Source organism: Vulpes vulpes, chromosome 4, assembly GCF_048418805.1.
Source record: "Vulpes vulpes isolate BD-2025 chromosome 4, VulVul3, whole genome shotgun sequence".
Lineage (NCBI taxonomy): Eukaryota > Metazoa > Chordata > Mammalia > Carnivora > Canidae > Vulpes > Vulpes vulpes.
Window position 1 is genome coordinate 131,165,522 of NC_132783.1, and position 144,179 is coordinate 131,309,700.

Genomic DNA, 144,179 nt, shown 5'->3' on the forward strand with positions numbered 1-144,179 from the left:
ATAAGGGGGTATTAAAGATCAATTATTGAATGGCTCTTTTTTGAGATGATAAGAAAGACTACTTAAGGGAGGAGTACCATGAGAGATGTAGGGACTACTGCAACAGGGGAGAGAGATTGGGCTCAATTCTGAATACAACAATGAAAAGTGGAAATGTTAGCCAAGCTGCTGAGTGGAGGACAGTGGATGTAAAGTTACTATGAAGAAATATCATCAGTAAGGTGTGGGTCTAGCTAAGCCTACCTAACAAGATCCTTGCTGAGAGGCAGGCTAGCATGATCAGACCTCACCTGGGGGATGGTAGACGATAAGGGAGCTCATTAGCTAAAGAGAGTGACCAGATATGAAGAGTGGGAGTCTATTTAAATGGACTTAGGTTCTTGCTAAACCAGATAGTGTAGAGATGAACATGCTGTTCCAAAAATCAGGGACTTGTTGAGAAGACGCTCACAGGATATTCATTACAGTTTGGTCAAAGACAGAAACTTTGCCAACGGCCCATTACTAGAGCAACTTAATTAGTTATCAAAGTTAAAGACATTTTTGTTACAGGAAGATAACAGTGATCAGTTATCAACGGTGGAGGACATCTCCATAAACTAACTTAGCAGGATTCTTTGCTATAAGTGGGCTCAGCTAGCCAAGACCAGGATAGCAGGCAGTGGCTGAAACCTAGTCTAGAAGAGGTTTCAGAGGATCCTGATTAAAATTTGGCAAAGGATGGAGTCTTTGTCACTCACCCGACACATTGTTCTGTTTTGTAACTCTGTGTCTTTTGCCATGTTGTGTCATCTCTCAGAAGTCCATTCTGCTCTTGTTGTAACAAAAAATTATACGTTCTTCAATACCCACTAATGAACACATTAGTGTGGCTAGACCTAACCACCATACCCACAACCGAACTCACTGCATCCTCTTTGAAATATTGTTCTTACTATACTGAAATTATTTGTTAACATATATATCTCTCTTTTTAGAAGCCATAAGACCCTAAATGCAAGAGATTGGGTTCTATTTATCTTCTTGTTACAGCATCTAGCATGGTGGCTCCTACAAACAGGGTTGGGATGATTGGATAGTTGTTTATGAAAAGGACACTATTGGATCCATATCTCACACCATATCGAAAAGTGCACTCTAAAAACATCAGAGATTTCATGTGAAAAATGACAACACACTGGGTCGAAAAAAAAAAAAAAAAGGTGAATTTCTCCAGAACTTGTATGTATGGAAAGACTTCCTAAATATGAATCAACAATCCTGATATTACAAAGAAAAGCTAACTAAGTAAACGAACTGGATAATATATAAAAATTTCTTCATGGCTGCATCACCAGAAGTACAGTCAAAATACAAATGAAAAGTGGGAGAAAAATATAACATTCATCACATATAGAGGACTATAAAGATCTTTCTAAAGAATAGTTTCAAACATTTATAAGACTAGAACTTCCTGGTGCCCACTGATGCTCTGAACCTCTAAAGGTCAATCTATAGATCTGAATCTGTAGAGGTTCAGAGCATCAGGTCAAGATCTGGCCCTCCAGAGGGGTTTAACACTTAGGGGACACCAGCATTTGTTATCAGCAAGTTAATTTCGGAAGAAACTCTGAGCAATAAGTGTAGGCATTTCCCATTGGGAATCAGCTTCTGGGATCTTGAGATGGGAGAGCTAGCAGAGATTTAAGCAGGTACCTGGGATATGGGGCATGGGAATGGCAGTATGAGATCAAAGGAGCAGTTAGAAGGTGAGAAAATTGAGGGACTCCTGGGAGGCTCAGTGGTTGGGTGTCTGCCTCTGGCTCATGATGTGATCTTGGATACTGGGATTGAGTCTCACATCACATTCCCCACAGGAAAGTGCCGTCTCTCTCTGTGTCTCTGCTTCTCTCTCTGTGTCTCTCATGAATGAATAAATAAAGTCTTTTTTAAAAAGGAGGTGGAACCATATGATCCTCTCATTAGATGCAGAGAAAGCATTTGACAAAATACAGCATCCATTCCTGATCAAAACTCTTCAGAGTATAGGGATAGAGGGAACATTCCTCAACATCCTAAAAGCCATCTACGAAAAGCCCACAGCAAATATCATTCTCAATGGGGAAGCACTGGGAGCCTTTCCCCTAAGAACGGGAACAAGACAGGGATGTCCACTCTCACCACTGCTATTCAACATAGTACTAGAAGCCCTAGCCGCAGCAATCAGACAACAAAAAGACATTAAAGGCATTCAAACTGGCAAAGAAGAAGTCAAACTCTCCCTCTTCGCTGATGACATGATACTCTACATAGAAAACCCAAAAGCCTCCACCCCAAGATTGCTAGAACTCATACAGCAATTTAGTAGCGTGGCAGGATACAAAATCAATGCCTAGAAATCAGTGGCATTTCTATACACTAACAATGAGACTGAAGAAAGAGAAATTAAGGAGTCAATCCCATTTACAATTGCACCCAAAAGCATAAGATACCTAGGGATAAACCTAACCAAAGAGGTAAAGGATCTATACCCTAAAAACTACAGAACACTTCTGAAAGAAATGGAGGAAGACACAAAGAGATGGAAAAATATTCCATGCTCCTGAATTGGCAGAATTAATATTGTGAAAATGTCAATGTTACCCAGGGCAATTAACACGTTCAATGCAATCCCTATCAAAATACCATAAAAAGGAGGTGGGAAAATTTGGAAAAGGATCTCTAAAATGGAAATCGGTTTGAGTGACCTGGAGGTGGAACTATCTTGGAAAGCAACTTCCTAAGGTCTCTGCATTCCTGGTTCAGAGTATCTTCTCTGTGGAGAGCGATTCCAGGGACAGAGAGGGGTTAAGGAGAGCTCACTGACCCCTCCTTCCCACTGCCTGAGGTTAGGGAGGGTGAGAACAGAAGAGCCTGTGGAGCAAGCACCCGGGGAGGAGGAGCAAAGGGCAGGCAGAGACAAACGGAAGAGCAGACAGCGGGATCCACCTCTCACCTCCTCCCAACCTGTCCCCTCAGTGCATTTCCTTGGCTGCCAGCACAGGGTGTGTCCCCAGGGCACAGGCTCAGGGCACAGGGCACAGGACTGGGCTCCACAGCTGGTCCAGGAGCGAACATGGCCAGACAGTGGGCGCTGCTGCTAGCCTGCCTCCTCCTGTCTGGGTTCCTGCTCTCAGAGGCCGCCAAAATCCTGACTGTATCCTCACTGGGTGAGTGCTTGGTGGGAAAATCAGAGACAGCTGCATCCCGGGCACCCGTGCAGGGGCTCAGGCACACACCCTGGGGTCAGGAAACCCTGTGGGTTTTCAGATTGGATTGTGTCCCAGGCCCGTGGAGGGAGAGGTGGGCAGGCCTGTGTTGCAGAGAGAGAGGTCCCCACTGCTGGGCTGGGGAAGTCAGTTCTTGAGAAAACAGTGGTTTCCTTTTTTCTCTTTTAATCTGCCTTGTAAGGAATCCCTGGGTGGCTCAGCGGTTTAGTCCTGCCCCTTTGGCCCAGAGCATGATCCTGGCACATCAGCCTCCCTGCATGGAGCCTGCTTCTCCCTCTGCCTGTGTCTCTGCCTTTCTCTCTCTCTCTCTCAATCTGTGTGTGTGTGTGTGTCTCATGAATAAATAAATAAAAACTTAAAAAAAAAATCTGCCTTGTAGGTGCTTCCCATGGTGCATAGCTGGGGCCAGAATTTAGATCCAGGGCTGACCTGGAGACCTCGAGCCATCTACTCCAGGGTGAGGCTGGACGTCCCGAGGCATACTCCAGATGTCTGGAGGTGTGCAGTAGATGCTGTAGGAAGTGGAAGGCGAGGTCAGTTTAGGCTCTTGGAGGCCAAGGACGGGGGCTCTTGTGGGCAGCAGCCCAGACTGGGAATGTGTCATTCACAGGTCACTTGTAAAACTGATGGGCACAGGAGGGGACCCCAGGACAGTCAAGTCCTTGGGAGCCCTTCTCTCTTTCACCCTTGCTGCTTGAAGCTTTTGAAGGATAGTGAAGCAGCCAATTCTGCAGGAAGTCAGGTTTATTTCCTTTACTTTGGCCCCAAAGGAACAGAAGGGGAATAGGAACATTTGTCAGGATAAGGAGGCATCATAGGATGGAGCTTCCCCAGGAAAATGTGGCATCGTCACGAAAGGATAGGGGTCTCCCCAGGTCACGTTTAGATCCCCAAAAATCTGAGGAAAAAGCACAGAGTCTAATTGAGCATCTCCGTTTTATTTCCGGACAGTGACCCTGAGGGTCAGGGGAATAAGGGGCCTTTTGCAAGAGCACAGGAGACCTCCCTCATGGACACCCCGACTTTACTCCCTGCTTCTTACCTCAAAGCTGTCCTCTTCCCCAACTCTTTACAGTGTGGATTCCTAAAGATCAGTATTTAAAAAACCTTGTTTCCCATTAAAAAAAAATTTTTTTTTTTTTAAACGATAGAGGCAGCAGAAAAAGAGAGCTCCCTCACCTGTCGAAAGCCCGTGACCCGGGCCTGGCAGCGGGAGCAGGTGCGGTCAGAGGCCCGGTCTCTGTCCCAGAATGCACCGGGGCACCACGCCCCGCAGACATGGCTGCCTCCGCGGGCGGGCTCCTCCCCTCTCTCGGGGCCATCGTCGGGTTCCACGTGAGCCCGAGCAGGCACGCCGAGGCCGCAGGGGCTTGTGTTTTGCGGAATCCGTGTTGCCTCGTGCAACACAAGCATAAATATTCAAGACCGGACTAACCTCCACGGATACACGCGCGCCTGTAGTCCCGCGACCCCCCTGTGACCCGGCGTCACGGCCGCACCTTCCCAACCACCCCGCTTCCCGGTCGGGCAGGGTCTCTCCCTTCCCTCCTGACCGGGCTCTCTCTGCTGCAGAGACTCAGACTCAACAGAAATGCCCCGCGATGGCTCGTGATTTTAGGCCCTTCTTGCAATGATAGAACCTGGACCTCCCTGCCCATCAAGCTTCTCTTCCCTTTCAACTTTAGACCTTCCTACCTTGGGTGATATCCGGGTCATCATGCCTGCAGGACCTTGCAGTTCTACCCCCAGGCACCCACTCTTACCCTGAATGCCTTCATTTGATGTTCAGCAATTTTCAGGCCCCATCTGGAAACATCCTGCCTTATGTAATGGAATCTCAAGGATTTTTGGTTCTAAGTGGTAGGTTCATCTCCTTCTGCTTCCAATCCTATTTCATGGACTCCCACATTTCTTGTTCCCACTCTAACATCCATTAACAAAGAGAAGGATTCCATAAATAACTCTGACTGATTGTCCCCGAGGAACCCTTCCCAGTCCCATATACATCACTAGATCTAATTTCCAGTACAGTTACTTCTTTAGGGCACAGAGCCTCCGTAAGTACTGGCTAAAATCAACAGGTACCTAGCACGAGGGACTCCTTAAGGCCTAAGCAGAGAAACTCATCACACACTGACATGGAGACCATGAGTCACAAAAGGAAATATTTGATGAATGATTGTCACAGGTCAAGATTTGGGCAGACTGGATATGGCTGTCCCAGTTGGGGCTTACCCAAAGTGTGACAGGGGGGCTGAAGAAACTCATCTTCCATGGCTCACCATCAACACTTTGCCCCCTTACCTTGGAGATCCCTTCCCCTACATCAATTTCAGACCCTCTGTTCACATCTTTATAAAAATGAAATCTTGTATTGTTCCTAGGTGGAAGCCATTATCTACTGCTGGACCAGGTATCTCAGATTCTTCAAGATCATGGTCATGATGTTACTATGCTTCTTAATGAAGCCTTTTTAATCCAAGGTATGTTTTGTTTTTGTTTTTGAATCACTAAGTTCTTCTATCCCAGAGAGACAATGCCTTCTGGATAGCGCTACTTAGCACAAAACATTTCTGAATCTAGTTGTATTGGAAGTCGGAAAATCTGTGTGTTTGTGTGTGTTTATGTTATCTGCTGGATATCATTTTAGGCTTTGTAGACCTGGCCTCCACATTCCATGACTCCATGTTTTACCCCCTTTTCTAGGTGTTTAAGTCCTGTAATGCAGGCGTGTAAGGTGGAGGGTTGAACCCTGTCTGGATTGCAGAGTATTAGCAACTCAGAATTCAGAAATCCAGCTAGAGGCAGTATTCTATACAGTAGACACAAGAAGACACAGAATTATGTCTTGAGAAAATGCCTTTTATTAAAGACTTACGAGCCAAAAAGTTTTTCATCTCTCCAGGGGGAAAACTGTCTAGTTCCCTTCTGTGTCTAAATTTTCCAAAAGGTTCATTTGCATAATACAGTGGTGTGTGCAATGGATAAATGGCTGTCGTTTCAGAAATTAAAATTCTTTTTTTTCTTTCTCTCCCCTCTCCCCCCCATCTCCACACTTCAAAACTCCCCTATTAAGTCAGCATCCTACTGATAAGAGGGAAAGGAAAATCCGAATCTGTCCTAGTGATTTTACCTTTGTTCTAGAAGGCGCTCCTTTCAGGGTTGTGGTATCCTTAGGTTAGCAAACCTTTTTCTCCTTTTCCCCACCGCCTCCCACTGTCCACTCTTGATTAACCTGTTTCTTTGGTATGGAACCCTGACAATCCTGCCCCTTCCCTAGGATCTGCCCCTGCATTGTAGCTTGCTTAACGGAGTACTTCCCCTTTTTCCAAAGGTCTACGTTCTAGGCTGTGGGCCAAGTTCTTCTGTAAAGAGATGAACGTGATGCCAATAAAATGTAACAAGAACAAAGAAGAAAAAAGGCAAGCCTCCATACATCATTAGTGATCATTTCGATAACTACTATTGTGTGGTGTGGCTTTAATTGTATTGAACACAAGTATTCAGCCATTTTTATAGCTTCTGTTACATAAGAAGAGGTGCTCTTCCTGTTTCTAGGTTACTTTCTACTCCTGTTATGAGACCTGAACTTTAAGGAAGCTTTACCAGGATGCCTTTTGGTCATGTCCTAGGATCAGAATCTATCAATGAGTTGATTGTATATTCTTGAGACATCATTGGCTGCCCATGACTTGTGCATAGTGATGTCAGAAGTTCTTGAGTCACTGAATCCAAAGAATTGTAGCTAAGGGCAGCCCTGGTGGTGCAGCGGTTTAGCGCCGCCTGCAGCCCAGGGTTTGATCCTGGGGACCCTGGATCGAATCCCATGTCAGGCTCCCTGCATGGAGCCTGCTTCTCCCTTTGCCTCTGCCCCTTTCTCTCTCTGTGTCTCTATGAATAAATAAATAAAATCTTTAAAAAATTGTAGCTAATATGAAGTTCATCAATCTTGTAGCTCTTGTCTGTTGACAAACAAGGACATAGAAGCCCAGAGAACTTGAAAGTTTTGTTCAAGTTCACACAGCAGGTTAATAATTGAGTTGGGTGGATTTGAACTTTAAGCTCATGATTACTCATTCAGAATTGCTAAAGCATTAATTTTTTTAAAAATCCAAAATTAATCATTTTTGATGAAAATAAGTCTGGGAAATTATGAAATTCTGGAGATGAACTTCAGACCCCGTTACTATTTATTCACCTTCTAGCTTGGGTTCTATATTTTTCATATCCTTTCTATACATATCCCTTTGTAACTGCCTTGATTGTCAGTCTGATTGTGTATTTGCCTTGACTGCCAACCATGGTAGTTGTAGTCCATGATCATTTCATTTTGGTGGTTCTCATGGACTGAGGAACTGCTGAAAGCTTTAACCCTCTACCACTTTAATATACATTCCCACACTCAAAACTAAAACAATTCAGAGGACTCATGGATTCCTCTCCATTTTATTCTTGGTTCCAAGTTTTAATAGTTCAGAGTTTCTTGCAATATTTATCATTCACTCGAAATTTCTGAGGTTTTGAAATGGATTGTTAGTTTTTCCCTTTAGCAGAACTTGGTAGAGGTCTGCAAATAAGGAAACACGTGATTGGATTATTCTTGTTGACCTGATTCAATACTCAGTACTGAACCTTTTGAATCTGTATTAACTGCCTGCTTGGATAACCTCACTATAGGGTTTTTATTTAGAACATTTATGAATAAATGACTTCAGGAAAACTGAATTAGCTATCATTTCTAATGCTAGCATGTAGGACTGTTCTGGTCAATAACTGAAATCACAAGTGAAAGATGCTGCCCTACAGAGGACTGAATTGTCTGCAGTTCTGACTCTTTTTTTAAGAGAACTTGCTGCACCTCTCTGTCTACCAGGTAGACATTCCCCAAGTGACAGATCTCTTTGTTTTGGGGGAACTGTGCAGTTACGTCACTGATTCTCAGGGACTTGCTTACAAACACTCAAATGAAGTTCAACCTGGAGGGTCATTGTCCTGACCAGACAATTCCACCCCTTGAAGCTATTTAGTTCTGCTTTCCTTGGGTGTGGAGGTAGGAGGGCAGATCAGCAGCTAATGTAAGACAGCCCTGTCTTGGAATTCAGGCTTTGATTGGATTCATGGGCTTCTCAGTTTATTTCTCAAGTAGTTTGTCTCTTTATTGTTTGTAAAGTTTCTTGATTATTTCAGAGAACTGTCTCTGTTTTCATTGATTTCTATTGGTTTTCTATTTCCAATTTTATTAATTTCCTCCCTAATCTTTTTTAATTCTACCTTCTGTCTTAGGTCTAGTACACTTTCTTCCCCAGTGTCTTAAGGTTGCAGAATAAGTTCTTGATTTGATAACTTTCTTTTATAATATAGGCATTGAAAACTGTATATTTCCTTCTAAGTCCTGCTTTGGGCATCCCATAAAAGTTTTGGTATGTTGTATACTCATTTTTATTTGTCTTTAAGTATTTTATGATTTGCCTTGTGATCTGTTTTTGATACATGGGTATTATTTAAAAGGGTATTATTTAATTTCCATAATTTGTGAATTTTCTGGCTTTCCTTCTGTTGTGAATTTCTATCTTCCTCCTGACCCCTGGTGGGGTCAGATACCCTGTGGTAAGTGTGTTTTAAACTGTATTGAGACTTATTTGTGGCTGAGCATATGGTCTCTGCTGGAAAATGTCCCATGTACCCTTGAGAGGAATATGTGTGTTGTTGTTGGGTAGAGTGTTCAGATGATGTCTGTTATATCTAGTGTTCTATCTAGTGGATCAATATATGTAAGTCTTCTATTTCCTTACTGATCTTTCTGGATATTCTATCCATTATTGAGAAGGAGTATTGAAATTTCCAATGATTATATAGAGCTGTCCATTTCATTCTCTATTCTGCTAGCTTTTGCTTTAGATATTTTGATGGTTTCTTATTGGGTGCATATATCTTTATAATGGTTATATCTTCTTGTTGTATTGAATCATTAATATACAAAGTTTTTCTTTGTCTCTTGCAATCTTATTTGATTTAAAGTCTGTTGTGTCTGATGTTTGCTCATCTGCTTCTGCTTTCTTTTGGTTATTATTTGCTTGGGATATCTTTTTCCATCATTTCCCTTTCTATCTAAGTCATTGGATCTAAAGTGAGTCTCTTGTAGACAGTGTATATAGTTAGACCATGTTTTTCTTTGTGTTTGTGTGCTTCTTATTTTTGTATTTATTTTTAATGTATTTTATTATATTAAACTATTAATATATTGGGGTAATTGTAGATTTACAGAAAAGTTGCAAAGATATTACAGGAAGTTCCTATATACTCAGACCTTCTTTCCCCCATTGTTAGTCCCATTTTATTTTTTTTAATTATTATTTTTTTTTGAAGTATAGTTGATACACAATGTTACATTAGTTTCAGGTTGTACCACATAGTGATTTGCCAACTGCATATATTATGCTGTGCTCACCACAAGTGTAGCTGCCATCTGTCACCATACAAGACAATTACATTTGGATCATGTCTTATTATCCATTGTGCCAATGTCTGTTTTTTTAATTGGGAAATTTAATCCATGTACATTTAGTGTAATGACTGATAAAGAAAGACGTGCATGTGTCCTTTTGCTATCTGTTTCTATATGCCTTGTAGGTTTCTTATCCCTCACTTTCTTATCACTATTTTTCTTAAAGATTTTTTTTATTATTCATGAGAGACACACACACAGAGAGAGAGAGAGAGAGAGAGAGAGGGAGGGAGAGAGAGGGAGAGACACAGGCAGAGGGAGAAGCAGGCTTCATGTAGGGACCCCAACACAGGACCCGACCCTGGGTCCCCAGGATCACACGCCAGGCTGAAAGTGGCACTAAACCGCTGAGCCACCTGGGCTGCCCTGTATCACTATTTTTTTGTGTGTGTGTGTTTATTGATGCTTGTTGTGAAATGTTTAAATTATTTTTTCATTTATTTCTGTGTATATTCTATAGCTATTTTGTGTGTTTGTGTGTTACCATGGAGATTTAATTTAACATGCTAAATCTATGTTACTCAAATTTTAATTTATACCAGTTTAAGTTTAATAACATTAAAAAATTCTCCACCTTTGTTCATTCCCATCCCCTTAGGTTGGTGACATCACAACATTATCTTTTTGTATAGATGTGCCCCCAAACAGAAACTTTCATCAATTTAAGTGCATAGTACATTAAATTATATAGAAAACTTGATTGGAGTTACAATGAAAATTTTTTTAAAGATTTTATTTATGCATTAGAGACACAGAGAGAGAGAGGGAGAGGCAGGGACAGAGGCAAAGGGAGAAGCAGGCTCCATGCAGGGAGCCCTATGGGGGACTTGATCCCAGGACTGCAGGATCACACCCTGAGTCAAAGGCAGATGCTCAACTGCTGAGCCACCCAGGTGTCCCACAAACAAAGTTTAAATAATACTTGCTTTTAAACTAATCATTGGTTTTTAAAAATGTACTAGTTTCATAAACCATGTAGAAACTACAAGTGCAGTTAGGAAGCATTGCTATAATACTGGTTTTGTAATTTCCCGTGCATTTACTTCTATTAAGTTTTTATTTTTCTATGGACCCTTGAGTTACTATTTTGTGTCCTTTCATTTTTCCCTGGATGGCTCCCTTGAGCATTTCTCTCAGTGTAGGTCCAGTGGTAACAACGTACCTTAGATTTGTTTTTCCTGGAATGTCCTAATTCTGCTCTCACTTTTGAAATACAGTGTTGCTAGATACAGAACTTTTTGTTGATCATTCTTTTCTTTTAGAATTTTGAATATGTTGGCCCATTGCCTTCTGGCCTGCAAAATTTCTGATTAGAAATTTAACTCTGGGAAACGAACAGGGGTAGTGGAAGGGGAGGTGGGTAGCGGGATGGGGTGACTGGGTGACAGGCACTGAGGGGGGCACTTGAAGGGATGAGCACTGGGTGTTATACTATATGTTGGGAAATTGAACTCCAATAAAAATATACTACAAAACAAAACAAACCAACAAACAAAAAAAGAAATCTATTGATTATCGCACTGACAATCAGTTGTATGTGATGAGTCACTTTTTTCTTGCTGCTTTTAATATTCTCTCTTTATCTTTCTCAGTTTTGATTATAATGTGTTGTGATGCGTTGTGTTTGCGTTCATTTCCCTTAAGGGTTTTTGAGCTTCCTGGATGTTTAAATTCATATATTTCATTTATTTAAGAGGTTTTCAGCCCTTATTGCTTAAGATATTCTCTCTTTTTCTGTCTCTTCTTTTGCGCATTCATAGTACATATGTTGGTCCCTTCAGCTGTGTTCTTTTCTTTAGTCTTTTAACTTACTGTTTTTCACACTTGATTATTTCCATTGTTTTATCTTCAGGTTCACTAATTATTTCTTCTGCTTGCTCAAATTTGCCTTTGAATCCCTCTAGTGAAATCTTCATTTCATTTACTTTATTTTTCAGTTGTAGAATTTGTTTCGGGCTTCTTTTTAGATTTTCTATCCTTTTATTGACATTTCTATTTTGCATACACCTTTTCCTTGACCTTCTCAACATTTTCCTTTAATTCTCTGAGAATCTTTAAGGCAGTTATTTTAAAGTCATCATCTAGTATACCTGCCATCAGGTCTTTCTCAGGAACAGTTTCTGTTGATTTATTATTTTCCTCTGAATAGGCTTCAGTTTTTTGTTTCTTGGTATGTCTTGGATTTTTGTTGCAAACTGAACATTTGAATATAACAATGTATTAAAACTGGAGGTGAGACTCACTTTTCTCCAAGGTTTACAGATTATTGCTATTAATTTTGTTTAATTAATTAATTAATTAATTAATTTAGTGATTGTTTTAGGCTGCCTTTGTGATGAGGATTAACCTGAGATATAAATTTTGGTATTCTCAGATCTTTCTGAGCCTTTTGCTGGACATGAATAGACACTTTAAAATCTTTTTCTGGTATATGTAGTTGTGTTCTGATGTCCTAGCCTTTCATGTTTCCCTCTCAAAAGAGGAAAATGAGAAAAATGTTGGGGAAAAGGAGACATCAGTCTCTTAAGACCCCTTGAAGTCCATTCAGCTGGTGGAGAGGGGATGGTTGCAATAATGCAGTATGATGCACAAACATTGCTGCATAATTCTTAGTGTGCACCTCTGTGATCAGAAACAGAAATCAGCAATCAGAGCACAGATATCTTATATTTGGAGAAGCAGGTCCTTTTTGCCTACTCTAGCTCCTGAAACCTGGGTGCGAGCTGCTTTATGAACCCATATTCAGCTGCCTACTGTGAGATGTGGCTAGGAGATGGGTAGTTGGTAATGTGATCAGAGCTGAGATAATGGAAATTAATTAAAGTTTTCTGCAATTTACAGATAAACCCTCCGTGAAAGTGGACTGCTTGGTTCCAAAATAGATATTTTATACAGAATCTGCCAGTGCAATTGTTATCTAGATGGGAAGACAGATTCCTGGTGCTCTGCTATCTTACCAGACTCTTCGCTACTACCTTTTGATAAATATTTTCTTTTCAGAATATATATATATATATATATATATATATATATATATATATATATAAAGGTGAAGAGACACTGCAGCAGACAGTTCGTTGAAGTAAGAATTGGGCAGAACATATTACCAAATCTGCTTGCGAAGTATGTATTAGTACTTAGATATAGTCAGCAATTTCAATAATATTGGAAATGTAGGGGCTTAGTATGATAAATAATGTTCATAACATTATAGTAATCCACTGCAAGGTATCATTAGTTATTTGCTGGTTTAATAATAGTCTAGGTTTAAATGGAGAACCAGTGAAAATGATTACTCTTTGCTTAATATGTTTAATATAATGGTTAAATCTTATTAAAATCCTTAAAGGCATTGTTTTAATATATATTGGGTTGTATTAACAATTTTAATATGTTGGACAGATCCAAATGGTCCCTTTTGTCAAGCTGACTGTAAATGCCAAAACTTATTTTTATTTTAATTAACTACTTGTTACATAAAAGCAACCAAACCATATGGATTCATAAAGCAGGTTTCAGCCACTAGGAGATAATGTAAAAAAATGGCTACTGTGACTATGGAATATTTAATCCCAGTAGTTAAGGCAAGGCATGCAAATATGTCCTCTCTCTAATATTTTTTACTCCTCAGAATACAAGAATTTCCTTGATAAATTTAGTATATTCTTCTCACATATCTGTTATTCTTGCTTCAGGATTGATTAAGACCATTATGGTTTGTCATTAGCTTATCTCACCTGATGTTAAAAGTATTTAGAAGCTCTGATCTAGAGGTACAAAAGCCAATATGTACCTTTCTTCTCTTATAAAGTTTTTTAAAAAAGTAATCTTACATTCCACGTGTATGAAAACTGAGAACTCTGTTTCAATTTCTTTCCTGCTCTCCCACCCTGCCTTGTCCGTCTCTTTCCTCTTTCCTTTGGTGATTATTAGGTGTATTTTCGGGAGGGTGTCCATTCTAACCTATTCATATTTATAAGTTTCTTCTTCAGAATGTCCCAATTAGTATCATCAAGGTGCGGTGCTTCCTCAGTGGTGATTTTGAGACACCTGAGATTGAGTTTGAATGAACCCCTTAATATATCTCTTTGAGAGTGTCATCCGTGTTTTTCCTTATTACTCTGTTAATCAGTGTTTTCTTTTAGCTACAGAAATATAATCAGCAGCAGTAACAGAGGCATTTTCTAGGGTTGTAGTGTACCTTCTACTTTTACTTGTGTGAATCTCATCCTATGACATAGTGACTACCCTTCTTCAACCATTCTGTGGGCTTGTAAACTTGAATCAGTCTTGCCCAGAGTACTGTCTATAATGGGGACAGTCCTGGAAGACACACAACTATTGGTCACAGACTTCTACCTACCCTAGTGTCAATTACAACTCATGCTGGATCCAGAAACACAACCTAAGCTGATACAGAAGAGGGATTTGTGTGAGACACATGACCCAGGGCTACTGAAAGTCCAAACCCATACTTTTGTCCCAAAATGCCAATTATGAAAGCTTATGAGTGGGGTGGATGAGGATTCCCCTACTTGGGTCTGGCTTGCTTGGCTTGAAACACTTGTTCACACAAAAGATGGCATGTTGAGGCTTTCTTCTCTGTCTGCCAAGATATGTTACAGAAGGTTAAGGGTGAAATGAAGCTTGAAAGCTGTCATCACTCTAACTTCAGAAATGGTGTCAGACTTTATTACACATGAGTTATGGGGGAATTGCCAGAATGTGAAGTAGGACTGCAGAGGACTATGATTTTTTTATTTTAGGCCTTGGTATTTTTTGGCAGAATGAAAAACCTGTGCATATATCACCTCTAATTTTAAAAAAATGATTTCTTTTTCTTAATGGGAAACAACTGGGAACTGGGATAAAATAAGATCTGTATTTAAATACAAAGTATACCATTCACTGTACATGAAATCTTGAAAGATTGATTATCTGGCACTTCTTTTGTCTTTGTTTTCTCATCTCTAAAATAGTAAATAGTTATACCTCTAAGTGTAAACCTTAAATAGAAACTCCCAGTACTCTAATATGAATAAAATTGGGTTGCTTTCGTGGTTCAGTTGGTTAAGTGTCTGCCTTCAGCTCAGGTCATGATCCCAGGTTCTAAGATTGAGCCACGGATCAGGCTCCTTGCTCAGCAGGGAGCCTGCTGCTCCCTCTCCCTGTGCCCCCTGCTGGTTCTCTCTCTCTCTCTTTCTCTCTCTCTCACTGTCTCTATCTCAAATAGATAAATAAAATCTTTATAAAAAATTAATAAAAGCTATTAACCCATTATATGTTCCTCAGTAAAGATTAGCAGGTTGCATGATTGAAGAAATGAGAAAGCTGAAAAACCATACCAAACAGACATTCAAAAAGCAAACATTTGAATATACACAAATAATAATAAGCAAATTGTGACATCAACATGCCAATGTTAATTTGGCTTCTATGGTATGACTAAACATTTCCTTATTGGTATTTTTATTTTTATTTTTTTAGGAAGGAAAGAAACTTCATACAAAGTTATCAGTTGGCTTCCATCTGAAGATCGTAGAAAAAAACATAAACATAAATGAATTGATTTATTTTGGAAAGAAGCTTTGCATTGCAGGTATTTATTCTCTGAATGAAAGACTTGCCTTTTTAGTGATACAAATGAATGGCTGGATGCATGGATACTTGAAGTGAGTTTAAGAGAAATGGCTGTGTGGATGGATGAGTGGGTGGAAGAGGAGATCAATTACAGTGGCAGTGGATGGATGGAGAAGATGAGTTTTATACTCCCAATTGTTCAGTCTTGTACTGTTGCTATTCCACTGCAAGGATGTATGTTGTTCTATATAGTGAGGAGACTGTTCTTTCTGAATCTTCCAGACAACATTTCACCTAGATGTTTGGGTATATTCTCTACAACACAAGAGGCAGGTTAGACAGCTTAATTTCCCATTGTTGGGAAGTGATGAGGCAAGTGAGACTCACGAAATTATACATATTTTTCCTCCCTTTCTGCACATAAAATTCAAGAATAGAAAGATGCTTATGAATATTGATTTTTTAAATACCTTGAACCACTCTCTTTTAAGCTCATTTAACAAGCCAAGTATTTTGGTGATGCAAAATGAACGAGTAACAGGAGAGATGTTATCATTACCTGGGATGTAGAAATTCTTCACCTTTCACATTAGAGGGAAAAGGCACAACTTCATTCCTTGCTGAGTTAATATAGTGGCCTATCATCTAGCCCCCTTCTTTCCTTAGAAATTCTACTTACTATAAGGTGGTTCTAAAATCTGGCTTTTTTCATAAAGCCTTTTTCCTTAGTCAAACTAGAAGACCAAATTCTCTCATCATGTAAGAGATCTCATCTAAAGTTCTCATTTGAAACTTGTCTATTTCATCTTGTGTTGTTACTCACATATTTTTAAATTATGTGTCTCGTTTCTTCTCCCTCACTTGATTATTTTAAATACCAGTTCTACCCACATTTTAAATATGGTATAATATGCTAAGCACAGTGCTTTCCTGTATTTTTTCAATTGATTGACTTAATTTCCAATATGACTAATGCTCTACTATTGAAGAAAATGTACTTCATATCTTGAATTTGTCAACAATATTAATCAAACATTCTTATGTAAAATATTTTAAATTAGAATAGAGAATAATTTCAGCTAATCACCTGTTGTCACATGAAGTTGATTTTAAACTCCAGACAGACATCTGCATATTGCTAATGAGCTCTCACCTGTGGGCCTTCCTTAAGTAGGCTGACATGGTGGAATGTTGCACAGGTTACAGGTCTGCTGGGCCTAGATTCTCTCAGTCCTTCATTCAAGTAGGAGGCTCATGGATCTCTAAAGCACCTGACTTGTAACCTCTTATCAAGGATATTCTCAACCTTTGCCCATGTGCTATATAAAAAGGATCATTTTCCTTGTGGGTACTGATGTGAAACATTGAAGAATAGTTCCCGGAATAGTGTCATAGACAAGACTCTTAATAGATACTGGTAAAATTTTAGAATTAATTTTTGTGAATACTTCACCAGCATGAAGTAGAAAAACAGTAATTAACTTCAAATAGGTCTTTACTTTGTATTAAATGTTAGTCTTTTCAGGTAGGAAGATGTAAATCTCCCGTTCAGCTTAGAAGGTGGATTCTAATATTACCATTGGAAAGTTTTCCTTGTGTGAGGCAGTCTGTCAAATTCAGGATATACTCAATTTCAAATAAAAGGGATATACCTGAATGTTGATCCCATGAAGTTACTTACACAGTTTGATTAGGAAATAGGACAGTCACTCATAAAGGATCAGTGTACAAATGAAAGTTAAACAGGGAATCACAGAATGTAACAACTAGACACGGAACTCTGAGATCTGCTAGTGTCAGAGATGTATTCAATGTAGAATGGCCTCAAAAAAAAAAAAAAAAAAAAGACAAACTAGAAGAACCCAAATTAGCTTTGCTAGTGGGTGCATATGGATTGGCCAGAGAAAGGGAAATGGAGAAAGAGAGAACATTTTAGGAAGCAGAAACAACTGGAGTAGAGTGATGAGAGCAAACTATTCATTGGACATCAGGTGGGCTGATGTCAGATTATGGTCTTACTTACCTGGGTTTTTTTCTCTGAACCAAGCTTCTCTTAAGTATTGTAAAATTAACACTTCCAATAAATATTTGTCGCTACTATTTTTGTCTTTACAGAGAAACATTTGACAACATTGTAAAGTTAATGGAAGAACTGCGGATTCGATGCAGTGGTTTGCTAAGAAAAGGAGATACCGTGGATTCCTTAAAAAAATGAGAATTTTGACTTGGTATTTGTTGAAGCATTTGACTTCTGTTCTTTCCTGGTTGCTGAGAAGCTTGGGAAGCCATTTGTGTCAATTATTCTCACCCAGTTTGGCAGTGTGGACATTGGACTACCAATCCCTGTGTCTTATATTTCAGTGTTCGATTCCCAGCTAACCGACCATATGGATTTCTGGAGCTGACTGAGGAATTTCCTAATGTTCTTTGATTTCTTCATGAAGCAATGGCAAATCCAATCTACGTTTGACAAGACTATCAAGGAATATTTCCCAGAAGGCTCTAGGCCAGTTTTGTCTCATCTTCTAAAGAAAGCAGAGCTGTGATTTGTTAACTCTGACTTTGCCCTTGAATTTGCTTGGCCCCTGCTCCCCAACACTGTGTATGTTGGAGGCTTAAAGGTCAGACCTGTTAAGCCAGTGCCACAAGTAAGTAAAACTGTAGCTCTCTGCTGATGATATGGACACCATGCAGAGCTCTTCAGTGCAGAATTGGTGACTCCTCTGCCAGAGGGAACTGGGAGTGATGTAGCATGAGACAGGCAAACAATGAGGATATACATTTTTATTTCTCTAGTCTAATTTTTGCATTTGATTCTCTTTTAAATTTTATGTTTTTAATTTGATTTTAAATTTTGCTAAAAAGACTTAATATGAAATCTACATCCTTATCAAATTTTTAACAGTACAAAACATAATTATTGACTTAGGTACCATTTTGTGCCTCAGATCTCTAGATCTTACACATCTCACTTATCTGTAACTGTTCCTCCATGGAATAGTAGCTACCCTTTACCCTCATTGCCACCCTTCCAACCCCCCCAACCCCCGGCACAAACCTTGGAAACCAAAGTCCACTTTAGATTCTATGAATTTGACTATTTTAGATGCTTCATGTAAGTTAATTCATGCAGTATTTACCTTTCTGGCTTATGTCACTTAGCAGAATGTCCTCAGTATTCATCTAAGTTTTCCCATATTGCAAAATCTCCTTCTTTTTAATGTATTCCATTATATATATATATGTGTGTGTGTGTGTATATATATATATATGTATACAATATATATTTCTTTAACCATTCATCTTTTGAATGGATATTTTCATGGTTACCACATCAAAGATATTGTGAATAGTGCTTCAATAAATATGGGAATGCAGATATCTCTTGGAGATCCTGATTTCCATTCTCTTGGGTACAGAAAGAGAAATCAGATTGCTCCATCATATGGTGGTTTTATTTTTAATTTCAGGGGGAATTTCCATATTGTTTTCCATAGTGGCTTCACCATTTTTCATTCTGAACAACAGTATGTAAGGGTTGCTCTTTTTCCATATTCTCAACATATGTCTTATGGTTTTTAATAATAACCATACCAATAGATGTGAATTGATATCTGATTGGAATTGATTTGCATTTTCCTGTTAACTAGTATCGGTAAGCCTTTTTTCATATATCTGTTTGCCATTTGCATGTTGTCTTTCGATAAATGTTTATTGCAGTCCTTGGCCTAATTTTTTAATGGGTGTATAATATTTTTTTTTCTAGTTTTAGTCTTTCCTATGATCTTGGAGATTAATATCTTATTAGAAATACAGTTTGCAAGTATTTTCCATTTTGTAGGTTGTCTGTTGGTCTGTTGTTTCTTTTGCTATGCAGGAGCTTTTTAGTTGAATGTAGTCCCAACTGGTTTTGTTGTTGTTGTTGCTTATTTTGGTGTTTGTTCATTTTGAGTTTGATATTTCATTTTCTTGTGTATTGTGCTATATCACTGATATCATTGCCAAGACCAATGCCATGAAACTTCCCCCTATATTTGTTTCTAAGAGCTTTATAGTTTCAGGTCTTATGTTTAAATCTTTAATCCATTTAGAGTTGAGTTTTTTGTATGCTGTATGGTGAGGGTAGACTTTTATTCTTTTACATGTGGATTTTCACATGATGAGGATAGGGATTCTGGTGAGACAGTGTTTTCACAGCTATCTGCTGGCTTTGGTGAGACTGATTACACATTTGCCTGTGGTGCAGTCTGTCTTTAGTTTTTCTTTTAAATTTTTTTATGTTTCTGTTAGGAAAAGAGACCATGTAGCTTCTTACTCTAATGTCATGCTCAGTTTTTTTTCAATTTTTTTCCTTTTTCATATTTAAATTCAACCAGCTGACATATTAGTTTTAGACGTAGTTTTCATTAATTCATCAGTTGTATATAACACCCAGTGATCATCATATCATGTGCCCTCCTTAATGCCCATCACTCAGTGATCCAACCCACCTACCCCACAGCAACCCTCAGTTTGTTTCCTGTAGTTAAGAGTCTCTCATGGTTTTTCTCCCTCTCTGATGACTTCCCATTCAGGTTTTACTCCCATACCCTATGATTCTCTACACTGTTTCTTATATTACACGTAGAAGTGAAACCATATAAGTCTTTCTCTGATTGACTTTTTTCACTCCTCCAATCCCATCCACATTGATGTAAATGGTAGGTATTCATCCTTTTTGATAGCTGAGTAATATTTCATTGTGTGTGTGTGTATACACACACACACACACAGCACATCTTTCCCCATTCATCTGTCGATTGGACATATGGACATCTTGGTTTATTCTGTAGTTTGGATATTGTACACATTGCTGTATGAACATTGGGGTGCAGATTCCCCTTGGGATCACTACATTTCAATCTTTGGGGTAATACCCAGTAGTGCAATTGCTGAGTCATAAGGTAGTTCTATTTGTAAATTCTTGACGAACCTCCATACCAATTTCCAGAGTGGCTGCACCAGCTTGCATTCCTACCAACAGTGTAAGAGAATTCCCCTTTCTCTGCCTTCTTGCCAACATTTGTTGTTTCCTGACTTATTAATTTTAGCCATTCTGACTGGTATAAGATGGTATCTCGTTGTGGTTTTGATTTGTATTTCCCTGATGCCAAATATTGTGGAGCATTTTTCATGTGTCTGTTGGCCATTTGTATATCTTCTTTGGAGACATGTCTGTTCATGTCTTCTGCCCATTTCTTGACTGGATTGTTTGTTTTTTGGTTGTTGAATGTGATAAGTTCTTTATAGACCTTGGGTATTAGCCCTTTATCTGATATATCATTTGCAAATATATTCTCCCATTCTGTGGGTTGCTGTTTAGTTTTTGTCAAATGTTTCTTTTGCTGTGCAGAAGCTTTTTATCTTGATGAAGTCCCAGTAGTCCATTTCTGCCTTTGTTTCCCTTGCCTTTGGAGATGTGTCTAGCAAGAAGTTGCTGTGGCTGAGGTCACAGAGGTGGCTGCCTGTGTTCTCCTCTAGGATTTTGGTGGATTTCTGTTTCACATTTAGGTTTTTCAATCATTTTGAGTTTATCTTAGTGTATGGTGTAAGAAAATGGCCCAATTTCATTCTTCTACATGTGGCTGTCCAATTTTCCCAACACTATTTGTTGAAGAGACCATCTTTTTCCATTATATATTATTTCTTGCTTTGTCAAGGATTAGTTGACCAAAGAGTTGAGGGTCCATTTCTGGGTTCTCTATTCTGTTCCATTGATCTGTGTATCTGTTTTTGTGCCAGTACCATGCCATCTTGTTGATCACAGCTTTGTGCTACAGCTTGAAGTCCGGCATTGTGATGCCCCAGCATCACAATTTTTTTCAACATTCCTCTGCTTATGCCAGGTCTCTTCTGGTTCCATGCAAATTTTAGAATTATTTGTTCCAATTCTGAAAATGCCCATGGTATTTTTTTTAAAGATTTTATTCATTTATTCATGAGAGACACAGAGAGAGAGGCAGAGACACAGGCAGAGGGAGAAGCAGGCCATGCAGGGAGCTCAATGTGGGACTCGATCCCGGGACTCCAGGATCATGCCCTGAGCCGAAGGCAGATGCTTAACCACTGAGCCACCCAGGTGTCCCGAGCATAGACGTTTTAACAATATTTATTCTTCTAACCTGTGAGCATGGAATGTTTTTCCATCTCTTTATGTCTTCCTTAATTTCTTTCATGAGTGTTCTATAGTTTTCTGACAGATCCTTTACCTCTTTGGTTAGGTTTATTCCTAGATATCTTACGGTTTTTGGTGCAATTGTAAATGAAGTGAACTCCTTAATTTCTCTTTCTTCAGTCTCATTGTTAGCGTATAAATATGCAACAGATTTCTGTGCATTGATTTTGTATCCTGCCGCATTGCTGAATTGCTGTATGAGTGCTAGCAATTTTGGGGTGGAGTCTTTGGGTTCTCCATATACAGTATCATGTTATTTAGTAAGAGTGGGAATTTGGCTACTTCTGTGCCAATTTGAATGCCATTTATTTCTTTTTGTTGTCTGATTGCTGAGGCTAGGAGTTCTAGTACTATGTTGAACCACAGTGGTGAGAGTGAGTGGGTATCCCTGTCAAGTTGCTGACCCTAGGGGAAAAGCTCTTAGATTTTCCCTATTGAGAATGATATTTACTGTGGGCTTTTTGTAGATGGCTTTTATGATATTGAAGTATATATATATTCCCTCTATTTGTACACTGTGGAGAGTTTTATCAAGAAAAGGTGTTGTATTTTGTCAAATGCTTTCTCTGCATCTATTGAGAGGATCATGTGGTTCTTGTCCTTTCTTTTATTAATGTGATGTATCACATTGATTGATTTGCAGATGTTGAACCACCCTTGCATCCCAGGAGTAAATCCCTCTTGGTCATGGTGAATAATCTCTTTAATGTACTCTTGGATCCTATTGGTTAATATCATGGTGAGAATTTTGGCATCCATGTTCATCAGGGATATTGGTCTGTAATTCTCCTTTTTGGTGGATTTTTTTTTGTCTGGTTTTGGGATCAAGGTAAAGCTGCCCTCATAGAAGGAATTTGGAAGTTTTGTGTGTGCCAGACTCTGTAGACTCCTGCAGTTCGTGCCCACATGGATTCTCCTGGGGGAGAGGGATGACCCTCCTCATTACTGTCTTTTAGAGGGTCCCTGGACTGAGACCTGTCACCTGGTCATGCACACACAGCTCTGCTCCTCCCAGAGGAAGGTGGAGGGTCCCCAGGTTCCTGTCCTTTCAGGATTCCCACATGGACAACAGTCACCTCATTGGGCTGTGGTTCAGGGATCAAGTTGAGATCCCCCTTGTTGGCTTTGTGACTGTAAGCAGTTTCTTTGTTCCAATGCTTAGGAATTTTACTGACTCAGGCATCCTCATTCTTTCTGTGATTCTGGGGATCCTGAAACCACACTGTTCCAGCTAGCACTTTTCAGGCAGGGATGTCTCTTAATGGAGCAGTTTTATAAGGGTTTCAATTTTGCACTCTGGGGCTATATCACTTTCCTGTAGTTGGATTATGGAGGCTACTTCCCCTGTCATTTATCTTCTGATATATCACTTTGGATTCACTTCTCCACACCTACTACCTTGCAGAAAGTAGTCATTTTTCCACTTGTAGGGTTCCAGCCATTCTTTTCTTACATCTCAGGTTGAATTCATGGGTGTCAGAATGATTTGATAGTTATCTAGCTAAATTCACCAGATGAAACGAAGTCCTCTACTCTTCCACCATCTTGCCCCTTCTGCTCTTTTCAAATTTTAGTAATAGGTTTACATCAATCTTATAATTATCAAAAGACAATAAAACTGATTTTAAGCGGTCCCCATGGATGGTAGATCTTATGGTGTAGTGCAGGATAGAGTCAAATAGTGGCCGATTGAACAATGGAGGAAAGGTTGTGAGCTGGGGACAATGAAACAATGCAGAGGAAGATTTGACAGAAGTGTAAACTTGGGAGTTGAAAGATATGTACACTGGACACTACAAATTTGCTGAAAGAAATTCAGAAGACCAGAATAAAGATAAAGACATCTCTAGACCATGGATGGTGATACTTACTCTTGTAAAGAGAGCAACACTATTCAAAGTGATCTACATATTTAATCTAATTCTTATCAACAGATCAACAGTTCAAAGGCCTCTTCTTTTTATAGACATTAAAAAGCCAATTTTCAAGTTGATATGGAAATGTAAGAGACCCTGAATAACCAAAACAATTTGAAAAAGAACACAGTTGGATGACTCATACATCTGTGACCAATTCATTTTTGTTAAAGGTGCCAAAACTATTCAATGAAGGAAAGAGTAGTCTCTTCAGAAAATGCTACTGATCCCACTGGATAGTCACATGAATGAGAATGTATTTTGAGCCTTCCTCACACCACATACCAAAATTTACTCAAAATGGAGCGAAGGCCTAAATAAAGAACTAAAAGCCATAAAATTCTCAGAAGAAAAGAAAGGGATAAATCTGCATGGACTTGTATTTGGTAATGAATTTGTAGATGTGACACCAAAAGCATGAATAGCAAAGGAAAAAAAATAGGTAAATTGAATTTCATCAATTTGGATGGATTAAAACCTGCTGCTCTGTATCAAAGGACATTATATAGAAAATAAAAGGACAACCTATCAGGTACAAGCCAAGTATATATCTTCACCACCACCTTTTAGGCTCATACTGGAGGTCCTAAGTAAAGTAATAAGATAAAAATAGGAATAGGAATAGGAATAGATTAGGAAGGATCAAGAAAATTGTTTTTGTTCACAGACATGATGGTCCAGTTCAAAAATCTAAAAAAAGCTCAAGGTATGATCCCGGAGTCCCAGGATTGAGTCCCATGTCAGGCTCCCTGCATGGAGCCTGCTTCTCCCTCTGCCTGTGTCTCTGCCTCTCTCTCTCTGTATCTTCTCATGAATAAATAAATCTTTTAAAAAAATAAAACCACTCTTTTTTATATATCAGAAATTCATGGGAGAATGTGAAATTAAAAACACTGTAACATTTACATTAGCACCATATAAAATGTGATCTTGAGAAAAAATGTAACAAAATATGTACAGGATTCATATGTAGAACTAGTACAAAACTCTATTGAAGGAAACCAAAGGACTAAAGTGGAAAGTCCATGTTCATAGATAGGAAGAGTCAATATTGTCAAGTATCTAGTTCTCTGCAAATTGATCAATACATTTAATGCAATCACAAATTCTAACCAACTTATTTTGTGGATAATAATGAATTGATACTGGGGCACCTGGGTGGCTCAGTGGTTGATTATCTGACTTTGCCTCAGGTCATGATCCTGGGGTCCTGGGATCAAGTCTTGCCTCAGGCTCCCCCTGCTTCTCCCTCTGCCTATGTCTCTGCCTCTCTCTCTGCGTCTCTCATGAGCAAATAAAGTCTTTAAAAAAAAGATTATGAATTGATACTAAAATTTGCATGGAAAGCCAACATCCTGAAGAGCCAACACAATATTGAAGATGAAGAACCAAGTTGGAAGGCTGACACTGTCAACTTCATGACTTACTATAAAGCTATAATAATTAAAACTGTATGATACTGGCAGAAGATTAAGAAAATAGCCAATGTAACAGAATAGAGAATTCAAAAATAGACCCACAGACATTAGTAAGCTTATCTTACACAAAGAAGTAAGGACAACTGTATAGAGAAAACACATACTTTGAAAAAACTGTGATGGAAAATAGATATCTCAACACACACAAAATTAGACTCAGAACATAAACTTTTCACAAAAATTAACTCAAAACAGACCACAAACCTAAATATAAAATGCAAATGCAATTGTACAAGTTTTTAGAATATGATATCAGGGAAAATCTAGGTGAGCTAGGGTTTGGTGAAAACTTTTTAAATGCAAAACCTAAGTTATGTTATATGAAAGAAGGAGTTGATAAGTGTGCTAAGTTGAAATTAAAATTTTGTTCCAAGCAGGCACTGTCAAGAGAGTAAGAAGAGGAGCCACAGAACAAGAGCAAGTATTTGGAAAAGACATATCTATTAAAATGGTTATTCAAATATGCAAATAAGCACTTTATACATGCAAATATACACAATACGCAAGAACTCTTAGAATTTAACAATAAGAAAACCAGGAACTTAAAAATGGGCTAAAACTTTCCTAGACCCCTCAACAAAGAAGACAGATGGCTTTAGGCTTATATGAGAGAGTCACCTGATAGAGACCCTTTCCCATCATCTACTTCAACTTCGAGAAACCCTACTGACCTGTACTGGGCCAAGACAGCAACTGGCACTCTCCCAGGCACTAGCATCCTAGCATTTAGGAATGGCATCGGGACACTCCTAAATGACAATACATATGCCCCCACACCTAGAATGAGGATGAGGATGACCTTGGTACTGGGGCCATGTTTTCAATGAAGAGAAATTCCCAACACGTGGACTTTCCTCTTTATAAAACATTGTTATACATGCAAGTCCTGGATCTAGATGTTGGTGCCACAGTATGCTTTGAGTCCTTTATGGGCAACGCGGGCTATTGTGGTAGTGACTGGATCACTAAAGCTCTCTACAGTTCATTTGAGATTATTGAGTGTTTTTGTATGGTAGGATGTGTCCTGAGGTTTCAGAAAAATGGCCTCAAGGCTGCCAGACACAATGGACATGAACACAGTGCAGAGAGCAGTGAGCCGTCTCAGGGGCTATGAGAGCCACTTCAAGACAGTGAGCTTAGGCTCACTGGAGAGGAGGGTATATTTTGTAAATAGCTGACTTTGATTCCAAGGCTGTCTGGGCTTTCATGAACAACTTTGTTCACCTCGTTTCCTTTCTTACCTCTCTCCAGGAATTTGAGAATTTCATTGCCAAGTTTGGAGACTCTGGTTTTGTCCTTGTGGCCCTGGGCTCTATGGTGAATCTCTATCAGTCCCGGGAAGTCCTCAGGGAGATGAACGGTGCCTTTGCTCATCTGTCTCAAGGGGTGATATGGAAGTGCAATCCTTCTCACTGGCCCAAAGATGTCAAATTGGCAGCAAATGTGAAGATTGTGGACTGGCTTCCCCAGAATGACCTCCTGGGTAAGGAGTGCCTAGATCTTCTTTTCTCTTTCCATTTAGGTATTTTTAGGCTTCCACTGGGCAACCTCACCAGCAGGAGAAAGGGCCGGTGGTAGATAAAAGTAATCTTTATGGGACAGGAATAGAGCAGCAAGCTGGAGTTCTTGGGAAATGAGACTATACTTCCCAAGTGGCAAAAACCGGCATGTTTTCTTCTTCCTAATCTATTGTGGTCCTGATACCTACAGCCAGAAGTGATATTGTCACCAGGTTGCTTTGATCTTACCTATTTTGACACAGACCAAGGTTGTCCAGACACAATCGAAGACATTTTGTGGACTTTTAGAACACATACTGGGGGTCTTGTTGCCACTGTCGTTCCTGGCCTCTTGAGTGTCTCTTAGGCCATGTGCCATTATAGACACACACACACTCCCACACATATTAGAGCATTCTATGCTACCGAAGATGTAAGCAAGCTTTCACGGAATTGATGTTGATGGTGTCTGAAGGGTGTGCCAAGATATCTGAGTGTCAACCTGAGTAACTTGTCAGCTGGTTATTTACTCCATCAAATTCTCTGGTAACGGAGAGCTCCTTATATTCCAATAGGTTATTTTTGTCCTGTGCCACTTATTAGAGCCCCATCTTTGCCAAAGCCACAGACTATATCAGATATACATCTCCAAATAATGCCTCACAAACATATTGGGAAGTTATGATAGAAGGTTCTGCACATTTATTTACAAGGCATGGGGTAGTAAAAAGGATTCTGATTTTCAAAGAAACACAAATAGATTCTGATGCACATCACTACTGAGAAGCAGTATTTGAGATGAACTCTTCATTATCAGTGCTTGTTTAGGTTTTCTCTAAATAAGAGTGAGGTGAGCATGCAGGAACTGGAAATACTAAGATGGGTGGTCCATCATTGCCTAGTTTAGAGGATTTCTTATGAAATTGAGGAGAAAGTACATACAGTGTGAGTCTGATGAATGCCACATGAGATGTGATGTCAGTAAAAGTGTTAAGGCTTCAGATAAGAGGAAAGTGAAAGGGCAGTAAAGGAGTGAGCATGAGACCTAGAGGCCAAGAAAAAGAAACAGAGTTGGAGATAGAAAATCAGAGAAGATAGAGTGTGACACTGGGGGAGACTAGGAGAAGGAAAGAGAGAAACAGGGTGGAGAGAATAATATGGATGGATGTAGGATGTATGCATGGATGGATTGAATGGATGGATAGATGGATTTTATGAAGAATATGTTTTGCTTAGCTCTTCTCTGAAGCTTTCCCTGGACTTTCCCCCTTAAATGGATTGATGTAGAGGAATCTCTGTATAGAAACAAATCCAGAATTTTATATCTTGGAATATGTATCATTGGGTGTGTCCTAAGCTAAATCAGTAAATTCAGTTATGCAACATACTTTGATATCCCTTTGTAGTTTTTTTTTTCCCTTGGAACTTTATCTTTTGTCCTGAAAGTTTTACCCTAAAAATTTCTGTTCTGTTCCTGATTTGCAACAGCTCACCCACACATCCGTCTTTTCATCACCCATGGTGGGATGAATAGCATAATGGAGGCCATCCAACACGGTGTGCCCATGGTTGGGATTCCTGTCTTTGAAGAACAGGCCGAAAACCTTATTCGAGTGAAGCCAAAAAGTTTGGTGTCTCTATCCAGCTACAGCAGATCAAGGCAGAGACATTGGCTCTGAAGATGAAGTAAGTCATAGAAGACAAGAGGTATGGAGCTCTTGTGGTCACTTGGGTTTGTGGTCACTTAGGCTGAATGAAGACATCAAACACAAGAGCATGGTGTGGCACTGTTTTTTTTTTTTTTTTTTTTTGCAATAAAAGCTGAAGCTTCCAAACTTCCATAGAATAATATGTGTGTGATGCTAATAGCCGACCTGTTTCCCCTGAGGGCAAGACTGGGCAATGTAGGTTAGATGTTAGGTTCAAGAACAGTTTCTACCTTAAGGGTTTTGAGGACTCTGACCTTACACAGGATCTGTGAGAGGTCTTATATTTTGGGGCTGCTGATAGTAGAATTACACTAGAGAGGTCACCATCCTATCCTCCAACATGCCACACTGTCTCCGCCTGAGGCCCTTTATCAGTGATGCTACCTAGGACATCCTTCTCTTCCCTTCACAGGCTGGCTCCTCATGACAGTTGGGCTCATCTCCAATGTCCTCTCCTCAGAGAGGCAGGAGGTCTTTGTGTGACAGTCCTAGATGCACTGTTTACCCAGCCCCTTCAATCATTACTCATTTTCTCTTCTTCACACTTCTCAGGATCAGTAACCACCCCATTTCATTCTGTTTGAATTTATTGTGTGTCCCTTCTACTAGCTAGTAGAGAGTAAGCTCCCCTGGATGGCCAGGTGTGTCTCTTGTTTCCCCTGTGTTCTCAGTTAAAGGGTCCATGTTCTCTTAAGTAAATTCTAATATAGGTCAAGAATGTGGTACCCACCATGGACTGAATACCTTATCAGGGTCTCGAGGACATTTACCCTGAATCGGATGTATGTCACATCGCTATATCCCTGTATACTTTTCCTTTATTGTAGCATGAGTGTCCTTGGGTAGAGACTTGTCCTTACAGCTTAGTCATCTTTGTATAGTTTAGCATTTTAGCACTAGGCTTGGATCTTTGCATGGTGAGACCGGTTAGAACTTCGACTGTGACAAGATCAGGCCAACCACTTTTCCTTCAAACTCAGTCTTTTGTGCATATGGATGAAATGTGTGTGTGGTGTGTGTGTGTTGATACAAGGTCTCTAAGACTTCTGAGGTCACATGAGTAACACCCCAACGCTGTCTCTGCCAACAGGTACAAGTCAGCAGCCGTGGCTGCCAGCATCATCAGGCGCTCTCACGCCCTGACCCCTGCCCAGAGGCTGGTGGGCTGGATCGACCACATCCTCCAGACAGGGGGTGCAGCACACCTCAAGCCCTATGCCTTGCAGCAGCCATGACATGAGCAGTACCTGCTGGACGTCATCTTGTTCCTGCTGGTGGTCACCCTGGGCACCCTGTGGCTCTGTGGGAAGCTCCTGGGCATGGTGGCCAGGTGGGTGTGTGGGGCCAGGAAGCAGAAGAAGGCCTGATGGAGGTTCAGTCTTGACAGGTGTTTGGGGAGCCACTGGTTGCAGATGGCTTTCCCTAGCACAGGACACCCTTGTTGTCTTCTTTGTATTAGTACTGAGGGTAGCTTGCAAATATTGTTTCACTATTTTCTCCTTGTGTTTAAAAATTCTTGTGAAGGGAAGCCCCCGGGTGGCTCAGCAGTTTAGCGCTGCCTTCAGCCCAGGGCCTGATCCTGGAGACCTGGGATCGAGTCCCACATTGGGCTCCCTTCATGGAGCCTGCTTCTCCCTCTGCCTGTGTCTCTGCCTCTCTCTCTCTCTCTCTCTCTCTCTCTGTGTCTCCCATGAATAAATGAATAAAATCTTTTTAAAAATTATTGTGAAGCACTCTTGTGATTATTCTTTTAACTTGTGGTAAAATATATATTATATAAAATTTACGCTTTAACTATTTAGTGTAGAATCAATGACAATGAGCACATTGGCATTATCGTGCATAAAATCACTACCACCCATTCCAGAACTGCTTTCACCTTCCCAAACTCAATCACCTTACTGATGAAACAGCAATTCCTCCCATCCCTGCCTCTACTACCACCTCAGTAGGCTCCTGGCAACCCTGGTTCTACTTTCTGTGTCTATGAATTGTATCCTGGTTTCATGACTTGCCTGCCCCTATCAATGGACACCTCACTCAGACCCAAACCTTCAGCAGATAGCCCACCTTCCTCCCCACTCCTTGTCCCTAGATGCAAGGCCCTGCTTATTGCATCCTGGGTGCCTAGACACTGCTCGTTCTGTCTTCCCTTATTCCATGCTCACTTTTTATGATATAACAAGATATTGGCCAGTTCTTCTATTTTGTACCTTCCTCTTGCAGATCCTTTCCCCTTCACCTCCAAGCTCAGAACGCCTGGTCCCTGTCCTGAAGTTAGACATGCATGACCCCTAGGACTCCTTCTGTGGTCACTGGGCTGAATCCCCTCCTGTGAAGAGCACCTCCTTTGCAGGGCAAACCTGGAATCTACCCTTGGTCCAGGGCGGTTGTTCTGCTTTTCACTTTTTGCAGATCCTGTCTCAAGGTTCTCAGGCTTAAAAATCTAGTCATGGAGAGACCTCAAGTGTAGAACCCAGATCTCTGCATGAGTTTTGAGGCCTTATGGTCGGTGTCTATGGCAGTTCTAAGCACTTTGTTGACTTAGGAAACACCCATCTGCCCCCCAAATGTGCAAAGAGTATTCCTGTATGTGTGAACCTTTAGGAATTATACTATTCTTAGCAACTTACACTAGAAATAATAGGCCTTACCAGAGTTTTTGTTTATTTGCTCTGTTTCTTTATATGGGCCTGTGTCCTGGCTCCATCCTACTGTCTATAGCTCCTTTTTTTTTTAGATTAGTTAACTAAAAAAATTAATTAACTATCTTTAGACTTTTCTATTTTCTTTACTAGACATCAGGTGCCCTCTCTGGCAAGTTCCTTGTATAATATATTTTACCTTCCTATGATTGTGTCCTCACATTTGCTTTTGCATTCTCACATGCAAATCAGTGTCTCCCTAGAAGTTTCAAATGTATGGTATCTCGTATATTGAACCATCGTGAAGAAAATGGTGGATACACTAGACAGCCCCAGACATGCTGGTTTTTGATTGGTTAATTCTAGGGTTTAAACACATTTTCAAATAATTCAAATGGAGGATGAAGTAGCTATTACAAATACTTCCTACAAAAGTGGAAAGAAGCCCACCCTTGCCAATGTCAGAATAGGATTCTCTGGGTAGAATTCAGAGCTGGTGCCAAGTGTCTACTTGAGTTCTGCGAGTTCTCATGCTATACTATGTCAGCACAAGCATGCCACATTAGGACACGTGTGAGTGTGTGCGCATCTGTGTGTGTGTGTGTGTGTGTGTGTGTGTGTAATTCAAGGTTTTATTTCTGCAATTCTTATGAAATCTCTGAAATCGGTCCCTTGAAAGGCAGACCTGAAGCTTTCTCTGTGTTGTCATTAGAATAAATAGCCTAGATGTTTCCCCTCATAACCAACAAAAAGACCAAAGGATGAGGCTTTCAGCTGAGTCCCATTCCTGTTCCATCCTGTCATTCTCCCCATAGAGATTGATCACAGGGAGACCAACCTTGTTCTGTTGATTCCTGGGCTACACTCCCATCTAGGAAATCTAATCAAAGGTAGCCAGTAAGCCAAGATGATGCCTTTAGTCTCCTTCCATCAAAACCTTCTCCATGGGGCTGTCAGCATGGCCTTGATGGTATGAACATCTGATCTCATCATTTCCTGGTTCAGATCTTTTGTCATCTCTCATTGCATGGAATACAATCTTTCTGTGATTTGTTTCTGGCTACCACTCCCAATCCTGAAAACTGCAATAGACCCACACTGACATGTTCAGTTGATTTGGGGGAGAATGGAAAGTCAAGTCAATGGGAAAAGTCAAATATCTTTAGCAAATTGTACTGAAAGGGTCTTTGATTTTTGCTTAATGATATATACAAAAGGACATTGACTTCACTGCATATGATACACAAAAATGAACTCAAAGTGTATTATCAACCTAAAGGTGAACACTGGCTATGAACATTCCAAAGGAAAATCATTATAGTCTTATGGTAGCACAGATTTATTATTCAGATCCCACAAGCTCAAATCATAAAATATTTTTAAAAATATTTATTTATTTATTTATTTATTTATTTATTTATTTATTTATTTGAGAGAGAGAAAGCATGAGTAGGGTTTGGGGCAGGTGGAGAAGGAGAGAATCTTCAGACTCCTAGCTGAGTGCAGAGATGACATGGGTCTTGACTACAGGACCCTGAGATCATGACCTGAGCTAAACTCAAGAGCCAGAGGATTAACCCACTGAGCCACCAGGTGTTCCAAGAGTTTGTGATATTCTAATGCAGGCTACTGTGAGATGGTTATTTGTTTGTCAACCAATCATCCACGAAAAAGAAGGAAATGGAATACTTGTTGTCTGAAACAAACTTCCACTTGGCTCAAGGAATAAGCTCTTTCTGAAAAGCAGATTTCATATTTTGAAAGTCCTTAATATGAGTGCATTTTACCCAGTTCAACAATTTGATTCAGCCAACATTGACTGATCTCATGTTTGTACAGGCACCGTTCTGGACACTTTGGAAGATGTGGGTTCTTTGCGAATAGTGGGCTCAGTGGGCCAAGGGCAGGGGAGCAGGTCAAGGTTGAACCCTAATCTAGAAGAGGATTCAGAGGATCCTTATAAAATATGGCAAAGGAGGGAATTTTTGTCCTATCCACCCCAACACATTGTGCTATTCTGTACCCTTGTGTCTTTGACCCAGCTGCGTTCTCTCTCAGAAATGCCATTCGGCTCTAATTGGAACAAAAAGCTTCTACATCGTCTTCCTATCAATCATTTATTTCACATTTATGTTCACATCAGCGTGGCCGAACTTGACCTCAACACTTGCAGCAGAGCTCACTGGATATTCTCTTTTGAAGCATTTTTGTTGTTTACTGTATTGAAATTGTTAACATTTATGTGTCGTATTTAAGAAAATCTAAGATCCTAACAGTCAGAAGCTGTGATCTATTTATTTTGTTGTTACAGCACACAGCATAGCTGTGTGAACAAACATTGAACAAACAATGCTGAGATGCCTGGATAAATATTTTAGAAAAATGACAATATATGATCCATATCTCACCATATCTAAGAGTGAACTCTAAACATATCAGATATTTAATATAAAAATGACAATATACTGAGTCTTAAAAAAAAATAGAGGTGAATTTCTCCATAACCTGTGTGCATGGGAAGACTTTCTAGATACGACTTAAAATCCTGATGCCACAAAGAAACATTATCTAATTGAACTAATTTGACAATATTAAAAGTTTTTTGTATGGCTAAAATACAAATGAAATAGTGAGAGAAATATATTTAAATTTCATCACATATAGAGGACTATTATTCCCAAAATTTAAAAAAACTATTAAAATTGAGAGATGAGGGATGTCTGGGTGGCTCAGAGGTTGAGTGTCTGCCTTTGGCTCAGGGCGTGATCCTGGAGTCCCGGGATCGAGTCCCGCATTGGGCTCCCTGCGTGGAGCCTGCTTCTCCCTCTGCCTGTGTCTCAGCCTCTCTCTCTCTGTGTCTCTCATGAATAAATAGATAAAATATTTTAAAAAGATTGAGGGATGAACTATGGTAAATGCACACATTGGAACAATAGACTTTATAGTGTACACTGAACAAGACAAGTTAAAAAGTAATGTTGGCTGGATTCTAATCTGCTCAGTAAGAAAGAGCACAGTTTAAAGATATATAGTACCCTCACTTTTGCTTTTAAGACAAGAGAAAGGAGGAGAGAATAAAAATATAAATCTATCTTCATTCCTTTGCAAAAAGAAGCAGAGGAAGGAAAATCAGAATAATGTGATAGAGTATCTCTGAGGCTGTTTTTGAATAGCTTGATGGTCAGGGAAACAAATGGCAGGTCTATGGACTTCTTTGTTTACATAGTTTGGGTTTTGAGGGCATGTTAGTATTTTACATAACAAAATTATATTTAAAACAAAAATAGTGGAGAAGAAAACTAAAATGGAACACCAATAGGAACAAAGAAACTCAAAAAGATTTCTAGTGTAGCAATGTAATTGCAGTATACTGAAAAAAATGAGTGAACCCAACTGCATTTTGAACATAGTACTGTGAATATCTGCCATGTCAATCTAAAAAAAAAAAACTGTAAAAAATTTATTTTCCGAGTAGACTGTTCTTAAAGTAGTCTCTTGAGTACAGTTGATACTCACAGTTGGTGGATGAATATGTGGTAGGTAACCTTTTTTTCAGTGCATATTATGATTGAACAAATGAGTAAATATACCAAAGATGGTGAAAGGACGTTTCCCAACCTTGCAATAAAACCTTAGGAATTACTAATGGAAATGGAGGAGATTAAAATAATCTCTGTGGTGGTATTTTGGAATGAGAAGTATCAGTATGAATTCACAGTCATTCACAAACTAAACACGCACATGTAAATGTTACATATCTATATCTCGATATTGAATAAGTCTATCCACGTAAAAATAGTTATAAAGAGTGGAGCTTCATTAGCAATGAGCTCTTTTGCCATCCATATCCAGGTTTCTAAATATCATTCCTTACTAAAAGCTTTCCTCATGAAATGGAAGAATTTAAGATACAGACAGAAAAGTACAAGAGGAGTCTGGAAATTGCACTCAAGAAAGAAAGAAAAAGTTCTAAAATGGTTGATGTTTAACAGGAGCAATCCAATACATGATGATAGTAAGAGATCAGAGACCACTGGATAAATATAAATTGATGAATAAATAATAACAAACTGATAGAGCTAGATGATAGAGAGATTGGTTGATGGATTGATAACTTGATAGATGGGGCAAAGGGAAAGGTTTTTTTTTTTTTTTTTTAATTAATTTTATTGGTGTTCAATTTACCAACATACAGAAAAACACCCAGTGCTCATCCCGTCAAGTGTCCACCTCAGTGCCCGTCACCCATTCCCCTCCAACACCTGCCCTCCTCCCCCTCCACCACCCCTAGTTCGTTTCCCCGAGTTAGGAGTCTTTATGTTCTGTCTCCCTTCCTGATATTTCCCAACATTTCTTCTCCCTTCCTTTATATTCCCTTTCACTATTATTCATATTCCCCAAATGAATGAGAACATACACTGTTTGTCCTTCTCCGACTGACTTATTTCACTCAGCATAATACCCTCCAGTTCCATCCACGTTGAAGCAAATGGTGGGTATTTGTCATTTCTAATGGCTGAGTAATATTCCATTGTATACATAAACCACATCTTTATCCATTCATCTTTCGATGGACACCGAGGCTCCTTCCACAGTTTGGCTATTGTGGCCATTGCTGATAGAAACATCGGGGTGCAGGTGTCCCGACGTTTCATTGCATCTGAATCTTTGGGGTAAATCCCCAACAGTGCAATTGCTGGGTCGTAGGGCAGGTCTATTTTTAACTCTTTGAGGAACCTCCACACAGTTTTCCAGAGTGGCTGTACCAGTTCACATTCCCACCAACAGTGTAAGAGGGTTCCCTTTTCTCCGCATCCTCTCCAACATTTGTTGTTTCCTGCCTTGTTAATTTTCCCCATTCTCACTGGTGTGAGGTGGTATCTCATTGTGGTTTTGATTTGTATTTCCCTGATGGCAAGTGATGCGGAGCATTTTCTCATGTGCTTGTTGGCCATGTCCATGTCTTCCTCTGTGAGATTTCTCTTCATGTCTTTTGCCCATTTCATGATTGGATTGTTTGTTTCTTTGGTGTTGAGTTTAATAAGTTCTTTATAGATTTTGGAAACTAGCCCTTTATCTGATATGTCATTTGCAAATATCTTCTCCCATTCTGTAGGTTGTCTTTTAGTTTTGTTGACTGTATCCTTTGCTGTGCAAAAGCTTCTTATCTTGATGAAGTCCCAATAGTTCATTTTTGCTTTTGTTTCTTTTGCCTTTGTGGATGTATCTTGCAAGAAATTACTGTGGCCAAGTTCAAAAAGGGTGTTGCCTGTGTTCTCCTCTAGGATTTTGATGGACTCTTGTCTCACATTTAGATCTCTCATCCATTTTGAGTTTATCTTTGTGTATGGTGAAAGAGAGTGGTCCAGTTTCATTCTTCTGCATGTGGATGTCCAATTTTCCCAGCACCATTTATTGAAGAGACTGTCTTTCTTCTAATGGATAGTCTTTCCTCCTTTATCGAATATTAGATGACCATACATTTCAGGGTCCATTTCTGGGTTCTCTATTCTGTTCCATTGATCTATGTGTCTGTTTTTGTGCCAGTACCACACTGTCTTGATGACCACAGCTTTGTAGTACAACCTGAAATCTGGCATTGTGATGCCCCCAGCTATGGTTTTCTTTTTTAAAATTCCCCTGGCTATACGGGGTCTTTTCTGATTCCACACAAATCTTAAAATAATTTGTTCTAACTCTCTGAAGAAAGTCCATGGTATTTTGATAGGGATTGCATTAAACGTGTAAATTGCCCTGGGTAACATTGACATTTTTACAATATTAATTCTGCCAATCCATGAGCATGGAATATTTTTCCATCTCTTTGTGTCTTCCTCAATTTCTTTCAGAAGTGTTCTATAGTTTTTAGGGTATAGATCTTTTACCTCTTTGGTTAGGTTTATTCCTAGGTATCTTATGCTTTTGGGTGCAATTGTAAATGGGATTGAGTCCTTAATTTCTCTTTCTTCAGTCTCATTGTTAGTGTATAGAAATGCCATTGATTTCTGGGCATTGATTTTGTATCCTGCCACGCTAACAAATTGCTGTATGAGTTCTAGCAATCTTGGGGTGGAGGCTTTTGGGTTTCCTATGTAGAGTATCATGTCATCGGCGAAGAGGGAGAGTTTGACTTCTTCTTTGCCAATTTGAATGCCTTTAATGTCTTTTTGTTGTCGGATTGCTGAGGCAAGGACTTCCAGAACTATGTTGAACAGCAGTGGTGAGAGTGGACATCCCTGTCTTGTTCCTGATCTTAGGGGAAAGGCTCCCAGTGCTTCCCCATTGAGAATAATATTTGCTGTGGGCTTTTCGTAGATGGCTTTTAAGATGTCGAGGAAAGTTCCCTCTATCCCAACACTCTGAAGGGTTTTGATCAGGAATGGATGCTGTATTTTGTCAAATGCTTTCTCTGCATCTAATGAGAGGATCATATGGTTCTTGGTTTTTCTCTTGCTGATATGATGAATCACATTGATGGTTTTACGAGTGTTGAACCAGCCTTGTGTCCCAGGGATAAATCCTACTTGGTCATGGTGAATAATTTTCTTAATGTGTTGTTGGATCCTATTGGCTAGTGGGAAAGGTTTTTGTAATGATACATTGCCACTTGACAAAACATGAAGAAAATGTGGTTAAAAGTCATTAATTTGCCACCATGACAACTGCTTCAGGTAAGAATTATGAAAGATGATAAAATGAGTGGGTGAAATTTGATAGGAACAGAATATTTTTACAGCTTCAAAATGTCTGCCCACACTTTTATTCCTAATTATAGGGTAAAAAACAGCAACTTGACAGTTGGGAATCTAGGTGAACACCGCCGTAAACGACAGCTAGAGTTATCATCTCTAATAACAGGACCAAGTGACATCATATGCTTCCCATCGTGATCACTGAGATGGGATCAACGCCACCTTTGTCGTATTCCCACCAAAACCCTACTAACCTCAAATATAATGAGAAAACATCAGGCAAACCCAGTTTGGAAATCCATCAAAATAAGCAGCTTGTACTCTTTAAAATGTCAATGACATGAAATACAAAGAAGGGCTTAGAAAATATCCTCTAGAGGAGATGAACAGAGGCGATAACTAAAGGTGCTGTGTGATGCTGGATTGGCTCCTGCACCAGCAAATTCATATCCCAACAGAGGATATGATTCGGACAATTGGAGGGATCGGAGTAAGGTTTGTAGACAAAGTAATGTGATTGCATTAATATTAAATGGTGCTTTCCTGGTGTAGATTAATTTTTTCACTGGGAAGATAGAGTACCTGACGAGATGATAATTGTGAATGAACACGCATGTAACCACAAAACATAGGAGAAAACTGGAATAATGTTGGGCAGATTTGTAACTTTTCTAATGAATAAGTGCAAACATTGATAAGACTAGAACTTCCTGGTGCCCACTGCCCAGTCCCAGTTTGTCATGCCTGTTCAGAATTACAGACTGACCTTCAGAGGTTCAGAGCTTCAGGTCAAGACCTGGCCCTCCAGAGGGACTTAACTCTTAGGGGACACGAGCACTTGTTCCCAGTAGTTACTTTCCAAAGAAACCATCTGATGAATGATAACTGCAGGCCATTTTCCTTTGGGAATCAGTTTTTGGGACCTTGAGATGGGAACACTGGCAGAGATTTAAGCAGGTACCCAGGGACATGGGGCATGGGGATGGCAGTATGGGGTCAAAGGAGCAGCTAGGAGGTGGGAAATTTTGGGTAGAATCCTTAAAATGGAGATAGGCCTGAGTCACCTGAACATTGAACTGTCTTGGAAGCCACTTCCCAAGGTCCCTACCATCCCTGGTTCAGAGTGTCTTCTCTAGGGAGAGTGTGGTGATTGCAGGGACAGAGAGGGGTTAAGGAAAGCTCACTAACTCCTCCTTCCAGCTGCCGCAGGTTAGGAGCCTGAGGACAAATTAGCCAGTGGGGCAAGCACCTTGGGGGAGGAGCAGTAGGGCCAGAAGTGACAAACAGTAGAGAAGACAGGCAGGAGCCACCCCTCTGCTCTTCTCCAGCTGCCTGCCAGCACATTTCCTTGGCTGCGAGTGCACACGTGTTCCCAGAGCTCACAGGTCACTGTGAAGGCCTCAGGGCTCAGGGCTCTGGACACAGGGCTGGGCTCCGCAGCTAGTACGGACCGAGCATGGCGGGGAAGGGAACGCTGCTGCTAGCCTGCCTCCTCCTGCCTGGGTTCCTGCTCTCAGAGGCCGCCAAAATCCTGACCACATCCTCACTGGGTGAGTGCTTGGAGGGAAAATCAGAGACAGCTGCATCCTGGGCACCCATGCCGGGGCTCAGGCACACACCCTGGGGTCAGGAAACCCTGTGGGTTTTCAGACTGGATTGTGTCCCAGGCCCCTGGAAGGAGAGGTGGGCAGGCCTGTGTCACAGAGAGGGGTCCCCACTGCTGGGCTGGGGGAGTCAGTTCTGGAGAAAACAGTGGTTTCCTTTCCTCTCCTTTTATCTGCTTTGAGGTGCTTCCCATGGCGCATAGCTGGGGCCAGAATTTAGATCCAGTGCTAGCCTGGAGACCTTAAGCCATCTACTCCAGGGAAGGATGGGATTTTTGGAGGCACACCCTAAAAATCTGGGGGAGTGCAGAGTAGATGGTAGTAGACAGTGGAAGTTGAGGTCAGTTTTGGGCTCCTGGAGGCCAAGGATGGGGGTTCCTAGGGGCAGCACAAAGTGAGATGTGTCTAATGGGACACCTGGAGAAACAATGGGGCACAGGAGGCGGACCCTCTCTCTTGTCCTTGCTGCTGGAAGGTTTTGAAGGACAGTGAAGCATTAATTCTGTCAACTGAGTTTTATTACCTTTACTTTTGCCTCAAAGGGAGCAGAAGGGGAACAGGAACACTTAGCAGGATAGGGGGCATCACAGGATGGAGCTTTCCCAAGACTTCTGGATTCATTATGAAAGGATAAGGAACTCCCCTGATTACTGTTAGAGCCCCAAGAATCTGGGGATCTGAGAACTGGAAAAAACCACAAAGATCATCTAATTGGGTCACCTGATTTTATTTCCTGACAGGGACACTGAGGTTCAAGGGAATAAGGGGCCTTTTGCCAGAGCCCACGAGACACACTCCAACTTTACTGTTTTCTTACCTCAAACCTGTCCTCTTCCCCAAACTCTACTCTTTACAGTGGGGATTCCTAAAAATCACTATTTTCAAAGCCCTGTTTTCCATTTTAAACCTGTTTTTTAATGATAGAGGCAGCAGAAAAAAATGTTTCCCCACGTTCCAAAAGCACAGGTCCTCTGGTCTCTGAGATGGAGCTGGTGTGGTTTGGAGGTGCCAGAGGCCCCGCCTCTGTCCCAGAAGGTATTGGGCTCACCAAGACCCTCAGGAATGGTGGCCTCTGTGGGAGGGCTTCTCTCCTTTATCCATTTCTTCCAAGGATTCGATGTGAGCCAGAGAAGCAGTCTCAGGAGGTACAGGTTTGTGTTTTCTATAACCTGTGTTGCCTCACTCAGCACAGGTATAGATATAAAAAACTCCAGTAGTTTCCACACCACTGCTGTAGTCCTACAACCCTCTCTGCTGACCCAACCATCAAGAGGCCTTTATCTTCCAAACAACCCCCACTTTCCAGTGTGGGCAAATTCTATTCCTTTCCCCTGGATCTGACTTTCTCTGCTGCTGAGATCCATATACTCAACACAATCCGCGTGATGGCTGATGTCTTACACAGTCTTTGCAGTGATAGAACCTGTACCTCCCCAGAGGATCAAACTTCTCTTTCATAGAATCTCAGGAATCTTAGGAAGGGTGATCTCCAAATCTATCATGTACAGGGTCCTGCAGGTCCATCTTAGGGCACACAGTTATCCTTAATCTGATGTTCAGCAATTTTCCAGCTCCAACTGGAAACATCCTGCCAAATATATTTGAATTTCAAAGATTTGGATTCTAAATGGTGGGTGTACCTCCTTCTGCTCCAATGGCTATTTCTTCCACTGATACTCAAGTTTTCCATTTCTTGGTCTGACTGTAACATACATTTCTTAAGGTAAAGTTCCCATAAGAAGCTCTGACCAATTGTCAGTAGGAACCCTTCCCCCTCCCAAACACGGTACTGTGCCTAATTTCCACTGTGTCTCCATAAGTGCTGGCTGCAATCAGCATGTACTTAGGATCAGGAACTCCTAAGGCCAAAGAAGAGAAGCTCTTCACACTGACTTAGAGACTATCAGTCACTAAAGGAAATATTGATGGACGACTTCCACAGGTTAAGATTTGCGAAGACACTGTAGGGTTCTTGGCTGTCTCTGCCCCCTTACCTTGGATTTCTCCTTCCTCCACATCAATTTCAGACCCTCTGTTCTCATCCCTACAAAAATGAAATTTTGTATTGTTCCTAGGTGGAAGCCATTATCTGCTGATGGACCAGGTATCTCAGATTCTTCAAGATCATGGTCATAATGTCACCATGCTTCTTTATGGAGAAGAATTTTTTATCCCAGGTGGGTTTTTTGATTTCTTGTTTGTTTATTTATTTATTTTTTGTTAATCATCAAATTCTTCTATCCCAGAGAGACAGTGTCTTCTGTATAGCACTGCTTAGCACAAAATCTTTTTGAATCTAACTATATTGAAAGAAGGGGAAATATGTGTGCATGTATGCTTATGTTACCTGCTGGATATCATATTGGGCTCTGGAGGCTTGGCCTCCAGAACTTCCACATTCCATAACTCCATGTTTTACCACCTTAGCTAGGTGCCATTTCATCTCAGGCAAGCCTCCATACATCATTATTAATCATTTTGATAACCACTACTGTGTGGTGTGGCTTTAATATGTTTTGAAGAGAAGTCTTCAACCATCTTTGTAGCTTCTGTTACATAAGAAGAGCTGCGCTTCCTGTTTCTAGGTTACTTTCTACTCTTGTTATGAGACCTGAACTTTAAGGAAGCTTTACAAGAATGTCTTTTAGTCATGTCCTAGGATCAGAATCTATCAATGAGTTGATCATATATTCTTGAGACATCACTGGCTGCCCATGACTTGTGCATAGTGATGTCAGAAGTTCTTGGGTCACTGAATCCAAGAATATTGCAGCAAAGATGAAGCTCTTCAATCTTGTTGAGTCTTCTCTGTTGACAGACAAGCATTCAGAGGACCAGAGAACTCAAAAGATTTGTTCATGTTCACACAGCGGGTTAATAATAGAGTGGGTGGATCTAGAACTTTAAGCTCTGGGTTCCTCATTGAGAATTACTGAAGCTTTAATTTAAAAAAAAATCTCCAAATTCATCACCTTTGATGAAAAACAAGTCTGAGCAATTATGAAATTCTAAGATGAACTTCAGGCTCTGTTCCTGTTTAATCACCTTCTAGACCTGGCCCTACATCGTTCTCTGGATTTCCTTCTACACATATCCCTTTGTATCTGCCTTGATTGTCAGTCTGATTGTGTATTTGCCTTGACTGCCAACCATGGTAATTTTAGTCCATGATCATTTCATTTTGATGGTTCTCGTGGATTGAGGAACTGCTGAAAGCTTTAGACCCTCTACCACTTTAACACATCCACCCACACTGAAACTAGAAACCATTCAGAGGCCCATGGATTCCCCTTTGTTTTATTCTTGGTTCCAAGTTTTAATAGTCCAGAGTTTCTTGCAATATTTACGATTCACTGGAGATTTCTGAGGTTTTGAAATGGATTATTTATCTTTCTCTTCAGCAGTAGACTTTGGTAGAGGTCTGCAAATAAGGAAACACGTGATTGGATTATTTTAGTTGACCTGATTCAATACTCACTATTGAAACTTTTGAGCCTGCATCAACTACCTGCTTGTATAACTTCCCTATAGGGTTTTTATTTACAACTTTAATGAATAAATGACTTCAGAAATAATGACGTAACTTCAGGTGCTAGTGCTGAGGTGTAAGTTTATTTCAATCAATAACTGAAATCACAAGATGCCGCCCTACAGAGGACTGAATTGTCTGCAGGTCTGACTCTTCCTTTTCCTAAGAGAACTTGCTGCACCTCTCCGTCTACCAGGTAGACACTCCCCAAGTGACAGGTCTTTATTTTGGGGATGTGTGCAGTTACATCATTGATTCTCAGGGGCTTGCCTACAAACACTGAAGCAAAGTTTTGCCTAGAGGAACATTATTTTGACTAGAGAGTTCTCCCTCTTTCAGCCAGTTAGTTCTGCTTTCTTTGGGTGTGGAGGTAGAAGAGCAGCTCAGAAGCTTATGTAAGGAAGCCCCATCGCGCAATTGAGTTTTTGATTGGATTCAGGGCTCCTCAGTTTATCTATCTAATATTGCTTACCTTAGCATTGCGAGTTAAAAAGAAAAGAAAGAAAAGAAAAGAAAAGAAAAGAAAAGAAAAGAAAAGAAAAGAAAAGAAGAAAAGAAAAGAAAAGAAAAGAAAAGCCTACTATATTAGTCTGCTGTTACCAAGGTGGGGTCGATTTCTTATAGCTGGGGTTTATAGAGCTTAATAAATTATAACCACCTTTGCCTCTGAATTTTATTTATTTATTTATTTATTTATTTATTTATTTATTTATTTATTTTGCCTCTGAATTTTAGAGCCAATTGAGACAAAGTTACAGGAGTTAGATCAAAATGAACCTTTATCCAGCTGATTGGGGAGCTTTCCTTTATATCTTCATTAACTGTCAAGCTGAGTAGTGGCTTGAAAAGAGGCTCTGTAGAACCCCTGGGCATTGTTCTGTTTATTCTTTATGGGGTTTGGGTAATTTTATCACATGTTTGACTGTTCTCAGGAAGACTCCAAGCCTGAGAGCTTTGTCTCCCGATGGCTCCCTTGTGGTATCCAGGTATTGTGCTCCGTGAATGCTAGCTGCCATGTCCTCCCCCAAATCTGAAGTGTTCCACTGAGGGAGAGGGAGAAGGCCAGTGCAGGTCTGGGGACCTCCTCCATGAGCTGTATCTTGGATATTTTCTCCAGCCACCCATGAATGTCCTGTGCCACCTGGTATCCAATGTCTAAAAACCATTTCAACCTGTATTTGGCCTGGTTTTATTTAGTTACTTAAAGTAGGAATTTCAGTATGTCCTGTCACCTTCTTGTGACCGCACACTGAAGTTCCCTATCTTCATTATTTAAACCATTGCATTTAAGTAATATTGGCATATAATAAACTGCGTATATTAAAATATATAGGTTGATATATTTGGACAAATACATATACCGATTATGTCAAAATAATGAAAGTCACTAATTGGTTTTCAAATGTTAAACTATCTTTGTGTTCTAGGAACAATTACACTTTGTCAAGATGTATTTTCCCTTTTATGTAATTTTAGATTTAATTTGCTTAAATTTTGATTTAAATTTTTTTAATAATAAATTTATTTTTTATTGATGTTCAATTTGCCAACATACAGAATAACACCCAGTGCTCATCCCGTCAAGTGCCCCCCCTCAGTGCCTATCACCCATTCACTCCCACCCCCCGCCCTCCTCCCCTTCCACCACCCCTAGTTCATTTCCCAGACTTAGGAGTCTTTATGTTGTCTCCCTTTCTGATATTTCCTACCCATTTCTTCTCCCTTCCCTTCTATTCCCTTTCACTATTACTTATATTCCCAAAATGAATGAGAACATATAATGTTTGTCCTTCTCCAATTGACTTATTTCACTCAGCATAGTACCCTCCAGTTCCATCCACGTTGAAGCAAATGGTGGGTATTTGTCATTTCTAATGGCTGAGGAATATTCCATTGTATACATAGACCACCTCTTCTTTATCCATTCATCTTTCGATGGCCACCGAGGCTCCTTCCACAGTTTGGCTATTGTGGACATTGCTGCTAGAAACATCGGGGTGCAGGAGTCCCGGCATTGCATTGCATCTGTATCTTTGGGGTAAATCCCCAGGAGTGCAATTGCTGGGTCGTAGGGCAGGTCTATATTTAACTCTTTGAGGAACGTCTACACAGTTTTCCAGAGTGGCTGCACCAAAGAAACAAAAGCAAAAATGAACTATTGGGACTTCATCAAGATAAGAAGCTTTTACACAGCAAAACTAAAAGACAACCTACAGAATGGGAGAAGATATTTGCAAATGACGTATCAGATAAAGGGCTAGTTTCCAAGATCTATAAAGAACTTATTAAACTCAACACCAAAGAAACAAATAATCCAATCATGAAATGGGCAAAAGACATGAAGAGAAATCTCACAGAGGAAGACATAGACATGGCCAACATGCACATGAGAAAATGCTCTTTCATAGTCTTTCCTCCTTTATCGAATATTAGTTGACCATAAAGTTCAGGGTCCACTTCTGGGTTCTCTATTCTGTTCCATTGATCTATGTGTCTGTTTTTGTGCCAGTACCACACTGTCTTGATGACCACAGCTTTGTAGTACAACCTGAAATCTGGCATTGTGATGTCCCCAGATATGGTTTTCTTTTTTTAAAATTCCCCTGGCTATTCGGGGTCTTTTCTGATTCCACACAAATCTTAAAATAATTTGTTCTAACTCTCTGAAGAAAGTCCATGGTATTTTGATAGGGATTGCATTAAACGAGTAAATTGCCCTGGGCAACATTGGCACTGTTGGGGATTTACCCCAAAGATACAGATGCAATGAAACGCCGGGACACTTGCACCCCGATGTTTCTAGCAGCAATGTCCACAATAGCCAAACTGTGGAAGGAGCCTCGGTGTCCATCGAAAGATGAATGGATAAAGAAGAGGTGGTCTATGTATACAATGGAATATTCCTCAGCCATTAGAAACGACAAATACCCACCCTTTGCTTCCACGTGGATGGAACTGGAGGGTATTATGCTGAGTGAAGTAAGTCAATTGGAGAAGGACAAACATTATATGTTCTCATTCATTTGGGGAATATAAATAATAGTGAAAGGGAATAGGAAGGTAAGGGAGAAGAAATGTGTGGGAAATATCAGAAAGGGAGACAGAACATGAGAGACTCCTAACTCTGGGAAACGAACTAGGGGTGGTGAAAGGGGAGGAGGGCGGGGGGTGGGGGTGACTTGGTGGCGGGCACTGAGGGGGCACTTGACGGGATGAGCACTGGGTGTTATTCTGTATGTTGGCAAATTGAACATCAATAAAAAATAAATTTATTATTAAAAACATGCTCTGCATCACTTGCCATCAGGGAAATACAAATCAAAACCACAATGAGATCCCACTTCACACCAGTGAGAATGGGGAAGATTAACAAGGCAGGAAACCACAAATGTTGGAGAGGATGCGGAGAAAAGGGAACCCTCTTACACTGTTGGTGGGAATGTGAACTGGTTTAAAATTTTATACCTGTGTCCATGTAAGTCATCATTATGTGATTTTCTTGGGATTTTCTTTTCTTTGTTTCTTTTTTCTGGCAATGTTATCAGTGAAATACTTTCCTAATGGAATACTTAGGTAGTGTTCCTCTTTCAATTTTCTGGAAGGGTTTGACTAGAATTAATATTGTTTCTCCCTAAATTGTTTAAGCCAGTCAGAGATACAGGCTTTCTCTCCTAACCCCAAAGTTAGGTTCGGATGTTGAGACTTGGATCCTTATATGCACACCAAAGGTTTTAAAATGCTTTATTTTAGGGGCACCTGGCTGGCTCATTCCATATAGTACACAACTCTCCATCTTGGTATTGTGGGTTTCAGCCCACTTTGGGTGTAGAGATTACCTCAAAATAAAGTCTTTAAGAAAACACAACAGTTTATTAATGACATAATTAGGCTTCACGGCGGAAAGTAAGGCAACTTCCAAACTGGTCCAAAAATGCATTGAGAGAGCAGGAAAAGGAGAGTATGTGTGGGCTTTTATGGTGCTCATTGGTGGGGCTGGAATGGCTGCTTCCCTTCATGCTTGACTGATGACCAGACCATTCTGTCTTTCACATATTTCAGTTCGAATTTTTTTTTTAATTAAAGATCTTTATTTTATTTATTCATGAGAGACACAGACTGAAAGAGAGAGGCAGAGACACAGGCAGAGGGAGAAGCAGGCTCCCCACAGGGAGCACAATGTGGGACTCGATCCTGGGACTCCAGGATCAAGACCTAGGCCAAAGGCAGGCGCCCAACTGCTGAGCCACCCAGGTGTCCCTTCAGTTTGAACTTGTATAAGTAAATCATTATGGCATTTATGAGACCTGCTGCCTGAGGCTGGTGAGGGAGTTGAATGTTTCTCTGAATGTCTTGTTCAGAAGACCGGCATTGTGCATTTAGAGAAGTGAATTAGTTCCTTGATTATGATCAATAATGTCCGAAAATCTGTAGAAGATAAGGGCAGTCTTGCTTGAGACTGTGTACTTGCCTTTAGTGCGTGGAGACATGTGTAGCCTTCATTTATATTTTGGATACCTGTATGGTGAGAGATTCTTAGTTCTTTACCAAAATGGAACAAATTTTCTTCTTTATAGATCTCTTTAGAATGCATTTTTCTTTTTAAGTTAACTTTGCTAGTTTCTGTCCATATCATCTGTTATAGTTTATTGCTCTCTAGAGATCATAGAATTCTCCTACAGTCCTTTTCATTCTGTGTGGTCATCAGTAGTGTTCCTCCTTTCATTTCTGTTCCTAGTAGTTCGTCTCTTTATTGTTTGTAAAGTTTCTTGATTATTTCAAAAAACTGTCTCTGTTTTCATTGATTTCTATTGGTTTTCTATTTCCAATTTTATTAATTTCCTCCCTAATCTTTGTTAATTCTACCTTCTGTCTTAGGTCTAGTACACGTTCTTCCCCAGTGTCTTAAGGTTGCAGAATAATTTATTGATTTGATAACTTTCTTTTTTAATGTAGGCATTAAAAACTGTACATTTCCTTCTAAGTCCTGCTTTGGGCACATCCCATAAAAGTTTTGGTATGTTGTGTACTCATTTTTATTTGTCTCTAAGTATTTTATGATTTGCCTTGTGATCTGTTTTTGATGCATGGGTTATTTAAAAGGGTATTGTTTAATTTCCAGAATCTGTGAATTTTCTGGTTTTCCTTCTGTTGTGAATTTCTATCTTCCTCTTGGTGGGGTCAGATATCCTGTGGTAAGTATGTTTTAAACTGTATTGAGACTTATTTGTGGCTGAGCATATGGTCTCTGCTGGAAAATGTCCCATATACCCTTGAGAGGCATGTGTGTGTGTCATTGCTGGGTAGAGTGTTCAGAAGCTGTCTGTTATATCTAGTGTTCTATCTGTGGATGAATGTGGGTAAGTCTTCTACTTCCTTACTGATCTTTCTTTCTGGCTTTTCTATCCATTATTGAAAGTGGATGTTGAAATGTCCAATGATTATTATAGAACTGACTGTTTCTTCCTGTATTCTTCTAGCTATTGCTTTAGCTATTTTGATGGTTTCTCATTGGGTGCATATATCTTTATAATAGTTATATCTTCCTGCTGTATCGAACCTTTATTAATATATACTTTCCTTCTTTGTATCTTGAAATCTTATTTGATTTGAAGACTTTTGTGACTGGTATTTGCTCATCTGCTTTCTTTTGCTTAATACTTGATTGGAATATCGTTTTCCATCATTTCCCTTTCTGTCTGTCTGTGTCTTTGGATCTACAGTGAGTCTCTTGTATACAATATGTATAGTTGGATCATATTTTATTTTGTGTGTTTTTTATTTTTGTATTTATTTTCTTAAGACATTTTCAGAAAAAAATATATATAGTTAAATATGTGTGTTTATATATAAAAGAAGATTTTCACTAGTTTCTATTTGAATGCATGATGGCTAGGAAAGCTTCTTATACACTCATGCTGGAAGTGGAACTGGTATAGTTGTTTCTTGATGGTCATCAGGGATGGAAAGACCTTCAACTGACACGTAATTGTTCCCAGCAATTCAGCTGATGTGCCATATTTGGGCTTTGTGTAGGGGAGCAGCACATCCTTCTTGTGAGTTCCTATGTGAATGTTTGTGTCCTGAATGAGTGTGGTCAATGAATCCCTGCAAAAAGAGGTTGTCCTCAATGCAGTGTCATACATGTGCTTCTCTGGATAAAGTTGATGTGGCTAAGATCTCGCTGGCAAGGCTTGTGTGCAGGGTTATTGAGGTAGTCCATGGGAAGCCAGTTACAAGTGATCTGTATCCTTCCAAGATGAAGGTGAAGAGACACTGCAGCTGAGAACTTGTTGAAATAAGAATTAAACAGAATATATTACTAAATCCACCCTTGCAAATTAACTATTAGTAATAAGATATAGTCAGACATTTCCATAACATTAGAAATGGGGGTGTTTAGTATGATAGGTCATGTCCATAATGTTGTAGTCATCCACTGCAAGGTATTATTACTTCTTTGTTGGTTTAAGAGTAGTCTAAACTAGGCCATTCAATGGAAAACCAGGGGAGCTAATCACTCCTTTGCTTAATAGATCCTTTAAAGTGGGATTTAATCCTTAAAGGCACTATCTATAAGTTGCATTAACAGTTTTAATATGTGGGTCAGATCAAAGGGTCCTATTTTGACAAACTCATCAGCTTGTAAATGCCGAAACTTTGATTTTATTTTAATTTTTGACTTGTTACCTATCAAGAGCAACCATAGCCACTAGGAGGTAATGTAAATATTTTGCTGTAATGACTATTGGATATTTAATACCAGTAGTTAAGATAGGACATAAATATCTGCCCTCCAGCTAATATTTTTGACTCCTAAGAGTACTGAAATTTTCAGGATAAATTTGGTGGACTCCACTCATATATCTGTTATTCTTGCCCCAGCATTGATGAAGACAATTAGTGGTTCATTTCATCTGATGTTAAAAGTATTTAGAAGCTCTGGTCTAGAGTCACAAAAGCCAATGGGCCATTCTTTTGTTATAAAGTTTTTAAGAAAGTAACGTTATATTCCATGTGAATCACAACTAAGAACTCTGTTTTAACTTCTTTCCTGACTCTCTCACCCTGCCCTGCCCCTCTCTTTCCTCTTTATTTTGGCTGCTCTTAGATGTGTTTTGGGGGAGGTTGTGCATTCTAATCTACACATATTTGTAAGTTTCTTCTTCGGAACGTCCCAAATCATATTGAGTCTTGAGGCCACACTGGTGGTAATTTTGAGAGATGTGAAATTAACCTGAGTTTGAATGAACTCCTTGAATTAACTCCATGGGCATGTCATCAGTGTTTTACCCCACTACAACGTTAGTCAAGGTTTTCTTTTAACTTCAGAGTTGTAATCAGCAGCAGTAGCAGAGGAATTTTCTGCGGTTCTAGTGCACCTCCTACTGTTATGAGTGTGAATCTCATCCTGTGACATGCTGACTACCATTCTTCAAACATTCTGTGGGCTTATAAACTGGAATCAGTCTTGCCCAGAGCACTGTCTATAATGGGGGCAGTCCTGGAGACACACAACTATTGGTCACAGACTCTACCTAGTCTAGTGTCAATCACAGTTCATGCTGGGATCCAGAAGCACAATCCAAGCTGATATAGAAGAGGGATTTGTGTGAGACACATGACCCAGGGCCACTGAAAGGCTAAACCCATACTTTTGTCCCCAAATGCCAATTATAGAAGCTTGTAAGTGGGATAGGTAAGGATTCCCCTACCTGGGTCTGGCTTGCTTGGCTTGAAACTCTTGCTTCCGCAAGAGAAGGCATGTTGAGGCTTTCTTCTCTGTTTGCCAAGATATGTCACAGAAGGTTAAGGGAGAGACGTAGCTTGAAAGCTGTCATCAGTTCAACTTCAAAAATGGTATCAGACTTTTTATTACACATGGGGGAGAGGCCAGGATGTGAAGTAGGGTTGCAGAGGACTGCTATTTTTAATTTAGGCATTGGTATTTTTTTTGGCTAATTGAGAAACCTGTGCATGTATCACTTTTAATTTTACTGAAAATTATTTCTTTTTCTAAATGAGAAATGACTGGAGATCTAGGGTAAAATAAGATCTACATTGAAATACAAAGTATACCATTCACTAAATGTGCACTCTTGACAAATTATCTGGTATTCCTTTCTCACCTATAGAATGGTGAATAGTAGAAACTTTAAATAGAATAATCTACTACATTAAAATGAATAAAAAAAGTGACTATATCATTATATGGTTCTCAATAAAGTTTAGCAAGTTGCATGACTGAAGAAATGAGAAAGCTGAAAAACCAAACCAAAGTTCAAAAAGCAAATACCGAGTATATATCCAATCATTGGAATAAGCAAACCGTGATATCATCATGCCAATGTTAATTCAGGTTGTGTGGTATAATTACACATTTCTCTATTGGTGTTTTATTTTTTTATTGTTTTGTTTTTAGAAAAGAATGAAATTTCATACGAAGTTCTAAGTTGGCTTCCACCTGAAGATCATAGAAAGGAATTTAAGAAATGTGTTGATTTCTTTGTGACAGAAGCTCTGCATGGCAGGTAATTTCTTTTATTCCGTGAGTGAATGCATTGCCATTTTAGTGATATGAATGAATGGTTGGATGCACAGATACTTGGTGTGAGTCTAAGAGGAATGGATGGATGGAAAAATGAGTAGATGACTTTTGCACTACCAATCACTCAATCTGTGTTTATTGCTGCTCTCCCACTGAAAGCATGAATGTATTTCTGTATAGTGAGGAGGACTGTTACTCTGGATCTTCCTGGCAACATTCACTGGACAGTGTTTGCATATATATTCTCCATAACACGGAAGGTGGGACAGGCAACTTAATTTCTCATCGTTGGTAAACAATGAGAACCACCACATCACACTGATTTTTCCTCCCATTTCCTCACATAAATTCAAGAATAGAAAGATGCTTAGGAATATTGATTTTTTAATACCTTGAACCACTATATTTTAAACTAATTTTAAAAACTCAAATAATTTGATGATATACAATCAAAGAGTAATCTGAGGGATTTTGTCATTATCTGAGATATATAGGAAGTTCTTCATCTTTGACGTTGAACATAAAGACACAAATTCATCTCTTGCTTGGTTAATACACTGGCCTAATGCCCATCCTCCTTCTTTCCTTAGAAATTCTATCTGCAAGGTGCCTTTTGGGCTCAGTTGTTAAGTGTCTGACTATGGCTTGATCTGAATTTGGTCTTGATCTCAGAATTCTGGGATCATACCTACCTGCAAGCCCCTGTGTTGAGCTCCAAGCTCAGGAGGGAGTCTGTTTGTCCCTCTGTCCCTTCCCCCATGTGTTTTCTCTCTCTCTCTCTCTCAAATAAATAAATAAAATCTTAAAAAAAATAAATTCCATTTGCTAGTAGGGGCCCCTAAAATCTAGCTTTTTCAATAAAGCCCTGTTCCTTAGTCAAACTAGAAGACCAAATTCTCTCATCTGTAAGAGATGTGATCTACAGTACTCATTTGAAACTTTGTCTATTTTATCTTATGTTGTTACTCATATATTTTTGAATTATATATCTCACCTCTTCTCCCTCAGCTTTATTATGTCAAACTGTTTTTGTTTGTTTGTTTGTTTGTTTGTTTTTAAGCCTTATTGAAAAGGCTTTGTTTGTTTGAAGCCTTGTTGGCTTCATGCCCAACAAGGGGCTTGAACTTATAATCCTGATCAAGACCTTAGCTGAGATTTGGAGTTGGGTGCTTAACCAACTAAGCCACCCATGTGCCAAGACTGGTTTGACACACATGTTTAATATGGTGCAATATATTGAGCACAGTGCTTTCCTATATTTTTTCAATTTATTACCTTAATTTCTGTGTTTCATGCTCTAACTTTAGAGGACTTTGTACTTCATATCCTGAATTTGTCAATAATACTTAGCAATCATTCTTTATGAAAATCTTTTAAAATATGATAGAGGATAATTTCAGCCAATCATCTGTTGTCACTTGTAGTTGATTCTATAGTTCATGTAGACATCTGTATATTGCTAATGAGCTCTCACCTGTGGACCTTCCTTAAGTGGGCTGACATAGTGGTATGTTGTGCAGCTTCCAGGTTTGCTGGGCCTAGATTCTCTCAGTCCTTCATTCAAGTAGGAGGCCCATGGGTCTTCAAAGCACTTGTACCTGTAACTTCAGGTCATTAATATTCTCATCTATTTCCCATATGCTGTATAAAAAGGATCATTTTTCTTGTGGGCACTAATAGGGAAACACTGAAGGATTATGGTTCCTGGGATAGTGTCCTAGACAAGAGTCTTAATAGATATTGTTAAAATTTTAACATGAACTTTTGTGAAATCAGCTGGCATGAAATAGTAATCAGCCCTAAATAGGCTTTTATTTTGTTTGTTTTAAATGTTGATCTTTTCAGGTAGGGAGATGTAACTCTCATTGTTCAGCTTAGAAGTTGGATTCTAATATTACCATCAGAAAGTTCCTTGTGTGAGACAATCTGTCAAATTCAGGATATACTCAATTTCAAATAAAAGGGCTACAGCATGAATATTAATGCCATGAAGGTACTTCCACAGTTTGGTTAGGAATCAGGATGGTCACTCATAAAAGGTCAGTATGCAAATGAAAGTTAAACAGAGCATCACAGAATGTATCAACTAGACATGGAACTCTGAGATCTGCTAGTGTCAGAGAATGTATTCAATGTAGAAACACCTAAATTAGCTTTGCTAGTGGGTGCATATGGATTGGCCAGAGAAAGGGGAGGGGAGGAAGTGAGAATATTTTAGGAAGCAGGAACAACCAGAGTAGAGTGACCAGAGCAGAGTATTCATTGGACATTGGTAAAGTTGGTGGGTTGATGTTAGAGGTGGTCTTACTGACATGAGATTTTTTTTTGAGCCCAAAATATTCCTAATATTGTGAAATTAACACCTCCAATGAATACTTGTCATTACTTTTGTTTTAAACAGAGAAACATTTGACAACTTTGTAAAGTTAATGGGACAACTGGGGATTCGATGCAGTGATTTGCTAAGGAGAGGAGATATCATGGATTTCTTTAAAAATGAGAACTTTGATCTGGTATTTGTTGAAGCATTTGACTTCTGTTTTTTCCTGATTGCTGAGAAGCTTGGGAAGCCATTTGTGTCAATTCTTCCCACCCAGTTCGGCAATGTGGACTTTGGGCTACCAATCCCTGTGTCTTATATTCCAGTATTCCGTTCCTGGCTAACCAACCCCATGGATTTCTGGGGCAGAGTGAAGAATTTTCTGATGCTCTTTGATTTCTCCATGAAGAAATGGCAAATCCAATCTACGTTTGACAACACCATTAAGGAACATTTTCCAGAAGGCTCTAGGCCAGTTTTGTCTCATCTTCTAAAGAAAGCAGAGCTGTGGTTTGTTAACTCTGACTTTGCTCTTGAATTTGCTCGGCCCTTGCTTCCCAACACTGTGTATGTTGGAGGCTTAATGGTCAGACCTGTTAAACCAGTGCCACAAGTAAGTAAAACTGTAGCGCTCAATATCGACATCATGCAGAGCTCTTCAGTGCAGAATTGGTAATTCCTCTGCCAGAGGGAACTGGGAGTAATATATTTTTAATTTTATATTCTATTTTAAATTTTATTTTATGTGGTAAAACCACTTAATATTAGACTTACCCCCTTATCAAATTTTTAATAGTGCAATACATAATTATTGACTTAGGTACCATGTTGTTCTTCAGATCTCTAGATCTTATACATCTCATTTACCTACAACTCTTCCTTCATGGACTAGTAGCCACGCTTTTTCCTCATCACTGTGCCCCCCACCACCCAACCCCTGGCACAAACCTTGAAAACCAGTTTCCACTTTAGATTCCATGAATTTGACTATTTTAGATGCTTCATATAAGTTAATTCATGCAGTATTTGCCATTCTGGCTTATGTCACTTAGCGGAATGTCCTAAATGTTCATCCATGTTTTTGCATATTACAAAATTTCTTTCTTTTTAATGTATTCCATTATATATATATATACACACATACAATTTCTTTAGCCATTCATCTTTTGAATGGATATTTTGGTTATTAACGTGTCTTGGGTATTGTGAATAGTGTGCTTCAATAAATATGGGAATGCAGGCATCTCTTTGGGATCCTAATTTCCATCTTATGGGTACAGAAAGAGAAATCAGATTGCTCCATCATATGGTGTTCTATTTTTAATTTCAGTGGGAATTTCCATACTTTTTTCCATAAGTGGCTTCACCACTTTTCATTCCCAACAACAGTTGTGAGGCTTGGTCTTTCTCCATATTCTCAACACATGTCTTATATTTTTTAATAATAACCATACTAATAGATATGAAATGACATTTCATTGTATAATTGATTTGCATTTCCCTGATGACTAGTATTGTTGAGCATTTTTTCATATATCTGCTTGTCATTTGCATGTTGTGTTTGGATAAATGTCTATTCCAGTCCTTAGCCTATTTTTTAATGTGGGTATAAGATTTTTTTTCTATTGAGTTGTCGTCTTTCCTATGCATCTTGGAAATTAATCTCTTATCAGGAATAGTTTGCAAATATTTTCCATTCTGTAGGTTGTCTGTTGCTCTGTTGATTTTTTTTTTTTTTTTTTTTTTTTGCAGTGCAGAAGCTTTCTAGATTCATGAGTCCCAACTGGCTTTGTTCTTGTTGGTATTATTTATTTTGGTGTTCACTTTGAATTTGACATTTTAGTTTCTTGTGCATTGTGCTATATCATTGCAATCATTGCCAAGACCAATATCATGAAATTTTCTCCATGTATTTTCCTCCAAGAGCTTTCATGTTTAACTCTTTTATCCATTTTGAGTTGAGTTTTTTGTATGTTGTTAAGGTGAGGGTCGAATTTTATACTTGTTCTTGTGGATATACACATGCTGGGGGTAGGGATGCTGGTGAGAGAATGTTTCCATAACTATTTTCTGGCTTCGGTGGACTGGTTACACATTTGCCTGCAGTGCAGTCTGTCTTTAGTTCTTTCTTTCTTTCTTTCTTTCTTTCTTTCTTTCTTTCTTTCTTTTTTTTTAAATGTTTCTGTTAGGGAATGAGAGCACGGAGCTTCTTCTAGTTATATCATGCTCTGCTCTTCTCAATTTTAAATAATAGATTTACATTAATCTTATAATTTTCAAAAGATAGCAAAGCTGATTTTAAGTGGTCCTCTTGGATGGTTCTTATGGTGTAGTGCTGGATGGAGTCAAATAGAGCCAGATTAAACAATAGATTAAAGGCTTTGAGCTGGGGACAACTAAACAATGCAGAAGAGGGAAAAAAAACCTAATGTTTTTGGAGAATTGACAAAAGTGTATTAATGCTCATTTTTAGAGCATTAAATCTGAAAGTTCTAAAGAATCATCTAGGGGTGGCTATATAATAATTAATATCACACAAAATAGGCTTAGCTCATAACTTTTACAGGATATTAGGATATTTATAAATGGTTTAATATAACAAAATGAATGTAATACAACATATTATTAGAATGAAGGGAAGAAAGAAATACATCATGTCAACATATGCAGAAAAGTTATTTGACAAAACTCACCCCTTTTCATGATAAAAACACTCACAAAACTAGGAGTATAAAGATACTTCTTGGACATGATAAAGAGTATATAGAACACTCACAGCTAACATTGTAGTCTTTATGATAGACTGAAATTATGTTGCCTAAGATCAGTAATCTAAGATGCCCACTTATATCACTGCTATTCAAATATGCCCTTGATATATTTTGAAGGCAAGAATAAGAAAGAAAAGGCATCCAAATTGGGATGGACAATGTAGAAATAGTTTGATTTTCATATGACATAATTCTCTATATAGAAATTCCCAAAGAATTCATATACCAAAAAGAAACTACTAGTTCTAATAAATTTTTTTAAAGATTTTATTTATTTATTCATGAGAGACACAGAGAGAGAGAGAGGGACAGAGACACAGGCAGAGGAAGAAGTAGGCTCCATGCAGGAGCCCGATGTGGGACTAGATCCCGGGTCTCCAGGATCACGCCCTGGGCCGAAGGCAGATGCTCAACCACTGAGCCACCTGGGCGTCCCTAGTTCTAATAAATTAACCCAACAAAGTTTCAGGGGAAAATATCAATGTGAAAATATGATTTGTGTTTCCATACAGCAGCTATGGGCAATCTGAAAATAAGATAAAGAAAACTATTTCAACAGCATCCAATTAAACTGAGGAATTGAAAGACATGTACATTGGACACTACAAATTTGCTGAAAGAAATCCAGGAAGACCAAAATAAATAGGAAGACACCTCCAGACCATGGATGGTGATACTTGATCTTGTTAAAAGAGCAATACTATTCAAAGTGATCTACAGATTTGATCTAATCCTTATCTACAGTTCAATGGCCTTTTCTTTTTATAGACATGAAAAAGCCAATTTTCAAATTCATATGGAAATGTAAGAGACCCTGAATAATCAAAGTAAAATGAAAAAGAACACAGTTGGATGACTCACATCTCTGACCAATTCATTTTTGAAAAAGATTTTGCCAAAACTATTCAACAAAGGAAAGAATAGTCTCTTCAGCAAATGCTGCTGATCCCACTGGATATTCACATGAATAAGAATGTATTTTGAGCCTTTCTCATACCACATACCAAAATTAAGTCAAAATAGATCAATGGTATAATTAAAAAGGTAAAAGCCATAAAATATTTAGAAGAAAAGAAAGGGATAAGTCTGCATGGACTTATTTGGCAATGAATTTGTAGATATGACACTGAGATGAGTAACAAAGGAAAAAATAGATAAATTGGGCTTCCTCAGGATTAAAAACTTCTCTATATCAAAAGTTGTTGTATAGAAAATGAGAGGACAAGTTATCAATACAAGGCAAGTATGTCCCCTCACTGCCACCTTTTAGACTCATTCTGGATGTTCTAAGTAAAGAAATGATATGTTGGCAAATGAAAAAAAAAAGGAAATAAAGGAAAGATAATATTCAAGGAAAGGAAATGTGACAAAAAAGGAAAAAAGGTATATAGATTAAGAAGGAAGCAATAAAACTAATTTGTTTGCAGATGATACGATGGTCCATTTTGAAAATCTGAAAAAGCCAAAGAATAAAAAAAATAAAAATTCCTGAAATAGGAAGCAATCATAGCAATGTCCAGGATACAAGTTTAATGTATAAAATCAATAGTTTTCTTATATGTTAGCAATGCATGGAGGAATGTGAAATTAAACACACTATACAATTTATATTAGCACCACCAAAAATGTGATCTTGGGAATAAATCCACAAAATATATAAAGATTTATATGATAAAAACTATAAAACTCTAATGAAAGAAACAAAAGAACTAAATAAGAGAAAATTCATGTCCATGGATCGGAGGACTCAATATTGTCAAGATTTTAGTTCTCTCCAAATTATCTATGCATTCATTGCAAACACAGTCAAAATTTCAGCAAATTATATTGTAGATATTAATGAACTGATCCTAAAATTTGCATAGAGAGGCAAAAATCTTGAAGAGCCAACACAATATTGAAGATGAAGAATAAAGTTGGAGGACTGACATTTTCAATTTCAAAACATACTATAAAGCTACAGTAATCAGGACGTTATGATATTGGCAAAAGATTAGATGGATTGCAAATGTAACACACTAGAAAACCCCAAAATAGACCCACACAAATTTAGTAAACTGATCTTTCACATAGGAGTAAAGATAATAGTAGAGAGGAAACATAGACTTTCAAAAATGTGGTGCTGGAAAAATGGGTATCTGCACACATACAAAATAAATTAGACTCAGACCCTACACCCTTCAAGCAAATTAGCTAAAAATGGGCCACAGACCTAAATATAAAATGCAAGAGTATAAAACTTTTAGAATATGATATTAGAGAAAATCTAGATGAACTAGAGTCTAGTGAAGACCTTTTAAATGTAAAACCTACGTTGTGTTCTGTGAAAGAAGGGATTGATAAGTGTGCTAAGTTGAAATTAAAATTCTGTTTGGGGCACCTGTGTGGCTCAGTCAGCCAAGTGTTTGCCTTCGGATCAGGTCATCATCCCAGGGTCCTGGGATGGAGCCCTGGTTTGGGCTCTCTGTTAGCCGAGGCCTGTTTCTCCCTCTGCTTCTCCCCACTTCCCACCCCCGGCTTGTACACACTCTCTCTCTCACTCAAATCAATAAATAAAAATCTAAAAAAAAAATTCTGTTATGGGAAGACACTGTCAAGAGAATAAAAAGAGGAGCCACTGAACAAGAGCAAGTATTTGGAACAGACTTATTTGTTCAAGACTATTATTTAAAATATGCAAACACTTTATACACACAAATATACATAGTATGCAAAGAACTCTTAAAATTTAACAATAAGAAAACCAATAATTTAAAAATGAGGCAAAAACCTTCCCAGACCTTTCAACAAAGAAGGCAGACAGATGGCTAATAAGCTTATATGAGGCAGACACCTGATAGAGACCCTTTCCCATCATCTACTTCAATTTCTAGAAACCCTACTGCCCTGTACTGGGCCAGGACAGCAACTGGCACTCTCCCAGCCACTAGCATCCTAGCATTTAGGAATGGCATCGGGACACTCCTAAATGATAATATATATGCCCCCACACCTAGAATGAGGATGAGGATGACCTTGGTACTGGGGCCATGTTTTCAATGAAGAAAAATTCCCAACACGTGGACTTTCCTCTTTATAAAACATTGTTATACATGCAAGTCCTGGATCTAGATGTTGGTGCCACAGTATGCTTTGAGTCTTTCATGGGCAACATGGGCTATTGTGGTAGTGACTGGATCACTAAAGCTCTCTTCACGTTCATTTGAGATTATTGAGTGTTTTTGTATGGTAGGATGTGTCCTGAGGTTTCAGAAAAATGGCCTCAAGGCTGCCAGACACAATGGACATGAACACAGTGCAGAGAGCAGTGAGCCGTCTCAGGGGCTATGAGAGCCACTTCAAGACAGTGGGCTTAGGCTCACTGGAGAGGAGGGTATATTTTGTAAATAGCTGACTTTGATTCCAAGGCTGTCTGGGCTTTCATGAACAACTTTGTTCACCTCGTTTCCTTTCTTACCTCTCTCCAGGAATTTGAGAATTTCATTGCCAAGTTTGGAGACTCTGGTTTTGTCCTTGTGGCCCTGGGCTCTATGGTGAATCTCTATCAGTCCCGGGAAGTCCTCAGGGAGATGAACGGTGCCTTTGCTCATCTGTCTCAAGGGGTGATATGGAAGTGCAATCCTTCTCACTGGCCCAAAGATGTCAAATTGGCAGCAAATGTGAAGATTGTGGACTGGCTTCCCCAGAATGACCTCTTGGGTAAGGAGATCCAATCTACTTCTATGTTTCCATTTATGTATCTTTGGGGCTCCACTGGGCAACTCTGCCAACATGGGAAGGGGCATCTGGTAGCCAAAGATAATCTTGAGAGGACAGAAATGGAGTAGCTAGCTGGAGTTCTTAGGAAATGAGACTATACTCCCCAAATCAGTAAAACTGGCGTGTTTTCTTCTTCCTTTCTATTGCAGTCCTGACACCTACAGCCAGAAACAATATTGTCATTAGGATGTTTTACCATATTTGGCACAGACAAAGGTTGCCCAGACATGATCCAAGACTATTTGTGGACTCTTAGAACACGTACTGGGGGTCTTGTTGCCACTGTTGTTCCTGGCCACTTGAGTATTTGTTAGGCCATATACCATTATAGACACCCACACACCCACACATTTTAGTACATTCTCATACCCTACAAAAGATGTACTCAAGCTTTCAAAGAATTGATGTTGATGGTGTCAACCCTTCAGGGTGTGCCAAGGTATCTGAGTGTCAAGCTGACTAACCTCTTAGCCTTATCCAGTTATTTTGTCCATTGAATTCTCTAATAGCAGAAAGCTCCTTATACCCTATTGCTGTCATTGTTCTGTGCCACTTCTGGAGCCCCTCAGTGCCACAACCTTTGTCTACATCAAAGATTAGTCCTCAGTATTGTAGCTCACAAATATATTGGAAACTTAAGATAGAGGACTCTGCACATATATTCACAGGGCATGGGGTAGGGAAGAGAATTGTGATTTTCAGAGAAATACAAATAGATTCTGACGCACATCACTGTTGAGAGGCAGTTTGAGGTGAACTTTTCATTATCAGCACTTGTTTTAGTTTTGTCTAAATAAGAGTGGGGTGAGCACACAAGAATTGGAAATATTGAGAGGCATAGAGCATCATTGCCTACTTTAGAGGGTTTTTATGAAATTGAGGAGAAGGCAGATATAGTGTAAGTTTGATGAATACCACATGAGATGTGATGTCAGTGAAAGTGTTAGCCTCCAGATAAGAGGGAAGTGCATGAACAATGAAAGAGAAGGCATGAGACCTATTGAGTGAGAGGCCTGGAGAGTGAGAGACAGAGACAGACAACTAGAGACAGAGATAGTAAATCACAGGATAAACAGAGTGGGACTGGGAGAGACAAATAATGAGAGAACAGACATAAGAGAAACAAAGGTAGAGACAGAATAGAAAGATAAAGATGGGTGGAGGGATGGATGGATGGAGGAGAATGCTGGCTTCAGCATGCTCAGCAACTGTCTCCGGATTCTAGGTCTTCGATGGATTGATAGAGAGGAATCTCTGTACAGAGACAAGGCCAGAATTTTGTATCTTGGGGAATATGCATCCTCGAGTGTGCCCTAAACGAACTCAGTAACTCCATTTTCTCCAACATCCTTTAAATTCCTTTGTATTTTTTTCTGCCCTTGATACTTTCAAAGATATTCTGAAAATTTTCACCCTGCACTTTTCTGTTCTGTTCCCAATTTGCAACAGCTCACCCACACATCCGTCTTTTTGTCACCCATGGTGGGATGAATAGCATAATGGAGGCCATCCAACATGGTGTGCCCATGATAGGGATTCCTGTCTTTGGAGAACAGGCCGAAAACCTGATCCGAGTAGAAGCCAAAAAGTTTGGTGTCTCGATCCAGTTAAAGCAGGTCAAGGCAGAGACGTTGGCTCTGAAGATGAAGCAAGTCATAGAAGACAAGAGGTATGGAGCTCTTGTGGCCACTTGGGTTTGTGGTCACTTAGGCTGAATGAAGACATCAAATACAAGAGCATGGTGTGGCTTTTTTTTTTTTTTTTTTGCTATAAAAGTTGAAGCTTCCAAACTTCCATGGAATAATATGTGTGTGATGCTAATGGCTGCCTGTTTCCCCTGAGGGCAAGACTGGACAATTTAGGTTAGATGTTAGGTTCAAGAACAGTTTCTACCTTAAGGGTTTTGAGGACTCTGACCCTACACAGGGTCTGTGAGAGGTCTTATATTTTGGGGCTGCTGATAGAATTACACTAGGGAGGTCACCATCCTGTCCCTCAACATGCCACACTGTCTCCGCCTGAGGCCCTTTATCAGTGATGCTACCTATGACATCCTTCCCTTCCCTTCGCTTCCCTTCCCTTCCCTTCCCTTCCCTTCCCTTCCCTTCCCTTCCCTTCCCTTCCCTTCCCTTCACAGGGCTGGCTCCTCATGACATGGACTCCTCTCCAATGTCCTCTCCTCAGAGAGGCAGGAGGTCTTTGTGTGACAGTCCTAGATGCACTATTTTCCCAGCCCCTTCAATCATTACTCATTTTCTCTTCTTCACACTTCTCAGGATCAGTAACCACCCCATTTCATTCTGTTTGAATTTATTGTGTGTCCCTTCTACTAGCTAGTAGGGAGTAAGCTCCCCTGGATGGCAGGTGTGTCTCTTGTTTCCCCTGTGTTCTCAGTTAAAGGGTCCATGTTCTCTTAAGTAAATTCTAATATAGGTCAAGAATGTGGTACCCACCATGGACTGAATACCTTATCAGGGTCTCGAGGACGTTTACCCTGAATCGGATGTATGTCACATCGCATATATCCCTGTATACTTTTCCTTTATTGTAGCATGAGTGTCCTTGGGTAGAGACTTGTCCTTACAGCTTAGTCATCTTTGTATAGTTTAGCATTTTAGCACTAGGCTTGGATCTTTGCATGGTGAGACCGGTTAGAACTTCGACTGTGACAAGATCAGGCCAACCACTTTTCCTTCAAACTCAGTCTTTTGTGCATATGGATGAAATGTGTGTGTGGTGTGTGTGTTGATACAAGGTCTCTAAGACTTCTGAGGTCACATGAGTAACACCCCAACGCTGTCTCTGCCAACAGGTACAAGTCAGCAGCCGTGGCTGCCAGCATCATCAGGCGCTCTCACCCCCTGACCCCTGCCCAGAGGCTGGTGGGCTGGATCGACCACATCCTCCAGACAGGGGGTGCAGCACACCTCAAGCCCTATGCCTTGCAGCAGCCATGGCATGAGCAGTACCTGCTGGACGTCATCTTGTTCCTGCTGGTGGTCACCCTGGGCACCCTGTGGCTCTGTGGGAAGCTGCTGGGCATGGTGGCCAGGTGGTTGTGTGGGGCCAGGAAGCAGAAGAAGGCCTGATGGAGGTTCAGCCTTGACAGGTGTTTGGGGAGCCACTGGTTGCAGATGGCTTTCCCCAGCACAGGACACCCCTGGTGTCTTTCCCGTATTGGTACTTGAGGTTGGCGTACAAATATCTCCTCATAATTTCCTGCCCTCTTTGGAAATTCTTATGAAGCAATCTTGGGGATTATTTTTTCAAATTGTGGTAAAATACATATTGTATAAAACTTCATATTTTAGCTATTAATTGTACAGTTAGTGGCATTGAGCACATTGACATTATCATGGAAACATTACCACCACCCACTCCAGAACAAATTTTATCTTCCCAAACTCAAACTGCACACCGATGAAATAGTAATTCCCCATATCCTTGCCCCCACCACCAGCCCCACGCCTGGCAACTCCTGTTCTACTTTCTGTGTCTATGAATTTGATCTTGGCTTCCTGACTTACCCCTCATCAGTGACATCCTCACTCAGACCCAAACCTTCAGCAAACATCCGCACCTTCCTCCCCACTCCCTGTCCCTAGACACAGCACCCTTCTTACTTCATCCTTGGTGTCTGACACTTAGTCTCTCTGCCCAGTCCAGCCTCACATTTTATGAGATCAGATACTAGCCAGTACTTCCATGTTGGGTTTTCCTCTTGTCGGTCCTTTTCACCTCACCTCCAGGATCAGGAAGCCTGGTCTCTGTCCTGCAGCTAGGCAGGAGTGACTCCCCCAGGACTCCACCTGTCTTCTCTGTCCCAGGTCCCTCCTGTGAAGTACTCCTCCTTGGTTGCTCAGGCCTGAAGGCTGCCTTTAGGCCACAGCTAGGTTTTCACTTCTCATAGGCCCCTTTTCAAGATTCCCTCTCTTAAAATGTAATCATGGAGACCTTACTTGAAGATCCTGGACTTCTCCATGAGGCTCTGGATCCTCAGATCCAGTGAGTATGGCAGTTCCCAGGACTTGATTAACTTAGGAAACATCCATCTGTGCCACCACCACTACCCCCCTGCCCCCGCAAATGTGGCACAGAATATCCCTCTATACCTCTATAGGAATTACATTCAGTTCCTAGCAAAATACACCCCAAAACGTGTGCCTTAACCACCAGGATTTTTATATGTTTAGTGTTTGATTCTCTGAAAAGGACTGGTGTGGAGGCTCCATGTTATTGTCTGTAGCTCCCCCCTATTTTTTTGGAGTTTTCTATCTCCTTTATTAGATACCAGGCTCCCTCTCTGGTAGGTTCCTTGTATAATATATTTTACTTTCCTTCAATTGTGCCTTCATATTTGCTTTTGTGTTTTCACATGGAATTCACTGTATACTTAAGCATTTCAGACGTATAGTATCTTGTATATGGAAACATAGTGAAGAAAGCAGTAGATATACCGGATGGTCCCAGATACCTTAGTTTTTGATTGCTTAATTCTGAGGTTGTGACTACATGTTGAAATAACTCTAATGGAGGATGAAGCAGCTACTACAAATATTCCATGTAACAAGGGAAAGGACCCCACCCTTTGGGAATATTATAGGATAACGTAACATTCTGGGTAGAATGTCCCTGGTGCCAGTGTGTAGCGACATGTTGCACCATGTCACCTACAGCCACAAGCACGTCACATGAGGAAGTGTGTGTGTGTGTGTGTGTGTGTGTGTGTGTGTAATTCAAGGTCTTAGTTCTGCAATTCTTATGAAATCTCTGAAACTGGTTTCTGACAATAGTTCCTTGAAAAGCAGACCTGAGGTTTTCTCTGTGTTGTCATTAGAATAAATAGATAAACCAACAAAAGGACCAAGGGATGAGGCTTCCAGCTGATGTTCCTGCTACCACCATGTCATCCTCCCTGAACACTTATAACTCAGTAAGGCCAACTCTGTGCCTGCTGCTTCCTAAGCTCCACTCCCACCCAGGAAATCTGATCAAAGGGAGCCAGTGAGCCAGGATGATGCCTCTAATCTCCTTACATCAAAACCTTATTCACTGAGCTGACTGTCAGCATGGCCTTGATGGTATGAACGTCTGATCTCATCATTCCCTGGTTCAGATCTTTTGTCAGTTCTCATTGCATAGAATACAATCTCTCTGTGATTGGTTTCTGGCTACCACTCCAAATGTATCTTGCAACTCTGAAATAGACCCACATGGACATGTCAGTTGATTTAGACAAAGGTGCAAAGACAAATCAGTGGGAAAAGAGAAATCTCTTCAGCAAATTATACTGGAACAATTGATATCTGAATGGTCTTTCATTTTTACTTAATGACATACACCAAACAACATTTAACTGTCACTGCATATCATACACAAAAATTAACTCAAAGTGAATCATTGACCTAAAAGCAAACCCTGAACATTCTAAAGGAAAATCACTGTAGTCCTTTGGTAGAACAGATTTATCATTCAGAGCACACAAGCTCAAATCATAAAAGAAAAACATTTGATTAACTAAACTTTGTCAAAATGAAAAACTTTTTTACTCTTAAGACAAATATATAAGCTATCAACTGGGAGAAAATATTGCAGCACATTTCTCAAAGAACTTGTATCTAGAAGATACAAAGAACTTTTATCAAAGCAAATCTTACAACAAGTACAAAAATGGACAAAAAATTTTGAGCAGACACTTCTCAACAGAAGATATGCAAATGACCAATAATCACATGAAAAATTACTAGACACATTAGTCACTAGAGAAATACAAAATAAAACCACAGTGTCACAGCACATCTACTGGAACAGCTACAATTTAAAAAACTGATCATATGAGTAGTTAGCAAGAAGATGGAGCTACTGGGGCTCACATCTGAGAGGGGGTGTGAAATAGTGCAGCCACACAGGAAAATCACTCCACAATTTCTCAGTTCAGCACATACTGACCACATGATCCAGCCATTCCACTTCTGGTATTTACTCAAGTTAATGAAAGCCTCTGTCCATGTGGAAATCTGTCCACAATGTTCACAATAACTTTATTTATAATAACTCCAGACTAAGGAAAAATTACATGCCCATTAATAAGTGAATGGAGTAACATTTGTGTTCTATCCATATAATGGATGCAGTTTATTGAATACAAATTATACTTTAAAATTGATTTGAAAATCTCTATGTGTGAGATGTGTTCTTCAGTGCCTTTCTGTTGAGTCCCTTAAGATGTAGTATTCATGAATTATTTTTGCATTTGAGTATAATTGACAATGCAAATACATTTCAATAATTTTTATAGTAGTGCTAGTACAGTTTTGAAGAGAGAAGAGATATGTGTGTACAAGAATTGGGGGGGTTATTTCTTGAAGAATCAAAGGACTAATGAATGTAAGCAGATGAAGGGATCAGGTTCATATATTAGATTTAATTCAAGTTTATTTTGTGAGTAGGACCTGGAGTCTTTCCATAATTATAACCTAAAATAACACATTTGATAAATGATAAACACAGACAAAATATTTGTTTATCTTTAATGGGCATGAAACATGACACAGTATCTACATATAAAATACATGTACTTAGAGGTATATTTTAAGATGCTGAAATGAAGTTAATCTGCATCTATGTTTCCTTTCATTTTGTAGTGAGTCTTCTGCTTATCTGTTTCTACATTAGCACTGACCACATTCACATATTGGTTCCTACAGACAATGCTCTATGGATGTGATTCCTCCCCTATGTCAGTCTTCTGTTTATCATGTCCTAATTGCAGGCTACTGTGAGATGGTTATTTGTTTAAATGTCAACCAACTGTCTTTGAAAAAGGAGGTAAATGGAATACTTGTTGTCTTAAACTTCTACTTAGTTCAGGGAACTAGCTAGAGGTTTCATTTTTTTTATTAAAGATTTTTATTTATTTATTCATGAGAGACACAGGCAGAGGGAGAAGCAGGCTCCCTGCAGGGAGCCCTACATGGGACTTGATCCTGGGTCTCCAGGATCACGCCCTGGGCTGAAGGTGGCACTAAACCCCTGAGCCACCCCGGCTGCCCGGTTTCATATTTTGAATGTCCTTAATATAAGTGTATTTACCCAGTTCAACAATTTGATTCAGCCAACATTGCCCAATTTCGTGTTTGTGCAAGGCACTGTGCTGGGCACTTTGGGAGAGGCAAAGATGATCCAGAGCATCCTGGTCCTCTCACGGGGCTTCCCACAGTCTTACTGATTAATTGCAAGGTAGATTTATCTGTCATTGACAGTGCATCTTGTCTCAGTGGTTAGTTTAGCTTAGTAATTACATTTAGTGAAAATGAAATAATACAGCTTAGTCCCTTGAGGTCAGCTGCAGTAAGGAGGGATGTTTTTGGATGAAAAGCTAATGGTGTATGGGGGAAGATAGTCCTATCCTGGGGTGAAGGTGGATTGCACATCAAATACCCTGTCAGTGTCAATAGCTTTTTATGCTTAGTAGGTGTCATACACCATAGAGAAAGGCCTTCTAAAAGCAGCATTTATCCTAAAAGAGAGACAACTTATTTAACAAGTGGCCCCTTCTTGTTCCTCAAATCACACTCTGCTGGAAATTCCTTCAACCAAGGCAAGTCTTCATTAAAATCCACAGAGAATATTACCTTCTTGATCTCCAGGGCGAGAGTGAGAATTGGACAAGACAAATACGATGTCTTCTGTAGAGATTGTAGAAATCAATGGCCACACTTGCCTGAGAATACATATGATGTACGATGCAGAATAGAACATGGAACTCCGGTCTTCATCATTAGAGTCCTAATTTCTTTGGACTACACCATGATGGAAGTGAGAGAAGGGGTGGAAATGAGGTAGGGTGGATGTCATGGGTACAAGAATGAAGGAGAGCATGAGTTAGGTACTGTTTTCTAAACAGGGCATTAGACTGCTTCTAATCTGGCAAACTCATTGCTAAGGAACAAGTGTAAAAAGGGAAGTGAGAAGAGAAGAAAGGAGAAAAGATGACACCAAGGGTGGAAACAGTAGGGAGTGACATCCTGTCCGTGTGAGCATGCAGAGAAGGAGAGAGGGCTTTGAATCACCTAGAATTACACCTAGCATCTCCTGTGTGTTGAGGTTTTAAGTCTCACCTGACAGAAAATGGGACACCCTAGCAGGATGTCCTCTGGAGACAACAGAAGGGCAGGAAGACTATGTCTCGTGGAGTAAGACAATTTGCTGAACATTATTTCATACAACAATATGAGGCAAGTTTTGATGCCGTCCTGGAAACCAAACAATCGCCAGCTACATTTCCTGCTGCCTGCCCTCTCAGGCAAGCCGCTTGGGCTTTCACAGCTACCACAGGTCCTAGGCAACAAAAGTGTAAACTTGAGAAAAGGCTGGGTCAGGTTAGGGATTGATAGTGAACTGAGCCAATCAGGCTGTGACTCTGCTTCAGTGATTCTACGCTGGGCAATCAGCGCCAAGAGGGCTGCCTGCCAACAAGGTCCTGGGGGAAGGTGAGGGGAAGGAGACCTGGGGGAGGGATGCTAGGGGCTGAGCCCTTCCAGGCACGCTTTGGGAGATAGTTTCAGTTCCCATCAACTGGTGGCAGCAGGTTAACATTTAAGGTAAATCGATGTTTTTCATCTATTATGTTGACTTGATCACTTTATTTAGTTTTAGCTAAATGATGGGGTGGTGGGGGGGGGGAGTGGAGAGAGAGAAAGAGAAAATGAAAGATATTACTTTTAAAAGAGAAAACCAACAGTTGATGAGAGTTCTTGGTTGTCAGTCTAGGGAGAAAATAGAGTGGTTCTGGGGAGGCTTTTGTCATCTTTGTGAAGAGGGGCTCATAAAAAGGCACAAAAATCACCTTTATTCTGTAAAGGGGAAGGAAATAAACACCACTGAGCAGTGGCAATGTATGCGGTATCAAAGTGTGAAGTGTTTGGGTGAATTGCTTCAACTAGCTTGCATAACCATTGAAAATGCTGAGCTTCCAGAAGATTAAATATCTCCAATTCATAATGCAATTAAGAGACTGAGCTTTGATTCAGATGTTGGTTTTTCTGACATTTAAAGATGTGCTATTTCTGCCTTACTCTGCTGAACTGACCACTTAGATAAGAAACAGAATTCTTATTAATGTGGGCTGGGGGGGCGGGGGGGGCAGCCCGGGTGGCTCAGCGGTTTAGGGCCACCTTCAGCGCAGGACCTGATCCTGGGGCCTGCTTCTCCCTCTGCCTGTGTCTCTGCCTCTCTCTCTCTCTCTCTCTCTCTCTCTCTCTCTCTCTGTATCTCTCATGAATAAATAAATAAAATCTTTAAAAAAAAATAAAGTGGGCTGGGCACGGCTTGCCAAAAATTGTAGAGTTGATTTGATTGATCACAAAATTGAGGCGGGCCTTGGTAAATAGCAATACTGTTTATCTTCCCTTCAGTCTGGGGTGTAGTTAAATCATACTAAGTAGATGAAATTTTTTCCTGTTTTTAAAGCTCTCTCTCTCTCTCTTTTTTTTTTTTTACCAAAATCATCTTATGACAGAAATGTCTTTATTTCATAATTGTGCATCTTAAATATTGAGATTTAAATTGTGGATAGTCATTTCTGTTTACATTCAAATAGCAGTGATCTAATAGTAATAGCAATGGTCAATTCCAATAGTAATCTAGTAGCATCGTGCTAAGTGCTGATGATAGAAACCAAAAGTTTACAAGCTTTGCCCTTAAGAACCTTATAGTCTGGGAGAGGCAGTTCTGAAAGCGAAGAGTTACAACATGGTTCAACGTGGACACTGTTTGGCTTTTGCACAGATTATGCAAAGATGCGAGCTGCTTCACTCTGGTGAGAATGGTTATGTGAGGTGTCACCGTAGTGACTGTACAGGGAAGAATAGGACTTCTGCAGGCCAGCAAGCAAGGGAGGGTGTTCCTTAATGTGGGGCTGTGTGTGCAGAGGCACGGGGACAGGATACCATAGTGTGTTTGGGGAATGTGAGTCCTTATAAATGCAGAAAAGATTTTAAAGGGGTGGAGAATTGCGAGAAATAAGGCTGGAGAGAAAGGTAGGGCCAATGTGTACCTTAAATGCTAAGATGTTTGCTCTTTACCTGCACACCAAAGGGTTTTTGATGAGAATGTGAAGTTCAGATTTCCATTTTGTAAAGATTGCTTTGACAATCATCTGGAGGAAGGATGGAGGGAGGGGGGAAGACTAGTGAAAAGGAAATAACTAAGAGGAAATTTCAATAGTGGAAATGAGAGGTGACCAGGTCTGGGACTAAGGTTGTATCCATGGCAATGGAGGGGAGGGAGAGAACAGAGAGGCAAGGGATGTCAGGATGGTGAAATTCTACAGGACTTGGCTGCTGATTCATGTAGAGGGTGAGAAGGAGTCTAGGGTAATGTTCAGTGAATGACCAGGGGAGATGGTGATGTCATTTCCTGAGGCAAGGAACAGGAGGAAAAGATAATGAACTTGGCTCTGGAACATTAATCCTGAGACGTCTGTAGGTCATTGAAGTGCACATGTTTTGTGGGAAGTTTGAAATCTGACTCTGAAGCTAGCACAATGCATGAGTTGAAATAAAGATTTGGGAGCCAGAATTCCGTCAGTGGATGTGGCTAAAATGGCCACGAGATGGCATGAGAGCGTGATGAGGATAAATAAACCAAATCCCAGGAAACAGTAGCCTTTTAAAAAGGAGGCGGAAGGCAAGGGAGGGGCAAAATAGGTCAGACCTGAGAGGAAGGGAGTCAGAGGAAAGTGAGATTCATAGACATTGAGAGAAAAGTTTTAAGGCAGAATGATCAATAGAGTCAACTGCTGGGCAAAGTGAAATAGAAACTAGACATGTGAGAATGGGGAACATTAACAAGGCAGGAAACCACAAATGTTGGAGAGGATGCGGAGAAAAGGGAACCCTCTTACACTGTTGGTGGGAATGTGAACTGGTGCAGCCACTCTGGAAAACTGTGTGGAGGTTCCTCAGAGTTAAAAATAGACCTGCCCTACGACCCAGCAATTGCACTGTTGGGGATTTACCCCAAAGATTCAGATGCAATGAAACGCCGGGACACCTGCACCCCGATGTTTCTAGCAGCAATGGCCACAATAGCCAAACTGTGGAAGGAGCCTCGGTGTCCATCGAAAGATGAATGGATCAAGAAGAGGTGGTCTATGTATACAATGGAATATTCCTCAGCAATTAGAAACGACAAATACCCACCATTTGCTTCAACGTGGATGGAACTGGAGGGTATTATGCTGAGTGAAGTAAGTCAATCGGAGAAGGACAAACATTATATGTTCTCATTCATTTGGGGAATATAAATAATAGTAAAAGGGAATATAAGGGAAGGGAGAAGAAATGTGTGGGAAATATCAGAAAGGGAGACAGAACATGAAGACTCCTAACTCTGGGAAACGAACTAGGGGTGGTGAAAGAGGAGGAGGGTGGGGGGTGGGGGTGAATGGGTAACGGGCACTGAGGGGGGCACTTGACGGGATGAGCACTGGGTGTTATTCTGTATGTTGGAAAATTGAACACCAATAAAAAATAAATTTATTTTTTAAAAAAAGAAAGAAACTAGACATGACTGTTGAAGTTGGCCATCAGGTTGGCAGTGCCTCCTGAGAGAATGCTTGGTGGAGGGACAGTGGAGACCAGACTGCAGTAGACTGAAGGATGAATGGAACGTGAGAAAGTGGAGAAATGAGAGGCTCCTTCAGGTCTTGGGCTTTGAAGGGAGATAGCTAGAGGCAGTCTAGGAAGGAGGGACCATTGCAGATCCATGAACTAAAAAGAGGAGCTGTGATTTTCAAGACAAGGTGTGGAGCAGAGTGGCATAAGGTTGAAAAGTTTGAAAGAGGAATGTAACCAGTGTCATACTAATATTTCAGGCTTTGTGGGTCAGAGGTCTCCATGGCAACTATCAAACTTCGCTGTTGTAGCATGAAAGCAGCCACAGATAATCCATAGACGAATGTGTGTGGCTGTTTTCCAATAAAACTTTATTTACAAAACTAGGTCGAGGGGGCAAATTTGGCCCGTGGGCTGTGATTTGAAGTCCCCAGATCTAAATCATTTTAGGTTATGTTGGCCTAAACTCAGGGTCTTCTTGATAACTGCCCAGGAAAGGTGGATCTTATTTTCTTTGGAGGAACGGAGGTTGAGAGCTCAGAAATCATCAATGTGCTAACTTCCGATTCCAGGATTCACATCAGTCTCCTTCATCGGGGTGATCTGGTTGCTTCACACAAATGTCCTGGAGTAAACTGATCTGGATGTGCTCACACACTTACTTTCTAGGACTCCATTCTTCTGCCAACTGTGGCAGAAACTGCCAGTTGCTCACTCAGTTGCCAGTTTCTTCTTCTTCATAAACACAACCTGAAGGATGGCAAAGTACCCAGCCCCAAATTAGCTTTCTCAGCTCTCTGATGTGTTTGGGCTGCTATAGCAAAATACCACAGACTGGGTAGCTTATAAAACAAGTTTATTTCTCATAATTCTGCAGGCTAGGAATCCAAGATCAAGACACCAAGATCTGGGCCCCCTCCCTGGCACAGAACCAGCACCTTTGCGCTCCCCTTGGGTGCTAGAAGGGGAAAGGGATCTCGAGGAGCTTCCTTCAGAAGGCACTAATCACATTCCTGAAGGCTCTACCCTCCTGATTTGAGTACCTCCCAAAGACCCCACCTCCTAATACTGTGGGAGTTAGATTTCAACCTACAGATTTTGGAAGGGCATAAACATTCAGACCATAGCACCACCTTCCATTGCAGGACTGGCCAATGACATTTCAGTGGGAGGAGTTGGGTGGAGTCCTGGGGAGCCATTATGGAGGGAGGACTGAGCTACCAAGTACTCTTCTTGCCCTTGCTCTTGTCTGTTGCCTGAGGTATGGGTGTAAGGGTGGGAACAGCTATGGTTCTTTTGTAACTTCAGGCAACTCTGAGGATAAAAGCAATGGTGAGGTAGAGAGATAGTTTCTTGGCACATAAACTCTTTGAAATGCCTCCCGACTTCTTTTACATGAGAGGAAAATAAACCTCTATCTTTTCAGAGACAATGATCTATTTCTATTATGAGTAGCCGGATCCAATTCCTGTCCAATGCTGTCCCTGTGACATTGGATTTCTACCCATCAACACTTCTTGGTTTTCTGGAAGTATCAGCTAAGAGCCTTCAAGATGCAAATAATTGGCTGGATTTCTAAGTGGCCATAAAATAAACATTAAACAGACCAATGACTCCAAAGGAAGCATTTTAAGTGACCTAAAATAGTTACTAAGTGAGTGCTTTTGGCCACGAATGTTGAAAAAATAGAAATGGTAGTAAGACCTTCATTCCCATCTGAAAGTAGTGGAAAATAAAAAGTTGGGGTTTGTCTTCACGGTGGGTTTGAAATCACTGAGGCCAAGGTCTCATGGCACCTGAAAAATGGGTTATTGGAACATTGCCTGGTTGGTTCTAAGAGCACAGTCGCTGAAACCAGGGAGTTTGGAACAAAAGTTTTCTTTTTTTAAATTCTTTTTTGCATTTTGTACACAAATCGAGACAAGTCTTTGCTTACTTTTGTGTAGCTTAGATCTTTTCTTACTCTGCTTCTTTAAGCTTTCATGTAGCAGGCTACCTGACCAGAATAGATTGCAAGCAATTTCTTGGTAAAACCCCCAGGGACTCAAGGCAGAGCAAGATGGAGGAGACAGCAAGGAGAGTGTTATTATGACAGCTCCTGCCTGCAGAGATTCTCAGGGGGATGCTCATTATAAGGATCTTGTAACCCAGGGACCTCTGTATCCTGTAAACCTGGTACCCCATTGTGTTAGTTACATAGGCCCTCGGATATCAGACTAAACAGTGGTTCTCACTCTCTTCGTAGCCAAAAATGCTGCAGAGGTTGCTAAATGTTGATAAAATACTAGTGAGAGAACAGGTCATAATGGAGTTGGTTTATCCCCCCTTCCACTTCTGAGGGGCAGCCAAGTCTCTCCTCACACAGAGTGTGGAGTCAGTTGCTGAGTCGGTTCCGCAGCACAGTGATCTTAGGCTGTAAGTTGGTATCTCTGTGGTTCTCTTTTTCCTCATGACTGTACAAAGGTTGCCACATCTCCAGACATTGTATTCTTGTTCAAGGCAGGAAGAGGCAAACAAGACGGAGGGGCTCTCTTAGAGTCCTCAGTATGTTCAGTTGAGTCTCCGGCCAGAACTCATTCACAGGGTCACCCAACTGAAGGTGGAATGTGGCAGAGAAAGAAGATTGGAATGATCTTAGGATAAGCCAGTTGCAATGCCTGGAAAATCATCTGTAGTTCAAATTCAACAAAGTCAGAACCACCCTGAGGAATGGAAACTCCTGGAAGGGACTTTGGCTGTCTCATTCACTACTGTCGTGTGGCACATAATAGGTGGTCAATAAACGTACATACGTTGACTTCAAGACCAGAACTAGGGTGAGGCAAAGTAGGCACCCAGGGCAAATATTTAAGGAGGCGCTCACACTTAGGCTTGGGCAAGTACAAGGTTTGCACAGTCCTGAGATGGAGGGGCTCCTTAAACATTGCTCCCTACCTTACTTAAACATTGCTCCCTACCTTACTGAGCCTGAATCCCAACCCTGGCTGAATTAATAAAATGAAATTTCAAGCAGGTGTATGAAATAGACAGTTTACAACACTGGTATTTATAAAATAATTTTTATTATAAAATAATAAATCATGCCATGTCAAATCGTGCCATATCATAAACATTAACACGAGGACATAAATCACATCTCAAGGACCAGCAGGAAAAAAAAATAAAGGACTATGATTTAGCAGACGTGGGCTCTCTAGAGAAATTTGCCGGTCGACAACAGCTAAAGCAGGAATTTTAAACATCTTGAGAAAATGTATTTCGGCATCGAGAGAACCAGACTTCGGTGACATCTGAATTCTGGTGTGCTCACGTCACTATAGATTGCACGCCGTCATACTTCACATCTACGCAGAACCTGGCGATCCAGACAAAACTCAGCTGTTTCATGTATTCATATGTCGTGGAGTATTTTTAAAAATAACTTGTGGGAAAAACGAACTAGGGGTGGTGGAAGGGGAGGAGGGCAGGGGGTGGGGGTGATTGGGTGGCGGGCACTGAGGGGGGCACTTGACGGGGTGAGCACTGGGTGTTATTCTGTATGTTGGCAAATTGAACACCAATAAAAAATAAATTTATTATTAAACAAACAAAAAAAAAGAGTAAATCTAATGGAAGATAATCAGGGCAGTAGCTTTGAGTTCAGATTTCAGAAAAAAAGCAAAACAAGAGAAAATCAAGAGCTTGCAAATCCCCCTACTAGCCGAGCAAGGGCCCTGAGGCGAGAGGGAGAGGGGTCACATTTAGGACCCGGATGGGGCCTGGCTTTGCTCTGCACTCCTGTCCCCGTCCCTCCTCTGCAGTGAAAGCCTTCCGACCCTCCGAGGCAGTCTCTTCCTTGAAGTTTTGTTCACTCTCATTTCATGGACCTTCTCTGCCTCCCCCAAAGCAGTGTAGGAGCACCAGGGGGCCACTGCTGAGCAGGGGGGCCCTAAGTAGAACCCACTCAGGTGTCGGCGGCAGACTTTGCCACTGCCTCGTGGCGCTTGCTCAGGCCAGTGACCCGGGTTCTCTGGGTGTGTGCCGACGTCGGGGCTAGGGAGCAAGATTTGACAGGCCCCACCACCTGAGGCCATATGCTCATGCGTGTGAAGCATTGAGCCCCGAGAGTGGCCCCCAGAGTGGTTATCACTGAGGTTACTACCACTTCTCTCTTTTTTTCAATTTAACATTTGTTTTATTTGAATTCAGTTTGCCAACATATAGCATAACACCCAGTGCTCATCCCATCATGTGCCCCCCTCAGTGCCTGTCACCCAGTGACTTTATCCCTCCGCCCGCCTCCCCTTCCTCAACCCTTTGTTTCCCAGAGTTAGGAGTCTCTCATGGTCTGTCCCCCTCTCTAATTTTTCCCACTCATTTTCCCTCCTTTCCCTATAGTCCCTTTCACTATTTTTTATATTCCCCGTATGAGTGAAACCATATGATGTTTATCCTTCCCCGATTGACTTATTTCACTCAGCATAATACCCTCCAGTTCCATCCATATCGAGGCAAACCGTGGATGTCCGTCCTTTCTGATGGCTGCGTAATATTCCATCGTGTATACAGACCACATCTTCTTCATCCATTCATCTGTCGAAGGGCATCGAGGCTCCTTCCACAGTTTGGCTATTGTGGACATTGCTGCAATGAACATTGGGGTGCAGGTGCCCCTTCATTTCACTACATTTGCATCTTTGGGGTAAATGCCCACGAGTACAATTGCTGGGTCACAGGGTAGCTCTATTTTTAACTTTTTGAGGAAACTCCACACAGTTTTCCAGGGTGGCTGCCCCAGCTTGCCTTCCCAGCAACAGTGCAAGAGGGGTCCCCTTTCTCCACATCCTCACCAACATTTGTTTCCTGTCTTGTTAATTTTAGCCACTTCTCTTCACTGGTAACAGTCTTTCCTCCAGCCCTTCCCCTCAAGGTCTCACTCCTACCACTAGAGGGACATGGTAGCTTATATTCTCAAACTTGGGTGCACATTAAAACCCTCTGAAGGGCGCCTGGGGGGCTCAGTCAGCTAAGTGTCCTGACTCTTGATCTCAGCTCAGTCTTGATCTCAGGGTCATGAGTTTGAGCCCATGCTGGGCTCTGTGCTGGGTGTGGGGCCTACTTAAAATGAAAATAAAAACACAAAACACTCTGTAAACATTAAAATGCAGATCCCAGCACTCACACCTAGAGATTCTCTTACTGTGTTTGGGATGGGGCACGGGCACCTTTATTTTCCAACAACACCTCTGGTGCTCTCATTGCCCGGATGCTCCTAGTTCTTTCTCTCCGGCAAGGCTGCTCAACTTCGGGACTACTGGCATTCTGGACTGGGGGGTTTCTGTGGTTGTCGGGGTTGTCCCGTGCCCTGGAGGATGCTTAGCAGCATCTCTGGCCTCTGCTCACGAGATGCCAGTAGTACCCCACACCCCTGTTGTGACAACCAAAAATGTCTCCAAGCCTTGTCAAATATCCCCTGGGGACAGAGAGGGAGGGCAGCGTGGGTGAAATCGTACCTGGCTGGGACCACAGCTCTGTAATATCGCCTGAAGAATTAGCACTGCCCCATCCTAGTAGCTAGGGATGCTAAGGGTCTGTTTCGTTGAACTGAGCTCAGGTGGGTTCAGTGAAGGATCTCTCAGGATGTCGGCGACGCTGCCCTACACCTGTGGTTATCCCGGCGGAGGAGGTTCCCAGGGTTCTACTGCAGAAACCGTATCTCTCCTTAAACCATCTGAGTCTTTCATTTCAGCCTCAGAGAGGGCACCTCCTAGCCACCTGCTAGGTTGCTCTGAGCCCTGGGTTCTAATTTATTCCAGAGGAGCATTTTCTAAGGGAAATTCTTGAGGATCTACAGGCTTTTGTCATCTACTGCCTAGCAGGAACTAGTTTATCGAATGGACTGGAGTCAGTAGAGGTGGCTTAATGTTTCCCAACCATTGCCTTCAAACACGACCTATGGTATGTCTCACCCCATTTCAGGTATTAAGAGGTGCACTGAGTCTAAATTGAAATTGGAGTCTTATATCTGGTTCCCAAGTAGAGACAGGATAAAAACCACTGCATGTCCCCCATCCCCATGGGGGTGGCCGTTAGGTGCAGGGTCAAGCCTGAGCTAGCAGAGGGGGAAGGTTTGGCCTGGCTGTGAGCTTGAGAGAAGGCAAGCATGTCTTCCACCTCCTGAGAACGAGCCTGAAGCGCTACAGTTTCAGCAGCAGCTACCTACTGGTGACATTGCCTTACGCTTTCCTTTAAATAGAAGAACGTTTAAAACCCCACAGAGCTATTGTAGCCACTTTGGGTCCCTTGCTATTGAAATGATTAATATAATGGCACAGGTACTTAACAGTCACAGAAATGCCTGAAAATGTTTTTTTTTTTTTTTTTAAGATTTTATTTATTTATTCATGAGAGACACACACACAGAAAGGCAGAGATGCAGGCAGAGGGAGAAGAGGCTCCCTGCAGGAACCCTGATGCAGGCCTGGATCCTGGGACCCCAGGATCATGGCCTCAGCCAAAGGCAGATGCTCAACCGCTGAGCCACCCAAGTGTCCCCTGAAAATATTTTTAAGACAAACCTCACTGCCTGCCTGTGGGGAAACCAGGCTTGATGCCTCAGGAGGCAGGAAGGTCTTCGGGAAGCTTGGGCATCCCTGGGGCGGTTCCTGTTCCCAGAGGGCCGTGCCTGTGTGATGGGCTCCGTAGGCCCGTTTCCCCCGGGTGCACCCTGTCCCCCTGGCGCAGCGCCCCCCGCAGCGGGGCGCGGAGGACTGTGGGGGCCTAACCAGGTGCAGGCATCCTGGAGCACCTCCCTGCCCTGCCTCCTCCCTGCACACCGCCCTCCCCGCCTCTGCTCCCCCTGCCACGCTTGCAGAGCCCCGCCCCCCGTTTCCCAAATTCTGCCCCCACCAACTCCTACAGGCTAACCGCCCCCTTCTCTTCAGTTTAGTCCGACCTGACTAAACCTGCTTCTGCTCCCTGTGCGTCTTCATGCAACCATCCTTTTTCCAAAAGAGGCAAACCAGAAGGGTAGTGTCGCAGAGAACAGAGAGCGTAGGGTCCTTCCGAGGCTGGAGTGAGACGTTTCCTTTGGATCTTGCATCGAAGAGGTTGTGGAAGCTCGGGGCTTTGTCTTTATGGATGCCTGGGTACAGGATTCCTGGGGCTCTCTGCGCACCTGTGTCTCTAAGATCCAGCCCTGGTGCGCTGGTGGGGTGTAGACCCAGGAGAGACAGACAGAGCCCTAATTCAGCCTATGGCCGCGAGAGGGCACCAGAGACCACAGCCTGGGGTTGAGCCCCCCCCCCCCCCCCCCCCAAGGGCTCGGTTTCAGTCTGTCCCTGAACTCGGCAAAGACGACTTCCACTGAGGCTCAGGGGGAGACAGACGGCCCCGCAGCTTGGCCTTTCCGTAGCGCGTCCCTCACTGATTCTGTTGAAGCCCCAGCCGAGCGCCCTGGCGGCGGCAGGCACCTGTGCCCCACGGCAGGTGCAGCGAGGGGGCCCAGCTAGCGCCCTGTGCGGAGACCTGGTGACCTTCGCTGCGAAGTCCCCTTTGCCTTTGTTGCTGGCGCCCCTGGCCTGGGCCCCGCATCTCCAGGTCTCTGCACGCTCTCGCTCGGTGAACGTGCCCCCGGGCCGGTGGGGGTGGGGTAGGGGTGGGGGTGGCGGTAAGCTGGATCCGGCCTTTTTTTTAAATGAACGTTTTTTTTTTTTTAATAATAAATTTATTTTGAATTGGTGTTCAATTTGCCAACATACAGAAATTTGCCCTCCTCCCCTTCCACCACCCCTAGTTCGTTTCCCAGAGTTAGGAGTCTTTATGTTCTGTCTCCCTTCCTGATATTTCCCAACATTTCTTTTCCCTTCCTTTATATTCCCTTTCACTATTACTTATATTCCCCAAATGAATGAGAACATACACTGTTTGTCCTTCTCCGATTGACTTATTTCACTCAGCATAATACCCTCCAGGTCCATCCACGTTGAAGCAAATGGTGGGTATTTGTCGTTTCTAATGGCTGAGGAACATTCCATTGTATACATAAACCACATCTTCTTTATCCATTCATCTTTCGATGGACACCGAGGCTCCTTCCACAGTTTGGCTATTGTGGCCATTGCTGATAGAAACATCGGGGTGCAGGTGTCCCGACGTTTCATTGCATCTGAATCTTTGGGGTAAATCCCCAACAGTACAATTGCTGGGTCTAGGGCAGGTGTATTTTTAACTCTTTGAGGAACCTCCACACAGTTTTCCAGAGTGGCTGCACCAGTTCACATTCCCACCAACAGTGTAAGAGGGTTCCCTTTTCTCCGCATCCTCTCCAACATTTGTGGTTTCCTGCCTTGTCAAATGAACTTTTAAAAAAACTCTTTAAAACTTTAAGTAGGCTCCATGCCCACGTGGGGCCGGAACTCACGACCCTGAGATTAAGAGTTGCGTGCTCCCCGACTGAGCCAGCCAGGTGCCCCTGAAAAGGCCACTTAAAAAGCCAGAATTTAAGCAAGCGGAGAGTACCAAGGGGTGGAGGTTGGGTTCTTAGGTGTGATGCACCATTATAGACTCATAGACACACACACAAACGTAGGATACTTTTCTGCGTCTGGAAGTTCTCCCTTTCGGGGCTCCAGGAGCATTAACGGAGCTGGTGCGCACCCGGAGTGCGCGCGGGGCGGGGGGTGCGCGGCCCCAGGACAGGCGCTGGCGGCGAGCCCGCCCTCTCCTCCACGCTGCACCTTCGCCTTCCCTCCATCTCCCATCTCTTTTCCTTTCTCTGTCCCCGCCGCCGACAGCTCCGTGCAGTCAGCGTGACCTGTCCCCTGGCTGTCCCCACCCGGCCTCATTGAAGCCCCCGGCGGTCTCCTGTTGCTCTCAGTTCAGGATCCAAACTGCCCGGCAGGTGTCCCAGGCTCCCGGTGACCCGGCGGGCACCTGCCTACCTGCCCAGTGTCCTCTCTCTCCATATCTCCAAATCCCCTTTCCATATTCCCTCCTTACCCCACAACGCTTCGTCTCACCCGCACCCCCCCTTCTGCGACCCCCCCCATACTTGCATTTCTGCACCCCTGCCACTTTTTCTTTCACCTGGGCCTCAGCTCTTGGGAGCCGCACGTGCCCCTCCCGCGTCCGCCCCCACCGCCCTAGCCTGGGGAACGACCCTCTCCCCCAGGATTCGAGCTTGGACATCGCCTCCTCGGACCAGCCTTCCCGGAAAGCCTCCCTCCGGGGCCGGGTCACCCCCTCTTCTGGTTTGTGGCGGCTCAGGGTGGGCTGCGCTCCCGCACCTGCTCCGGAGCGCTGTGCTTTCGGTTCCCGCGTCCCCTGCTGGGAACTGAGCCCTTAGTGAACCTTTGCGGAGGCGGGGGGGGGGGGGGGGGGGGGGTGTGTGTCATCGGGACCCCGGCCCCGGGAGCTGCGCAGACGCGATGCCAACACCAGGGGGCGCTGCGGCCGCGTGCACGGGCCGGGGGTGGGTGGGGGGGTGCACCGCGTGCCGGTCGCCCTTCGTCCCATCGCGGCCTGCCCCGAAACCTCCCAGTTCTTCCCGAACTTTGTCTCGGTCCTTAATTCACCCCCGGGCTTCGGTGGTTAAGCTTAAAGCAAAGGTTAGAGCCTACGCTACTCCAGGCTTGGTCGCAGCCTGACCCTTCCTCCCCAGCCCCGGCACCTGCACGCGGCGCGCGAAACGCGCTCGGTGTCCGGTGTCCGAGGACCCGGTGGTGCCCGATGCCCAGGGCCAGCGGGCCAGGTGCGCCGGCAGGGGACTGGCAGGAGAGAGCGGACTGTTCTTCCCCCTGAATATATCGAAGTCAACTCCAGAGGTCGCCCCTGGCGTGGTGCAGGGTCCCCCTGGCGCCGGACCCTGCACGAGGCTGCCCGGTGAGCGCCCCCCGCCCCACGCCCTGCGCTCCCCGAGTCCTTCCTGTCACTTCACAAGGGCTGCGAGGTAGGAGCTCGGCTGGCAAGTCGGGGCATCCACGCCTGGGGGCAGGCAAGACTGCAGCAAGCGGGTTCAGCAGCGCCCACCTTAGATCCCTGGGGTCTCACCGCCCTAAGGCTGTGGCTTCCTGGAGCCACAGGGACCCCGCCCCAGTTGCTTTATCTTTGAAACAGAAATCATAGCTATGACCAGCTCATGGGGCTTTTATTATTTATTTATTTGTTTATTTATTTATTTATTTATTTATTTATTTATTTATTTATTTTATTTCTTTTTTTAATAATAAATTTATTTTTTATTGGTGTTCAATTTGCCAACATACAGCATAACACCCAGTGCTCATCCCGTCAAGTGCCCCCCTCAGTGCCCGCCACCCAGTCACCCCCACCTCCGCCCTCCTCCCCTTCCACCACCCCTAGTTGGTTTCCCAGAGTTAGGAGTCTTCATGTTCTGTCTCCCTTTCGGATATTTCCTACCCGTTTCTTCTCCCTTCCCTTCTATTCCCTTTCACTATTATTTATATTCCCCAAATGAATGAGACCATATAATGTTTGTCCTTCTCCGATCGACTTACTTCACTCAGCATAATACCCTCCAGGTCCATCCACCTCGAAGCAAATGGTGGGTATTTGTCGTTTCTAATGGCTGAGGAATATTCCATTGTATACATAAACCACATCTTCTTTATCCATTCATCTTTCGATGGACACCGAGGCTCCTTCCACAGTTTGGCCATGGGGCTTTTTTAAAAAAACTTATATGAAATTTATATAACATGAAATTAGTCATTTAAAAATATGTTGTACATTACTAATGTTGTGCAACCACCACCTGTATCAGGTTCCAAAACATATTTCTTTTCTTTTTTTTTTTTAAAGATTTTATTTATTTATTCATGAGACACAGAGAGAGAGAGGCAGAGACACAGGGAGAGGGGGAAGCAGGCTCCATGCAGGGAGCCTGACGTGGGACTCGATCCCAGGACCCCAGGGTCATGCCCTGGGCCCAAAGGCAGGCACCAAACTGCTAAGCCACTCAGGGATCCCCCCAAAACATTTTCAGCACCGTCCCCATCCTGCCAAATTTCCTATATCTATTGAGCAGTCACTCCCCATTGCCATCTCCCCCGCAGGCCTTGGCAACAACCAGTCACATGTTCTGTCCCCACACATATGACCGTTCTGGATGTTTCATATAAATGGAATTGTTGCAATATGTGACATTCAGTGTCTGGCTTCTTTCACTTGGCTAAGTGAAACCACCAGGCTTGGTGGTTTTGAGGTTCATTCACAATGTAGCCTGTGTCGGTACCTCATTCCTTTTTATAATTGAGTAATATTCTGTTGTTTGGCTTTACTCTCTTGTCTTTGTACATGAAGCTTCTTCTCTCATGAGTGGCTTTGTCCTGTTCTCAGCCTGTTGAATTGCTCCTCACCCCTCAAGGCCTGGGTTTGAGGCTACTTCCCCAATTCCCATGGCTCTCTGGTCGAGCACTAATCGAGTGTACTTTTCTCACTGTACCATAATAATCCGTGTGTTCTTCACCTTCTCCATCCGCACCTAGCCGACTCTGACCAACACTGTCTACCCAAAACCAATAGCTGCTGAATTAGTGAATGAGTAGATTCTTTTCACGTGTGTCAAGTTTTACACTAATACAAAAGGACCAGGCAGTAGGTGGGAACAGTAGATGGTAATGTAGGGTGACTATGATCCTAAACCTGGGTTCACATGGAAGTAGTGCACTGAGAACCTGGGGGCCTTGGACAAGCTGAAGCACATTCTGAGCATCTGTTCGCCTGCGGATGGGCATGTGGGCTGGGCCTGCCTTTTGGCCATTGTGAATAATGCTGCTGTGAACATGATGGACGTGTATTTGTTTGAGTTTCTGTCTTCCATTCAGCATCCAGGGTTTTTGTGAGGACTGGGCATGTGCTTACCATGTAGTGGAGCGATTGAAGTTATTAATGTCATCCTGAAGGTGTGTAACCAGGGCCCTACGCGGGTTCTTTCTCTGGACGTTTCTCACACATGGGAGCCAGCTCTCACTTTCTCCCTTTACTGGTTTTTAGCCTGTGTGTCTCTCTATTCCCCGCCTGCCCCCGTGGCCAGTGTGGCAAACCAGAGCGGGAAGGGAAGGGTGACAAAGGCAGGGGGGTGAGTGGCGGCGCTAGCCACTGGGCAGGTAGCACTGGGCGAGGGGAGGGGCAGGAAGGACATCAGGTCAGGAAGGAGCAGACCCTGCGTGGGTGTAAGAATGAGGAGAGCCCTGATCGCTGCCTTTTCTGCTCCAGTGGTGGAAGGGAGGGCGAGGTGCAGCCCCCTGGGAGGCTGGGGCTGGGGCCACTGGCAGCGTATGGTCGGGGAAAGGAGGTACGTACCTCTGGTGAGGCTGGCTGGCTGCGTCAGGGAGTAGGAGGCCACGAGAGGGACCTGGTGCTTTTGTACAGAAATACAGGACCCTGGTTGTGGCCGAAGCATTCTGTGCGGTTGGCATCAGGGCTAGAAGCTGGGATCAAGCTCCAGGAGTTGTCAGTTTGACGTCAGGTGACAAAATAGTAATAGGAAAATGCAGGTTTTAAGAAAGCTGATGCTGTCAGGGAGGCAGCTGACTTGGGCTGGGGGTGAGATTGTTGGGTGAGCTTGACCTCTCTTTGTACAGGCCCCGGGCACGGGGAGGGACATCTCCAAGACAGGCACGTGGCCATCTGGAACACTGGCAGGCACAGCCTTGGGTGCTGGAGGGATCCGCGTAGCTTTGGGCACAGCAGTTTCTTATTAATGTGGAAAGAAGTGGCCACAGGACCTAACAGACAAAGGCCCCCTTCTTGCCCTGGTGTCCGACAGAACTGAGAAGAGTTACCCCAATCCCCACATGTAGTGGGGACCAGTTTGCAGGTCAAGAAGGAGGGAGCCTATGAGCTGGCTCCTAGGAGGTGCAGTAGGAAATGAGACAGTTGAGCATTCGCGTCCCTGACTTACCTGTTCTGGTCTCAGTTTCCAGTCTGAGCTTCCCTCTATCCAAACTTACACAATGAGATCTTTGTAGGGAGAACCGGCCGCTTGTCTTGGAGAGGAACAGACTTAGAGAGCATGGATCTGGCGGTTGGCATCTCCCATGAAAAGAATCCACTCCTAATGTGGCCCTCAGGGGAAGTGCCAACAGCTGGCCTAGGTTGGGGGCCCCTTGACCCCAGGGCAGATCCATTCCAACACCACCTTGTCTGCACTTGAATGCTGTGTCCGCATGCCCCTCAACTGGCTTGCTCCTTCCTTCATTCACAACTCACACTAAGCAGAGTAATTTCTAGACCCCCTCATTTACTGGGTCAGTGAGCTCATGGGAGGATTAGTTGCTTTTTAGCAGGGAAGAATCTGGATCCTTTAATTCAATCCTTTTTTGACAGAGGAGGAGAAACCAGAGGCCCTGAGATGTGCTCAGACGTCGCTGGGAGTGGGGTTGGAGACTGGACTAGAACCCAAGTCTCCAGGCTCCCGGCCCAGAGCACTTCCCACTGTCCTGCGGCTTCTGAAGGCCCAGGCCCCACTGCAGGAGTCTGTATGTGGGACCTCCTAATGGGGAGCCTCACTGCACCCGCCCTCTCCTCGTTCTGAATATTCAAAACACAAAAGGCAAACTGTAGAAAAACAAAAAGATATTTTATCTATTTGTCACAAGAGAGGTTGTGTCCAGGAGGGAGTAGTCTATTTACCTCTCTCTGGCCTAAGAATCCAAGTGTTAATGGGCACTAACCTGGTAATCTAAACACGCTAGTTACTGGTAGGGATTATTAAGGCCCAGTGTGGAGAATCTCAGATTATTCTCAGACAGAAACAATAAAAATTAATGTTCGGACCAGAAAGGAGAATATTAAATGTGGAGTCAAAGGGAATATGTAGATGCTAAATAAAAGAATAAAACATATAAGGGTGGCTCAAGAGGAGAGTATGGGAGGGTGGGACTTTTTATGGCGGGAAGAGGGTTTTAGACAAGATGAAAGCATCTCTGGGAAAGGCTTTTTATAATCATTGTCCAGGTTGGAGAAATCAGATGTCTTCAGGACTAGAGACGTAAGAAATATGCCGGGCACATAGTTGGTCTAGCCAAAAGTTGGAAATTCTGGGAGGTGTGAGGCTTTTCCCGGGAAGCAGATGAGAGAGTGTTTTCCTTCTGGGGGAGGCTGCTGTCTGCTGTCACCCTGCTCAGCCAGAAGCAGCTGGTGAGGACCGAGCTCCACTAATGTGCTGTGAATTCTCCTCCTAGATGGCGGGGACAGCGCGCCATGATCGAGAGATGGCCATCCAGGCCAAGAAAAAGCTCACCACGGCCACCGACCCCATTGAAAGACTCCGACTGCAGTGCCTGGCCAGGGGGTCCGCAGGCATCAAAGGGCTTGGCAGGTAGGATCCCAGCCATGGGGTGGCAGGGGGATGAAGCAGAGAGGCAGGACACAGCCAGGTGAGGCTATTACCAGCTGTGTGACCGTGAGCACGTCTTGGCCTCCTAAGTAAGGTCTCTGTTCCCTATTTGTAAAATGCAGTTTGGAGGAATTGATCTCTGAAGTCCCTTGTGACAATTTTTAGTTCTTTGTCCTAGATTCAGCAAGGCTACCGGGACAAAGTGCAGGGAGGAGCATGGCCAGGTCCTGTAGACACCCTACAGGGCGTGGAGAGAGATGCTCCTGGAAGCTGTGACAATAGGACCCGGCTTGGAAGAGAGAGAAGGTTGTTCTCAGGCAGCCCTGTGTTGCTCACCTCCAGGGGGCACTGAAGTTGCCTGTGGGATGTTCACTGCCAGTGGGGTTCTCCGGGCTCTGTAGGGCCTATCCTCCAGCCCTCTGAGGGCGTGGGAAGTCCTCAAGACCAGGACACCTAAGGAGAAAGAGATTGTTGCCCTTCAGTGGGCAGGCCCTGTGCATTCTCTCTCTCTCTTTAAAAATATTGTATTTATTTATTTATTGGAGAGAGAGAGAAAGAGAAAGAGAAAGAGAGAGAGAGAGAGAGAGAGAGAGAGAGAGAGAGAGTGTGTGTTTAAGCAGGGGCAGGGAGAGGGACAAGCAGATGCTGAGCTGAGCGCAGAGCCTGACCTGGGGGCTCCGTCCCAGGACCCTGAGATCAGGGCCTGAACCAAAATCAGGAGTCAGACACTTAACCCACTGAGCCACCCAGGTGCCCCTGCTAGATCTCTGTTTGACAGATTACAGGACAGCCTGCCGTGGGCCAGGTGCTTGTACGGTCGTGGGTGAACAAGGCTTCTCCAGGCCCCAGGCAGGACTGAGACTAGAGGAGGTGGACTGTCACAAAAGTGAGAATCTCGGTGGTGATGGTGTGTGTGTCAGAAGCACAGGGCGCCCCAGCAGGGGCATCCAGCCTCACGTGTGGAGGTTAGAGACGCCTTCTCTTCCTGTGAGGTACTTCCTGAGCATCGGGGATGTCACAACTGCAGTCTCAAATTCTCAGACTGAGGCCAGTGCTGTCAGAAGCCCAGGCTGTGGCCAAGTGGTCACAGTCTAGTGGGAGGACTAGCCCACTTCCCTTCAAAACGGTATCACCCCAACCTCCACCCTCCATCTCTTTCTCTTTGCACCCATCTCATTGACCTTGGTGTGAAGCCCGCAGGAACACTGCCCAGTCTCCCACTCATTGACATGCTCGGCTGAGTCCTTCTTACTGCCTATGCCCCCACCTCCCACACCAATCCCTGCCAGCCCTTCCCCTGTGAGCCAGCCTGTTGGCTCTTTCTTGGCCTTTTGCTCCCATGTGCCCTCTGCCTCTGCCCAATTTATTGGTTTTGCTCTTCCCTCAGTCTCTCCTCAACTCAAGTGGAAGCTGCCCCCTTCTGTTCTCCTCATGATTAGATGGGGGTTATGGTTTTTTGGGCCCCCAGAAGTAAAGCACCATTTTCATCACCTCATGTTAAGGATGCATACTGTCAACATGACTTATCATTACTGAAGTTGACCTTGGGGATCCCTGGGTGGCGCAGCGGTTTAGCGCCTGCCTTTGGCCCAGGGCGCGATCCTGGAGACCCGGGATCGAATCCCACGTCGGGCTCCCGGTGCATGGAGCCTGTTTCTCCCTCTGCTTATGTCTCTGCCTCTCTCTTCTCTCTGTGTGACTATCATAAATAATAAAAAAAAAAAAAAATTGAAGTTGACCTTGATGCCCTGGCCGAGTCAGTGTTTGTCTGACTTCTCCAATGTAAAGTTACGGTCCCCCCCTCTTTCTGTATTGTACTATTTGGAAGGAAGTCTCTATGCAGAGCCACACTTTGGAGTGGGGAGGATGCTTCCCTCCTTGAGGGCAGAGACTATGTGCATGACTTATTTGGAATACTTCTGTTAGAGTAATTTGTTTTTTCCAAATAATATTTACTATTTATTTATTTATTTATTTATTTATTTATTTATTTATTTAATCATTTATTTAAACCAATATAGATTAATAGGTATTTAGTTTATACTTTGGGTTACAATTCAGCACTATTTTATATATGAAATTATTGAAATTTGGGCCTTGGAAGCTCTTTCAATTGGCTCCTGTGTCCCTCTGATGTATCTCCATCAAGGTAGTTTTGTTTGCTTTGTCTGGAGCACTTCCTTACTTGCTGGTATAAGATATTCCGAGCTTATCTTCCATATTTCATGTCCCGGGCCTAGAAGCAGACATTTCTCCAAGAAGCCCCATTCCTTTTATTGAAGAATTGTGTTAGAAACCAAGATTGAGGCTCTAGACGTGCTTGTTACTGGGGTGTTACTTCTAGGTTCTCTTAGCTGACAGAACAAGAAAATATATGTGTGTGTATATGTACAGATCTGTAGAGATTTTTGTATGTAATCATCTGTGTTTATATGAAGCTAAACATAAATTCATACTAATGTCTCCAACTCTAGCCCATTACCACAGGCATTAGACCATTCCAGCCTCCTCCTCTGGTGTATCTAAATTTCCAATTCAACAGTGATAAACTTAGCTTCCACCATCTGCCACCTATTTACTTAGTTGTTCCATTCCAGTATACCTTACAGCATAGCAGAATTGTTAACTCAAATCTCCATGGGAATGTCTTTATCAACTAGGGTCCAGTGCTTATGTGCAGTTCCTTTTGCCTTTTTTCTTCAAAGATTTTATTTATTTATTCATGAGAGACTCAGAGAGAGAGAGAGAGAGAGAGAGAGGCAGAGACACAGGCAGAGGAAGAAGCAGGCTCCATGCAAGGAGCCCAATGTGGGACTCTATTGTGGGTCTCCAGGGACTCGATCGTGGGTCTCCAGGATCACGCCCTGGGCTGAAGGCAGTGCTAAAGTGCTGAGCCACCCGGGGATCCCTCCTTTTGCCTTTAATCCCTATGGACTCTACTCATTTCCACAGTTACTTAAGTCAGCAAACCCCACCCCCACCTTCAGTGAGATTGTTTCAAACTTTTGTAATATAGTCAGGCTCTCTTGTCACTATCTGCATTCTTTCCTGGGATCCCCTGACCTCCTAAATAATTTTTTTAAAAATTTGTACACATTAAGGTTTACTCTTTGTATATCAAGTTCTAGGGGCACTAGCAAGTGCATAGGATCATGTATCCACCATTATATAATTGCACAGAATAGTTTCACTGCCCTAAACATCCTCTGTGGTCCCCCTATTGTCTTTTCCCCTTCCCCTTGTCTATTAATTGTCTCCACAGCTTTGACTTTTTCAGGATGTCATAGAATTAGGATCACATAGTACATTTCCTTTTACGAGAATGAATGCTGAGAAGAGGCTCTCCAATTTTGGGAGGAGGGTACAGAACAGAATTCAGGGCATCCGTATTTTACTTTGAAAAACCTTAAGAGTGGTTTATTTTTAAATCTTAATCCTTACACCTTGTTCTTTCTTTCTTTCTTTCTTTCTTTCTTTCTTTCTTTCTTTCTTTCTTTCGTGTGTGTATTTTTCTTTAGAATGTTTCGAATTATGGATGACAATAACAACCGAACCCTTGATTTCAAAGAATTTGTGAAAGGGCTAAATGATTATGCTGTGGTCATGGAAAAGCAAGAGGCAGAAGAACTCTTCCGGAGGTTTGATAAAGATGGAAACGGAACAATAGACTTCAACGAATTCCTTCTCACGTTAAGAGTAAGTGGCCTCATGAATCACTGTATCTGCTGAGTTTGGCTTTCACATGGTTGGGGTTGGCTATTTTGAGGTTTTGTTTTCAGAAGTTGTCAGTGCACTGTGGAGGAGATGGGAAGGAGATTGATAACAGGTTTAGGGACTTTCTGAACTAATTGTCATGCACGTTGTTTAACGGCACGCAAACCATGTCATACAACTGAGAGGAATCAGGTATTTCGTGACGTATGACACAAAGCAATCTCCTTTGGGTTGTCTACGTATGTGTTTTTTTCTATTTACCTAGCCTCCAATGTCTAGAGCCAGAAAAGAGGTGATTATGCAAGCTTTTAGGAAGTTAGACAAGACTGGAGATGGCGTTATAACAATTGAAGATCTTCGTGAGGTGTATAATGTGAAACACCACCCTAAGTACCAAAATGGAGAATGGACGGAGGAACAAGTATTCAGGAAATTTCTGGATAACTTTGATTCACCCTACGATAAAGATGGATTGGTAAGTAAAAGAGCTTAACTTAAGTGGAATTCCTTCTCTCAAATTTGTAATTGTAATTACGAAATAGGTCCAAAGCCTTAAAAAATACGTATAACATATTCCTTATAAATAGAAGTAAAATATTTCCTGTAGAGACTGTCTGGAAAGTTGGGAGAGAAAGTGATAAGATATGTGTGTGTGCACATATATTGGTAAGGGATCCACATACAGCTAAATACCCATCATCTGGAGAATGCGGTATTTTGATTTATTGCTCCAATTCACGGTTACCATACTTACCACACTTGGCCAGCCACATTCCGAACTAGACTACTACAAAACCTATTTAACTTCACAATGAAACCATAATTTGATTTTTTTTGGAACATGATTCAAAAGGTATTTCAGGATGTGGCAGTGCTTTTCACACTCATCCTTACAACATCATTTGTCCTCACACTTTACTATGTAGGAGTGCCATTTAAGGGAGGCTTTCAGTAAAGGGAATGCCGGGTAACAGAATTTACTTTGATTTCATCTTTACTGGGCTTTGAGATCAACTTGCATTTCTAAACTACAGTGAACTTAAAAACACAAGCAACCGCTCCACCCCCATTAACTGGTATCTTCAAGTTACAAACTCATAGCTTGGTAAGGTGAGGAATTATACCTCTGCAACTGTGTCCAAGCTAAGATGACAGTGCCATTTGTCTTTTTCTTTTTTTTAAGATTTTATTTATTTATTTGAGAGAGAGGGAGACAGAGAGCACAAGAGAGCACAAGCATGAGTGGGGGAGCAGGTGGGGAGAGGGAGAGGGAGAAGCAGGTTCCCCACTGAGGGGGAAGCCTGATGAGGGACTTGATCCCAGGACCCTGGGATCATGACCTGAGTCGAAGGCAGAGCCTAACTGAACTGACTGAGCCACCCAGGCACCCCTTCTGTCTCTTATCAACAGCCATAAGTGGACATTTGAATTCAGCCCCAGTTCTGCTGGTAGGTGTCTTTGGAGGCTCTGATAATGGGGTAGGGAGCATTCTTCTCGGCTGACAGAGCAGCAGAACTCTGGGGAGGGTTCCTCCCAACCCCTGCCTCACACAGGAAGGAGTAGTGAGCAGGAAGAGAAGATGGCAATGATAGGAACAGGAAACAAGGCTTCCCCTTCTGAAGGGAGTTTCCCCCAACTTTTTCGATGAAACTTCATGCTAAGTCTTATTAGCACAGGGTCAGGGGACTAGGAAGGTGACCTTTCTTTCCTTCCTGCTGACATTTTCCCACTGGGGACAGAGAAATACCCTTCATTTTAGTCGAAGGGATTAGAGGTGGATGAAAAGAAAGGGAGGTGGGCGGTACCTCGATTCTGTAGGGCAGCCTAATGCTTAGGGACAGAAATAACAGAATCGAACCATATGTTTTCTTCCAACATTGCTGGCTTTTGATCTCTGCAATGGCAGTGGAAAAATAGTCAACTGCCATTTCCCCAAATTAGCCCACCTCCACATGAGATCCCTGGGTGTGCTTGCCTCCTCTCTGCAGGTGGTTCCTTCTCCTCGTTGCCAGGGGAAACCTCAGCTGCCCTTTGCTCTAACCCAAGTCAAAGTGGCCGGTTGTTATGATTCAGCTGATTTAAAGTTCCCTCCGCTGTCCCTTTCAACATTTATTTTAACAAGCCACCTTAAGTTCTCAAATGCTCATAAAGGTCCTTAGGGTTTTTAGCAGTTATAGTGTTTGATACCACCCGAGTATCACAGACCCTGTGCGAATACCCAGCTGACTGTTCCTGCTCATTATCTGGAGTATGTACTGCTGGCTGTACTGCAGAACTTCAGAATCTATTTGTGGGTGGAGATGGAGGATTTGCAGTTTTAGTAAAAGTGCCCTAGATAATTCTTATTCACATTCATATTTGAGATCCTTGTCCCTGAAAGATTCAGAAGTGCCTATTTTTAATCACTACATATGATACGTATAATATCATGCACAAGAATCTCATGTGACATAATTATGGATCTGGATCATTTATTGAGTACTTATCTACAGGGTATTGTGTTAAGGGGCATCATGAAAATGTTTCTGAAAAGTGATGTGTGATTCAGACTTTTGCACACTGAATCATATTTTAAATGCACAAGGTAACTGTTGATGTAAACAAACTCCGTGGCAATTTTTTTTTTATGAAGAGAACAATTAGTTCTTAATTTATCTTTTCCAAATTGAGTTGTCTTATACATTAAGATTTCTTATAGTGAAGCATAGCTATGTTTGAAGCCAGTGCACTCATTTATGGTTAAAAATATATAGTGGATATCCAAGTAGGACAGAATTCAGAAAAAGGCAAGAAATTCAGCATACTCCCCAGCTAAGGATGGTGCTTAAATTTGTGGACTTTTAATAATGTAGGCTAAGCTCTCAAGTAGTCATAAAGGCTCCTGGGGTTTACAGCAGCCATGGATTTGGATGTAACGGATCCCGTCCTAATAATCCCCACATCCTGCTCTCAGAGCAGCCTGTGCACCAGAAGCCATGGGATGGAGGTATGAAAGCAACCAAATAATGTGTGAAGTGAACCTTCCTCATTCAAGTTCTTTTTTTTTTTTTTTTTTTAAGATTTATCTATTTGAGAGGGAGGGGGAAAGAGAGAGAGAGAGAGAGAGCATGAGCATGGGAAGGGGCACAGGCAGAGAGAGAGAAAATCTCAAACAGACTCCTTGCTGATCAGACCTGAGCCAAAATCAAGAGTTGGGCACGTAACCTACTGAACCACCCAGCCTCCTGCCTTTCTATCCCTAAACCCCACCCTAGTTGAGTGAGACTTTCACTTTTTATTTAATATATAGATTTGAAAATTTTCATTTATATATGTTATTTTACAACCACAAATATATTTTAAAAATCTCTCAGAAGTAGATTAGCCTTTGAGAATATGGGTCTTGTTGTCTTATCTATCTCATGTAGATGTTTTTAATAATTAAAATTATTTTAAATATGCTACCGAGTGTATATAAATAATCTCAAACTTATTTTATGATTTTTAAAAAAATCAATCTTAAACAGAGTAAAAGGTGCTGTACTCTGTATCATGACTCAAATATTTCCATTGCTCCCACCTACAACCTTCTCCATTATGTAACAAATATTCTGTTAACTAGGAGTAGCATAGTCTAGAGGCTGACCGAGAGCAGGGGCGTGTACTTTCTCACTTTTTACTAAATGTCCAACAAAATAATTAAGTAGCCAAAGTTATTATTACTGAAATGTAATTTACTATGATGAGGGCAAGTGTGGGGAAATCATAGGGTTTGTGATTCAGGCGATTCTCAGTGTAAGTTGAGTTTTGGGAAATAAGCAGACACCTCATCCAAGAATAACTGATGGCCTTTCCTGAAATGATCAAACATATTAGCTCTGATGTCTGGTTTTATGTAACCTGGCTTCCAGATGAGGTTGAATGCTGGATAACGGAGGACGTGAGTAAAGAAATTGAAGAAAGGAGAACATTAGTGGTATTTTAATTTTGATAAAAACTATGCACATATTTCTTTCTACTTCTAGACCACTGGAAAGCCCAACTTACCTCTTAGTTCTGTCCAATGACTTTCTTCCCTCTGCATTTTACTATTTTGGGGTTGTGTGGGGAGTAGGTAGTCATAGGGATCCTGTGACTTTTTTTCTCTGTTCACTTAAAATTGCAGCACAAAAGGCAAGTGGGTCACTCAGCTTGTGTGATTCTTAGAAGATGTAGGTAGGCACTCCGTGGAAGAGGGGTTTTGAATTATTGATGAGTTTCACTTTTTGTGATGTTTTTAATCCCTAGTGACGCTTAAGATTGAAGGCTCACTAGAGAACAATAGATTTCCTAAACAGCCATCATTATTTGCATCTGTGTCCTCCCATGTAAGCCGGGCTGTACTTTCAGTTAAATTGATTGGTCACAGAGCTCAAACAGGAAGGCTGTTCTTTCCCTGAGTCACTTAAGTATGTCAGCCAGTATGGTTGAAATGAAGAGGTATATTGCCTATACCTCTTAAAAAATTAGATTTAGGGGCGCCTGGGTAGCTCAGTTGGGTTAAGGGTCTGCCTTCAGCTCAGGTCATCATCTCCAGGTCCTGAGATGAAGCCCTGCATCAGCAACCAGCTCAGCGGGGAGTCTGTCTCCCCTTCTCCTTCTGCAGCTCCCCCAGCTCATGCTCTCCCTCTCTCTCTCTCTTGCTCTCAAATAGATAAATAAAGTCTTAAAAAAATAAGATTGAGAACTGTTGTTTCTTCTTTCTAGAAGGAAAGTCATATAAAATTCTAGCCTAGATAAACACAAATCGATATTCCAAAAGACAGTTACAGGCACAGGATGGAGAGAGGACCAGGGTGGTGTGGGGAGACATGGAGAAGGGGGGTGCCTTTTTTTCCCTTCTCACTTTCTGCCTTGAAGTGAGTAAGTTCTATCTTTGAAAAGAATGAAGCCAAAGAATATTTAACTAGAAATCTGTTTCTTTATCCACAGGACAGAATTCCACTTTCTGAAACGTTGCTTGCCCGGACTCTGGGACCTGTGGCGCTATATCTGACATGTCACAGAAGGCCCGTACTAACTACCACCAAAGAAACTTGTTTCTTATTCTGAGTTTCAGTCTCACATTTCCGAACAGAATATGGGCTCCTGCTGTAGAGAAAGGCGAGAACCTATATCTCACTTTCCATTTAGGTTGGTCTGGAAATTTTCAAGACTTTCTACCCATCTTCCCCCCCTTCTACCCCTCATGGTCATCCTCAGTGTGATTGTTTCCTCTTGTCTGAGATCTTATTCTTGATCTGTGTCACTAAAAAGCCTTGACCAAAGTTTCCCTCCCATTTACAGGTACTGGAGATGGGCCTCTGCTGAAATGGTGGGAAGCAAAGTTTTGTTTTTGTTTCTGACTTTTTCACTGCAGGTGACCCCCGAGGAGTTTATGAACTACTATGCAGGAGTGAGTGCGTCCATCGACACGGATGTGTATTTCATTGTCATGATGAGAACTGCCTGGAAGCTCTAAATGTAGGACCCGGGGACCAGGGCCTTGGGTACAGCTACATGGCTCCAAATGATTAAACATCAGCCCCAAACCGGGATCACATTTGATTTAATGTTCATCCCAGTGTGTCTTTTATGTCGACACATGCTGCATTTTCTAGGGCAGAAATGACACTATGTAGTTAACTGTGACTTCACTTCTGTGAAGCTTTTTCCTTAGCTCTGATAGAGGAATTAAATTAAAATAAGATTCAAAAAGATCCTAAAGCCAGGCTCTAGGGTACATACACATGTCCAATAAACATGGGTGCCCATTGATAAAAGTTTGAATATTTAATTACAATATCCACCCATGTACCCACAGGGTGCATCTTCACTTCCTTTTAGATGGCCCATTTCTAGGTAAGAGAATTCACCTGTTTTTATAACGGACTGTAAGTCGTTAAGCACATCAGTTCCAAATTGGGGACCAGAAGAGAACCACACATTAGCCTCAATTTTTATACCTGAGTCTTGAGTTTCTCTGCCAGTGGTTTAGGGAAGCCTCAGTTTGGCGAATAGATTTAGAATGACATTTTTGGGTCATCTAAAGTTTCTGTGAGAGAGGAGGCTATTTCCTTGAGCAGTAGAGCTAGGACCATCCTAGTGGTTAAAGTTTGAGGCTAGGCTGTGCTCTCAGATTTTATGTGGGTGAGTGAGCAGACCATATCAACAAACCTTTGTCCGGTGGAATGTTCATCTCCCTGCTCCCTGCCATTAGCCAATAATGTTGATATTCCCACCAGTACAAGGGGGTGAGGTATGACATAGGCAAGGATCGCAGGCCTACTCCAAAGAGGGTTTTCCATCTTATACTTCACGGCCCAGAGTATTCTCCTTCCAGTTCTAAGCTTTAGCTTCATATTGTCAATGTGTGAGAATCTCCCCAGGAATGGCTTCCAAGCAAAGGCAGCCACAGCTACTAGCAAATAGATATTGAAACCACCACTGCCCCTCTGTGTGTTCTGTGTCTGGGGCCAGAAGTCAAAGCACAGGGACCAGCCTCTTGGCTATGCTGCTGGAGGTAATGACCACCTGCTTTGTTCCTCAAGGATAGTCCTTTTTGTCACCTCTGTCCCTAGCTGCAGTCATCCCCTCATTTGGAGACATGGATTGGGATAATAGACCACTTTAAAATCCCATGTATAGAAGTGGCTCTGGGTTTATGGTCAAACTCACTTGCCGTATTTTGTACCAAAACACTTGTTTACTTTTTATCTCACAGACTTGGAAGTGGAGATCAAGATACACATTGATTTACAATGTGTTAAAGCAGGTGTTTCCAGATGAGAATTGTAGCAGCTTGTTTGTCGTCAAGAAGCTAATCTCCCACTTATTCTGATAACAGGCTGGACAAGTGACCTTTTTCTTGAGGATGGAAGCGACCCCAAATTATGGGAAGCTAGCTTTTCAGAAACTTTTCAGAAACTTAATTGCACACGTATGGTTTTCCCATGACTTTATTATCTAGGCATATATAAAGATGAGCAGGCCAAAAGATGCCAAGTGTTATGAAGAAATATATAGAAATGAGGTAGAAATCCAGAAATGATTATGATGGAATGTATAGGGGAAATATCCATGTTTTCTGTAATCTACACCTTTGCAGACTATGGCAAAGGAGAGGTTCTAGTTTTCTGACATGATTTCAAGCTCACTGCTCTAGATAGATCTGTGTCTTTGATTTTGGGAATGACTCATGCCTCTGCTTAACTGGGGCCATAGTGTTAGCATGTGATTCTGAACAAGGACTAGGTTGTAGCTATCAGCTTCGTCTTCCCCAGTCGTACTTTTGCTTCCTGTCTAATTGGGGCACAGCTATCAGATTTCAGATAACCTATACTTTAGAGTGTATTTGGCCACATTTGGTTGTCTCTCTTCCATCAGGTCAGGTTCTGGGCCCACAAGCAAGGATTCCACCAAGGTCTACCCCCCCAGCCCCAGCGGGGAGTGCTCCACTCCTATTCTGAGTCTTATCTGTGATTTCTGACCTAGTCAGGACTCACTCATTAGAGAAATAAAGTCATTTAAGAAAAATCATCCACTAACAACACTTTTCTGGATGTATTTTCTGTTTATTTAACTTACACAATTTAAATATTACTCCCTTTGCAATTAAAAGGTAAATACTGAGGTCAGAAGATAAAACACAATAAAATATCCTCAATCCTTAGGATTCCTACCTGGACCCCAGATAGGAAGTAAACAGACAAGCCGAAGAGAAGAGGATGAGCTTGGCAGCTTTTCACGAAACAGAAACAGTGTATGTAAAAATTCTGAGAATCAGGATTGGCCAGAGTAAGCCACCAATACCAGTACTGAATCTGGGTTCTGTCTCCCCCGAAAGGCAAACGTAGGCAAGAACAGAGGTCTGCCCCTAACCAGCTTCTTCAAGGACTGGTTCCCATCCTGCCTGAATTCCATTCAGAGTGCAAGTGAGTAATCTAAGAAGCATTGGTGGTGTAGCCTGAGTCTGTACGGCTGATTTTCATAGACATTCAAACCTCGATAGGAGTTTTTCCCAGACCCAAATGGCACTCTGGAGGATGCTGCATGGCTTTTTGTGGTTTGGTGGCACCATCGAGTAGTGCTTCATACCCTCATAGCAGCTTCTTGAGGCAGAGCTGGGTCCCCACCAGGTAAGCTACAGATTAGCTTTGTCACATTACAGTTTTAGGTTAAATATATCCCATCACTAAATATTTATTGAGTCACTGCTGTGTGTCCTGCTCTACTCTAGGCTGTGGGGACACAAGGAAGGGGCAAGGATAAATGTAAATAAAACCACTGGTTTTGAAACCCAACTAACAGCCCAACTGTTAAGAGATTGGAGAGGAGGGGAAGCCTCGGCACTGAAGCCAGGATAGTTAGGGCCCTTTATTTGGCAATGTGTTGCAGAACCATGTGGTAAATTTAATGAACGTAGACAATCTATCAAGACACTGCCAGGAAAATACCCCCCTATTCTTGGAGGCAGATCATTGTGTCAGCCGTTCCCTTCTCTTGGCCAGTGTGGACTGCCTTACTGAGCCGTGAGCGTACAAGTAGGTAATGATTCAACCCTCTGTAGGCAATTGACAGATGCAATTTGTTCTGCTGATGTTTAATCAAGTGGAGAGATGATATTAACCAAATATGTATTCTTGGCTGGTATGTGGGCGTCCTTCTGCTCCTTCTTCATGAAATTCTGCTAACACCCTCCGAGTGGTATACCTTTCTGGATTTATGAACAACTCTCTGGGGCAGAGAATGAAAAACCCCACCAGTTCCAATTTCTCAGCTCAGTCAACAAACTCGCTTTCCTGGAAATCATAGGCTGTGCTTGTAAATTAAGAGTGTGTTGAAAGAAGCAGCAAAGTTGCAAATTTTAGAAATGCTTATGATTCAGGGGAAAACAAAGGAGCCGAGGATCTGATAGACGGTCATAGAATGTTCTCTTCACATAACCGATCCTTTGGAAAGCCAGTGTTTCTAAGAGTGGTTCTCCTCCTCCAGGTCGCTGATGTGGAAACTCCATAACCTTGATAGAGATAGCTAGTTCTTTCCACATCATAAAAAACCCTCACTAAATGAATCCCCTAAAATTATGTCTTATAAAACAGATGACGGGTGAAATCTGTTGAAAGAAACATAAACAAATGATTGATGGGGGTTCTGAGAACACTGCTGTGTGAGAAGAGTTCTCTTGCCACCTCAGTTGGTGTGGTGAGGAGCTTGTGGTGAAGCGGCTCTTCCTCTCTGAGAATAGCATGACCTTCTTGTTTTATTTTCACACCTGCTTCGCCAAAGCCAGTATCTTCCCTCAGCAGAATAGAGTGGAAGGTGCTCTTTAGGAGTGAAACTCACCGAGAATATGAACCACCGACCAGTAGCTGAGGTTTTGATAATGGACCTTGCAACTCCCAGAAAGGTATATTGTGTCAGGGAAAGAAAATCTCAAAATGTACCGGCCTACTTTCTTTTGTTCTAGATTCTTCTTACTCTTCACAAATGGAATTTATTCGTTTATGATTTCTCTGGAGTATGATACAAATTCTAACAGCCATTAAACATGGTTGACGCAATTTCTGCTTCACCAAAGTTCTTGTGAGCACCATGGGTTTCCTGTTCCCACTCTCCTCCCAACATGGGTGCAAGTGGCGCACAGCTCAGATGTGCATGGGTTGGACCCATCACGCTGCCCGTGTAACTGTCATTCACCTCCAGTTTTGTTCTGCAAGAGACCCTATAAAAAATTTAAGAGCAACCCTGTGACTCAGCTCAAGCACCCGAAATTTTGAGGCAAGATCTGAGTATGTAGTTTGTAATTCTGTCATGAAAGACTTGAGTAACTTTTTCTTTGTAAACCTTAACACTTGGCACTCAGACACTGGTATTGATTCTGGGAACATCTTGATCTTAAACTTGAAAGGTTTGAGTTGCTGGTCTCCTAGAAACACTCGGGCCACATGCAGAACTGATGCCAGTCAGTGCTCTCAGAGAGCCTTAGAACAGAAAAAGGAACCTGTAATTGAGGGAAAATGACAGATGGCAGAGTGGCTTGCTCTTGCCGGGGTGATAGTGAGCCTCAGAGTGCTTCCACCTTGATGCTATAAAGTGCAGCACAGATGCAGGGCATTACCAAATGTCAGGCATTGCCTTATGAAACCCAGATCATTCTTTTTTTGTTTCCAAGGGGACTGCAGAATAAACTCTCTTCCACAGATTTCATACTTAGGCTTAAAATCTCATTTAGCAATATCATTCAACATCCATTTATTTAAGATTATCTCTTTTTTAAGATTATCTTTGAAGCTGCACAGTAGATACAGTAAATTACCAATAATTTCAGCTCCACTAACTGAGCTCACTCAGATAGGGTTTGAGTGAAAATTTATTTCTGTTTCATCTGTACTAAAAAGAATCATTGTTAAGCAAGTCTGTATAGAAAGATTATAAGAGCTGTGCCTGCTTATGTTCATATATGTTTTACAGATACTTGGAAATATCTATTCACACATACATGTGATTAATATGCTAGTCATAAAAAGTTCCCACATATCTGCAAACAGTCCTAGGCCAGTTGCTCGGCGGCAATACTTTACCTAACTGTGACACAAACTATTTTCTAGATAGTGAGGAGCTCCTCTAAGTAAATCCTATCCTGATAGTATCTTTAATAGAAATTGAAGTTGAAAAGCAATGTTTTATAAATCAGAATTTCTATGACATTTATGATATTAATCTTAAAATATTTGGTTAATAAGCTGTACATTGCTTATAGTGGTAAGTGCTTTCGAGCAGAAATTTGTCATAATGGCCATAGTTAGGATATGACTTTAAGGAACCAGAAACTGATAAATTTTTGACCTACAAAGTTAGAAACAGTTTAATATCTAATGCCAACTTTGTCTTTTTATCACTTCATCATACTGTGCCTTGCCATTAACATGATTCTGATTTAGTAGCATTTCTCCAATTGAACGCTTGACACATTAACAACTCTTGTACTAAAAGAGTTCATCTAGCTTTTGTTTCTGTTTTAAAGTCTTTCCAAAATATTTTTCTTCTTAACAGCTAACATATTAGATATCATGCTTCTTTAAAAGTTTACTTCCTAGATGGTGCTTTTGGATCATTTAAAAATGTTACTTGGGTGACATTTCATTTGCAGGTGATGAAATTTCTTCTTTGCAAATGATAAGGCCCTGCTCAAATTGTACTTGCTCATGCTTTTAAGAGGACAAAATGTAACTTACCCCCCTAAAATTATTGTGACAGCCAAGAATGAGAGTTTGAAAATTTGATGTTAATATTCCTTTTCCTGCAGGGTTGGATCACTCTTATCTAGCAGGCCAAGCAAGTTCCCACAATGCCCAGCCTCTGAGTGGTACCCCTAGGACTGTGGGGAATAGGACTACTCTGTGTGGCTGGTATTAAGGATTGGGGGAGGTTAAGAGGAAGGAGAGAGAAATGGAACTTAGGGGCTGATTTCTGCTCTTTTAATTTCATTGCCCATTATAGGATGCACAGGGCCAATTATGAAACACTAACACATATCCTGACCAAATTGAGAAGTTTGTCTTTTAGCACCTCCCATATGGCTAGTGCCTTCCATCTTGCTATTGAATCCCAGGCATTGTGGATTATGGGGTGCCCAGGGATCCTGGGAAATGCCCCATCCTCTAGTTCTATCCTTATTTATGTGATCGGTCTAAACTTTCTTTCCTTAAAGAGCTTTGTATCTGTGCATGCATGCTATAAATTTCTCTATTGTAAAGAATTAGTGATAATCACAAGTATGATCATATGAAGTATGCTCTAGAGTAGCACTGTCCCATAGAACCTCCTGGGATGGTGGAAATGCTCTACATCTGTGCTCTCCAAGATATCAGCCACTAGCCACAGATGGCTACTGAGCAACTGAAATATGGCTAGAGCAACTGAGAAATTCAATTTTTCATTATGTTTAATTTTAACAAATTTAAATTTAAAAAGCCATATGTGACTAGTGGCTGCTGTATTGGATAGCACAGTTCTAAAAATTTTTATCTTAATGCAAAAAATGATAGCCAGTAGGCAGGTGGGTCTTTGGCAGACCTTGCAGACACCCCACCTCGGAGGAGAAAGGTGAGCCAGCTTCCCTGGTCCCCAGTTACCTGACTCTGCTTGACTGCTTGTGGCAAATCAGATTGCATAGAAAATATTTCAGGGAGAAGGTAAAATGCTCTATTATGTCTCACATATTTTGACACCATCTCCTTTTTTTTTTCCCTTGCCTTTTATCCCCCTCAGGTTTCAAAAGAAGAATTTTTGAACTATTATGCTGGTGTTAGTGCTTCTATTGACACCGATGCCTATTTCATTTTAATGATGACAAAATCCTGGAGATTATGAATTTCTGTCTATTAATTCTTTTGGAAATCGGAGACTCTCAGAGAGTGGAATGACTTTGAAAGAAGTCCGGTGCTATAGATTTTTGATAAGGTGTAAACTAAAGTTTCTGAAAGATCTAGGGTTTTAAAAAGCAATAGATCTTCAGTCACCTTACTTAATGGCCTGGGACATATTAATTTGCTTAAATGCCTGAGGATATATTTTTAAATCAGAAAGAAAGGAAGAACTGAAGGAAGAAAGGAAGCCATGAAGTGAGCCTGGAAAGTCGTTCTTAGGTGAAATAATGTACCCCTTGTTATAGTTGTTTCTCTCACAGGGGTAAATGTAGGTGTTTCCCCACACCTTTACTTATTCTGTCTTTGGAGTCTTTAGCAGGAGGTGATTATAAAAAAATTGGGGGAACATCTGACTGTGTAATGTTTCCACGAGCTTACTTATTTTAATGTGTTTCTTGGCGAATACAAATAAAATTTATTTTATTCTGAAATTTAATGGCCTTCCGCCCCATCCCCATCTTCATACTTTGATCTACAGATACAAAGTCAGCAAATGCCCACACCTGCATGAACAGGGGACATGAGTGATTTTGGTGATGAAAGCAAAGTGAGCTCAGTTGGCCTCCTTGGTGGAAGGCTGGGCTTTTATGGAGTGAGTTCACTTCCTGGATCAACCTATTAGGACGAAAAGCAGTGTGCAGGGAAATCGAAGTGCCCATGAGAATTCTTGGAGGCTTTTTGGAACTTTAGGGTATATTGATGAGGAAGACTTTGAAACTGTTTTGAGAATTTGCCTTTGGAACCCACTTTTAGGCTCCTCCACAAGGAAGGTGATACCAGGTTTCCTGACCATTTAATAATATCTGCTTCACAGCAAACAAAAATGGCTGGGAGCCGACTACACATAAAACCACAGACGTTTATCTTGGAAAAGATGAAGAAATGAGGTGGGAGAGGAGATGAAAGGCTGAGCTGGGCTTCTCAAACTTTGATGAGCCCCCAAATCACTGAAAGATCTTGTTAAAATGCTAATTCTGATTCAGAATTCAGGAGTGGATTTAGCCTTTCTAACAAGCTTCCCTGTGATGTTGATGCCTCTGGTCTTGATCTGTGATCTCTGGTCTTCCCTGTGATGTTGATCCCTCTGATGCCTCTGGTCTGGTAACACGGCCAGTAGCAAGGGTTAGAGATACCAGCGTGAATATTTCCAGTGGTTTTGGTTTATCCAAAATTTGATTTTGTCCATCTCTAGTTGGCCATCATAATTTGTGAGTTTTAGTTGCTGAACCATCCTCTCCTTGCCCATCAAGTCCTGAAAATACAAAGGAGGCACCAAGAATATGTATGTGCTTCCCAGGCTCGTGTAGGAGAGAAATAGCACTCCCAAGACATCTTGTATGGAGGCATTTTGATTGGAGCATTTCTCACGGCCAAGGGCTGAGTCCTGTAGCCTTCCAGCCTTGAGGATCTGATTGTGTCAGCCCATTGAGAGTAGGTTCCTTTTTTAAGACAGACCTTTGTTGAGCAAGCTCATAGCAACTGATGCTAAAACTGGCATACCATCTACTATGGAGAATGCAGTTCTCATATTTGCTGAGGTCAGATCAGAGAACCTTCTCTGTGTTTGAGGATGGGAGAGAGTGACAATTAGCTCCCGGTTCAGTTGCTTTTAGCAGTTTATTCTCAGGTGCCAGTAAGCAGGGCAGAGGACAAACAAATCACATGTTAGGGCAATGTTTGCTGTAAAAAAACTCTAAAATTTACAAAAGCTCATACAATAGATATTTATTTTTTCATTCATGAAATAGTATTATGCATCAGCTGTTTGTAGTCAGTGAACAGCTTTCTCCAGGTGGTGATTCTGGGTTACAGGATTCCTACATTTTGTGGTTCTGCTGTTTTCCAGGGCTCTGTAGTCACTGATATCCAGTGCTTGTTGGGGAAGAGTGTGTAGAGAAGGCTGAAGAACTTTCTGAAAAACTATGGCCTGGAAGGAAGACACATTTCTGCTTGTATTTTGTTTGAGGATGACTGGTCACATGATTACCTCTAAGTGCAAGGGAGGCTGGGAAGTGTAGTCTTAGTCAGGAAATCTTCCTGCCAGTGCAAATCTAACATGGGGAGGGTACAAATTTTAGTGGACCACTAACCATCTCTGCCACTTAAAATAGCAATTCTCATTGCCTTCTATTTTCTTTCTTTTCTTTTTTTAAATATTTACTTATTTGAGAGAGAGAAAGCAAGCCAGTGAGAGAAAACATGAATAGAGCAGAGGGAGAGGGAGAAGCAGACACCCCACTGACCCGGGCAGCCTGATGTGGGCCTCAATCCCAGGACTGGGATCATGACCTGAGCCAAAGACAATTAGCCCACTGAGCCAGTGCCCCTGACTTCCATTTTCTTGAGGAGGTATGCTTGGTGGTCTTGTTAACCCATGTGAAGTAAGATATTTGCCAGATTGGAGAAGTATAGAGCTGAAGTCTTTCTATCCTTAGCCATGTTAGCAACTAAGAAAACAACTTCTCAACAATATCAGATAATGATTCCCCACGTAGCCAGTCTTGTCAATTGGGCCTTATGGCCCTATTCCAGATCTTGAAATTCATGCTACACTAATACTGAGGCAACTCATCCTTTATCCGCCTCTATGGTATAGAAGCTAGGAGTTTTTCATCTATGTCCACACAGGAGTTTTCTGTGGGGAGTTGTAGCTATGTCCTATCTCACATACCGGAACCAAGTTATTCATGTTAGTGAATGAGAAAATTTTTGCCCTAGAGGCAGATCTTTCATTGAAAACTTAATTATAGAGTTATTTGGTCACTGGAATAAGAACAAAGGGCATAGGGACGCCTGGGTGGCTCAACGGTTGGGTGCCTGCCTTTGGCTCAGGTCATGATACTGGGATCCGGAATTGAGTCCCACATCAGGCTCTTGGTGAAGAGCCTGCTTCTCCCTCTGCCTATGTCTCTGCCTCTCTCTCTCAGTCTGTGTCTCTATTGAATACATAAATAAATCTTTTTAAAAAAAAGAACAAAGGGCATAAAGATTAGAATATTTAATGAAATTAGGCTGACAGTTTATTGCATTCATCTTGCCAGTGAGACCATAACATTCTTTTTACAAGAGTCCCTGGAGGGAAATAACAGAGATTCCCTCTCTGACCTCTCTCTTTCTCAGTGCTTCATAGTTGACGACCCATAGAAGGGACGCTTTTCGCTTTAGATATGTTAATTAGACATGTCTATGAAATCACTCAGGATCTAGCCAGCCTCACCCATTTGAGGGTGATGTTTGTCTCTGTAGGGTACCTTTTATATACCTCTATTCTAATTAATTTTGTATAAAATCTCACAGTAAAGATAGCATTGCTCTGAGGCCTATCTTATTTCCATGTTATTTGGAGTATACCTTACTGCAGTTCCAGTGAAGTGACCACAGACATCAGATACTTTTTTGTTTCATATTGGTGGGAGAAATTAAATCAGAAGAGGACAATATTATCTCAAAATAATTCAGCTGAATAATTATCATCCTAATTTAATAAATTATGGGAAGATTTCAAGTTTGCAAGTGTTGTATACTGACAATGTGGACTATTATTACAAATAGAAATTATAGGAAAAGATTTTAGAATCAAGTAGAAAAATCAGAACATCATTAAGATCTTAGCTCTAAAATATAATGCCAGCCCCTGAAAATGGGAAGCAGGGAGACCTTACTTTCTTTGGTTGCAAGAGACCAGATAGTAGACATTTGTACATGTTTCTCATGTTCACTTGAAATCAGCAGATCCAAAATAAAGTTCATTACTCCTTTCCCTGCCCTCCATTAACCCCACCCCATCTTATACTTACAATGAGTATGCTTCTATCTCAGTCTGTGTCTTCAGCTATATGAGCAAGAAATCCAAGGATCTTTGTTCCCTCTCTTGCCAAGAAATGGTTAAGAGTACAAATTCCAGAGCCGGTCTGCTTGGTTTAAAATCTGACTCTGCTTTGTCAAATAGTGGTGACGTGGATGGAACTGGAGGGTATTATGCTGAGTAAAGTAAGTCAATTGGAGAAGGACAATCATATGGTTTCACTCATATGGGGAATATAAAAAATAGTGAAAAGGATTATAAGGGAAAGGAGGGAAAATGAGGGGGAAAATAAGAGAGGATGACAAAACATGAGAGACTCCTAACTCTGGGAAACACACAAAGGGTAGTGGAAGGGGAGACGGGCAGGGGGATGGGGTAACTGGGTGACGGGCATTGAGGGGGGTACTTGATGGGATGAGCACTGGGCGTTATACCATATGTTGGAAAATTGAACTACAATAAAAAAAAATCTGACTCCGCGTGGCTTACTAACTGTATAACCTTAGGAAAATGACTTGACCTCTCACACCTCAGTTCTTCATCTGTTAAATGGAGATAATAGTAACTATACTGTAGGGTGAGGGTTAAATGGGTTACAGAAAGCACTTAGAACCTTAGCTAGTGCTAAATGAGCTCTGAACAAGGGTTTGACATTATTTCACATCACTTTCTAGAGTCAGCTGATTTTTTGTGTGTCCCTTCTCTCCTTCCCCACTGTATACATTGAGTTCCTCTTACCTCAAATACAGATATGATCTCCTGGTAAGTCTGTGCCTATAGTCTTATACGTTTTCCTCCACGCTTCATGCTAATACTAGGATGATTTTTCCTAAGCCTCAGGTTCACCTACATAACTTCATTTCTTAAAGACATTCAGTAACTCCCCAAGCCCATTTAAGAGTTCAGACATAGGGATACCTGGGTGGCTCAGTAGTTGAGCCTTTGGTTCAGGTCGAGATTCTGGGGTCCTGGGATTGAGCCTGACATCGGGCTCCCCGGAGGGAGCCTGCTTCTTTCTCTGCCTGTGTCTCTGCCTCTCTCTGTGTCTCTCATGAATAAAGAAATAAAATATTGAAGAAAAAGAGTTCAGACATGTGGTGTGGCATTCAAGACCTCCATGATTTGTCCTGACATATATATTCCCAAATGTCTCTCCCATCACATCCTTCATATTTTCCATGCTTTGGTATACAAGTGTGTTCTAATAGAGAATTCATCTGGTCTTTGTCCCAGGTTCCTGGTGGAGAGCTTCTAAAATTCTTGGAAATTTCTGAATGATTAAAGTGTCCTGGTGATACTAACAAGGTGACCCAGGGTGAACAGCTAGACTTGGGAGTGGGGGAGGCTGCTCACCAGAAAGCTGTACCACATGATGAGACAATTAGAGCTTTGGGCCAGGCCATCTCTGAGAAGGGGAGGGTTTCTGGAGATTGAGTTCAGTTTCATGGACAATGATTTCAAGCATGCCCACATAATGAACCTCATTAAAAATTCTCAACATTGAGTCTCAGTGGCACTTCCTGGTTGGTGAAAATATCGATGCACTAGGAGGGTGACATGCCTTGATTCCAGAAGACGAGAAGAGAGCACTCTGCATTTCTTCTCAGACTTTGCCCTACACATGTCTTTTTCTGGCTAGTCCTCCTGATTTGCATTCTTTACAATGAAATTCACACACACACACACACACACACACACACACGCATGCACACATGCACACACACTCACACATACTATTGAATCTGTTTCTCTGGAGAACCCTGACTAACACAGAAGTGTGAGTGGCCCTGAAGTAAGAAGTAAACTTCTGAAGTAAGAGCATTCTTGTTGGGGACTCTCCCCTAAAAGTTTGGGAGCCTTCAAACTCTGGGTGGTTAGTGCCAGAACTGAATTGCAGTATATCCAGTTGGGGTTGAAACAGTATAACAAGCTAAGTGATTATTTGCTATACTGACTCCTATTTCAAGGCCTAATTCAAAAGTTAAAGCCTTTACAAAGCTTTCCATGATCTTCCAACAAGATTGGCTTCCTCTTTCAATATTCTATTTCTCTTTCATTGAGTATATGTATATTTTTATATCACAGACTACCAGTCAGATGTATAAGAAATATTACTTTATTTTCTCCAGCAGACATTCAGATTGGAACATTTCCCCCATTGAAGCTGCCTGGCAGGAAGTGTAGTTTCAGTCTTTCCTGGGACTTCCACCAAGGTTGCTCTATAGTTGTTCTTATTTTAATTTAAGATTTATTTATTTATTTATTTATTTATTTATTTATTTGAGAAAGAGAGAGAACATGAGCAGGAGGGGCATAAGGTGAAGGAGAAAAAAAATCTCAAGCAAACTCCACGCTGAGTGCCCAGCGTGACACCAAACTTGATCCCACCACCCAAGAGATCACAACTTGAGCTGAAACCAACTTAAGCTTAACCAGCTGATCCACCCAGGTACCCCTTGTTCTGTGGTTCTTAGATGTGGCATGCAGGGGAAGGGAAGGGTATAACCTCAGTTCATATAGGCCATCCTTGATACATCTATTGTCCCTCTTTTTAAGTTCTCTTTAAGTCCATAGAATCATGGCAGCTTCTCTACCATACTTGGGAAATGACAATTTTGAGAAGTTACCAATAAGGTAGATGAAAAGCTCACTTTTTAGAGATCTGTGGCTATCTAGGTGAGAAATCCAATAGGCAGTTGAGTGTTCATTCATTCAACCAACAAGTATTTATTGAGCAAATACTCAGTACTACCAGTAAGTACTGTCTCAGGTGCTGAAGATTTAACCTTGAATGAAAGACATATGATATATTTACTCATGGAAGTTCAGCTTAGTAGACATGATTCTAAAACTCAGAGTATAGGTCTGGATGGACAGGAAAATCTTGAAGGTGGAGAGCCAATAAATGTAATGAAAATAGCAAAGGTACAGGAGATATCATATGACTGAAGGGGCAAAGTTCTGGAGTGGGAGGGAAGGGTGGAGTAAAGGACTGTAATGGTTGATTTGGTCTTCTACTGATAGAAGGGCATCTCATTCTTTGGGAGAAGAGTTGGTAGGGATTTGTGGGCATTTGGGAGTTTGTTAATAAAAATAGGAAGGGAAGAAAATGTCATGGCCCGGTTTTCTCAATGTAAAGGCAAAAACACCTGCTGGGAATGAGAAAGGCTGAGGTTTAATGGGAGGACTTGGAGAAGTGGAGGTTTGGCAGGAGTCATGGAAGGCATTGAGGGGAAGCACCAATGAAGGAAAGCACCAGTAAAGGAAAGTAAAAATTTATATGGACACCTTTTGGCAGGATTCTGAGATTTTCAATGGGACAGTATAACAGGGTAAAGAAGGAGAGATGCAAACTGTAGAGACATGTCCTATTGAAAAAGAACTTTACCTACCTCCATTTTGATCTCAGTCTATAATTTCTATTTAAGTCCTTTTTTCCAACTTATTTCTTAACTCAGGCAAAAGATCTGGCAGGCAACGATTTCCATGATGGGAACCAAAACCACTCCCTCAAGCAATAACAATTGCCTGGATGCTAGCAAGACCCTGCATGATTGACCCCAGAGCAATGATTGACCTGACCTTTACTGCTCACCTAAACGTACCCACAACTTTTGTCCCACATTTTCCTTATATAAACCTAGAAGTATTTTCAGCACTTTGGAGACAGCCTTGGGCCACTATTCCTCTGTTTCCTAGTGTTGGCTTCGCTGAAATAAATTCTTTTGTTTCGCTACTGGTCATCTTTCTGCCTTTGGATATTGTAAGACGTGAGTGGCTGAACCTGTTCTGTTTTGGACCCCTGGAACCAAGCGCTCTCGCACCCTTGGGCTCCCATTACAGTCTCATCTTGTTCCATAGCATCTATCACTGCAATTTGCACACAAGAGGTGCTTGATGAACTGTGGTGGAATCCAGAAATTATTTAAAAGATGGGAGAATAGGGAATCTTGAAGTTCACTGTTGTGTCACCCATAACACAGGGAAGAAATCAGGTTATGATTGTAGAACAGCAGACTCACCTTTTATTAAGTCAATATCAATGTTATCCTAGAAAAATAAACTTTGTAGAAAAAATAGAAGTTTTAATTCCAAATAATAATTATATTGAGAAATATTAGATTCTTTTCATTATTTTTATTATAATAATAAAATGTATACACTCCCTCCCAAAAGGAAAAGAATACAAAATGGTAATTGAAAAGTCTCCTATTTTTATATTCCCATCTATCATTCTATTCTCCTTAATAATAATAAAACATTTTGGATCTTTGTCTTCCAGAGTTTTTTCTAAGCATATTCTAACTCTAATACTCTGTCTCTCTCTATATATACTTTTTAAAAAAGATCATTTGGGGTACCTGCGTGGCTCAGCTGGTTAAGTGTCTGACTTTTGGTCTCGGCTCAGGTCATGATCTCAGGGTCCGGAAATTGAGCCCTGTGTTGCTATCCATGCTTAGCGGAGAGTCTGCTTGAGATTCTGTCTCCTTTTGCCTTTCCCCTAGCTAGTGCTCTCCCTCTCACTATTTTTCTAAAATTAATCAATAAATCCATCTTTTTAAAAAATGTTTTGTAGTAGATACTTTTGTTTGCTTCTCTAATATACTTTATTTCATTCCTCTACACCCTTGTTTTGGCTAGGTATTCATCTCATCCCCAGGTCCAAAGAGTGAGCCATTTTCAAGGCAGTTCGTGTATGGCATTCTCTAGTGACTGTCCTTGGTCCAGGGATGCATACATGACTAGCTGGGTCAATCATGCCAAAGGGAAAAAAAAATAAATGCCATGCTTAGGAGGGAAGTGTGTGTGTGTGTTTTCTTCCACCTGACAATTCATGTGAGAAATGGCTACATTCATTGCTATTAGATTAAGGGATCAATGAATATTGAAATCCTTCAATTTCCCAATCATTTTTCTTTTCCCAAAGATTCCCCGTACAGTATAGACAAAAGCCATTTCTTTAAGGGATGGAGAGAAGGTATCTGTGCCTACTGCTGTATGGATGGGACAGGAGAACTTTCTCAGATAGGGACATTTGTGTTGTCCTATAAATGTGGCTTCCTATCTGTCTTCAGATCTGACTGAAGGAGGTGCCTTAGTGGCTCAACTCTTCACCCCTTTCCTATCCACATGCTTTACCTCATGTTTCAGACTTCCCACACAAGAGAAAGTATTTCTTCACTCTTTGAGCCTAGCTTTGGCCATTTGACCTGTTTGGCCAATAAGATGAGGTGCAAGTGACAGGTGTGCCAATTCTGGGCTTAAGCCTTAGAAAGTCATTGTGTTTCTGTTTGTTCTCTTGTGTCACTACTATGAAAAGAATAGACCTGAGTAGCCTGTTAGTCTCAAGAAAAAGGCAATTCACAGATCATTGTGTTCCCATTTGAACCCAGTATAAGTCAGCTGACTTCCATTCTGTTGCCGATGCTGGAGTCATCCCAGCTGATACTAGTAGAACCACCCAGTGGAACACAACCTTGGTCATTCAACTCCCACACAATGGACAATTTGTGACAATAAATGATGTTTAAATTACCAATATTCTAAATTTTACATACTCAAATGTATCACTCTTTTTTAATGGCTTCTGGGTTTTGTGCCTTTTTTTTTAGAAATGCTTTTCACATCCAAAGAGTATAAAATGATTTGCCCAAGTCTTCCAGCAAATCTGTTTTCATTTTAAAAATCGTATCTTTGATCTATGTTGATTTATTTTAGAAGTCAGTTAGTACTTCACTCTTTATCTACAAGTGGCTAGTGTATTGTTCTAACCTCTATTAAATAATCTATCTTTTCTTCACTAGTTAATGAAATTTTTGTAAGTACACTGATCTGGACGCATAGGTTTTCTAATCTATTCATTGATTGTCAAAAAACAAAAAAAAAAAAAGAAGAAAAGAAAAGGAAAAAAAGAAAATATAACTGAAGATATCTATAATTTCTAGGCAAGTAATTTTACAGCTTTTTGCACTGATAATTATCATTTTGTCATTTCTAAATGTATAATGAACATAGTTCATATTGCGTTTTAAAAATGAGCAAATGTCAAAATCACTCATATAGTTAGTCTTGCCTCAATTCTTTTCTTCTCCAGAATTGTGCAGGTGCTTCTTGAACACATATTTTTCAACATGATATTTAGAACTATAGTGTAGGTATATATGTAAATGGTATGTAAGACTACACATCACTTATTAAATATGATTATTTCTGAGCAATGGAATTAGAGAACGAGATCTTTTACTTGTTTCATCATACATGTCTGTCTTTCTTGGATTTGGAGGAACAAATATTAGTTTCTTATTAAATATTCAATGAAGATTTTTTTCCCTTTTAAGATTTTATTTTATTTTATTTTTTTAAATAATAAATTTATTTTTTATTGGTGTTCTATTTGCCAACATACAGAATAGCACCCAGTGCTCATCCTGTCAAGTGCCCCCCTCAATGAAGATTTAAAGAAATAATTCAACATATGGAAATATTATAATCAAAGACCTTAATAAAGTTGTTGTGTCTCTTAGTGTATTTTTTGCTTGATCCTTTTGAGTTTTCTAGATATGCAATCATTCCATTTGCCAATATTAGTTTAGTTTTCTCCTGTTTAATATTTATGCTTTTTACTTTTTCTCTTCATCTAATTGCATGTTCTAGATTTCTAGAACAATGTTAAATGTAGTGACAGTGGAATTTCTTGTTTTATCTCTAAATTTAATGGAGTACTTTTAATATTTCACCATTGAGGATGACCCTGGCTTATATTCCACTCTTATTTTACTAAAGTTTTTTTTTTATTAAAAAAAACCTAAGCATCACTCAAATCTACACTGTTACTCTCACATTTCAATCCATGAAAGTTTATTGATGGTAAAAAAAGGACTTGACAGCACATTCATCAGTCTCATGGAATAGCACTTACTGAATTTTTATCTAATTAAACCAGTTATTCCTTAAACTATAAAAGTAACATTTTACTATTATCCACTGATCACAGTGTCTTTAGCATATTAAAATGCTTTCTGATTATTTGTTCTTTTCGCTTAGTGACTAGTTCGATTCATACTTTGCAGTAACTAATTTGTCAGAAAAAAAGAAAAAGTCCTTCTCAGTCTCTGTGAATTCTCTTCTCCTCACTGAGAAACCTTTAGCCAGAGTAGAAAGGAACTGACCCTCATAATTTACAGTTGAGAGGTCCACAAGATCAATTCAAGTATTTCTGCAGAATTTGGCATTGGAGTTTTATTTTTCAAACCTCAGGGGCATCTTATGTTGTTTGTTTCACATTTGTTTTCACCAGTTGCTTTGTGAGTATTAACGTATTCCTCTGACCCACCAAGTTTTATGCATCATACCACAAATCTCACAAAAATGCCACGAGCCATTAAAATGTAAAAGTTAGATTAGACTTTAATGTGCATCTAAAATAAAGAAAATAAGTAAATAAGCAAAATTAAATTCAGACATTCATCAGAGAAATAAATGAAGCTTTGGAAAATTCTCTCCCCTACCCTATTGTTTCCCCATGTCTGTGGTCACAGTGGTTAAGAGTGCAGCTGGGGAGGTAACTGTGGATGGGGAAGGCAACCGACTTCTTACACGTGGCTGCCCAGATGTGCCACTCAGAGATGCAGTGCCTGCCTCTGAGCATCCCGGCCTGGCATCATTCTATCCTGAATGGTTATGAAGAAAGACACTGACTAATGCAATATCATTCGCTAACATGCTGATTCATTCATTCCACGTTATGATTGAGTGCCGTCTGGATCTTAGGTATTGTGTTTAGCAACAGACATAAACCCCAATAAGTCACAATGGTCTCCGCCAGAGTGTAGAAGCCCATAGGGGAGTCAGATTAGGTAGTGACAAATCAACATGGTGACAGTAGAGGTAAGCACAAGGTGTTATAGGATTCCTCCATAAACTCTGATCACACATGGAATTTATTATGCTGCACCTGATTAAAATCCTCCCAAGTACTCCCACCACTTGAGGACTAAATCAAAACTTCTGAGACTGGCATGTCAAACACTTAACCACTGGCCCCCACCAACTCTGCCAAGTGCCATATCAGCCTCTGCTCAGCAGACCCTCTGCCTGAGGATGGCTTCCACTGAACCACCTGCTGAAGGAACCCGCGCCCTTCATTCTCTCTGTGAGATACACTGACATCTACATTGAGACTTAGCGGCTAGCAGGTTATCCTCTAGAACATTCTGTACTCACCCAGTGAAACTTAAACTCACCCAAGTCAGTCCTGCATGTTCCAGACTTGTTTAGACCAGTTAGACCTGTTATTGTAACCATATTACGAGGCCAATAAAGTACAAGTATGCAAAGAAAGACTGACGTTGATCTATGACAACAACCTTCAATGGTTTGAAAAAACCTGACAAAGTCACGTTGAAAGAATCTTGCTACCACAGGGTTGAAAACACGATGATATGAGATTGAGCTGGAGAATACCTTTAAAAAGTTAGGCACTTACACTTAGATTTAGTTTTTTGTGTCTGAAAGTCCTTATCCATCTTAAAGAAAACAAAACTAGGGAGAAGAGATGATGTGTTGCAGTGTGCTTTAGCAAAGAAAGACAATGTGAAACCACGGTCAACAGCCCACAACCCAGAGGAGTGGCTTTGGCCTTGTTACAAATGAGTGGTGAAAGAATGTATAGGCAGATGTTTTTAACAAAAATAAAATGTTCCAGGCAGATATGTATTATTTTTTATGAAAGTGCCCTATGTCTGACTTTCAGGAACAATCAGCACCCTGCTGTTCTCAATGGTGGTGGACAAGGAGACATCACCTTTTGTATGTGTAACTCCCCGAATGTCCTGTGTTCTCACAAATCCGTGACTTTGAGCACACTGTTTCCTTTGCCAAGAAATGTCCTCCACACTCCTTTATCTGGCACATTCCTGCTTACTCTGCACTGCTACATCAAAGTGCGATCTCCTTCACATTACCTCTTCTGGTCTTCTATAAATTTTTTCCCCCAGCCAGCAGCAGAAGCTCATTCATATGTTTGGGGACCACCCCACGCTATGAGACACAGCCTCTTACTGTAGGAGATGCGACCGCCAGCTATGTTCTTGTCTGCTCCCCATCGCTTGAGTGCAGGCACCCCAGCTAGGCATAGTTATACCGAACCACAGGCTCCAGCCCCTCCTTTAAACCGGTGGCCAGTGACGTGACGCTGCCAGACATAGCTACCAAATCTGCTCTGGGGTTGGTGGTGGCCGTGGAGGAGGCCGATTTCAGTTCCTGGGGGTGCCAGTGGTAGAGATAAGGGGTGGCTGTGGGAACTCCATGTTTGGTTCTCTGACCCTCTCAGATATCTGGGAGGACTCTAGTAGCCTTTATTAAATTCCCTTTCAGCTCTGAACAGCCTAAATTTGTTTCTATTGCTTCAGCTGAGAATCCTGATGACACTTTGCCTTAAAGGCTGTGATATGACACTGTCACTGTTCCTATGTGTCTCTGTCCCCCGGTGACTGTAAGCTGGAAACAATGAATCTCATCTCTGTAACTCCTATAGCTAGCACAGGACAAAGTAGTGCAAAGCAGATACTCAACAAATTGCTGTTAATTCTTTAATTTGTGAATTCACTACTCAATGGATGAGTGCGTTTCCCATGAACATCCAAATATAAAATAACAGCAAATGACACCAGAATACTCTCAGTGGCTAAGGAGAACGGTGGCCCATTTTGTCCCTATTCCTCACAGAAGACAAGTACAAGCACAGAAAATTCCATAGCATTTAATTAAATATGAGATGATCACACACATTGGATACTTATACACTTAGCAGCTCTGCAAAATGTTTGTAATGCACATGGGAGGTACAAATCAGAGACCCTTCACTGTAGTGAACGATGGAGAGTTTTTAAAATAACCCCAAAGAAAAACCACTGAGCTGACAAATGCCATCTGATCTGTACCATTCCAGTTGTCTTACCACATGTTCTCATCACCTTCCTGGCCAGCTCTGTCTTGTAGCCCTTCCAGAAGTGCTATGAAAACACAAGTATGCACATCTGAAATAGCTTACACTTGGCTTTTCTGAAGCAAGTTTCCATGGAAACCAGAATGACAGGAGAGGCAAAGGCTAGTGGAAAATCAGGCGAATAAGCCAGGGCTCCCTAGATCCAGCCAGGACTGTTTAATCGACCAAATGAGCTGCCTGCTTAGCAGTTTTCATTTCATGCTATATAGAACTAGCAGTTTCCATCTCTGACTTAGGCATGGTCTCTCACCAGCTTTTCTTTCTTCATGAAATCCAAAAGGAGGTCGGTCAGAACAAACTTGTAATCTGACATTATACGTTGTCCCTGAGTAGAACATCACGCGTTAGCAGCAGTTCCGATTATAAGAGTATAATACACGGACTTTAAATCCCTCCAGTAACAGACAGACATTCACACATGAAATTCAAGTGATAATCTGTGCCCAACAATCCCGAAACACGGGATTTTTGAGCTAGAGTCTTCCTCAAGACTTACCCCCTCATTTTTTTGAGAGACTGTCTACTGTTACAGGGAAATAAACTTAATGCCTTCCAGTCCTGACTTCACACTTAAGGCTGAGTAACTTATTTGTCCTCTCTGTGCCCAATTTTTTCCATAAACGAAAGCTAACAATGACACAGTTCATAGGACCTCTGTGGATAAGGTACAGGACCAGGTTGGCATGAGGTTTCCTATGATAACCTCCTCTTTGAGACCCGGTTCCCATTTCTACAAAAGGTAAAGAACACACGTCCGGCTGGTGGAAAGGTCTTCTGCTGCTGACACACCAGGCCGATTCTGCTTTTCCTCTGGGTAGACGTGTATCCCTTTTCTGGCATCTTCCCTGATTGTCTTCAACAGGGCACTTGGAAATGCCTCTATTATAGCACTTTGTGTTACTATGGTCATTTGTTTATGAAGCTGCCACCCTCATTAGATTTTCTACTTTATGAGGCCCCCAACTTTATTTGTCTTATGCACCCAACCCTGCGGTTGGTATGTGGGAGGCTTTCCATAAATACTTGTCAAGGAAAAAAAAAAGGGATAATGCTTATGGAAATGCTTTGAAAATCACAAAAGCACTAAGCAAATCTAAAAGAATGTGAGATTATATTCATCACTATTGATTCAGAGAAAAGGATTTGGAAAATACATTGCCCGACAAAGAATAAATGATCTTATCATTAGACCTCTAAGCCAACAGATAAGATCTGTTCTACAAAATCTAAAACCCCCTTCACAGATATCACAAAACAAAACAAACAAGAAAATTAAAAACACTTCACCCCCCCCCCAACAAACTAAAAACAGAACAAAAAGATACAAAATATCAACAACAACAACAACAGCGATAAACTCCTGAACAAAACAAAACCCAACCCCGGACCTGTGCCCTTCATGTCTTCCTGTGCCTTGGCTGCCCTGTGTGGTTCTGCATGTACCCAGGGGCGGGCGGCCTGCGGTAGAGGCCTCGGCTGCACTGTCCCCGGTTGCAATTGCTCAGCTATCTTGACTTGGTTCTTGGTTTGAGATAGTCACTAGGAATTCACCTAGACCAAGAAATACAAGAGGATGCATGTCAAATCTTCCGTATCTTTAAGAACATGGCCATAGTCAGCTCACTCACTGCATGTGCATGTAGGTCTTCTCCCCGAAGCTTGTGGCCACATCCATGGCCATCACACTCAGGACGGTTTGTAGACACATTTGGGTTGGGGCAATGTCTACACACATAGAAAGGTTATTTTGGGCTCATTGCTCAAATGCACCTGCGTCCAGAGCTGGCAATAGTCTCTTCTATTATCGATGGATGTAGCTGGGTGGTGGTAGCAAGAGAACCATACTCTTGATAACTAACTAGAAATTCTGGGCTTCTCCTTTTTCAGGAAAACAAAATCAAATGGGATTTGGTGAGTTTTTCTTGCCTTCTTCAGTTTTCATAGATGTGGCTGGCCATGGTAGTTTGCACACTGTGTGACCCCTTCTTTCTCTTAGCCTTTTTTAGTTTGGTGGTCATATCTCTGTGTGTCTGGGACACTCCTGGCTTATGCTGCTTGTCCTGGAGTATGTATAACTTCCCTTTTCATTTTCAAAAGCTGCCCAGTTTGGACAATAAATTCTATAGTCATCTCATTTTTTTTTTTTTGTCATCTCATTTGTTAATAGTGAGGTCTGGCGCTTGAGAATGGGACCGTCCCTAGTCAAGATGAAGGCACATGGCTCAGTTGGTGGCATCAGGTGGGTGGGGCACAGTTAGACTCCTGGCCATCAAACGAAGCTGAGTGGGGACAAAATGGACAAGTTACTTAACACCTCTAAGCGTCAGTTTCATCATCTATTAATGGAGAGAATAATAATAATAATAACAACAATTGTGCCAATGCCCCAGGATTACCGTGAGGATGCAGAGAGACAAGCTGTAGAGAGCATAGAACACACGGTGAGTCCTAATAATGGTAGCTATCATCCCTGTTCTACTTCCTTCTGTCTTCCCTTGCCCTCTTCCTGCCTTCTGTTCCCCACTTTCCTCTCCTCCACCCTTTCACTCTTTCCTGCTTTTTTTCCTTTCTGAAATAATGGAATAATTTGGGTTGTCTGAAGCAGAGTGCTCCTGCCTCAAGCCAGATGCCCCTGGGTTGGGGAGGAGTGGTCCAAGCTATGTTTGAGAATCCTCTAGATTATACGGAGTGCTTGCATTAATTTCATTTTCTTTGTGCTGCAAGGGAGAGTAGGTAAGGGCCCTGTCATCTTTGTCAGTCATCATGGCTCCAGTCCTGCACTTCTGTCAATTCACTGGTTTTGGTAGAAGCTGGACATGGTGACATATGCTTCTTCCTGACTTGATCCCAGGGAAGAGAGCACAGGCTGTCCCTGGGCAGCTGGGTTCGGTATCAGGATTCCTGATTGGAAAGGAAATGGAGTGGGCACCGTGCCGCTTGTAGTTCCAGGGCCAAGCAGTAGACCCTGGTACACATGGGGCCCATTCTTGCCACCTTCCCTGCAGTCTGCAGACCTGGAAGAGGGGAGTGCAAGGGCCTCACACATACTGACATTCCCGGCCAGGCAACCAAAAGGTGGATCTCCTCTGAAAGTTTTTGGGGTGATGACTGCATGCTCAGATGGCCAAGTAGGGCTCTGCAAGCCCCCTCCAAGCCTCTGCTTTTCAGACTCGTCTAGCTGTGGAGAAGTGTCTTGCAGAAAGCTTTCTGCTTCATCTCTAGCTTGAATGCCATCCACCTTATGAATCTGGCAGTCCAGGAAACTTTCAGGATTGAAACTCACATTCAAATTCTGCACCAAAAAAGAGAAAAGGCATTGAGAGTGCTCCAAAGAGACACACCAGCAAAGGTTCACGTTAGGGAAGGAAGTGAAGAACTTTCTGACAGGGGTTTATCAGAGAATGTTGGAGAATTACCCACATGTTCTAGTTGACTCTGCCAGAGTCTGAATGATACTGGCCCTGCCCTCCGGCCCTGGGGAAGCCTGGGAGACTTCTGAGGCTTGTATCTCATTTAGTTGCCCCTCTAGGGAGCTCCAGCCAGGATCTCATGAGGGACCCTAGTCATGGGATGCACAAAAGACCAAAACCTGTGGTTCAGCTCTTTCCTATCCTGCACTACCATTGTTGGCTACTGGGATGCCCCCAGCATTGTGATAGAAGCCCCAGAAGCACTCACCTTTTTTGGTTTTTTACACAGTTGTTCCAGAGTCTTCTTATGATCAGGAAGACTGGGCCACACCATAGGCTTAATTCTGAAAGAAGAGGACATTGAGAGAGAGGAAATGAATGGTCTTTCCACTCATTCTGAGCCAAAAATCAGAAGAGCACATTTCTAGTCTTGGCTCTGCCACAACTAGGGGGTGACCTTGGACAAGTGATTTGCCTTCCCTGGGCCTCGGATGTCCTATCAATTCACTGAGGGATCACTGTCCATGATCTCTATGAACACCTCTGGGAGAGATCGCCGGAGACGAGGAACAGTGAGGTTTGGCAATGGCTTAGCTATGAAACCAACATTTGCCCTATTCATCTCCTCCTGATAGAGGTGTTGTCAACTTATTCCTTCTCTCTAGTAGCAGCAACTCTTCTGCTCTGATTTTGGTGGAAGTGAGGGATATTTTCTAAATCACGTGAGGAAATTGCTTTAAGGTGTCTCTTTTCAAATTGGAATATACCTGTGTTGTGGGCATCTTCCTAGAACATTAATAACTTGATGGTACATGTCAAGAACATCATTTTTAGCATGAAGCAAGCATGGATCTGTCATGGGGTAGAATGCAAAAGTCCCATGAATCCATGTGCTGAAATTCAAGACTTCAAATACATTCTGCATTTTTCCTGGGTATCCCAGCTGTCCAGGCATTCTGGAAGCTTGATTACTATTCCTTTAGGATAAAAAGTTTGCCCTATATCCATTTACATATTTTCACCCATTAGGAAATTGTGAAAATTCACCAGTGTTTAGGGTGGGGAGGAATATGGGCACTGTAATTCCTGAAATGCCTTATTCTTCTTTGTAGTTTTCACATCAATAAATAGGGTTAGAGCTCCAACTCTCTGGGACCCCCTGTAACTAGCGTCCTGATTACTTAAAGCTCACCTTTTTTTCCATAACGCAAAGGCCAAGATGACCATCAGAGCCACAGAGAAGAAACTCAGGATGCTAATAGTTAGTAAAACAGGATCCATCCGCCCTGGAACGGCAAGGACAGAACTTGGTGAGCAATCATGAACCATGCAGGAGGGGAGGCTTTCAGGGTGCTTTGAGTTTGTTTAGTGACTTAGGACAATTTTATTATTTCTTCAAAGTTGCTCTCCAGTGAACAGGATGACGTACCAGCCTTATGCACTAGGAATTTTGGCTTCAGTAAGTGGCACTGAATTGGGTGACCGGGTCTAGAACATCTGTCACTTGAGATACAAAGGTGACCAGGCATCAAAGAGCAGCAGTCTCTCCCGAACTCCCACCACCAAGAGAAGGAGGCCCAGTAGGGGACTGGTGAAGCGGAGGCTCCAGGCTGCAGGCTCAGCAATTCCCAGTCTGAGAAAGGGAGGCTGGGATGACAGAATGGTCCCCTCATACCTCAAAGAGAGGGTATAGGTGCCATGTTTTGGTTCCTCGGGGGCCTGCCTGAGCCATGTTCTTTGGTTCTCTGACCATTCTCCTACACCACATGGATATCTTTGTTACTCTGAGAAAGGAGCCATGGAAGAGCAGCACTCGCCTGCCCGTCTTCCATCACCAAAGGTGTTCCCTGGAGGGGCTTTACAGAGACCAGCCATTGGGATTCCATTCTTAATTGGTAGAGTGGGGGTAGTAGGTAGGGCTTTTGTTCAGAATTAGTAGCAGTTCCCAAGAGCAGCTGGGTCAGTAGAGTCACTGATGCTACCAGAAGGGTCATTTGATCAATGACCAAGGGCCCTGTTCCACCACTTCCTTGTTCCTCACCAAAGGGGCAAAGATGGCAAGTCATTCTCCAAAGACAGCATAAGGATGCCCTCGGAGGAGTCCTAACTTGTGGGTTCATTTCACTTCTCTGCCTCTGACTCTTACTCACACACTTTGACACGCGAAGCACTCTGTGGTCACTTCCCACCTGTGATCTCTGGAGTTCTAAAGTGGAAGCTTGGACTCCATTCACTCCAGAAGCCTTGGAAATAGTTGGCGTTAGGGATGGACCGGACTTTAATCTCATACATTGCATCAGGTTGTAGCTTTCTCTGTAGGAGTGTCAGCTTTGTACTGGATAAGTTCACACACTAAAGAGCAAAACGTGGCATTACATTTTTAGGATTGAAAAAGAAGTGCTGCCCAGATCCCTCAAATCATTTCATATTGAATGCCCTTGGTCATATGGGTACTCTCATTAAGAAAGGAGTCATGAAGTGTGAGCTTCTAAATGATGCTACCAGTGGCCAAGGAGGGCAACAGTACCATGGTTCTTTGTTCAGGTGAGCTGGACTCTCCCACTCCAGGAGATTATAAATCACTCCCAGGCTCTCACCTTCCTTTCTACACTTCAGTTTTCTCCTCCATTTCACCCCTTTCACATTCCAACGGGAAATAAAAGGGAATAGTAAGGTTAGTGAGCAGGAATAATTTCTCTCTAGAAAGATCCCATTCTACATTGCAGATAGCAATATAGAGGCTACAGCACCTTCAAAAATGTGTATTATCCTTAAGGGAAAAAAAGCATCTTTAAGTTTGAGGAGTAAAAAGTTAATATTCCATTGTTATGTACATTTTTAACAATGGAATGACTTATTCAATTATTAGTTTTCATATATTTATTGAATTTATGTATTTATTTTATGAGACATTTCCAAGTTTCTTAATTTTTCTGTTGTTACTTTTATCCTTTCCTTAATGATTTATAAGACCTTTTTATAGATGAAAGATATTAACCATCTGTCCTTGTATGTGTGGCAATTTAATCCTAATTTCTAATTTGCCTTATGACTTTATTATGTATGCTGACATTTATAAGCCTTTATTTTTATGTAGTCACATGTAGCCATCTTTTTTTTATAATAAATTTATTTTTTATTGGTGTTCAATTGGTGTTCAATTTACCAACATACAGAATAACACCCAGTGCTCATCCCGTCAAGTGCCCTCCTCAGTGCCCGTCACCCATTCACCCCCACCCCCCGCCCTCCTCCCCTTCCACCAGCCCTAGTTTGTTTCCCAGAGTTAGGAGTCTTTATGTTCTGTCTCCCTTTCTGATATTTCTTTTTTCTTTTTTCTTTTTTTTTACTGCTTTTATGCTTAGAATATTCTTCTTCATTTCAAGATTATATAGACATTTACATATATTTTTCTACCTTTTTTAGAGTTTCACTTTTAAATAATTTCCTTACATTATTTTTTTTATATGGAGCAAGTTAGGCATTTAACTTAGTTTATTTCCACAAGCAGTAAACTGACTGTCCTGATACCATTTTAAAAATCCTTCTCTCCACTATAGTTGCTCTTTCACTGGTGCAATTTTCAGATGAAGACTCAGGAGGGCAGGATCAAACTAACCTAGTTTTTGTGGTGGGTGGGTAGAAAGAGGGAGAGGCTGTTTGGGACAGACATTACATATAATCTAAGTACTGTAGAGAAGCATGCTCTGAACAGAGAAGGCTAATCCTGGCTTGAGCAAAGAGATCAGTATGGATGAGTAGATACTCTTTTCACCTTGAGAAGAAGTCATCATCTGGTTTTTGCTCATGTGGTACAAAAAAAGAACAGAAGATAAGCCAGTAGGCTCAGAGGAACCTGAAAAATCTGGGATAATACTCTACTTTTCTTCCCATCTTTTCCCCAAGACAGATTTCAGGGACAGCCAGACCATTCCAATGACAGGACTCATGGAGTCTAAATAATACTCCAGATTATGATACAAATGAAGGTTGTTACTTCAAGGATGAAGAACTCAGGTTTTTAGAAAAAAAAAAAAAAAGAACATGAAGAAAAATATTCCATCTACCTCCATACTTTAAGCTGCTTCCACAACTCCCATGAACCAAATTCCCCCTATGACTTGTTCATGGTTTTTGCCTGATTTGCCTGTGAGAGTTGTGTACTTTTTGAGACCCCCCAAATAAAGAGGATTTCTTTGGTCTTAATCTATACTGTGAGTTCAACAACCTAATTTAGAGACATTATAAAGACAAAACATAGAGCAAGAAAAAACATGAGAGCTAGAATGGGATGGCCCAGGGAAGATCTAGGTTTTGTGAAACCTGAAACTTTTATACTTTGCGGAGCTTCTCTCAGTAAAGGGTATATTTTGAACACAGAATTGCTAGGGGCCCTCCCCAGGTAAATGTACCTCTGGAACAATAAAATTTGTGACATTAAGAAGTTTTTATTTTAGAGTTTTATGTAAATATTTTATAATTTTATGTATTTTATATAAATTTATTTATTAAGTATATTTTTACATACATCTTTATGAATGTTATAATGGATAAAGGTCATTAATCTACATACCATCCAGTCATTTTCATTTTTTTCTTGGCGATAGGCTACCTCATGCACTAATTCTTTCACATACTTCTTTTGTAAGTGAGATGTGTTAAATGTCACCAGAAAGTCATTCGCTCCCTCTCGATAGACGACTCTTAAGTCAAAAGGAGCCTCAGGTTTAACTAGAAAGGAAAAAGAAAGGATGTCAGTCAATAGGGCAGTGAAGAATATAATTATACTTTTTAAAGTTCATCTATTCTGAAAAATCACATTCTTTTTCTGGGTCAGTAACTGGGCAGCAGTTCAGAAAACCATTTCTTCTTCTTCCTGGTTCAAAGCCTGAGTACACTTTCCAGCCCCTCTGGCTGTGGGTGTGTGGCCTTGTGAGCAGTGTGGGTGGAAGTGATGTGTACCACCTCCCATCCTGGCTCAGAAACCTTACGTGTATGACCCTATGCTTATTCCCTTTCCACCACTTGGAGTCACATGTTGAAGACAGTGGAACCCCAAGATGAAAGAACTCTGAATGTTGCTTGGAGGAGCACCACCCACAGATAAGAAATAACCATTTTGGCCCTCATGTGAGCAAGAAATAAACTTACTGTGTTTGAGACATCATATGTTTTAGGGCTTATTTGTTAGAGCAGTTAGTGCTAATTCTACACTAAAACACATTCTCTTTGCCTTTTAAATACTAGAGAACTTGCTACTAACTAGGAGTATGTAAACTTTGAACCCTCCAATGAAATCGGGTTGTAAGGTGGGAGCCTTGTACCTCACCTCAGCTATGCAGAAGTTGAGGGTCTGCATCCTGGCCCTAAGCTCATAGCTTCCAGTGTGACTTCAGTCTAGTACATAATAGTTTTAAATTCTTTTCTTGTCTCTGCCTTCTGCCTGCCTGTCATGTAAAGTTCTTCTTAAGATCCCATGCACCGAGTATAAAATGCTATTGGAAGGAGATAGGTTTTATTTCAGGCAGAAATCAACCCTGAGAGAGGTACTAAATTCCTTGAAAAGCGTGCATGTCAGGCAGCCTCCCTATCATCGACCAGGGGCTTTCCTGTCTTGGGTTCTTAGCTGCTTTATCACCAAAGTCTGGGATGTTCATTTTCTAAAGATGGAACAGCCACGTTTTTGCATGGCTGATCTCAGGCAGAGGTGGGGAGCACATAGGCTAAAATCTAATCTAAACCTATTAATGACATTAGTATGTGTTCATCAAATTATTACTCTGTGGACTGAGCTGGATTCTAAGTTATCTGAGTTGGGCTTTAGCCTTGACTTGCCGACCCGGTGAAGTGAATTCATGTGATGGAGTCTGGCTCACTTATTGTAGTCACTTGTTCATAGCAGTAACCGCCTAAGTTTTTCCTGCATTGCCCCAGAGATCCTGAAAAAGAGGAAGTGTCTCCTTCTTCGCCCTTCAATGTCTTGTAAAAGAGGAAGTTTATCCTTTTCTACTCTTAGATGTACTACAGAAAGGGAAGGTGCCCTGGGGGAGCAAGGGGAAAGGGGGTTGGGTGTAGAGAAACAGATCAACAGAGAATCCTGTCAACCCCTCACACCTGCCAAGCCAGTTTCTACCCTTCATTCAAGGGAATAATTGAGATTTACACTCTCAGTGAAATCTCTGACACTGAATTCCTTGCCTCATCCTCATCTCCCAAGGACTTCCGATAATGGAAGAATTAAGTGAAAAACAGACTGATATTGATTATCTACCTACTAAGCACCAAGTGCTTTACTTACACAAGCTTCCACCAACAATCCCTTATTACTACTATACTAATAAGGAAACTGAGTCTTAGAGAGGTTAAGTTCAGGCTCCTATAAAATGGTTTGATAGTATTTAATTCTAATTCTGTCTGATTCTGAGGCTAACTCTTCTTTATTTAGCTTTTGTTTCTGTGCTCCATTATGTCATACTGGCTTGTCCAGGTCTGTCTCTGGCCCAAAGGGTGTCTTTGAGCACATTAGAAGAAGTTGCTCATTCCTCAAGCAAAATTTTTATAAGTTAATTTATTCTGGAAACAGTCTGAACAATTATACAGATTCACCCCACCAAGACAAATGGGAAGTGAGGAAGCTGCCCCTCTAGCTTTATCAGAGGGCCCACACCTGAAGAAGGGGAAGTGAGGGCCAGATGCTTACAGGGGTCTTGGGCTCAATCAGGGGCTTCCAGTTTCAATTCAATTAAATGATAGTTCTGCCAATGAAATGTCACTTAAGTATCAGAAGAAGGTTCTACCAGCGACATGCCTCTACTATCTCTCATCCTGCTTGCTCATGGGCGCTTTCCAAAGCTCCAAGAGGCTCACAGCACTCAGTTCATGGGGCCCCATGCTACCAGGTGTGAACACAACTGCTTTCTTCCTTGGCTCCTCAGATGTGGCTTGTTAGGTTTGCTTCTGCTGGGGCATAGAAAATGGGCCTCTGAGAGCAGTAGGTATGATCTGGGGATTCAGATGGACAGGGTGCTACCTGGAGTATTGAGTATCACTTGCTCACTCTCTAAAATGCCAGGAGTCTGTCAGAGGACTGAGAATTTCTACCCTCTCTACTTGCTCTCAGAGAAGTGAATATATTGAAATTCCAGTGGTAAACCTTTAGATACGGTGCTCTTGTGCAGTGCACCAACTGGCCATCCATCTATGATGGCCGAGTCTACCAATGACAAAACCCAGGTTGTTTGTGTCCCATACTCAGAATTACCTTGTCATCTCCTTCTTAGCACTCACAGAGGTTGTGGCCTATGTTGCTGTGTGTCCAACATGTACAACCCTCTACGCAATGTCTCTTTTTCACTATCCTTGCCTTCTTACAGGATGATTATTCACAGATGGAACTTTTGCTTTTACTCTTTATTTTACCAATTTAGTGAAACAAAGCTGAGATAGACTCAAAGCTTCTCACCACCTTGTCGTCACTAATGGGTACTGCTTTCTTATCTCTAATCTTCTTTTTGGGTGCTGAAGAGGGGGTTGAGAGTGGGCAGAGGGAGTGAGCTATAGTATTTAAAACCAGCAAAAGAATGCATCTCTTCAATCCCTTTGGCCAATATCCCCCCTATGTATATTGTTTCATCTGTAAATATCCATAGGTAGAATAAATATGGGTAGTTATTAATCTATTGCCCTGATGCATTGTGATTGGCTTAGATATTCTCCTATAGCAGTCTCTCTGAGGCTTTGAAAAGAACTTTATTCACCCCAGGGTCATAATCTGTAAGAAATGGGAAAAACTTTCTTGTGTCTATATTCTCAATCTTTCTGATTAACTTTTGATATACTTGCCTAGTAACCAAATGGTGAAATGGTGATTAATATTAACTTATAACCAGGTAATTGAATGGATTTACTAATTTATATTATTATGTATATGGTTATTAAATAGAGCCAAAGGACACAGGTAGATGAGTTTACCAATTAAGATTATAATTTTATTTGAAATATAATTGTTATATCTTTTCTTGGCAGTGTAATATGAATATCCTAGGCCAAATAAGATTGACTATGCTCACTTCTCAATAATAAGTCTCTTAGGAAGAAGTAATTTCATGTGTCAGCTTGGCTAGGCTGTGTGCTCACTTGTTTGGTCAAACACTAGTCTACAGGTATATTTTACATTAACATTTAACTCAGTATACTTTGAGTAAAACAAGATTACTCTCCATAATGTGGTGCTCCTCATGCAATCAGATGAAGGCTTTAAAAGCAAAGACTGAGGGTACTGTGCTGGCTCAGTCAGAAGATCATGCCACTCTTGATCTTCAGGTTATGAGTTCAAGCCCCAAATTGCATGTAGAGATTACTTAAATAAATAAATAAACTTAAAAAAAACAGCAAAGACTGAGATCTCCTGAAAAGATACAATTTTGTTTCAAGATTGCAATATACAAACCCTGCTTGAGGTTCCAGACTGTGGCCTTTCCCTGTGTGATTTGGACTCAAGACTGTGATATCCAGTCTTATCTGAATGCCTACCATTCTGGCTTGCCCTACAGATTTCAGACTTGCCATCCCCCATAATCATGTGAGCAATTCTTTAAAATGAACCTCTTTCATATCTCTATCTACATCTCTATCTATATTCATTCTATCTATTTACCTATCTATCTATCTAACTATCTATCTATCATCTATCACCTATCTATATCTTATATTGGTTCTGTTTGCTCTGGAGAACTCTAATACAGAAGTCATATTTACTTTTCAGAATAACTTGATAATTTAACTAAACACACTCAGAATATGGTGTATATATGGGAAGAAGACTACAAGGAATTCGGGAGAGGGTAAGATGAGGAAGGAAAGGACATATGTTGGTGGATAACAGAGGCCTATCTCCAGCGAGACTTCACACAGATGAACTCTTCCTGTAATTACTATCCTTCATAGCTGAGTTTTTTAATTTTTTATTTATTTTATTTATTTTTTATTTTATTTTTAATTTTTTCATAGCTGAGTTTGAAGACCCTCAGAATTCTCTGATAGTAAGAATTAGTGGCATGTGTTTCACGACTTTGATTTCTTTAACAAATTCCTTCCATTAGGGAATTTGCTCTTCCCTATTGAAATGAAAATAGCTTTCATCATTTGTCTACTTTTAACATGCAGAAAGTCCAGAGATAATCAGTGTCTTCATATATCCCTAAATGGCAAACATACTCCCACATAAAAAACTTCTTACCTATCCGGACTATGTTCAATTTCTTGGAAGTTATATTCTTTCCTTCAAGCTTCACATATATTTCACTGTCTCCAATGAGTAAGAATTTCTTTGTCTTGATGAAATACATCTCTTGCAGTTTATTAAAAGTCAGACATTTTACATTCAAAAGAGCTCCACTGTAGAAACAAAAAGGGAATCTATCTTAATTCAAGTAGGAGTTTCTGTATATAATGGAATAGCATTACATGTACATTTCAGTTGTATGGCTTCAGCTGTGTCCATAGGTATGCGGATGGGTAGGTGCTTGAGAGAGAGGGAGAGAAAGAGAGAGAGAGAATTAAATAATGTGCCTTCTTGCTACCATCATACCTAGTGATAATATATTTAGGCATTAGATGCAACAGTCAAAGCATGTTCATGAAAAAGATGGAAAATTCCTATTTTTAAATAATTGATCATCAAAAAACAAATACTCTATTTAGGTGAGAAGGTAATTGCTCTTTTTGATGTCCTGCAGAAATAAACTGAGGAAATAAAACCTGTAAAGAAATACTGACCCCAAAAAAGTTAAAGAAAATGATACAATATCCAAAGGATTATATACATTAAATTCTAAGGTAATTTTGACTGTACTCCATTTTTACCTCATCAATGGACTTTAAAAGCAATCCTTCTTCCCATGTTTCCTAGCTTAACATGCGACAACAATGCTCTAGAAATTGAGTTTTGTCACTTCTGTGACTTCCTCTTCCCAATTAGGATCAAGCTTTCAGGACACTGAGGAAGAGAGATTATTGCCTATTGTACAACTAACATCAAAAGCTCCCCATTGTGCTATTCAAAATAAAAAGTATAACTTTGAGTTCCAGTAATAGCAGAACAACTTATATCATACTAGCCCTCCAATATATAACTATCATGAACCTTGGACAAGCTATTTTTGAAGATCTATTTAAAAGCTTCAGTAACCAAAAGTATGCCAAAACAAGAGGGAATTTTATCCCTTGGTAAACAGGTGGTTGAGACCCTTGTTTCTGCTTTTTTCTTTTTCTTTGTTCGATGGCATTCCTTGGGTACACTGTGGTAGACATTTAGAATCTGATGGAGAGTCACCATTTTATTGTATTTAGAAGTTAGAGGACTACTTGCATGAATGGATATTTTTAATGGGGAACAGCCTAGAAATGAGGAAGCTATGGGGATGGAAGACACTAGATCTGTATATAAACTATGCTCATGTCATTATGTGTCCTTTTAATTGTCAAGTGAGGAAGAGACTCTAAGGAAACCATGGCAATAAAAAACCAAAGCAATAGCTAGATGGCTGTAGCAAAAACTGAGCTGAGATTTTAGGTGCTGTCTCAAAAGAAAAAAGAATTCGAAGATGAATCCAGTCCTGTTAACCAACTAAAAGAGCTAAAACTAACACTCAGCAGAGGAAGTTAACAGAATGCAGAAAACCTATTAACAATAGTGTCTTTCCTTTTTTTAAAAAAAATATTTATTTATTTATGAGAAACACACAGAGAGAGAAAGGCAGAGACACAGGCAGAGGGAGAAGCACGCGGGGAGCCTGATGTAGGACTCAATCCCAGGACTTCGGACCACATCCTGCGCCAAAGGCAGATGCTCAACCACTGGGCCACCCAGGTGCCCCCCAATAGTGTCTTTCCTATAACCAAAAGCTACTACAATGACTAAAAAAGAAAAATGAGACCCAGAGACAAGACAAAAAGTAGTCAATGTAAACTGACCCTAAAGTAACCAGACATTGGAATTAGCGGAAAAGAACTTTAAAGCAGCTTTTGTAAATATGTTCAAGGGCTAAACAAAGAATATGGCCATAATGACTGAGTAGATGTGTAATGTTAGTGGGGAAGTGTAAACTGTAAAAGATGAAAATACTGTAACTGACAAGTAAATCTAAAATTCGTAAAAATGCACCGACTGTATTGGATGAGCTTAATGGCAGATTGGAAATGGCAGAGAAAAGGGTCAATAAACTTGGAGACAGAGCCCATAGCAAGTTTTCAGTCTGAGATAACAGAAACTCTTAGTGACCTATAGGATGATGTCAAGGGGATAAATAAATATATAATTAGAGTTCCAGAACAAGAAAAGATAAAGCACCTGGATGAAAAAAAATAGATACAAAATAATGGCTCCAAATTTCCCAAATGTAATAAAAATGTCTTTTTTAAGTTTAAGAATCTCAGCCAATCCAAGCATGGAAACCATACCAAGGCACATCACAGTCAAATCACTGGAAAATAAGAGCAAATAGAAAATTTTAAAAGTATCTAGGGAAAAATATCACTTTTGATCAGAAACTATGGGAACCAGAAGACACTGGAATAATATCTTTAAAACTCTGAAAGAGAGAAAGAAAATATGTCCACTTTGAATTCTTATATGCACAAAATATTCTTCAATAATGAAGGCTAAGTGAAGATATTTCTACATAAATAAAAATTGAGATGATTTTTCTATAAACTTCTTTAGACTAGAGGGAAATGATACCACATGGAATTGCAGATCTACAGGAAGCAACTAGGTGTACCAGAAATGGTATACTTTGGTAAATGTTAAAGACGTATATTTCCTTCCTTTAAATTCTTTAAAGATAACTGATTGCTTAAAACAAATATTACAACATTACTGTCGCACTTATAGTGTATAGTAGATGTACAAATAGATAACAGTAGTGCATAAGATAGGATGTGATAAGTGGAATTATACTGTTGTAAGTTTCTTATATTTTGTATATGAAATAGTACAATATTAACTCTAAGTAAACTATGCTAAGGTTGAATATTGTAACTGTTAGAACAATCACTGAGAAAAAGGTATTGCCCAAAAGTACAAATAAGGAAGAAGTTGAATATCTCAATAGCTCTATTTCTTCCAGAGGATTTGCATTAATTATCAACAAACTTCCCTACTAAGGAAACTCTATGCCAGATGGTTCTATGCTGGTGAATTCTATAAAATATATAAGAAATAGTGACAATTCTACACAAATTACTCCGGAAAACAGAATAGATATAGACTCTTTCCAATTTGCTTTATGAAGTTAGCTCGATCCTGGTACCAAAAGCTGGCAAAATATTACAGAAAAGACATTCACAGATAAATGTCCTCCTAGAATATATATGCAAAGTTCCTCAAGAAAATATTAACACATTGATGGTAATACTATGAGAAAGTAGGACATGTCCCAGGAAATCAAGGTAGATTCAGCAAAGATCAATCCTACAATTCACCATATTGCCAGAACAAAAGGCATAAATAATCTGATTGTGTTAAGTAATGCAGATAGACAATGACAAAATTCAATATCCACTTATGATAAAAACTCTCAGCAGATGATTAATAGAAAAACACTACCTCAACCTGATAAAGGAAATTTACAAATAGACTACAGTTAATATTACATTTAATAGTGATATTGTGAACATTTTTCCCCTACAATAAGGACAAAACAGGAATATCCACTTCCACCATTTTTATTTACTGGAGATTCTAGCCAGTGCACAAGGCAAGAGGAACAAACAAACAAAAGGACACCCCGTTTGGAAACAAAATAAAAAAGCCTTTCTTTATGTACAGTCAATGTTGTATAGATTCTCCAACACAATTACAGGAACTAGCAGGGTGAATTCATCAAGGGCAGAATATAAAAGACAATTATATTTCTATAGGATAGTATCGAACAATTAGAAAATAAATTTTAAAAACAACAGTTCCATTTATGATAACAACAAAAACATAAAATGCTTAGAGATAAGATTAATAAAGAATATTCAGGGCAGCCCGGGTGGCTCAGTGTTTAGTGCTGCCTTCAGCCCAGGGCATGATCCTGTAGACCCGGGATCGAGTCCCACATCGGGCTCCCTGCATGGAGCCTGCTTCTCCCTCTGCCTGTGTCTCTGCCTCTCTCTCTCTCTCTCTCTCTCTCTGATGAATAAATGAATAAAGTCTTTTTAAAACAAAAAGAATATTCAAGGCCTTTGCAATGGAAATTATAAAACATTCCTTAGAGTTATTAAAGGAGATCTAATAAACAAAGAGGCACATTCATGGATTTGTAAATTTAGTAGTGAGAAGATAGCAATTTCTCCCAACCTGGTGTATATAATATTAATCAAAATCTCAGCAGGATTTAAAAATAATGACAAGCTGATTCTAAAATTCATGTGGAAATACAAAGAACTCAGGAGAGCCAAAACAACATTGAAAAAGTAAAACATAGAAGATTCAGGGCAGCTGATTTCAAATTTACTGTAAAGCGATGACAGGCCACTTTAGCACTAGCATAAAAATAGATAAATTGATCAATAGAAATTATAGGGTTCAGAAATAGACTCTCACATAGAAAGTTAACTGATTTTCAATATAAGTGCCTTATCAATTCAGTGGGAAAGAGAAAACTTTTTCAGCAAACTGCCCTAGAACAACTGAATAAATATATGGAAAATATTAACCTTAATCTCAAGCAAAATTAATTAGATATGAATTATAGATTTAAATGTAAAGGCTCAAACTATAAAATATGTAGAAGAAAAATATAGGAAGATATCTTTCTGACTTTGAGAGTGGACAAAGATAGTAATGACACACACAAAAATTAAACATAAAAGAGGAAAAAAGACACATTGAACTTTCATCAAAATGAAAACTTCCTCCCCATTAAAATACACCATTAAGAAAATGAAATGGCAAGCTATACACTGGCAGAAAATAGCTGTAACGCATATAGCTGACAAAGGAATTGTAGCCAGAACATATAATGAATTCATACCCATCAACAATAAAAGGATAAATAACTAAATAAAAAAGACAAAAGACTTTAACAGACACCTGCCACAAAAAGACATACAAATAGCCAGCAAATACTCAAAAAGATGGTCAACATTATTTGCTATTTGAGAAACATAAAGAGAAACCATGAAATACTATTTCAAAGCTAAATGTCAGAGACAATGTATAGTTCCCACACTTTGTTGGTTTCAGAATAGAATGGTATAACCACTTTGGAAAACTGCTCCAAATGTTTCTTGAAAACATTTTGTTGTGTGAGAAATTTCATATAAAAAAGAGTAAACAGTCTATTATTCCACTTACAAGAACTATTCCACTTATAAGAACTACTGGAAACTGGCAAAACCAGGGGATCCTGGGTGGCTCAGTGGTTAAGCATCTGCCTTTGGCTCAGGTTATCCCGGGGTCCTGGGATCAAGTCCCATGTCAGGCTCTCTGCAGGGAGCCTGCTTCTCCCTCTGCCTCTCTTTCTGTGTCTCTCATGAATAAATAAATAACATCTTAAAAAAAAAAGAGAAACTGACAAAACCAAAGGGTGATGGATTGCTCACTGGGGATGAGTGGCTGGAACAGGACAGGAGACATCCTTCTAGGGTGAAAGAAATGTTCTGTATTAGAAAAGGAAGCAAAGTATGTATTCTCATTGCAAAAATAACAATGAAAAATAAAAACAAAAGTACTCATTTCTCTTCCTTCCTCAACCCTCAACTTAATTTCCCTCTCCTGCGATAAACATAATTACTATTTTGTTTTTCCTATATGCTCTTCTAGCCAAATAATTCTGCAAAAAGGTATAGATGATTCAAATTGGAAGTGGGGATAGTGGCAGAAAAAAAAGGTTTTGTACAAGTTTACTTACATGGAATGAATTTTTCTCATTAACCAGATTTTTTTAAAGGTCATAGGGAATATGTTCTAAAAAGATCCTTTACTACCTACAATCCAGAATGTGTTGGTTTTCTTTGGTAAATTGGATGTGAGTATACTTTTCTCAGCATGTGCTTATGAGAGCCCTTTCTGGGATTGTTCCTGGACTCTGAGCAGAAAGACTATGTCTGTGGCTTGAGGCGAGATGGGCATGGGGTTAAAATCTGAGGAGGATGCCTCAGCTTTAGGTGCAGTCTCCCAGCTCTGGGCTGCCGTGGTCTTTGAGTGACTGGTTATGCTCCTGCATTCAAACAAAGACAGATGGGTGAAGAAATTTTAGGTTTATTAATCGGCTAACTATATTTACTATTTGTGAGGCCTTCCTTAACATTGTCCCACCCCCAATTATGGTTGTTGTTTTTTTTAATTAGCTGTTATCTTATAGGGTATGCAGTTGTTTTGGCTTTAATTGCGTGTATCTGTGTGTGTGTGTGTGTGTGTGTGTGTGTGGGTGTGTGCATGTGTGTGGGTGTCTAGAGTGTGTCCCTCATTGAGCTAATTGGGTTTTCACCCTTGGAGTAGAGTAAATATTAAAAGCAAATTTTTAAGTTAGGCCAGATGGATACCCCCTGGGAGGAGTGTCACATGGAAAGTTCTGACGATGGCAGCATGTCATAATTGGATGAATAAGGATAGGGAAAATTGGAGCAATATCTCATTTCTGAATTTTAGGTAAAACATATGTTGTTGAAAAAAAGATAATGACTTTTAGTTCATTCATTGAGTTTAGAATATATTTGTAAGTAAAGCATGGTGAAATATTCACTTATAAATCCTTAGGTAGCAAGTTCTTGGTATTGTTGGAAATTTAATAAGAACCTACAATGGTATTCTTGGTTTACTCCTGCTTTTTGGAGAGGGATATTAATAAGTAATGAAAAATAAGGGATCACCCTATGGTTGGCTTGTGAGCCTGGACATCCTTTTAAGGGGTCTGAACCCCAGGAGCCACTCTATGTGAAGGGGAAGCCATGCCAGGAGCTAAGAAAACCAGTGGCCTGCAATAGACAACCTCACTTTGTGCCAATGACCATGGCCTCAGGTGATTGGAGGAAACACAGTGCAGTTCATGAGGAGTTCAACTCAAGTCAATCCAGTTCATTTCAACTCAACTAAGCTAAGGCAATTTACTTGGTTGCTAAGTATGTATTGCTAAGGTTAGAAATATTCTATAACTACACCATCCAACACAATAGCCACTACCTGATATGTGGTTATTGAACACTTAAAATATGGTTAGTCTAAATTGCGATGTGCTCTAAGTATGGAATACACAACAGATTTTGAAGATTTAGCATGCAAAAAGGAATATAAAGTATCTCATTAATACTTTTGTTTATATTGATTATGCATTGGAATGATAATATTTTGGATACATTAGGTTAAATAAAATATATTATTAAACTAAATATTATATTAAATATGTTAATTTAAGTTAAATAAAGTTTGCCTATTTATTTTTCCTTTTTTTTTAAACGTGGCCACTAGAAAATTTAGAATTAGATATATGTCTGACACATTTGTGGATTGTGCTATATTTCTATCGGATAGAGCCATTTGAGGGTATTTTGGAGGGGAGAAAAAAAGCACTGCAAGTATCCAATGTTAAAATTAAACACAGAGACCACACTTAAAAATTCCCTTACCAGAATCAGTTAGTCATATAAGCAAATCTTAATTTAGCTTACTTTGCAAGACAAGCAAGATTAACTTAACCTGGGTGACTTCTTGCTTATGCCTCTGAAAATCATAAGCAAAACTTAAATAGTTTGCCAAAATTGATAGGAGGCAACCACTAACCAATTTCCTTTCAGTTAAGAGAATTCTAGTATTATAGCTAATCACTGTAAAGAATAAACACTCATCGCCCTTACACTATATAAGCTGCTTTATAACAACATACCTCTAAGCCTCATTCAATATTTTAAGTGCTCTTGGCTTGCAAACTGTCTTTTTGGAATGTGCACAACAAACTTTCACAAATTACTACTTCCGTGATTTGCTGGCTTTACTTCTTCTTTTTTTTTCTTTTCTTTTTTTAAATCTACCTTTGACCTCAAGCAGTACTATAGGCTAACAAGTTTGGGCCTGTAAGACCTTTTCAGGGGACATCAGCCAAAAAAGCCACTCATACAAAACCCTCTTGTCCTGGAAATGGAGAGAGACTGCTGGGAAGACCGGAGCACCTGCTTCTTTACCCTACCTCCAGCTTACTAAATCTGCAATCGTGTCTGGTTTAGCTTGATAAATGCATTTCTCCTGATGAGGCAGACAGGTATCTACATGAAAATGTTAAAAACAGAAGCAAAATCCAACTGTAGCTTTTATTTCTCATTTGGTCTCAAAAGGATCTATCTCAAAAATATCAATTTTGAAAGTTAGTATGATTTCCTGGTGAAGGAGTAAATTGCTAGATTTAGCACCTGACAGATACTGCTAGGTAATTCTAGAACATGAGGTAGATTTGGCATGGGTGGTAAATGATGAAACAAAGAATGACATATGTGAAGTGACATCTGTGGGTGGCACATGGGAATGACTGTGGTGCCCCCAAGAATGTGGGAACAAAGGAGTTGCCTTCTGAGAGCTGACTCTGGAACTTATACAAACACCTAAAAAGCAGTGTCCCAATTCAAGTGCCCATGGTGTTTTCGAAAGTAACATGAATGAGAAAAGTGGGCCCTAACTTCAGGATTGAGATTTAATTGTTCATCTACAGAAGCAGCTAGAATTCTGTTCAGATACTTTGACTCTATGGGCCCACTATTATCAAATCTGATTTTTTTTTTTGCCTCTGAAGTATCTTTTTAATTTAAATTCAATTAATTAACATATAGTATTATTAGTTTCAGAGGTAGAGTTCAGTGATTCCTCAGTCTTATATAACACCCAGTGCTCATTATATCATGTGCCCCCTTAAAGTCCATCACCCAGGTACCTTGTCCCCAAACCCCCTCCCTTCTAGCAACCCTCGGTTTGTTTCCTATGATTAAGGGTCTCTTATGGTTTGTCACCCTGAGTTCATTTTGTTTTATTTTTCCCTCCCTTCCGTTGTGATCCTCTATTTTGTTTCTTAAATTCCACATATGAGTGAGATCATAAGATAATTGTATTTCTCTGACTTATTTTGCTTAGCTTAATACCCTCTAGTTCGATCCATGTCATTGAAAATGGCAAGATTCCATTTTTTTTTGATGGCTGAACAATATCCTATTGTGCATATATACCACATCTTTATCCATTCATCCGTTGCTGGACATCTAGGCTCTTTTCATAGTTTGACTATTGTGGACATTGCTACTATAAACATTGGGGTGCTAGTGCCCCTTTGGATCACTACATTTGTATCTTTGGGATAGATACCTAGTAGTGAAATTGCTTGGTTATAGGGTAGCTCTATTTTCATCAAGATAGTATGGTACCAGACATATAGATGAATGCAACAGAAGATAAAACCCAGAAATGGACCTTCAACTATATGGTCAACTAATCTTTGACAAAGCTGGGAAAGAATACTCAATGGGAAAAAGTCTCTTCAACAAATGGTGTAGGGAAAAATTAGCCCATGTAGAAGAATGAAACTAGACCATTTTCTTACACCATATGCAAAAATGGACTCAAAATGGATGAAAGACCTAAATGTGAGACAGGAATTCATCAAGAGGAAGAGGAGGAGAAGGACACAGGCAGCAACCTCTTCGACCTTGGCTGCAGCATGTCTTCAAAGGCAAGGGAAAAAAAAGGCTAAAATGAATTATTGGGACTTAATCAAGATAAAAAACTTTTGCACAGCAAAAGAAACAGTCAACAAAACCAAAAGGCAACTTACAGAATGGGGAAAAATATTTGCAAATATCTTATCAGATAAAGGGCTAGTATCTAAAATTTATAAAGAACTTATCAAACTCAACACCCAAAGAACAAACAAACCAATCAAGAAATGAGCAGAAAACATGGGAAAAGACATTTTTCCAAAGAAGACATACAAATGGCCAACAACACATGAAAAAATGCTTCACATCACTCAGCCTTAGGGAAATGCAAATCAAAACCACAATGAGATACCACCTTATACCAGTCAGAATGGCTAAAATTAATAAGTCAAGAAATAAGAAATGTTGGCAGGAATGTGGAGAAAGGGGAGCCCAGGTACACTGTTGGTGGGAATGGCAAGCTGGTTGCAGCCACTCTGGGAAATAGTATGGAGATTCCTCAAAACTCATTTTTAAAGAGATAACCTAGATGTTTAAGTGCTGTAGCTAATCCTAAAAATTGAATAAGCACTTTGAGATCTGAATCAAATAACTCTAGCCTTAACAAGTTAACAAACAAACTTCCTTTGTTTTGCTTTATATTTACGGAACAACCTTCTGATCACATTTTTAATGAAAATCAGTCTACACTGAGAATTAAGTATCACTTACAGGTACTAATGATATACCAACTACCCCAATGCAAGATAGTTGTCATGATTAGAGAACTTGAGTTACTCTTTGGTCACAGAGCTCCTTAAATTTTGCTATTGGGATTCTAACCTTGGTGCCTGTTTTCAGTGCCTCTGTTTTGTCATTCTAGGTACCTGAAAGCTGGTTAACATTCTGGTGAATAAAAAATTTTCAGATCCCCCAGGAAGAGTAGATTTATATTAATAGGCACCCTACTGGCCCACTATGTCCATCTTCTCTCCCAACACTAACTCCTGTAGGTCCTGAGCCCAGTATGAATATCTGGTACCTATAATAATTGTATCTACCAATATGAAATCATTACTTGGCATACCTGTAATCTAAATCTGAGATTTTGGCTAATCCAAATCCAATCCTGAGAGGAGTATCCTCTCATTGAACACTAAGTAATTTGGTTCCTAACCTTGGGAGATTGGTGGCCAGATCAGGCAGGTGGTAAACTCATCTAGGAAAATGTCACTAGTAACCTGGGAAACAGCACCTGGTTTCCATCAACAATCTGACCTGTGAAAAGACTTCAGTAGAAAGCACATTTTTCAGTCATTTCTAATCTCTTCTTTATAAACATGGCAAAGGAACAGAAAGTTCCAATAAAGGTAGTTTCATTGGAAAAGCAACCTAGCCTTGCCAGCAAATATAGCACACTAGGTGACTTTGATTTGAGAAACAATGTCCCCACTCAGCCTAGGAGCTGCATGAAAAATCAATCTCCCTTAAGGTGTGGATACCTTCACAAAAACAGCTGCTCTCTAGGAGCACCTTAACCTCCTCATATTTATTGTTTTTCACTGAAAAATATGTCTTAAGACAATTCCCTCCCAACTGAAATATCTAACTCTAATTGAAAACCCCCAATGGAAGCTGCAGATAGATTACAATATCACAGGAAAAATTAAGAGATTTGCCAAGGAGAAGTGGGCAAGTTTGTTCCAGTGGGCGAGGAAATGGTGTGAGCGAACGTGGACAGAAAGGTCATCTCAGCCTCAGGAGAAACTGCGTGAGCTCTGCAGTTTCCAAATAGCTGGGTGGAGAATCCAAAGTCAAGCCTCTGTTGGAGGGGGTTTTGTCCATAAAAATGAGTGCATGGTTTGAATGAGCTGTTCGGCTATGTTGGTGTAGCCTAGTTGCAGTATAGATTCTGGACATTATAGGTTCCTGTTCTCCCAATATTTTATTTCTGGAAAGTGTGTTAGAGAAGTGAACCCATAGAGACAGACTAAGAACACACTATGGGTTTCAAGTCCAAAAGCATACTTCTCCAATGACTGCATCAGAAAGCAGCAATGTCCACAATAGCCAAACTGTGGAAGGAGCCTCGGTGTCCATCGAAAGATGAATGGATAAAGAAGCTGTGGTCTATGTATACAATGGAATATTCCTCAGCCATTAGAAACGACAAATACCCACCATTTGCTTCAACGTGGATGGAACTGGAGGGTATTATGCTGAGTGAAGTAAGTCAATCGGAGAAGGACAAACATTATATGTTCTCATTCATTTGGGGAATATAAATAATAGTGAAAGGGAATAGAAGGGAAGGGAGAAGAAATGTGTGGGAAATATAAGAAAGGGAGACAGAACATAAAGACTCCTAACTCTGGGAAACGAACTAGGGGTGGTGGAAGGGGAGGAGGGCGGGGGGGTGGGGGTGAGTGGGTGGCGGGCACTGAGGGGGGCACTTGACGGGATGAGCACTGGGTGTTATTCTGTATGTTGGCAAATTGAACACCAATAAAAAAATAAATTAAAAAAAAAGAAAGCACTGCATGAGCATAGGCAGACAGCTCCTACAATTTAATGCAAGGCATGTGATTTAGGGCTTGTCTTATGTATTAGAGGGGCTTGGCTGAGGGTCTACTGAGTTTATAAGCCCCTTTTTACAACTGGTGGATCTTGACTCACTTTTCTTAGTAAGAAACTAATTAGGTCATCTGATACGAATTTGGAGTTAGCCATAAGTTAGAATTTCATGTTGGAGTATTTTTTCCAAGTCATCAGAGACAGTAACCTTCAGCAACAAGAGATTGTGGAGGATGAAGAAAGCCCTCTCTTCACCGAACTTTCAAACCAGAGAGACTTTCTCTTTTTCTTTGTGAGGCCTCATGAAACCAAGAGCAGTTATTCCTACAGAGTTTTGGAAAATTGACACTGAGGGTATCATGTGAAGTCAAACTGTGTCAAGAGGGTGAAAGTTAGATCTGTATTCATAGATTTTGTTATTTATTGCTTCTTTCCCATTACTTATTACATACTGAATTTCTCTTCTAATTAAAGTATTTAAATTATTTAATCATCCTAAACTCCCTTATGAATTGTTAGTACATTTCATTTAACAGGTGAAGAATTGAGGCATAGATGTGTTATATAACTTGCTTTAGGTAAAAAAGCCAAGTCAGTGCTGATATTGGGATTAGAAACCACGCAACTACACTCCAGGGTGCAATAAAACACTAGATTGTCTCACGTTAGGAAAAGAAATTTGGGAGAAGGAATGTCCTAGGAAAGCAGTATTTAAATTCTGCTATGAAGTCAGGAGGGTTGTGAGGACTCCAAGCTCCAAACCATCAGCTTGCTGTAGCAGCAAAGCCTGACAGATGAACCCATGAGAGTATCTCTGCTGGAGTCTTTTGGTAAAGAATTTTTGGAGTTCATTCGATTTTTTTGGGCTCCATACTCCCTCCTTTGCTGAGCAGCATGTGAAAGGAATGACAGGATTTCCAGGCACCCATAGGAGCCAGCATTCCTCACCATATTTCAAATTCCAGATTGGTGCTGTTGATGTCAGGGTCATCAAAAGTGCAGGTCAACAGGTGTTGGGTTCCATCCACTTCCAACTGACTGTAGCAAGAGAATGAATAATCATCCAGCTCGGCATCTTCAAAGTCTCCTGGGAAGGAACAAACCTGCAGCTGTTAATGAAGTAAATAAGTGCATCCTTTTGAAATATGGAGTGACATTAATGAAAGGGCAGCCTTTTGGGGCAGACGTGAAGGAGTAATCATAGGGTTATAAAACCTCAAGGGAAAAGACAGAGAAACCAATACCAAAACCCAAACCGAAAAGACCCCAAACCCAAACCAAATCAGTATCTTATGAGCACAGATTTTTCTAAGAGAAAAAAAGATAATCACAATTAATAAAAAACCTCCGAATATTTCTGAACATTTCTGCTATTGGGTTAGGGCATTAGAGACCGAGAATAAAATACTAAATATGCTTTTTTTACACTGTTCGTTTATTCTGTTAATTGGTACATTTTGAATAAGAGATACTTTATCTCCATCGTTCAAATGCTACCTAACCTAGTCTTTGGCTTAATCACTAATCTTAATTTATTTCCTCTCAAGTATTTCTTTTTTGAAGGAAGGAAGAAGCACTATATTACAGTCAGATATTCACTTTTTAAGTGATAGCTTTTCCTGCCTAAATACACATCCCAACTAAAAAGTGCAATTGATTATCTCTATTGTGTGAAATATTGTTTAAAGCAATTTGTCTTAAGCTACTAAGGCAAATATGGTTAGAAAAAAATTAGATCTGCCAGGACTCAAATCTAGTGGACCTTCCCATGAATCCTACTGCTTCTGTGTATGTAGATCCTTCTTCTATAGATACTGTATCTTGAAGACACCAGAATTCTGGACGTATGTAGGGAACCAGAATTTTTTTTTTTTGCAGCCACTTTTGGTAAGTACAATCTGTCACAGAGAGTACTCAATTTCTTGAATGGGGTTGAGGCCCCTAAGATTAAATAGACATTTTGTATGTATATTTCACAATATTTAATAGAAAAAAAATTGTCAGCAAATATGGACTGAGACCTGAGAAAATGAGTTCCGGAGTAACTGAAGCCATTCTCAGAGTGGTCAAGTGTGAGATGGCTCACACATCTATTGACACTAGAAATTACTTTGGACCATCAATACTAGAAATTAGAAATTAGAAGCTCCTGGGGTTGTTTTCTTTTTTAAGATTTTATTTATTTATTCATGAGAGACACAGAGAGAGAGGCAGAGACACAGGCAGAGGGAGAAGCAGGATCTCCGCGGGGATCTAGACTCGATCCCAGGACCCCAGAATCATGATCTGAGAGGAAGGCAGATGCTCAATAACTGAGTCACCCAGGCGCGCACCTCCTAGGGTTTTAAATAGAATATAGAATGTACTAAAATTAAACCCCAGTTGAGTGTTCTGAAGGCCATGAAATGTAGAAACAGCATCTTCTTGACTTAAATAACTAAGTAGGTCTGTGGGAAGGTTAGTAAAACTGGTGGCGAGCGGACCAACTAGTTGAGTGACATATTGGTTCAGTCAAAGCCACAAATCTTGAAAAGCTAGATCTAGATAAGAGCTGTGGGCACTGCTCTTTCTGACCATTCCAGAACCCACTAGGCTCACAATTCTGCCACTAGCAAAGGCGTCTTATGTAATTTCAACAAGGTATAGCTCTCTTCCTGGTAACAGTTTTAAATAATGAGGGGAAACTCACCATTTAGGGCTCACATTTTAAAGCATGTTCATTGTTAGTCTTATAGGACTAAGATCTTGTGTCCTAAGAACTGGCTCTTTTCTCAACGGAACGAGTCTAGAGGGCTTTAGCCTGCGCTTACTCAGCAGTCCTCACTCTGTACAGATGTTTTCTCTTCTTCGAATCTTCCACCAATCCTATACAACAGAACCTACATTACTATTTGGATTCAAGCTTCTATGGATCAGCTTTGTCTCCAGAATTCTTCAATATACAATATAAGCTAGAGAGAGCACAGTCCAGTAGATGCTGAGCATTAGTAGGACAAAGCACTCCTACTGCCTTTAGCCATCCAGTCTGGTAGAGTCAGTCTGATGTGAATTTTCATACAATATACATAGCACGGGTCATACAATCAAAGTAGCTACGTTTTGAGTTCATTGGCTCTTAAACCAATAAAGTTGCTTTGTAACCAGGAAAAATTCCTCTCAACAACTTGCAAAGTTGCATGGCATTTTACAAAGAGAGTATTATACACAATCTAAGCTGAAAAATTCTTCGATAAGGGTAGTATACACGGTGGTAAAGACCTCTGGCGCCAGAACTGGACAGATGTGGGTTTAAATTCTTGCTATTGTACTTTTTAGCTGTGGTTTCGGTCAGATTACTCAACCTCTCTATGCCTCATTGTTTCAATATGGAAATTCACTTTACTTTGAGGAATCACTGAACAAAATATATGCAAAGACAGCTTAGAACACAGTAAGCACCAATAAGGGTTAGCTAGAACTATTATCTTTTTTTGTTTGTTTGCTTTTTGACAAATAAGTAATGAAAAGGTAAAATAAGAGTTCTAATTCTGAAATATATGTGAAACCTTTGGGACTTCTTTGAAAAAGAATTCTAGGGGTGCCTACGTGGCTCAGTTGGTTAAGTGCCTG

General features: G+C 41.0%; 3 protein-coding genes and 1 pseudogene across 8 annotated transcripts in view; 3 read left to right on the forward strand and 1 right to left on the reverse strand.

Annotated features, from left to right (window-relative positions):
• Positions 1-2,962: 2,962 nt before the first annotated feature.
• Positions 2,963-29,650, forward strand: LOC112933546 (UDP-glucuronosyltransferase 3A1-like; annotated as a pseudogene).
• Positions 29,651-38,721: 9,071 nt separating this feature from the next.
• Positions 38,722-66,188, forward strand: LOC112933529 (UDP-glucuronosyltransferase 3A2-like). Its single transcript, XM_026016705.2, has 7 exons — positions 38,722-39,036; positions 41,166-41,267; positions 51,039-51,147; positions 53,566-54,097; positions 59,723-59,954; positions 61,464-61,683; positions 62,827-66,188. The coding sequence occupies exons 1-7, from the start codon at positions 38,943-38,945 to the stop codon at positions 63,101-63,103; spliced, it is 1,566 nt and encodes a 521-aa protein (XP_025872490.2). The 5' UTR covers positions 38,722-38,942; the 3' UTR covers positions 63,104-66,188.
• Positions 66,189-68,511: 2,323 nt separating this feature from the next.
• CAPSL (calcyphosine like) lies at positions 68,512-102,546 on the forward strand. 6 transcript variants are annotated; one of them, XM_026016711.2, is made up of 6 exons: positions 68,525-68,617; positions 85,819-85,955; positions 89,492-89,669; positions 89,953-90,162; positions 95,065-95,168; positions 101,958-102,546. In XM_026016711.2, the coding sequence occupies exons 2-5, from the start codon at positions 85,819-85,821 to the stop codon at positions 95,164-95,166; spliced, it is 627 nt and encodes a 208-aa protein (XP_025872496.1). In that variant the 5' UTR covers positions 68,525-68,617; the 3' UTR covers positions 95,167-95,168; positions 101,958-102,546. The 6 variants fall into 6 exon arrangements, with proteins under 6 accessions (XP_072613200.1, XP_025872496.1, XP_072613203.1 ...); XM_026016710.2 differs by lacking the exon at positions 68,525-68,617 and adding an exon at positions 81,105-81,219; XM_072757099.1 differs by lacking the exon at positions 101,958-102,546 and having other exon boundaries at positions 68,512-68,617; positions 94,638-95,168.
• A 13,118-nt stretch (positions 102,547-115,664) lies between these two features.
• The window catches only part of IL7R (interleukin 7 receptor), a 34,319-nt gene continuing 5,804 nt past the window's right edge, over positions 115,665-144,179 (reverse strand). The window contains exons 4-10 of the mRNA XM_026016729.2: positions 141,519-141,657; positions 128,575-128,732; positions 123,910-124,067; positions 121,526-121,688; positions 120,529-120,622; positions 119,605-119,680; positions 115,665-119,218 (exon numbers count right to left, since the gene is read on the reverse strand). Of these exons, the coding sequence (XP_025872514.2) occupies positions 118,718-119,218; positions 119,605-119,680; positions 120,529-120,622; positions 121,526-121,688; positions 123,910-124,067; positions 128,575-128,732; positions 141,519-141,657 (1,289 nt within the window). The 3' untranslated portion in view covers positions 115,665-118,717. The remainder of the gene's footprint in view (positions 119,219-119,604; positions 119,681-120,528; positions 120,623-121,525; positions 121,689-123,909; positions 124,068-128,574; positions 128,733-141,518; positions 141,658-144,179) is intronic.

What these genes read in the sequence shown, in the direction of transcription:
- LOC112933529 (XM_026016705.2), top strand. Translation starts at nt 38,943, where the DNA reads ATGGCGGGGAAGGGAACGCTGCTGCTAGCCTGCCTCCTCCTGCCTGGG. An exon ending in CCTGACCACATCCTCACTGG is followed by an intron (nt 39,037 to 41,165) that starts GTGAGTGCTTGG and finishes TATTGTTCCTAG; the next exon opens with GTGGAAGCCATTATCTGCTG. An exon ending in AGAAGAATTTTTTATCCCAG is followed by an intron (nt 41,268 to 51,038) that starts GTGGGTTTTTTG and finishes TTTTGTTTTTAG; the next exon opens with AAAAGAATGAAATTTCATAC.
- CAPSL (XM_072757099.1), top strand. Translation starts at nt 85,819, where the DNA reads ATGGCGGGGACAGCGCGCCATGATCGAGAGATGGCCATCCAGGCCAAG. An exon ending in AATTCCTTCTCACGTTAAGA is followed by an intron (nt 89,670 to 89,952) that starts GTAAGTGGCCTC and finishes CTATTTACCTAG; the next exon opens with CCTCCAATGTCTAGAGCCAG. An exon ending in CCTACGATAAAGATGGATTG is followed by an intron (nt 90,163 to 94,637) that starts GTAAGTAAAAGA and finishes CTTTATCCACAG; the next exon opens with GACAGAATTCCACTTTCTGA.